At 41.1% G+C, this 137,793-nt stretch overlaps 6 long non-coding RNA genes, 45 other non-coding genes and 12 pseudogenes across 52 annotated transcripts; 62 read left to right on the top strand and 1 right to left on the bottom strand.

The window, feature by feature from the left end:
* The first annotated feature begins 6,105 nt into the window (after positions 1-6,105).
* On the top strand, positions 6,106-6,177 carry LOC116281088 (small nucleolar RNA SNORD113/SNORD114 family). Its single transcript, XR_004190545.1, has one exon. It is a non-coding gene; the product is annotated as a small nucleolar RNA SNORD113/SNORD114 family (small nucleolar RNA).
* Positions 6,178-10,617: 4,440 nt separating this feature from the next.
* On the top strand, positions 10,618-10,689 carry LOC116281081 (small nucleolar RNA SNORD113/SNORD114 family). The gene has a single exon (XR_004190539.1). It is a non-coding gene; the product is annotated as a small nucleolar RNA SNORD113/SNORD114 family (small nucleolar RNA).
* A 3,747-nt stretch (positions 10,690-14,436) lies between these two features.
* On the top strand, positions 14,437-14,511 carry LOC116281074 (small nucleolar RNA SNORD113/SNORD114 family). Its single transcript, XR_004190533.1, has one exon. It is a non-coding gene; the product is annotated as a small nucleolar RNA SNORD113/SNORD114 family (small nucleolar RNA).
* A 2,011-nt stretch (positions 14,512-16,522) lies between these two features.
* Positions 16,523-16,597, top strand: LOC116281067 (small nucleolar RNA SNORD113/SNORD114 family). Its single transcript, XR_004190529.1, has one exon. It is a non-coding gene; the product is annotated as a small nucleolar RNA SNORD113/SNORD114 family (small nucleolar RNA).
* A 2,246-nt stretch (positions 16,598-18,843) lies between these two features.
* Positions 18,844-18,904, top strand: LOC116281096 (small nucleolar RNA SNORD113/SNORD114 family; annotated as a pseudogene).
* Positions 18,905-21,372: 2,468 nt separating this feature from the next.
* LOC116281073 (small nucleolar RNA SNORD113/SNORD114 family) lies at positions 21,373-21,445 on the top strand. The gene has a single exon (XR_004190532.1). It is a non-coding gene; the product is annotated as a small nucleolar RNA SNORD113/SNORD114 family (small nucleolar RNA).
* Positions 21,446-23,065: 1,620 nt separating this feature from the next.
* On the top strand, positions 23,066-23,137 carry LOC116281140 (small nucleolar RNA SNORD113/SNORD114 family). Its single transcript, XR_004190588.1, has one exon. It is a non-coding gene; the product is annotated as a small nucleolar RNA SNORD113/SNORD114 family (small nucleolar RNA).
* A 1,208-nt stretch (positions 23,138-24,345) lies between these two features.
* On the top strand, positions 24,346-24,420 carry LOC116281147 (small nucleolar RNA SNORD113/SNORD114 family). Its single transcript, XR_004190595.1, has one exon. It is a non-coding gene; the product is annotated as a small nucleolar RNA SNORD113/SNORD114 family (small nucleolar RNA).
* Positions 24,421-25,332: 912 nt separating this feature from the next.
* On the top strand, positions 25,333-25,398 carry LOC116281072 (small nucleolar RNA SNORD113/SNORD114 family; annotated as a pseudogene).
* Positions 25,399-26,054: 656 nt separating this feature from the next.
* LOC116281143 (small nucleolar RNA SNORD113/SNORD114 family) lies at positions 26,055-26,129 on the top strand. The gene has a single exon (XR_004190591.1). It is a non-coding gene; the product is annotated as a small nucleolar RNA SNORD113/SNORD114 family (small nucleolar RNA).
* A 908-nt stretch (positions 26,130-27,037) lies between these two features.
* On the top strand, positions 27,038-27,112 carry LOC116281141 (small nucleolar RNA SNORD113/SNORD114 family). The gene has a single exon (XR_004190589.1). It is a non-coding gene; the product is annotated as a small nucleolar RNA SNORD113/SNORD114 family (small nucleolar RNA).
* Positions 27,113-28,579: 1,467 nt separating this feature from the next.
* LOC116281142 (small nucleolar RNA SNORD113/SNORD114 family) lies at positions 28,580-28,654 on the top strand. Its single transcript, XR_004190590.1, has one exon. It is a non-coding gene; the product is annotated as a small nucleolar RNA SNORD113/SNORD114 family (small nucleolar RNA).
* A 451-nt stretch (positions 28,655-29,105) lies between these two features.
* Positions 29,106-29,180, top strand: LOC116281059 (small nucleolar RNA SNORD113/SNORD114 family). Its single transcript, XR_004190526.1, has one exon. It is a non-coding gene; the product is annotated as a small nucleolar RNA SNORD113/SNORD114 family (small nucleolar RNA).
* A 918-nt stretch (positions 29,181-30,098) lies between these two features.
* On the top strand, positions 30,099-30,174 carry LOC116281069 (small nucleolar RNA SNORD113/SNORD114 family; annotated as a pseudogene).
* Positions 30,175-31,052: 878 nt separating this feature from the next.
* LOC116281049 (small nucleolar RNA SNORD113/SNORD114 family) lies at positions 31,053-31,127 on the top strand. Its single transcript, XR_004190517.1, has one exon. It is a non-coding gene; the product is annotated as a small nucleolar RNA SNORD113/SNORD114 family (small nucleolar RNA).
* Positions 31,128-32,036: 909 nt separating this feature from the next.
* Positions 32,037-32,107, top strand: LOC116281079 (small nucleolar RNA SNORD113/SNORD114 family). The gene has a single exon (XR_004190537.1). It is a non-coding gene; the product is annotated as a small nucleolar RNA SNORD113/SNORD114 family (small nucleolar RNA).
* Positions 32,108-37,503: 5,396 nt separating this feature from the next.
* LOC116281093 (small nucleolar RNA SNORD113/SNORD114 family) lies at positions 37,504-37,577 on the top strand. Its single transcript, XR_004190550.1, has one exon. It is a non-coding gene; the product is annotated as a small nucleolar RNA SNORD113/SNORD114 family (small nucleolar RNA).
* An 863-nt stretch (positions 37,578-38,440) lies between these two features.
* On the top strand, positions 38,441-38,512 carry LOC116281066 (small nucleolar RNA SNORD113/SNORD114 family). The gene has a single exon (XR_004190528.1). It is a non-coding gene; the product is annotated as a small nucleolar RNA SNORD113/SNORD114 family (small nucleolar RNA).
* A 902-nt stretch (positions 38,513-39,414) lies between these two features.
* On the top strand, positions 39,415-39,484 carry LOC116281068 (small nucleolar RNA SNORD113/SNORD114 family). Its single transcript, XR_004190530.1, has one exon. It is a non-coding gene; the product is annotated as a small nucleolar RNA SNORD113/SNORD114 family (small nucleolar RNA).
* Positions 39,485-40,953: 1,469 nt separating this feature from the next.
* LOC116281085 (small nucleolar RNA SNORD113/SNORD114 family) lies at positions 40,954-41,020 on the top strand (annotated as a pseudogene).
* Positions 41,021-41,569: 549 nt separating this feature from the next.
* LOC116281060 (small nucleolar RNA SNORD113/SNORD114 family) lies at positions 41,570-41,650 on the top strand (annotated as a pseudogene).
* A 1,934-nt stretch (positions 41,651-43,584) lies between these two features.
* LOC107034011 (uncharacterized) lies at positions 43,585-48,580 on the top strand. The gene is made up of 4 exons (XR_001459538.3): positions 43,585-43,838; positions 44,704-44,789; positions 47,592-47,677; positions 48,502-48,580. It is a non-coding gene; the product is annotated as an uncharacterized lncRNA (long non-coding RNA).
* On the top strand, positions 44,151-44,222 carry LOC116281149 (small nucleolar RNA SNORD113/SNORD114 family). Its single transcript, XR_004190597.1, has one exon. It is a non-coding gene; the product is annotated as a small nucleolar RNA SNORD113/SNORD114 family (small nucleolar RNA).
* LOC116281080 (small nucleolar RNA SNORD113/SNORD114 family) lies at positions 47,028-47,100 on the top strand. The gene has a single exon (XR_004190538.1). It is a non-coding gene; the product is annotated as a small nucleolar RNA SNORD113/SNORD114 family (small nucleolar RNA).
* LOC116281148 (small nucleolar RNA SNORD113/SNORD114 family) lies at positions 48,005-48,076 on the top strand. Its single transcript, XR_004190596.1, has one exon. It is a non-coding gene; the product is annotated as a small nucleolar RNA SNORD113/SNORD114 family (small nucleolar RNA).
* A 352-nt stretch (positions 48,581-48,932) lies between the features above and the next one.
* On the top strand, positions 48,933-49,007 carry LOC116281051 (small nucleolar RNA SNORD113/SNORD114 family). Its single transcript, XR_004190519.1, has one exon. It is a non-coding gene; the product is annotated as a small nucleolar RNA SNORD113/SNORD114 family (small nucleolar RNA).
* A 536-nt stretch (positions 49,008-49,543) lies between these two features.
* On the top strand, positions 49,544-49,618 carry LOC116281076 (small nucleolar RNA SNORD113/SNORD114 family). The gene has a single exon (XR_004190535.1). It is a non-coding gene; the product is annotated as a small nucleolar RNA SNORD113/SNORD114 family (small nucleolar RNA).
* Positions 49,619-50,506: 888 nt separating this feature from the next.
* LOC116281083 (small nucleolar RNA SNORD113/SNORD114 family) lies at positions 50,507-50,577 on the top strand. The gene has a single exon (XR_004190541.1). It is a non-coding gene; the product is annotated as a small nucleolar RNA SNORD113/SNORD114 family (small nucleolar RNA).
* A 2,525-nt stretch (positions 50,578-53,102) lies between these two features.
* LOC116281094 (small nucleolar RNA SNORD113/SNORD114 family) lies at positions 53,103-53,173 on the top strand. Its single transcript, XR_004190551.1, has one exon. It is a non-coding gene; the product is annotated as a small nucleolar RNA SNORD113/SNORD114 family (small nucleolar RNA).
* An 883-nt stretch (positions 53,174-54,056) lies between these two features.
* LOC116281063 (small nucleolar RNA SNORD113/SNORD114 family) lies at positions 54,057-54,137 on the top strand (annotated as a pseudogene).
* A 1,590-nt stretch (positions 54,138-55,727) lies between these two features.
* On the top strand, positions 55,728-55,799 carry LOC116277444 (small nucleolar RNA SNORD113/SNORD114 family). Its single transcript, XR_004186900.1, has one exon. It is a non-coding gene; the product is annotated as a small nucleolar RNA SNORD113/SNORD114 family (small nucleolar RNA).
* Positions 55,800-56,369: 570 nt separating this feature from the next.
* LOC116281062 (small nucleolar RNA SNORD113/SNORD114 family) lies at positions 56,370-56,450 on the top strand (annotated as a pseudogene).
* Positions 56,451-57,956: 1,506 nt separating this feature from the next.
* On the top strand, positions 57,957-58,028 carry LOC116281070 (small nucleolar RNA SNORD113/SNORD114 family). Its single transcript, XR_004190531.1, has one exon. It is a non-coding gene; the product is annotated as a small nucleolar RNA SNORD113/SNORD114 family (small nucleolar RNA).
* An 852-nt stretch (positions 58,029-58,880) lies between these two features.
* Positions 58,881-58,955, top strand: LOC116281053 (small nucleolar RNA SNORD113/SNORD114 family). The gene has a single exon (XR_004190521.1). It is a non-coding gene; the product is annotated as a small nucleolar RNA SNORD113/SNORD114 family (small nucleolar RNA).
* Positions 58,956-59,125: 170 nt separating this feature from the next.
* Positions 59,126-63,970, top strand: LOC140697202 (uncharacterized). The gene is made up of 4 exons (XR_012074052.1): positions 59,126-59,179; positions 61,061-61,146; positions 62,001-62,074; positions 63,894-63,970. It is a non-coding gene; the product is annotated as an uncharacterized lncRNA (long non-coding RNA).
* Positions 60,482-60,552, top strand: LOC116281078 (small nucleolar RNA SNORD113/SNORD114 family). Its single transcript, XR_004190536.1, has one exon. It is a non-coding gene; the product is annotated as a small nucleolar RNA SNORD113/SNORD114 family (small nucleolar RNA).
* A 339-nt stretch (positions 63,971-64,309) lies between the features above and the next one.
* LOC116281057 (small nucleolar RNA SNORD113/SNORD114 family) lies at positions 64,310-64,381 on the top strand. Its single transcript, XR_004190524.2, has one exon. It is a non-coding gene; the product is annotated as a small nucleolar RNA SNORD113/SNORD114 family (small nucleolar RNA).
* An 826-nt stretch (positions 64,382-65,207) lies between these two features.
* On the top strand, positions 65,208-65,288 carry LOC116281061 (small nucleolar RNA SNORD113/SNORD114 family; annotated as a pseudogene).
* A 1,538-nt stretch (positions 65,289-66,826) lies between these two features.
* On the top strand, positions 66,827-66,898 carry LOC116281151 (small nucleolar RNA SNORD113/SNORD114 family). Its single transcript, XR_004190599.1, has one exon. It is a non-coding gene; the product is annotated as a small nucleolar RNA SNORD113/SNORD114 family (small nucleolar RNA).
* An 815-nt stretch (positions 66,899-67,713) lies between these two features.
* Positions 67,714-67,788, top strand: LOC116281150 (small nucleolar RNA SNORD113/SNORD114 family). Its single transcript, XR_004190598.1, has one exon. It is a non-coding gene; the product is annotated as a small nucleolar RNA SNORD113/SNORD114 family (small nucleolar RNA).
* A 1,517-nt stretch (positions 67,789-69,305) lies between these two features.
* On the top strand, positions 69,306-69,377 carry LOC116281144 (small nucleolar RNA SNORD113/SNORD114 family). The gene has a single exon (XR_004190592.1). It is a non-coding gene; the product is annotated as a small nucleolar RNA SNORD113/SNORD114 family (small nucleolar RNA).
* A 1,457-nt stretch (positions 69,378-70,834) lies between these two features.
* On the top strand, positions 70,835-74,657 carry LOC107034012 (uncharacterized). The gene is made up of 5 exons (XR_012074055.1): positions 70,835-70,915; positions 71,755-71,840; positions 72,661-72,747; positions 73,604-73,681; positions 74,600-74,657. It is a non-coding gene; the product is annotated as an uncharacterized lncRNA (long non-coding RNA).
* On the top strand, positions 71,259-71,328 carry LOC116281058 (small nucleolar RNA SNORD113/SNORD114 family). The gene has a single exon (XR_004190525.1). It is a non-coding gene; the product is annotated as a small nucleolar RNA SNORD113/SNORD114 family (small nucleolar RNA).
* LOC116281050 (small nucleolar RNA SNORD113/SNORD114 family) lies at positions 72,177-72,251 on the top strand. The gene has a single exon (XR_004190518.1). It is a non-coding gene; the product is annotated as a small nucleolar RNA SNORD113/SNORD114 family (small nucleolar RNA).
* On the top strand, positions 73,065-73,138 carry LOC116281087 (small nucleolar RNA SNORD113/SNORD114 family). The gene has a single exon (XR_004190544.1). It is a non-coding gene; the product is annotated as a small nucleolar RNA SNORD113/SNORD114 family (small nucleolar RNA).
* On the top strand, positions 74,039-74,113 carry LOC116281146 (small nucleolar RNA SNORD113/SNORD114 family). Its single transcript, XR_004190594.1, has one exon. It is a non-coding gene; the product is annotated as a small nucleolar RNA SNORD113/SNORD114 family (small nucleolar RNA).
* Positions 74,658-75,081: 424 nt separating the features above from the next.
* On the top strand, positions 75,082-75,153 carry LOC116281052 (small nucleolar RNA SNORD113/SNORD114 family). The gene has a single exon (XR_004190520.1). It is a non-coding gene; the product is annotated as a small nucleolar RNA SNORD113/SNORD114 family (small nucleolar RNA).
* A 1,005-nt stretch (positions 75,154-76,158) lies between these two features.
* LOC116281056 (small nucleolar RNA SNORD113/SNORD114 family) lies at positions 76,159-76,239 on the top strand (annotated as a pseudogene).
* A 199-nt stretch (positions 76,240-76,438) lies between these two features.
* LOC107034010 (uncharacterized) lies at positions 76,439-79,907 on the top strand. 2 transcript variants are annotated; one of them, XR_012074054.1, is made up of 5 exons: positions 76,439-76,462; positions 77,415-77,486; positions 78,025-78,117; positions 78,416-78,695; positions 79,548-79,907. It is a non-coding gene; the product is annotated as an uncharacterized lncRNA (long non-coding RNA). The 2 variants fall into 2 exon arrangements; XR_012074053.1 differs by lacking the exon at positions 76,439-76,462 and having other exon boundaries at positions 77,379-77,486.
* On the top strand, positions 77,831-77,902 carry LOC140697215 (small nucleolar RNA SNORD113/SNORD114 family). Its single transcript, XR_012074073.1, has one exon. It is a non-coding gene; the product is annotated as a small nucleolar RNA SNORD113/SNORD114 family (small nucleolar RNA).
* On the top strand, positions 78,455-78,535 carry LOC116281077 (small nucleolar RNA SNORD113/SNORD114 family; annotated as a pseudogene).
* On the top strand, positions 79,000-79,072 carry LOC116281089 (small nucleolar RNA SNORD113/SNORD114 family). Its single transcript, XR_004190546.1, has one exon. It is a non-coding gene; the product is annotated as a small nucleolar RNA SNORD113/SNORD114 family (small nucleolar RNA).
* A 23-nt stretch (positions 79,908-79,930) lies between the features above and the next one.
* Positions 79,931-80,003, top strand: LOC116281055 (small nucleolar RNA SNORD113/SNORD114 family). The gene has a single exon (XR_004190523.1). It is a non-coding gene; the product is annotated as a small nucleolar RNA SNORD113/SNORD114 family (small nucleolar RNA).
* Positions 80,004-80,876: 873 nt separating this feature from the next.
* Positions 80,877-80,949, top strand: LOC116281084 (small nucleolar RNA SNORD113/SNORD114 family). Its single transcript, XR_004190542.1, has one exon. It is a non-coding gene; the product is annotated as a small nucleolar RNA SNORD113/SNORD114 family (small nucleolar RNA).
* An 851-nt stretch (positions 80,950-81,800) lies between these two features.
* LOC116281065 (small nucleolar RNA SNORD113/SNORD114 family) lies at positions 81,801-81,876 on the top strand (annotated as a pseudogene).
* Positions 81,877-82,762: 886 nt separating this feature from the next.
* LOC116281054 (small nucleolar RNA SNORD113/SNORD114 family) lies at positions 82,763-82,834 on the top strand. Its single transcript, XR_004190522.1, has one exon. It is a non-coding gene; the product is annotated as a small nucleolar RNA SNORD113/SNORD114 family (small nucleolar RNA).
* A 772-nt stretch (positions 82,835-83,606) lies between these two features.
* On the top strand, positions 83,607-83,677 carry LOC116281095 (small nucleolar RNA SNORD113/SNORD114 family). The gene has a single exon (XR_004190552.1). It is a non-coding gene; the product is annotated as a small nucleolar RNA SNORD113/SNORD114 family (small nucleolar RNA).
* Positions 83,678-84,554: 877 nt separating this feature from the next.
* LOC116281071 (small nucleolar RNA SNORD113/SNORD114 family) lies at positions 84,555-84,632 on the top strand (annotated as a pseudogene).
* Positions 84,633-85,523: 891 nt separating this feature from the next.
* LOC116281145 (small nucleolar RNA SNORD113/SNORD114 family) lies at positions 85,524-85,595 on the top strand. The gene has a single exon (XR_004190593.1). It is a non-coding gene; the product is annotated as a small nucleolar RNA SNORD113/SNORD114 family (small nucleolar RNA).
* A 2,570-nt stretch (positions 85,596-88,165) lies between these two features.
* Positions 88,166-88,311, top strand: LOC116281108 (small nucleolar RNA SNORA79). Its single transcript, XR_004190564.1, has one exon. It is a non-coding gene; the product is annotated as a small nucleolar RNA SNORA79 (small nucleolar RNA).
* An 897-nt stretch (positions 88,312-89,208) lies between these two features.
* Positions 89,209-89,282, top strand: LOC116281092 (small nucleolar RNA SNORD113/SNORD114 family). Its single transcript, XR_004190549.1, has one exon. It is a non-coding gene; the product is annotated as a small nucleolar RNA SNORD113/SNORD114 family (small nucleolar RNA).
* A 3,447-nt stretch (positions 89,283-92,729) lies between these two features.
* LOC140697203 (uncharacterized) lies at positions 92,730-94,201 on the bottom strand. The gene is made up of 2 exons (XR_012074056.1): positions 93,102-94,201; positions 92,730-92,908 (listed from the first exon to the last, which is right to left on the bottom strand). It is a non-coding gene; the product is annotated as an uncharacterized lncRNA (long non-coding RNA).
* A 21,598-nt stretch (positions 94,202-115,799) lies between these two features.
* LOC140697204 (uncharacterized) lies at positions 115,800-116,972 on the top strand. Its single transcript, XR_012074057.1, has 3 exons — positions 115,800-115,882; positions 115,961-116,035; positions 116,875-116,972. It is a non-coding gene; the product is annotated as an uncharacterized lncRNA (long non-coding RNA).
* The last annotated feature ends 20,821 nt before the right edge of the window (positions 116,973-137,793 follow it).

A 137,793-nucleotide genomic window follows, 5' to 3' on the forward strand; every position in this document is an offset into this window, starting at 1 on the left:
GCTGCAAAACAAAAATTTATATTTCTCCAATTTTGCACAAGTTGAGATCCATTAAAAACAATAAACAAGCTATTAAATGTATGGATAGAGAATAAATAGACACATATTTATGATAGATAAGAGTTCTTATTCTCATGTTGGTTTTCATTATATTATTTAAAAATAAAAATTAAATGAGTTAATAAATAAGGAGGGCCATCCTTGGGCAGTAATGAGATTATTAAATGACCCACGTTTACAATTAATCTAATACTGCAAGACTAACTTCCATTAAAAATGTCTTACTCTAGGCTCTTTCTTTTGAAAGTCTGCATTTTCACCAAATGAACATACTACATGTCATCTAATCATTATCAAATGCTAAAGATCCTGGCGTTTACAAACTCTGTGGGTAAGGAGAGAAATGAGTGGTGTAAGTAACAGAGTTTATATTCTTGGGGTTGGGAGGTTGGTTGATGGATGTTGCTTAAATTTTTCAAAGTAGCAAATGGGTATATTAATAAAGAAAACGAAATAACACCACCGCGGACCAGAAGTGGGATTTACGATTAATTTGATTTAGCACTCCTAAAGTCCAATAAAGAAAAAGATGCAGGTGTTTCTTCATTTCTAGAGCTTCACATTGTGTTTTATGTTTGCATTGCAATTCATTTAAGTACTCTTCCATTAATAAAGATTTAGGCTATTAAATTTTTGAGGGAGGAGCACATAAGAAGATGGACAAAATTTTTGGTGTTTCAGTTGTGGAGTAAGTTGTGGGCACCTTGGTTATTCATTGCATCATCTTTAAAACTAAAAAAATTTTTTTTTTAATTTTTGGGAGAAGTAATTAGGTTTATTTATATATTTGTAGATGACAGTACTGGGGATTGAACCAGGACCTCATGCATAGTGAGCACATACTCTAACACTGAGCTATACCCTTCCCCTTCATTGATAGTCTTCAAATGAAAAAGGGTCAGGCATGGACCACTGGAACTGATACGAAGCAAGGATGCTGATTAATTTATATGTGCAAAAAGCACATACATATTGCAAAAAAAGTCCTTGTCTATTAGCACTGTGGGAAATGGGCATATAGACAGTTACTAGTGATATTCAAGGATGTTGTTCTTGGGCTTTTGGATTCATGAAAATTGATTGTATTATTATTATCATGAGTGAATCAAGGAATAAAGCAATTAAACAAAACCTAAATAAAGGAAGAAGATGCTCAGTATTGACCAATGCTAAGTATTCTGAGATGTAGGAATCAAAGATTTTGATTAAGCTTTGTAACTTCGAGATTCATTAGGAAAAAAAAATCTATTTACTTCCTTTGTGGAAGAAGGGCTTACAGCAAAAGTCAGTAGTCAAAGATGTGATCCTTGAGCTTCAGTTCTTAATGTCTGTAAAATGTATCTTAAGTGAAGCAATGCAAGAATAAAGAAGCATAAATGAATGGTGACCAATGATGCAAATTTGCAGTGAAACAAGGATTATTATTAAATGCATTATTTCCTGAAGCACAGAGTGTCATAACTGAAATAGATCAAGTCTCTCTTAACTGTTTTCCATGGAGGAAAAACTGATTCTGTCCCAGGAGATTGCATGTTGTTGTTTTGGATTTGTGTCTAGTAGTTGGTTGTTGATTTATTTAGAAAAGGAACTAATCATTTAAATTAAAAATAATTGTTTAAGTCCCTAATTGGAAAAAGGTCAAGCATGGACTAATACCGAGACTACGATAGAGTGTATGATTGAATCAATTCTGTTCACTGACTTTTATTTGTAAAACAAAAAAGGATCTAACAGGTTATATCTGTGGACAGTGAGCATATGGACACATTTGTATTTGTCAGTGTTCTTGTCCAGGGCCTTGGCTTGCATTCATTTTGGATGTATTGTTAAAAGTTAATGAGTGAGTGAGTGAGGGAAGGTATAGCTCAGTGGTAGAGCACATGCTTAGCATGCACGAGGCCCTGAGTTCAATCCCCAGTGCCTGCATTAAAAATAAATAAATTAAAAAGCTGATTACCTCCTCCCCTCCAAAAGAAATAATCAATAAAATCTTTAAAAAAATTTAATAAATGAGTGAGTTCATATTTTGGTCAATTATTTAAAAGAAGGTAGAACATGGGTTGGTGAGGAGCAGGTGTCACGAAACAATGATTCCATATTTTAGATGGAAATAAAAGAAATCTAGACTTACCCCACTTTGGACAAAGTGCGTATCAGCCGTTGCATGAAATGGTATTTCAGTTTGGATACTGGTAGGTTTTACTCTTTTTCTTTAAAATATGAATAAATGATCAAATTATTCTTAGAGTAGGTCAATGCAAGATAAACATGAGTGAGTCACTAAGTGTATAAATTAGGGTAAATCTTGGACCAATATTTCATGTTACACTCTAAGCAATGCATGAATATGGTCCCTTAAAAAAAGTGAGGCTGTGAACTGTGTGGTTGGGGAGTTTATAGATATAGTAGTACTAGTTACATTAACTATTTTTATGTTAGGTGGTAGATTTAACAGCATTCGCTACATTACTTAAAAATTAAGCAGTAAACAAGTGACTACATAAAAGGTCAACAATGAGAATGTGATTGTAACCAAGGTTTATGATTAATCTAGTACCTCATGACTCAAGTTCATTAAAAAGTTAAATTTATGCTGTTCCTAACTTTATAAAATGTGCATTTTACTTCACAGAACGAAAGCATTATAGCTGATTTAATTAATTAACAGTAATAGAGATTTTAGTCTTTACCTCTGTTGGTAAGAGCCTAGAGAACGTGGTTGATAAGAGTCAAAATTCATGTCCTTGGTGAAGGTGATTTGTTCATCATCACATTATGTCAGAGGAATAAGTAATAAATACATAAATAAAAATCAAAGGATGCCATGCAGGGACACCAATAATGGTAATTAACCAAATTATACAATTAATCCAATTATGGGCAACTGAAGTTCATTAAAAAGATGGAGGGCTTTTATTCATCTTCAGAGTTTTTAATATTATACTTTATTTTGTCCCATGGTTAAATTAAACCTTTCCTCAGTGATAAAGATCTAGGTCATAACTCCTTGAACGGGGAGTAGGTAGGAAGAGAGATGATAATATTGATGTCCTCATTGTGAGAGATGATGGTGGTTTGTTGATCATTGTATTGTATTAGTTATTTATTGCTGTGTAACAGATTACCCTACAGCTTAGTGGCTTAAAGCAACAATAAATATTTGTTCCTATCACAGTTTCAATGGGCAGGAACCCAGGAGAGGCTGGGAGGGCAGTTTTGGCTTAGAGTCTCTTGTGAGGTTTCCGTCAAGATGCCAGGTAAAGTTGCAGTCATGTGAAGGCTTGGGCTGGAGGCTGTTGCCACGGCTCCCTCCCATGGCAAGGAAGTTGGTGCTCGTTGCTGGGAGGCCAGAATTTCTCCCTACACGGACCCCTCCTCAGAACTGCCCGAGTATGCTTACAGCATGACAGCTGACTTCCTCTAGAGCAATCAGTCCGAGAGAGAAGGGTTTTTAATACAAACCTCAGTGTATTTATCACTTAGACTCAGAAGTCATTCATCATCGCTTCCTCTGTGTTCTACTGATCATAGAGGCCAGACATGATTTAATTGGGGTGGAGACTACACAGCCATGAATACCAGGAGTCATGGATCAATGGGTGCCATCTTGGAGGCTAGCTACCACATGGACAGTCTTTAAAACATGCAAAAATTAAATAAAAGAAGGGCAAGCACGGACAAAGTATAAATATGGGATTGATGTAAAGCAAGGGAACTGATAACCTATATGTGTAAATCTCAGATCTGCTGCCAAAAAGATGTTGTCTCTTACAGTTTTATGGAAACACGAACCTATAAATACAGCTTAGTAATATTCTAAGGTGTTTTTAGGTTTTCTGATTTTTATATATTGACTTTATTGTTGTGAATGACTTAATGATAAAATCAGTAAACAAAGGTATGCATGAATGGAGAAGGTGCCAAGTTTGAACCAGTGAGTATCTGTGGTGTCTGAAAGAATGATTTTGATTAAACCCTATAACTCTTGAGACCTAGTTAATGCCTACTTAGTAAATTCACTTACAGTAAGAAGTTAGTAATAGTCAGGATTTTGTGTTTAGACTATTAAGTTCCATTGATTTGGATTGTATTACTGTAAGTGAATTAGTAATTGAATAAATAAATAAATATATATATTATATTTATATATATATATAAATGAAGACAAGGACAGCCCTGTGTGGCCCAATTATGAGAGTGTGTAATGTCTTTATTATTATTAATACATTTCTGAAGCGCTCGATTCCAACATGAACTGATCAAGTCTAATACCTATTTGGTAGTTGCAAATAGAGATAAGCACCTGGAAATCAGTGTTGTTCTGCACGATTTGGGAAGTGCTGGTTGCTTATTGAAAATGAGAAAACATGATCTAGTTGGTTATGCCTGGGAGTAACGAGCATATGAACAGCTCTTAATACCATTCACGTTTCTGATCCAGTTTTTTTGTTCATGGGTATTGATGATATTAGGAGTGAATGTGTAAAGACATCCATCTTTCAACCAATTATTTTGAAGACAGTAAAGCAAGATTTCTCAACCTTGCACTGTTGATATTTGGGGCTGGATAATTCATCGTTGTGGGAGACTGTCCTGTATATTGTAGGATGTTTAGTAACTTCACTGACTTCTACTAACCAGATGCCAACATTGACCTCTCTCTCCCAGGTGTGACAATCAGAAATATCTCAACATTGGCAAATGTCCTCTGGGGGCAGTACTGCCCCCATTGGGAACCATGGTGGGTAAAGCCAGGAGAAACATGTAATAAAAAAACAACGTGACTCATTTGTCCTGTTGCATCTTACTGATACTCAAAGAAACAAACAAACTGGGCTCTTCCCACTTTAGCTCAGGTTCATGTGTATGGTTGCTATAATTGTGTCACAATTTGAGTTGTTGGTGGCTCAGTCACATTATGTTTACTCTGGAAAAACAGATACTCATTTTACTCATGAGTACAAAAGTAAGTGAATAAATAAAACAATGAATGAATAAATCAATACATGAAGGAGGGGCTAGCATGGACTGTTGTGAAAATGCGCCATGAAAAAGTATTTAAATTCATCCAATCCTGCACATGTGACATCTGTTTTTAGGGAGAATGTTGTGGATGTTTACCACGCTGGGAGAGAGGGCATTGAGGGCTACTTGTAATAGTTGTTTTATCTTCTTGAGTTGAGTGTTAGGTAAGTCAGTAAGTAATGTGCTAGGCCATTCTTGGGCCATTGGTTAAGATGTGGTGTGAATCAAAGTTTATGACTGATCTGATACAGGTTTACTAATATTCCTTAAAATATCTTAATGTAAACTCAGATTCTTTTTAAAAATATGCTTTATTTGACACAGTGGATCAGCTACACTTGACTTAATTATTCTCGATTGGTGCAAATCTTGGCTGTCCTTTCTGTGGGTAAAAAGTCTTGAAACAGATCTAAGTAATAATCAAAGTTCATGTTCTTGATTTGGGGGCTTTGTTCATGTTTATTTTAGAGAAGTAAATAAAAAACACCATGCATTGACCAACGATAGAAGTGTAGTATGAAAAAAAAACCCCCGAAATTAGGTAACTCCAGTTCAACACTAGTTTGGCTGTTAAAGGAAATAAGATGGAGGACATTTTCGTCACTTTCAGAGTTAATGACTCTTCCACTTTAGTTTTTGCACCACAGCTAATTTAGATTTCCTGAAGTGAGCTAGGCTGTTGACTCTTTAACAGGAGCACGTAAGAAGATGGTTAATATTGTCAGGGTTCCTGGTGTGGGATAAGATGTTGGGTTCATGGTCATTTGTTGCACCATATTTAAACTAGGGACAGATTAAATGAAAAGGAGTAAGCATGGATCAGCGACAAGTACAGGATTTCTAAGAAGCAAGGAAGTTAATGAGTCCCTGTGTGTGACACTGAGATTCATTTGTTGACCTTAGCAATTTCAAGGTTCTTAATTTTGGAATTTTTGTGTGTTGATTTTGTTATTGTTAGTGAATCAATGAATGAACCAATAAATAAAGCTGCAGATGAATGAATAATAAGAGTGCCAAGCATAGACCAATGATGAGTATCCTGGGGTGTCTGAATCTGGAATTTTGATTAAGCCTTATAGCTCTGAGATCTATTAGAAAAAGAAAATTACCCTATTATCTCTGTGGGAAGTGATCGTATAGCAGAAGTGAGGAAGTGTCAGTTCTTGTTCTTGGTCTGTTGAGATTCTTGAGTATAGATTATATTTTAAGTAAATCAGTGTGTGAATAAAATACGTAAATGAATGAAGACAAGGAAGGCCTTGAATGGGCCAATTATGAGAGTATATAATTAAATAAGGAACAAGATAATACAATTTGGAAGTGCTGAGTTAATATAAATAGATCAAGGCTGATAAAATTAAACAGATCGAGTCTCAACACTTTTTGGGTGAGGAACATAAAACACAACTGTATGTAAGAGTCAATGTTGTAGTTGATGGGGAGCAGATTTTTTTTTTTGAAGATGTTCCTCCTTTTCTTCAAGTCTGTATCTTTGGGGGGCAGTTTTAGGTTCATGGCAAAATTAAGTGGATCATACAGAGATTTCCCGTAATCCCCCTGGCTCTACACACATACATCCTCCATCCCACACTAGAGAGGTACATTTATTATAACTGATAACTCTTCACTGACGCATCATTATCACCCAAAGTTGACATCAGGGTTCACTCTTGGTTGTAAATTCAGTGGCTTTGGACACGTGTGTAATGACATATATCCACCATTATTGTATCATACAGGATATTTTACTGCCCTAAAATCCTGTCCCGTCCCCTCTCTTCCCTCTAACCTCTGGCAGCCTCTCCATTTACTGTCACTCTAGTTTTGCCTTTTTCAGAATCTAATAGGGTTGTAATTATACAATATGTGGCCATTTCGTATTGTCTTTTTTTTTTTTAACTTAGTTATATATTTAAAGTTCCTCATGCCCTTTCATGGCTTTGATAGCTCATTTCTTTTTGTGCTGAATAATCTTCCATTGTTTGGATGTAACCCAGTTCATTTATCCATTCACCTATTGAAAGATGTCTTAATTGCTTCCAAGTTTTCACAATTATGAATAAAGCAGCTGTAAACATCCATGTGCAGGTTTTTGTACGGATGTAAGTTTTCAGCTCCTTTGGGTAAATACCAAGGAGTGCAATTTCTGTATCATATGGTAAGAATAGGTTTAGTTTTGTAAGAAGCTGCCTAACACCTATTCTAAAAGGTGTGTAGTGGTATTTCATTGTTTTAATTTGCATTTCCCTCATGACACATGATGTGAGCATCTTTTCATATGCTTATTTGCCATCTGTGTATTTTTGGTGAGGCGTCTGTTAAGGTCTTTGACTCATTTTTTAATCAAGTTATTTTCTTAATGTTGATTTTAAGGAGTCTTTGTTTTGGATAACAGTCATTTATCAGACATGTCTTTTGCAAGTACTTTTTTTCTTAGTCTGTGCATTATATTTTGTTCTCTGGAAAATTTCTTTGCATCCATGTTCATCTTTCCCGCTTTTTGATTTTTGTAATTTGAGTACCCGAAGTCTACTCTCTTAGCAAATTTCCCGCATACAGTATGATATTATTAACAACAGTTACCATGTTGTACATTAGATTTCAAGAACTTATCCATCTTACATAACAAAAATTTTGTACTTTTGACCAACATTTTTCTATTTCCTCTCCCTCCCTGCTCCCGGTAACCACTTTCCTAGTCTCTGCTTCTGTGAATTCAACTTTTTTTAGATTCCACATGTGAGATCAGCATTTTTCTTTCTCTGTCTGACTTAGTTCACTTAGCATCGTGTCCTCCATGCTGTTGCAAAGGACAAGATCTCCTTTTATAAGTCTGAATAATATTCCACTGTATATATACCACAATTTATTTAGCCATTCACCTGTCAACAAATACTCAGGTCTTCATTTTAAAATTTTTTAGTATTCTTAATTGAGGTATAATCAGTTTACAATGTTGTATCAGTTTCTGGTGTACAGCACAGTGCTTCAGTCATACATGCACATACATGTATTCATTTTCATGTTGTTTTTCACCATAAGCTACTACAAGATGTTGAATATACTTCCCTGTGCTGTACAGTATAAACTTGTTTATCTGTTTTATAAATACCAATCAGTATCTGCAAATCTCAGACTCCCAGTTTATCCCTTCCTGTATGCATTTAATGCTATAAATTTCCCTCTAAGCACTGTTTTTGCTGGTGTTTTTTTTTTGTTTGTTTGTTTGTTTGTTTCTGAAATAGGAAACATTAACGTGAATGGATAATTGATTGTCTCATTGAATGACAAGCAGTTATGGACACATGTGGACAATATTTCATATAAGAAAGATTAGGATTGATTGGGTTGTGTTCGTTAAGTTTTATTAATAAACCAAACATGATCCAATCAGTTATGGCTGTGACTAGGACACATGTTTGTATCATTCAGGATTCATTTCTACTGTCTTTGCACTCACAGGTATTGTTGTATTATAACTGAGTGAATGTGTAAAATCCCATCTTTGTTCTTTAAAATAAGGGAAAGTGCAGATCATTGGAGACCATGTTTTATGAGACAATGAAAATTATTAATTTGAGTTTTTGCTAATGATGTTTATAGAAAGAAAAAATTCCTACTCTATTCTCATTTTTGATAAGGGACATATAGTTCACTGTGTATAATAGTATTTCTGTTCTGTGTTACTGGCTGGTTTACCATTTTGACTTTTTTCATATGAGTAATTAAGTGAACAAGTGAATATATAAATGAACATGTGAAATAGAATCAAGCGTGAGTCATTACTGAGACTGGAAAAAGGGTTTTTTTTTATAGGATTATGCATGCTCTTCTTTTTTAATTAAAGAGTTGTTGATGTATAATACATGAATTACATATGTACAATATAATGAACCACAGTTCTTGAAGGTTATACTCCATTTATAGTTATTATAAATTACTTGCTATATTCCCCACGTCATACAACATATCCTTGTAGTTTGTACCTCTTAATCCCCTCCCCCACATTGCCCCTCCCCCTTTCCTCTTCCCACTGGTAACCACCAGTTTGTTCTCTGTATTTGTGTCTTCTTTTTTGTTATAGTCACTAGTTTGTTGTATTTTGCAGATTCCACATATAAATGATATGCAGTCTTTATCTTTCTTTCTGACTTATTTCACTTAGTATAATGCCCTTCATATCCATTCATGTTGCTGCACATGGCAAAATTTCATTCTTTTTAATGGCTGAGTAGTATTCCATTGTGTATCTGTGTGTGTGTGTGTGTGTGTGTATCACATCTTTTTTATCTGTTCATCTGTTGATGGATATTTCAGTTGCTTCCATATCTTGGCTATTGTAAATAATGCTGCTGTGACCACTGGGGTGCACGGATCTTTTTGAATTTCAGTCATTGTGGTTTTGATTTGCATTTCCCTGATAATTAGTGATGTTGAGCACCTTTTCATGTTCCTGTTGGCCATCTGCATTTCCTCTTTGGAAAAATGCCGATTTAGTTCTTCTGCCCAGTTTTTAATCAGGTTGTTTGCTTTTTTGATGTTGAGTTGTATAAGGTGTTTATGTATGTTGGATATTAACCCTTTATTGGATTTAAGTGTAGCCTAATAAGGATTTAAATCTATCCAATTCTGCAAAAGTAGCATCCATTAAAATTATCTTTTATTCTGTTAAAACTGTTAAAATATAAAGATACTTTGATAAATATCATTCTTATGTGGTGGATTCAACATTGGCTATTACATTATCTAAAAGTAAAAGTAAAATACTGGATTAATTAAAAAGGACCAATGTTTATAGCTACCTATTTCCACATAATTAACATATGTTTAAAATCGAGTTTAATTCTCCCTTTTCCTCTGCAGAATTACCACAGGACAGCACACTTATTCATTTTCTAAGAAAAAAAACCTTGGCAGTTAGCTCTGTGGGTTAAAAACATAAGACAAATACGTAAGTAAGCCTTGAAGTCCCCATCCTTGGTTAGGATGACTTGCTCACAAGTATTTAGTAGTATTTCAGAAGAATCAATGTGTATAAAGGAAATAATTATACAAAATATGGACCAATGATGGGAATATGTTATAAATCAAAAATTGTGCTTAATCTATTTCAGCACAACTGACATGATTAAAAAAAGATGGCAGTCATTCCATTCATTTTTAGGACTATTTAATGTTGTGTTTTATTTTCCACTGCAAATGACTTAAACATTTCCAAATTGGTTTAATACTGGCTGATAACTGTTTGTGCGGCAGCCCACAGCATATGTTAGAGAAGTGACTAAAGATGGTGGTTTTAACACTTTTCATTGAACCATCTTTAAAACGTGGGCAAATTAAATGAAAGAAAGCCACAGAAGGACCAGTGGTGAATGTGGATTGGGTATGACATTTGGATGTTAACTAATCACACATGTTCTCTGAGGTCCATTATAAAAGGAGACCTTGTTCCTGGAATTTTAGGATTGTATTGTTATTCATGGGTCAATTAATAAGTAAATGAATAAAGGTACAAAGGAAGAAAAACGTGTCTGGATCGATGATGAGTACCATGGGGTATCTGAAGGAGTTTTGATGAAACTCATACGGAATTCTGAGGTCCATTACAGAGACACGTAGTAAAATTATTCCCTCTGGGAAATGAGTGCATGGTTCCTTGCACTTTTGTGGTTGCTGGGGATGGCCTGTATCTTTATTATACATTTGACCCATAAGTAAATAAAGTGTTTCAATGAATGAAGGAAAGAGAGTAAGTCATGTACCTGTTATTAGGGAATGTAATGAAACATGGATTATTCATATCTAACTGAGACTCTGACTCCCAATAAATTAATAGTAGAGGATTTTACTCCTTTGGAGTGGAGTGTATGGTCATTTGTATGTAACAGTCAGTTTTTGTTCCGTGTTGGTGGTGGGCTGCTGACGGGTTGTTGTTAAGGAAATGGAAATACATTTACTCATGCAAATAGTTGTTTAAATCACCACATAACTGAGAGCCAAACAGAGACCAAGGATGAGAATGTTTTCTATGACACTTCTAATGGAGCCAATCTTTTTTTCACTGATTTTTTTAGTAGAACAAAAAAGAAGCAAGTCTTTTATTCTCAATAGCAATGACTGTTGATTGACATAAATTTTGTTCAGTGTTTTTGTCTCGTGGATAAGATCACAGGTACTGATATGTTTGTATAAGGGAAAGAAAGTATACTTTTATGTCTCAGTATGTTTTTAAAAAGTCAGCAAACCGCAGACGAATTGGAAACACATGTTTTGATACGAGGCTACTGATTCATCTTGTTTTCCGAGGCAGATGTTTGAGGAAAAATTCTAATCTCTTTTATTTTTGAAAGTTACACCTGAACCTTCCCAAGTTCCAGTAATTTGGTTCTGGTTTGATGTTTAACCATTTTGAGTTGTCTTTAGAAAAGTGAGGAAATGGTATTATTATTTCTTCAATAATAAAAATAAATCAGTAAGTGAATGAATCCACAAATCCATACAGTGGAGGATTGATGAGACCGTACCATGAAAGAAACATGTCTAATTCTGCACAAATAAGTCCCGTAAGACGAAGACCTTGGCTCTCTCTATGTGGGTAGCAAGTAAACTCAGATGTCTCAGATAATAGTTTTTTTTATTTTGTTTTGGGCAGTGAATTCAATGGTATTCATATTATTTAATAGTAAAATTTAAGTAAATAAATAAGAGTGCCATTCTTAGGAAAATGATGAGAATGTGATGTGGGGTAGGATTTATGGTTAATCTAGTCTTCCTGACAAATTTTAGTTCTAAAAAGCTAACTATCTTTATTCTTTTGAATAATAGACCTTTTTTTTTTCCTTTAGAGAATGAACACCCCACAGCTGATTTAATCATTCTTTACTGGTGAAGACCCTGGCTATTATGTCTGGGACTAAGGAGCTTTATAAAGACTGAAGTAAGGAAATATCACTGTTGGTGTCTAAGCTTAGACAGGGGTTATGCAAGGAAGCCCACTGGATTATTTTGATACAATTGTTAAATAATATATGAAATTCAGTAATGCCAATTATGAGCCCATGATTGAAATGTGTCATGAACTAAAACTTATGATTAATTCAACTCAGCCCAGCTAGGGACCTTCCTAAAGTGATGGAGGCATTTTGCGTATTTTCAGAGCGGTTTACCTTCCTGTTTAGTACTCTAGCCACCTTTGCTTAATACGTTTCTTCACTGATAGAGATCTCAGTTGTTGACTCTTGGAGACTTTGGAAGATGGCAGATGTCATTTTTGTCAATTGTGGGCTAAGATGATAGGTCTATGGTGGTCGATTACACCAGCTTTAAAAAAGGACAAGTCAAGTGAAAGAGGAGCCGGTGAACACCGATCACAAGTAAGGGGTTGATGTGAAGCAAGTGCACTGATTAATCCTACGTGTAAAACAGAGCTTCATGGTGAAAGGTGATTGAGTCTGTTGGCTCTGTGTGAACAGGGGCAATGAACAGATCTTGGTTGTATTTGAGGCTTTTGTTCTCAGTTTTGTGTCACCAAAGGTTGTCAGTTGTAGAATTGTTTCCCGTGAATCCATGCATGAATAAATCATTTCAAGGAGGCATAAATGGGTAAAGAAATAGAAAGCCATGCCTGGATTAGATGAGTATTGGTGGAGGTATCTTAGTAACTTTGATGAAGCCCTCTTAACTCTGAGGTCCATTATGGAAAAGAGAACCAGTCAGTAGCCTGTCGAAATTAGTAGTAGAGGTCGGGAAAATTCAATACACTTGCTCCTAGGCTTCTGTGGTTCATGGATGTGGATGGTATTATTTCAGTTGAATCAATGCATGAATAAAGAAAGAAATATGTATCTGGAGAACTGAGAGACCTACTCATGAACAATTAGTAGAGTGCAATAAAAGTAGTATTTTAAGTTGAAATATAGTCAGTTTACAATGTTATGTTAATTTCTGGTGTACAGCATAGTGATTCAGTTATACATACATACATATACATGTATGTACATTCCTTTTCATAGTCTTTTTTATTATAGGCTATCAGAAGCTATTGAATATAGTTCCCTGTGCTGTACAGGAAGACCTTGCTGTTTATCTATCTTATATATAGTGGTTAGTGTCTGGAAATCCCAAACTCCTAATTTATGCCTCCCTCTTCCCCCACCATGTCCCCCTGGTAACCACAATTTTGTTTTCTATGTGAGTCTGTTTTTGTTTTGTAAATAAGTTCGTTTGTGTCGTTCAGAATCAGTGTTAGTATTAATACAGTCCTGAGGTAAAAATGAGCAGGTTTAGTCTGCAGCCCTCTTTCACATGGAGCATAATAGTATCGCTGGTCAAAGAGGCAACGTTTTGAGTTTTTGTGGTTTGCTGTTTTTTTTTTTTTTAATTAAGAGAAGGAAAAGTGTTTGCCTCAGTCAGTAATCCATTAAATAACCATGTACTTAGTAGCCGTTTATAGAGGTGGAACTTGTAATCGTTATGAGCCCTAGTCTTCTGCCAGCTGGTAGGCTTACTTGTGTTTCTTACATTATTTATAACTCAGAATTCAATACTACATTAGTAACAACTTACATTTTTGAGACAAAGTTTATTGTTTTTTTAGTTCTGCCTGGCTAACAGCTATTAAAAAATCGAAATCTAGTCTAAATCTGCTTTTTTCCTCCCCAGAGTGAACACAGGACAGCTGATTTAATCACTTAATAAAGAATTGTTATCGTGACCAAGCAGCATAAAGACTAACAAAAGTAAGTCCCTTGGTTCACATTCTTTGTTTGAAGAGTTTATTCATGAGTATTGGCTGAAGAATTTCAAAGTAATAATTGTGTACTGCATACATGGAATATATGAGACACTTCAAGCAGGGACCAATGATGGGAATGTGTTATAAAGTAAGAATTATGTTTAATCTAAATCTGCACAACTCAGGTAATTTTAAAAGAGGATAGAAGTTACTTAATTTATTCTCAGAGCAGTTTAATATTCTTCTGTATTTTCTACCATGGTTGATTTAACTATCGGCCTATGGGTAGAGGGGCTGATAGCTCTTGGGGGCAGCCCAGAGGTGATTGCAAATGGTGGTTTCATTATCTTTCATTGAGCCATCTCTGACATATAGATGAATTAAATAGAAGAGGACCACCCAGGAAGCAGTGCTGAATGTGGGTTGGATACAAAGCAGGGGTATTAACCCATCCACATGTGCAGCTTTGTGTTCCATTACAAAAGAAATCTCTCTAATTAGCTCTATAGGACAAGAGCTTAAATTTCAAGGATCTTGTTTTTGGAATTTTGTGCTTGTATTATTATTATTTGTGAATCAGAAAATTAATCAATAAGTGAAAAGAAAATTTCCCAGCATAGACCAGTGATGAATGTTATGGGGTTTCTGAAACAAGAATTTTGATTAAACCTATCTGCAAATCTGAAGTCCATAACAAAGAGACATCTCATTATTCTCTTTGTGGGAAATGAGCCTACAGTGCCTTATTCTCAGGCTTTTGTGGTTTGGGGTACCAATTGCATTATTATCATAAAATTAGCCTAGGAATAAAGAAATATATCAATGAATAAAGCATAAGAGAGATGTATGTGCAATATTTTCTAAGGCAGGGAATGAAGTACGGATAATTATTAAAACAATTTTGAGATTCTTAGTCCCAATAAATGAATAGTCAAGGCTCTCATCACTCTTGCAAGGAACATATGGTCATCCGCACACAGACTCGATGTTTTTGTTTTGTGCTGAGGCGGTTTGCCAATCGATCATTTTATTAAGGAAAGAGAAATACATTTACATAAATAGTTGATTGAATAAACTCTGTAATTGAGAGGGAGAGCATGGAACAATGATGAGACTCTTTTATACAACCACATTTGTGATTAATTCAGTCTTTTTATGCAAGTGTATGTAAGCAAACAAACATTAAAGGAATCAGTTTGCTATTCTTTTAGGTAATGACATGAGAACGAATATAAATATTATTCAAGGTACTTATCCCATGTGAGTGAATCACATGTATTGGAGCATAATTATAAGGGAACAAATGTATACATTTATATCTCAATCAGTTTTTCTAAAAAGTCAGTCAAAAATGTATCAATGGGAAGCATGCAATTGGATGTAAAGATCATGATTCATCATGTTTTACACAATTGGTATTCATGAGATGATAGAGTTCGAGGCCTTTCCAGTGCTGCACATAGATAATAGTGTTTCATCTCTGTTTTGGTGGTTGCTTAAACTTTTTGGAATTATTTTTAGAAAAACAAAGGGATGGTCTTATTATCCGATAAGTAATAGATAAAACAATTAGTAAGTGAATTAACGAATACAGTGAGTAGTGCCAGACTTAGACCATTGGTCAGATTGTGCCATCAGTTGAATCCCCCATGTATCCAATTCCACACAAATGTTCAACGAAAAAGACGATTTGGGCTCTTAACCTTTGTGGGTAGTAAATAGAGTGACATATTCCTAATAATTATAATTTTTTCTGTTAGCTGCTAGACTCAGTGGTGTTCATTATATTATTTAAAATTTAAAAGAAATTGCACAAGTTCTCTCTGTCTTTCCAGATGTTGAGAATAGGATGCAAACCAGGGATTATGACTACCTGATTATTGATTATTTAAAATGGCTAAATGTAGATTGCTTCTTGTTCGAATTTGCTTCTTGCTCCCCAGAATGAACACACTCTACCAGATTTGATTATTAGCTCATGATGAAGAGCTTGACTTTTACCTCTTTGGATGAAGAGAGAAGAGATCAATGTAAGTGATCATCAAAGTTCATGTTCTTGCTTCGAGGCTTGGTCATGGGTATTCACTGAGATGTTTGGAAGGAATAAATGACTGCCTACATAAGTAATTCAAAGGTGGTCATGCATTGGCCAATGATTAAAAGGGGTTAAGAATTCCCAATTATGATTAATCCATTTTAGCATGACTGAATTTATTAGGGCAAAAATGATCAAAGGCATTTCAGTCATTTGCAGTGAATTTTAATATTTCATTTAATTTTTGTACCACAGTGGATCTGAACACACTTCTATTGATATTGTTATAGTCTGAGCTTATGAGGAGGAGAGTGTAAGAAATTGGAAAATTTTACCTTTTTCTTAGTTGTGATATAAAATGGATGTTCGTTGTACTATCTTTAAAACATGGATATTAAATAGAAGCAGCCAAAGCGTGGATGAATGACTAACATGGAATAGATATGATGCAAGGAAATGGATTAATTCGTATCTGCCATGCTGAGGTGCATTGCACAAAGAGAGCTACTTCTCTAGCTCTGTAGGCAGTGAACTTCCACAGACAGAGTCATATCTTCAAGGATCTTGGTTTTATTTTCCAAATTCATGGACATGGACTGTGTTATTGTTAATGAATCAATGAATAAGTCAGGAACAACATATTAGACAAAGGCACAGAGTACCAAGTCTGGATCGATGATGAGTATGCGTGGGGCATCTGAATAATATTTTGATTAAACCCAGTCTGTAACTCTGAGGTCCATCACGTCTTTGGGAAATGTGCTTACAGAGGAAGTCAGGAATATTCAAGCATTGTGTTCTTGACCTTTTGTTGTTCATGAATATGGATTGTATTATTATAAGTAAATCAATGCATGAATAAATAAAGTATACATAAAGAGGATGGCTACACCTTATCCAGTTATGAAAGGAGCTAATGAACCAAGACTTATTATTAATACATTTCTGAAATTTGGAGTTCAAATAAAATCAACTAAGGCTGCTCCTCCTTTAGGAGCATGTGGGCAGATATATATGAGCATCAATGTCATTCTCGGTTGGTGGCGAGTTTCTGGTTGTATGTCTTATTTTAAGAATATTTATATAATTGCATAATAATACGTAATATAATTAATATATTCTGTAACAATATAATACACCATGATAAACACATTAGCATGAATATTTTAATATATAGTAATTTGATATAATCAACAATGAAAAATAAAATACAAATGATTGGATAGTTGAAACATAGAAAAAGCCTCAGCATGAGTATTGTGAATGTAATAATTATGAATCCACTTGTGTTTATTTTTATCTTGAAAAAGCAAATGCGTTTTATTTATGATTTTTGTGAGTAATAAGTAAATGGATAGATTTAGTGTCTCTCAGCATTTTTATCAAGTGCCCTTAGGGCTCATCAATATTGGTACTATTATTATAAATGACTAAAAAAGTAATTTCATATCTCAATCTATTATTTAGATGAGTATAAACCATTGGCCAGTGAGGAGCACATGAAGTATCTGAAGTGTGATTAGTCCTGTTTTACTCCCTTGACGTCCACTTCAGTGCAAAGGCCCAGGCCCCCGCTTCTTTCGGGGAGGATCATGCAGACTCCACTCTCTAAACATGTCCTGCTATCACATTCAAATAGTTAAAAATAAAATTTAGTTCCTTGGTAACACTAGCCATATTTCAAGCCATATGTTGCCACTGGCTACCATTTTGGGCAGTGCCAATAGAGAATATTTCCATCACTGCAGAAAATTCCATTAGTGAGGAAAGCTGCCTGCAATAGTATTTAGTAGTGAGTAGCAGATGGCTCAATCGTTTTGTAGTTTCTTCAGAAAAAAAAAGAGTAGGTAATTAAATTGTCCTTAGAGTTACTAAGTAAATGAGTAAATAAATTAATAAACGCATGAGTTAAAATATACAATATGGCCCACTGGTCAGATTGTCTTGTGAAACAAGAATTTAAATTCATCACATTTGGCACAAGTTTCCCCAATTAAAAAATTATCTGGTCTTTTGCTATTTGGTAGCAATATGTAGACAAATATTAATAATAGTTATATTTCTTCTTACATTGCATGATTAATTAAAAAGTCTTCATATAAAAGATAGAATGGTCTTCATTATTTTATTTGACACTAAAAATTAAGTCAATAGATGAAAAGGATACCACTGTTGAATTGATGATGAAAATGGGACGCAAACTGATGCTTATGATTAATCTAGTAATGTGAAACTAGCTTCTATTTTTAGAAATTCTAAATTTACACTTTTCATTCTTTTGAAAATCTGTCTCTTACTTCTGAATGAACACTCCACATTGGATTCAGTCATCGTCCAATGATGAAGATCTTGGCTGTTACTTCTATGAGTCAGGAGCAATGTGAGTACCAAAGTTAATTTTCTTGGTTTGTATGGTTTATTTATGTGTGATCACTGAGGTAGTTCACTAGAACAAAAGGCTATATATATAAACACAAAACCCGAGAACATTAAATATGGACCAATACTCTTGTGGGTCAAGGAGTAGAACTAGCATATTTCAGCACATCTCAGATTCATTAAAAAAAAAAGATGGAAGGCATTTAATTAACTTTCAGAACTGTTTGCTATTCCTTGTTACTTCCGCACCACAGTTGGTTTAAGCATTTCTATATTGGTAGAAATCCAGGCTGTTAACGGGTTTAGAGGAAGCTCTTAAAAGGTGGAACATATTGTGTGAATTTGAGATGTAGGATCCCAGTGTGGTGTTTAGACATTCACTACGCCATGTGTAAACTTGGACAAATTAAATGAATATGGCCCAATCATGGGTCATCTTTTGTGTTGATATTGATACCCAGCCAGGTTACACTTAGATCTAGTCTGAAAGCTCCTTCAGAATTCAGTCTGGAGACAGATAGCCTAATTATATTAAGGATCCTGTTCTGGGGAATATGTGATTCATGGGAAAATGAAGGTATAAATTAATGAAGAAAAAGAATGCCAAGCCTGGACCAATGATGAGATTGGAGGGTGTCTGAATCAATGAGGTCTGTAACAATGAGGTCCATCGTTAAAAAGTGGCCTCCTTTTTTTTTCTTTATGGAAATCAGTTTACAGCAGAAGTTCAGAATATTCAGGTATCTTGATCACAGGCCTACACACTTCAGAGGTACAGATTGATTTTATAAGTAAATCAAAGCATGAATAAATGTAAAAATGGCTAAATATAAAGAAAGCTTGGCATAGACCAATTGTGAGAGTGTGTAATGAAACATAGATTACTATACGTTTCTATAGCACTGAATTCCAGCACAATATACTCACAAAGGCTGTTGCCCCTTTTTGGAAGGAGTGTGTAGACAGATGTGTGTAAGATTCAGTACTGTTTGATGTAGGTACTTGTTTGCTGGTGGTTATTTTTATTTAGAGAAGGGACAAATTACATAAATAAATTCTAATTAAATAATTATTTAATTGAAAAATGAATAAGCGTAGTTCATCTTGAGAATTTGCTGTATGAAAAGTTATTATTAATCTAACGTTGTTCACTGAATTTTATTAAAAACAATACAAAGCAGGGGAGAGGGTGTAGCTCAGTGGTAGAGCACATGCTTAGCATGCACGAGGTCCTGGTTCAATCCCCAGTACCTCCATTGAAAATAAATAAACCTAATTACCTCCCCTCATCAAAAAATAACAAAATAATATAATAATAAATAACATATTGAACAATAAAAAACATCTGGTTCTTAAATCTCTGTGGATAATGTAATAGACATATGGAGACAATAAATATCATTCAAGTTGCCGTCTTATGTTATGTAATTCCCAGATATTGATGTATTTTACATATGAATAGATAAGTCCTAATCACAGTCAATAGTTTAAAAGAGGGCAGGGGAGGGAGGGTATAGCTCAAGCGGTAGAGCTCATGCTTAGCATGCACGAGGTCGTGGGTTCAATCCCCAGCACCTCCTTCAAATATGAATAAATAAACCCAATTACCTACGCCCCCATAAAGAAAAAAGAGAGAGAGAAAAAAAGTAAATATATATACTGTGTTAGATATTCTTTAAAATAAATAAAATAAAAGGGGGCATAAGAAGCAGGAATAATGACTGATCTTCATAGTACTGATCCTCTCTTCCTACGTTAGGTGTAACCATATAAATGCTTGGGCACCCAGGGCATTTCTAATCCGGGTTGTTCGTGGGTTTATCATTGTGTGTGTGTGTGTGTATTTGAATGTACGAGCAAATAATCCATGAATAATGCCATAAATGAATAAATAAAATAATGAACAATTGAATTAATATATGAGTAGAGTCAGGCTTAGACTTTGGTGATACTATGCTATGAATCACAAATTTTAATTTCATCAGTTTCTATATAAATTGAGTCCCTTAAAAATTATTATCTAGGCTCTTGCCTATGTGAGTAGGGGGTCTATAGGCAGATATGAGCAATAGTCTTAGTTCTTATTTTTGAGTGATGAACTCAACAGTGTTCATTGTATTATTGAAAATTAATTGATAAGTCAAGTGATAAAAAGAAGTGTTTTCTTGGGTCAGTGATGAAAGTGAGACCTGAATCAAATTCATGCTTAACCTAGTACCACAAGACTACTGTCCTTTAAAGCAGTCTAAATTTGGACTGTTCGTCCTTTTGAATATTGGCATTTGACTCCACAGAATGAAGACTGTGGCTGATTTAATGTCTGTTCTGAGGAAGATCTTGGCTGTTACCTTTGTGGGTAAGGATCCTAATGACAAAAGCAAAAAAAAAAAAAATGTCAGAAGATCTTGTCAAAAGATCTTGGGCTTAAAAAAAAAAAGATCTTGGGCTTAATTTCTCATTAGTGTTCATTGAATAGTTTAGATGAGGCCATCCATAGACCAATGATATGAATGTGTCAGGAATCAAAGATTATGGTAATACAATTCAGTATAATTGTGTTAAAAATAAGACAGAAGACATTTTATTCATTTTCAAGGCTGATTCATAATCCCCCTTATTTTTGCTCGGCCTTTGATTTACACATTTATCTGGTACTACAATCTAGGGCTCCGCTGCCCATGTGGTTGCCCCAGTCATGTTTGGCCATTTAAATTTAAAATAATGAACGTTAACGGAGTTTTAAATTCAGTTCCTCAGTTGCCCTAGCCACATTTCAGGGACTTCGTAGCTACCTGTGGCGGGTGGCCGTTGTGCTGGAGAGTGTGGTCACAGCACATTCGCATCATCGTGCACAGCCCTGTGCGACAGCTCCTCGCCCGTAGGAAGATGGAAGAGAGTTGCATTGTGATCCATGCATTGATCCATGCATTCTCTCTGAGGGCCACTGCAAAAGGAGATCTCATCTACTGAGAGAAGGTCTAGTTTATGGAAAAGAGCTTATAGACAGATCTTGATCATATCCAAGGATCTTGTTCTTGTTTTTTTTTTTTAACTCATGGATATTGATGTTATTACTGTTAGTGGGTGAATGAATGGATCACTAAACAAAAGTATCAGTGGACGAAAAGATCGCTTAGCCTGGATCGATGATGAGTACCCTGGGGTGTCTGAAATCGAGGACTGTGATTAAACCCTGTAACTCTGAGGTCCATTACAAAGAGATTCCCCCCTCTTTTTAGATCTCTGGGAAATGAGCTTGTTTTAGAACTTAAAAGTATTCAAGGGTTTGTTTTTTGGCTTGGGTTTCTGAGTATTGTGTTTTCAGTAAATCAATGCATGAATAAATCAAAACATAAATAAATAAAGACAAAATGGTTAATTCTTCATCCAAAAATGGGGGAATGTAATGTAATATATGAAATATAAAAATCGTTATTAATACATTTCTGGAGCACTGAGTTCCAGTAAAATAAATTGATTAAAGCTGACCCTTCTGGGTAAAGAGCATTTAGATAAATGGATATAAAAGCTCATGTTGTTTTTCTGGGTCGGGTTGTTGGTTTTTGTTTTATTAAGAGAAGGGCAAAACATTTACTTAAACTAATTGTTGATTAAATAACTACATAATTGAGAGAGGGTGTGTACATGGACCTGTACTGAGAATGTGTCACAGGACCAGTTATGATTAATCTAATGATCTTCACTATTTTTTAATTAAAAAAAACAAGAAAAACTGTCTGATCTTTTTTCCTGTGCCCAGTGAGCACATGGGCAGGCATTAATATTGTCATATTTCTGTGGAGTCACAAATATTAATATTATAAACGAATAAAAGAATAAGTTAGTGTTTTAATTAGTTACTTGAAAGAAAGCAAAGCACGAACCAATGAGGACCACGTGTTTCTGAAACAAGGAACATGATTGCTCTCCAGATAAAAGAAACAGAGATAGGTTCTTAAGTTTTGGAATGGTTAATATATTTAGATAGGATTTCTCTTACCGGCTTGTTGGTGCAATTTCCTTAAAAAAATAGAAGAGAAAATGACTCCATGTATAACTATATACATACATACATATATAAAGATGGAAGAAACATGGCTAATTGCTTGAGAATGTGTTCGAATCTAAGATTCAGATTAACCCAATTCTTTCCAAGCAAGATTCATTTAGAAAGAAACTATAGCTCTTTCCTGACTGGGTAGGGGGCAGATAAACAGATACGTGTAATAGTCATGTTCTTATTTTTTTGTCTAGTGTTGGTTTCAAAGATTTTCATTGTATTAATTAAATTTAATACTGGATTCAATCAGTCAATCAATCTGCCATTCAGAGTTTTAATATACAATAGGCACTAAGGTTTGTTCCTAATCATTACTTGAACTCAACGAGAAAAAATCTGAATGTAGGCTGTCCTGTCCACCTACATATCTATCTATCTATCTATCTAATCTAATCTGTCTGTTAATATTTGCTTTGTACTCTACAGAATGGATGCACAATGATTTAATTAAGAACTGTTGAAAGTTATGTAAGTAACAGTCAAAGTAATTGCTTCTGGTTTGGTGGTTTGTCATGGGTGTTAACTCCATTATTGAAGGGGAATAAATGACTACATATACAAATTAAATTCATAGAGGTCATGTGTGGACCAATTCAACACATCTGTGGTCAATTAAGGAGAAAAAAGACCATTTTATTTGTTTTGACAGTTAATTATTCAATTAATCAATCAATTAATTAATGTACAATGTGTTATTCAGTTTTAGTTTTGAGTCACAGTTGATTTAAACCTCCGTCTATAAAGACATGGTTTTCTTTATGAGGACCAATCCTGGACCAATGATGAAGACTGGTGGAGTATGAGTCATGGATGATGAATACTTGTCTGGAACTCTGAGGTCCAACCCAGTAAGAAATCTAGTCTACACCATCTGTTAGAAATTGTCCTATGGACAGATGTTAGGAATATTCAAGAATATATTGTTAGTTTTTGTGTTTATGGAATTTGATTCTATTATTGTAGGTGGATCAGTGAAAAATTAATCAATCAGTATAGGTGATCCTTGAACAATGGTAACCCCATGTAGTCAAAAATCCTTGTACTCCTATCTCTGCCCAAAAAACAAAGGAACTGACTAATGACTCACCCAAGGGCAGGAAGTTGATACCAGTTTGGATAGAATCAGGACACAAGCCCTGGTTCTTTTGATTCCACATGATGTGGTCTCTATTCGAACACAAACTTTTTTCCACACTTCGTTAATTTAAGGATCCTTAAAATGGAAATACAGGTACTATATTTATTGAAAAAAATTTGTGTATAAATGGACCCTTGTAGTTCAAACCCATGTTGTTCAGGGGTCAACTGTATATGAATAAAGAGGGTGAAGCATTGCCCAATTATGAAAATATATTACTAGAAATGCTCTTGATGCATATTAAAAATGCCAACGTCCATTAAGAAATAAATGCCTTAAAGGTATTACCTCTTTGGCTAAGGATGTTATGTACACTATAAATAATGGCCCATGCTTTTGTTTGGTCAATGTCTAGTTCAATATTGTTTGTTTTCTCAAGAAAAAGAGTAACAAAATTTAATACATACTAATATGACTAATAAAATGAAAGGAGGAAAGCAAGGATAAATGGAAAGAATATTTCAACCTTTTTATCATTTGTTCTGCTTTTCACCCTCAGAATGGGTGTTCCCCATCGATTTAAGTATCTTCTAGAGTCATGTGCTCTCTGGTTGCCTCTGCGTGTTAGGAACATAGGACCGGTGTGAGTAGACTCAAAATCTTCATCTTGATTTCGGTAGTTTTTAAAGGCTATTCACTGTATTGTTAAAGAATCTAGGAAGATCAACCATGGCCCAGCAATAAATGTGACAATGCCATGAACATTATGTTGATTCATCAACATTTGCAAAATTAAGAATGATTAATGAAAGAGGTATAATCATTGTGGTAAATGATTCTATAGATAGCTATTAAGGAACTTAAAGATTGTGTTCTTAAGTGTTTGTGATTTGTAGTCATTTATTTAATTATTAGTGAAATGGATTAATCCATAAACAAATGTAGAAATTAATTTAGAAGAAGAGAGCCAATTCTGGAGCAATGATGACAACTGGTGTCGTATGAGTCATGGATGATGAATTCTCCATGTCTAGAATTCTGAGGTCCAGCATTAAAAAGAAATCTAGCTTATTGCCTCTGTCAGAAATGATCCTAAAGACAGAGTTAGGACTTATTTAGTAAGGATCTTGTTGGGGTCTTTGTGTTTATGGATTTTGATTCCATTATAATAAATAAACCAATAAATGAATCAATGTATAGTTGTAGGTAAATAAAGATGAGTAGGGTGAGGCATCGTCCAATTAGGAAGAAATGTAGTAAGGCAAGAGATAATACTAATCAACACTGAAACACTGAGTCAGTTAAGAAATAACTGGTTCAGGGGTATTCTAGCTAAGATTGTTATAGGTAATATAAGTAATGGTCAATATTCTTGTTCTGGCTTAGTGCAAAGTTCAATTTTGTTTGTTTTCTTAGGAAAAAGTTGTATATTACTCCCAATTAATATGTGAGATAATTCTGAATAATGAAGTGTAGATTCACAAGAATCAGGAGGGAAAATATCTCAATCGCATTATCATCTGCTCTGCTCTTTGTTTTTTAGAATGGGCCCAATCAATCTGATTTAAGCATATGCTTTGGTCAGCAACCTCTGAAATTTCCTGTACATGGAAACCAATGTAATAGTCAATGTTCTCATCTTACTGTGGGTGTTTTTTTTAGGGTACTCTGAAATATTCAAAACATATTCAATATAAGAAAAATACTAACCATGGTTCAGAGATTAAATTGAAAATGCATGAAACATCATGTTGATTAATCTATGTTTGGAATAGTGAGGGTGATTAATGAAAGATGTGTATTCAATTAGGCAATTGTTCTAAAGACAAATGGTAAAGAAACCAAAGGCTCTTGTCTTTGTTCTTTTGTGATTCAGAGATATTTATTTAATTACTATTAGTAAATTGATGAATTAATCACTAAACAGAAGTAGGTGGGGTGAGGAAAAAATGGCCCAAACCTGGACCAGTGATGCCTACTGGTGGCGTATATGATGAATACTATGTGTGTGGAAGCCTCAGGTCCAGCACATAACAAAATCTAGTCTGTTTCCTCCCTTGTAAATCATCCTATGGCTTGATGTTAAGAATATATAAAGATATTGTTCTTCTAATTTGGGATTCATAAATTTCTATATTATCCAAATAAATGGATTAATGATAGAACCAATAAATGAAATATAACTAAATAAAAAGATGAATGAAACCTTATTAACTATGGGTATATGTGGTGAAGCAAGAAATACTATTAATATAAATTGAAGAAACTGATGCATATTATGAAATAAATGGACCAATGTAGTTATCTCTTTTTCTAAAGATTGTATCTTTATACTTATATTTATGCTTATATGTGTATAAATTATGAAAAATAATGAATATCTTTGTGACTGAGTAAATGAAATGAGAAAAACAAGGACCAGTTTAGAGAAGGTCTCAATTTTTCCTGTCATCTCTGCTCTGTACTTCTCAGAATGGACGCACAGTAGTGGATTTAAGCATCTTGCCTGGTCACGTGATCAATGTGAGTAATAATACAGTGAGCAAATTTATGTCTTTGAAAGCTTTTTCTCTCTCTCAGATATTCACCGTATTGTTAAAAGTGTGAAATGTAATTAATATTAGTAATAAGAATTAATCAATGCACTTACGCAGATGAGAAGAAAAAGAGGCCTGCCTATATATGGACCAGTGATGATGACTGATGGCATATGAGTTATAGATGATGAATACTATGTGTCTGAAACTCTGAGGTCCCATAAAAAAGGAAATATAATCGGTTGCCTCCAGTTGATCTGATGTTATAGACAAATATTAGGAAAGTAAAAGGACAGCTTTCTTGGTTTGTCTTTCTGAATTTTGATTTTACTGTTAAAAATGGCTTAAAGAAATAATGTATAAGTATAAATAAGTTAAGAAGAGAGTGAAGCGTGTTCACTCTTCATAAATGTGGTGAGACAATAAAAACTGTTAACACTGATTAAAACATACTGAAGCTCATTAAGAGCTGTAAATGGTTCAAATGTCTAACTTCTGTGGCTGAGAATGATATAGACCATGAGCAACGGTCAAAGTTCTTACTCTATGGTAGTGTCAGGTTTGATGTTGTTAATTTTTTTAGAGAATAATAATAAATATAACTCAAATTTACTATGTTCTCAATGACTGACTAGATGAAGGTGGAGTGTGGGTCAATACAGAGTATCTCAATGTTGTGATTCTCTGCCCTGCTTTGTATGCCCCAGAATGGCTATGCCTGAACCTGTGCAAGCATTTGACTATGATCAGGAGCGCCTGCGTGTGAGAGCATGCAGGCCAATGTGAGTGAGAGAGTCCTCTCTTGGTGTAGGTGGTTTGTAGAGGAAATTCAGTGGAATATTAAAAATTGTTAAAATATGTTCAAAGAAGGCCAAACAGGGATCAATGATAAATATGGAATTGACATGAAAAATGTTGTTGATGAATCAGTATTTGCGGTGATGAGGGTGATTATTGAAATAAGTATATTCAATGAGGCAAAAGATTCTGTAGGCAAAAGTAAAAGATACATAGGGATCTTGTCCTTGAGTTTTTGATTCACAGATAATTTATTTTGTTATTATTAATGAATTAATAAGATAATCAGTAAACAAATGTGGTTGAGAATATAGAGGAAGAGGCTGAACCTTGGACCGATGATGATGACTGATGGCATATGAGTCATATACGATGAATACTATGTGTCTGAAACTCTGAGGTCCAGCAAAAGAATTCTAGTCCATTCACTCTGTTGGAAGTATTCCTATAGACAGATGTCAGGAAAGCATAAGGATCTTGTTTTACTCTTTGTGGCTTATGAATTTTTAAAAATATTATTATAAAAATGTTAGTGGCAGAATAAATAAATCTATAAATGAGTAAAAATAGGAGGGCTATGTATTGTCCATTGGTTAAATAAGTAGTAAAGCGAATATATTTGTTAGAATGGATAATTAAGAGATCGAGTGCATTATACATTTTCAAGTAAGGATGATGTAGACAGTGATAAGTAATAGTTATTGATCTGAGTCTGTTGCAAGGTTGATGTTTGATTTATTAAGGGAAAAAACAAATAAATATTACCATAAATTAATAAATACCTAAATGATTATATCTATGAATGGTGGAAAGTATGGATCATGGATAGAATGTCTCAAACTTTTTATCACCTTCTCTGCTTTGTATGATTCAGAATTGATGCCTCAGCTGATTTTAGCATCCACCATGATCAAGATTGTCATGTTACTTCTGTCAGAAAGAGGCCAAGTGAGTAACGGTCAAGGTTTTCCTCTTAGAGTGGGTCATTTGTTTGAAAGCATTCATTGGATTATTAAAAAGTATTAAACATAATATAAAGTTAACTATAGCCCAATGATAAATATGATATGAAGCCCTATTAATAAACAAAATACAAGTAAATAAAAATGAGGAAGAAGCCTTTTCCACCTATGAATATACATGGTGAGGCAAGAAATACTATTACTATAAACTGAAGAAGCTGATAACATATGAAGAAATGAATGGACCAATGGTGTTATCTCTCTTTCTAAGGATCATATAGGCACTGACACTGAAAAGTAATACTGAGGTTTATTAGCCTTGGTCTGTCTCAAGTAGAGGATGTTAATTTTGTGATATATTTTTGTATCATATATATATATATATATATATATGCTCTGAAAAATTAACAAATATCTGAATAAATGGAAAAATGAAATGACGAAAACAAAGACAAATGGGAAAAGAAAGATTTAAATGTTTAGTTATCTTCTTTGTTTTGTACTTTTCAGAGCTGACACATTCAAGCTGATTGAAGCATTTTCTTGGACTCCTCTGTGTGTTTAGAGCACATAGATGAATGTGAGTAAAGGTTAAAGTTCTTGTAGTTAAGAAGGTTTTTTTTAAGGGTACTCACTGCACCTGTTAAATTTGTAAAATATGATCTAAAACACCGACCATGGAAAATGGTAAATAAAGGATGTGAAGAATTAAGTTTACTAATGTATATATGAAATATTGATGATAATTAATGACAGAGGTTACTTGATCCTATGGACAGATGCAGAGAATACTCATTGTTCTTACTTTTGAGTTTTCGTGAATCATAGAGTTTTAAAGATGAAGATGATTGAATTAAGGAATGTATTAATGAAGTAATATGCATGCGAATGAAGAAAAAGAGGCTCACATATGGACCAATGATGACCGTTGGTGGAGTATGAGTCATGGACGATGACTACTTTGTGTCTGAAACTCTGAGGTCCAATAAGAAAAGAAACACAGTCTGTTGCCTCTGTCTGAAGTGGTCCTATGGACAGATTTTCTGGTCCTCCTTCTAAGGATCATATCATTATATTTATATTTATGCTCATATATGTATATAAATTATTAAAAATAATGAATACTTTTATGACTGAGGAAACAAAAATGTGGCAAAGAAGGACCCATGTAGAAAAAAATCTCAAATTTTTTTTTTTATCACCTGCTCTGCCCTGGATGCCTCAGAATGGACACACGCTAGTGGACTGAACATCTCCAGTCACGTGCTCTATAGACCAATGTGAGTAATACAATGAGCAAATTCATGTCTTCAAGAGCTTTTTTTCCCTCAAGTATTCACTGTGTTGTCAAAGTGTGAAATATAATTAATATCAGTCAGTTAATGAATTAATCAATGGACTCATGCAGATGGAAATGGAGGAAAAGAGGCCTATAGACGGCCCAGTGACGACGACTGATGGCATATGAGGCATGGATGATGAATACTGTGTGTCTGAAACTCTGAGGTCCAATAAAAAGGAAATATAATCTGTCACTTCTAATTGATCTGATGTTATAGGCAAATATTAGAAAAGTAATAAAACAATTTTCTTGGTTTGTCTTTATGGATTTTGATTTTACTATTAAAAAAAAGCTCAAAGAAATAATCAACGTACAAGTATAAATAAGTTAAAATGAAGAGGGTGAAGTGTGTTCACTCTTCATATATGTGGTGAGACAATAAAAACTGACGTTGATTGAAAATACTGAGGTAAATTAAGAAATGTAAATGGTTCAAATGTCTGACCTCGCTGACTGAGAATGATATAAACCAGGAATAACAGTCAACGTTCTTATTTTGTGATAGTGTCAGGGGGGATATTGTTTGATTTATAAAGAAAAAAATTCATAAATATGACCCCAACGTACTGTCTTCCTAAGTGACTGACTACATGAAAGGTGACATGCACATGGTAGTCGAGTGGCTCTCAATCTTGTTGTCGCCTGCTCTGTTTTGTGTTCCTCAGAATGGACGTGTCTGAACTGGTTACGTGTTTGACCACGGTCAGGAGCAATACTGGTTGTCCTGTGTGTAAGTACACGTAGACCATGTAAGTAATTGTCAAATCCTTCCCCTGGTTTGGGTTTAGAGTATTCACTGTAATAATAAAAAATGACATTAAATATATGGAAAGAAGGCTAGTCATGCTCTATGCAGAAATATATAATTGACATGAAGTGTTACGTTGATTAATAGGTATTTGCATCAATGAAGATGATTTAAATGAAAGTATATTCAATGAGTCTAATGATTCTATAGATGGATATTAAGGATCTTGTTCTTGAGTATTTGTGACTCACAGATATTTATTTTATTATTATTATTGTTAGTGAATTGATAAATTGATCAGTAAATAAATATAGATGAGAATGAAGGAAGCGCCTCAACCTAGAGCGATGGTGACTACTGGTGGCCTGTGAGTCACATACAGTGAATACTTGTGCGTCTGGCACTCTGAGGTCCAACACAGGGAACTCTAGCCCATTCCCTTTGTTTAAAGTGGTTCTGTAGAAAGATGTCAGGAATATAGAAAGATCTTGTTCTTGGTATTTGTGTTCATGAGTTTTACAATCTTAACTAAAAGAATAGATGGCAGAATAAATAAAACAATTGTGTAAGTGAAGATGAAGAGACTGAAGTATTGTTTATTCTTAAAATGTATAGCAAAGAAAATAATACTAAGACAAATTGAAATCGATCTTAAATGGAGCAGGTGTGTTATTACATCCTTGACTAAGGATGATACAGAGAATGATAAATAATAGTTTCTGCTCTGAGTCCTTACAACTTTGATGCTTAATGTGTTAAGAAGAAAAATATATAAATATTACTATTAATCAGTAAATACCAGGACTATGTCTATAGAAGGGTGGAAACAGTGAATCAACGGAGAGAATGTCTCAATCTTTTTATCAACTTCTCTGCTGGATTCTGTGCAGAGTGGATCCTCCAAGCTGATTTCCGCGTCTGCTGTGATGGAGGTTGTCATGTTGCCTTTGTGTCATGAATGCGACAATGGCGTATAATGGCAAAATTCTTGTCTTTGTTTGAGACAGTTGTTTAAGGGTTTCACAATATTATTAAAAAGTAATAAATACAATAAAATATGTCTAAGTATAGAAATAATATGAAGTGTGAGCTTGATTAATTGATAATGAAATATGTTGATTAATCAACACTGAAGTTCATTAATCAAAGAGGTGAAGTCTACATAGGAAATGCCTATAGCATTTCAAGATATTCAAATATCTTATTGTCATGTGTTTATTATATTATTATTAATGAGGTAATTTGATTTATTTGGTACAGATGTAGACATGAATGAAGAAAAAGGGGCTCAAACTAGACCAATGGTGACAACTGGTGGCATATGAGTTGTGAACAATGGATACTATGTGTCTGAAACTGTGAGGTCTAAGACAGAACATAACTAGTTGAATCCCTCTGTTGGAAGTGATCCTATAGACAGATGTCAGAAATACACAAAACTCATATTCTTATTTTGAGTCCATAGATTTAGGTTTAGTATTACTAATGGATCAATGATAGAATAAAAGTAAATATATAGAGAATAATGTTAAGCATTTTCCAACTATGAACATATGTGGTGAGACAAGAAATATTACTAATAAAAATGAACTAAGACACTGATGCCTCCTATGGAATAAATGAATCAAGGGTGTTACCTCTTTGGCTAAGAATCGTTTAGACTCTGATAAACAAGAGTCAGTTTTATTTACTAGGTCAGTTTCCAGTTTGAGATTGTTGTCTTTTCTAAGAGAAAAACAACTATGCCATGAAAAATGTATGAGTGCCTAAATGACTGAGTAAATGACAGCTAGAAAGCAGGGATCAATGGTAATAAGGTCTCAATTATCTTCATCATCTGCTCTGCTCTGTACACCTCAGAATGGACACATCTGAGCTGATTTAAGCCTCTTTCATGGGTACAAGCTCTATGGTTGCACCTGTGTGTGTTAGGAGCGTACAGACCAATGTGTGTAATAGCCAAATTCTTGTCTGATTCTAGTGATTTTTTGAAAAAGAATACTCACTGTACCATTGTAAAGTGTGAAATATAATCAGATAAGGCACATGATAGCCCGTGATTATATAACTATGGGATTGAGTGTGTTGATAAGTTCTATATAGGAAAAAACAGGATAATTAAGGAGAAAGATATATTGATCTGAAAATGATCATATATGCAGATTAGGTATATCAAAGCTCTTGGATTTTTGTGAATAATAGGGTTAAAATATTATTATGGAATTAATGAATGAATTAATAGACAATGTAGAAATAATTGAAGATAAGGAGGGACAACAGGATCAATGATGACTGCTGGTGGCCCATGAACTGGATAGATGAATATGTATCTGCAACTCAGAGGTTCAGAACGGAAGAAATCTTGGTCGTTGTCCTGTGTGAAGTGATTCTATAGACAGATGTCATGAGTATGTAAGAATCACATTTTTGGTTTACATTCATGCATTCTCTAGTTTTATAATTGGGGCAATGATATAGTCAATAAACAAATACACAAATAAATAAAAGTGAAGGTCATGAAGCAAGTCCAATTATAAAAATGTGTAGTAAGACAAGAAATACCATTTATGTATATTAAAAATACACCAATCTGTTAGGAAACAAATGGTGCAAGGGTGTTACCTCTGGCTAAGGATTTTATAGGCAGTGTCAGTTAACAGGCAGTGTTCATATTCTGTGCCAGTGGCAGGGTTGTTACTGTGTGTTTACTTGGGAGAAGTTAAATAAACATTTTCGCAAATAGCTAATTCTCTAAATGACTGACTAAATCAAAGGTGGAATACAAGGACCAATGGAGATTAGGTCTCAACCTTTTAAAATCATCTGTTCTGCTCTGTACTCCTCAGAATGGACCCAAGCAAACTGACTGAAGAATTCTTCCATGATCACAAGTTCTATGGTTGCATCTGTGCCTTAAAGCATGGAGACCAATGTAAGTAATAGTCAAAGTTCTTGCCTCAGTTTGGGTGGTTTATTTAAGGGTATTTACTGTATTATTGAAAAATGTGAAATATAATCAATGAATACCAACCATGGCCCCGAGATGCCGTTAACACGAAGCATTATGTTTGTCGATCCCAATAGAAACGCTGAGGTTAATTAATGAAAGAGATGGATTGCTGAGGGAAGTAATTCTATAGACTCATGTTAGGGATTAGTCCATGGCAACCTTGGACTAAAGATAAATAGGTAAAATGTTAAAATGAAGCAATTATGTTAACCAATCCGTACATTCAACACCAGGTCGATTAACAAGAGAGAGCTAGACTATTCCGTCTGTGGAAAAGGCTTCTGCATACAGGTGTTAGCGATATTGAAACTACTTTACAATTTCATCAGTATATATTATTAGTGAATTAATGATTATCTCTAAACAAAATTATAATTCAAAAAGGGGGAAGTCTGATGTAATATTTAGGACTGGTGGCGTATGAATTAAGGATGGATAATGCTTATCTGCAACCTACTCTGAGGTCCAAAGCAATAAGAAATCTAGTCTATTCTTTCGATATAAATGATCCTATAAAGAGTTGTGAAGGATATTCAAGGAACTCATTTTTGGGCTTTTCGGTGTCATAGATATTGATTGCTTATTAAAAGTTAATCAGTATAATAATAACTAAACAAATGTATGAATAAATGAAGGAAAAATAGGGCCAAATCCGGAATAATTATAGCATGTGTGATGCAGCAAACGTCATCACCAATCTGTTTCTGAGGAACTGGAGTCCATTAAAAATACAGAGAGGCTTTTGCACTGTAGCATAAGGGACACGGGGGAGCCGACTGTTGTTGTCGATGCTTGTGTTTTGTGTTATCTTTGGGCTGCAGGCATTTTTTAAAATTAATTAAGAAATGGGGGGGGGAAATGTTCACATAATTTAATCAGCTAACTGCATTAAAGAGGGCTGAGCATGAACCAGTGGCAAAAATGTGTCACATGACAAGACCGAAAGAGAAAGAAAAATACCATATGGCATCACCTATATGTGGAATCTAAAATAATAACGTACATGAACTTATTTACAAAACAGAAACAGACTCAGAGACAGAAAACAAACTCGTGGTTACCAGGGGGCCAGGGTGGGGCTATACGGAGGGATAAGTTGGGAGTTCAGGATTTGGCAAATACTAACTACTATGCAAAATAAACAATGAACTGTATTTGTATCTTGTAATAACCTATAATGAAAAAGAATATGAAAAGGAATATATATATCTCAGTGGAACACTATAGTGTACACCAGAAATTAGCACAACATTGTAAAGCAACTATATTTCAATAAAAAAAAGAAAGAACAACAGGGGAGGTAAAAATAAGAAAGCAAGTGTGTCATATGACACGTTGTGATCAAGCCATTGGCTTCACTGTTCCATTGGCAAGAAACATTCCGCAATGTGTATGTCAATCACATCTTCATATTGTATACCTTTTAATACTTACAACTGCATCTCTCAATTATTCCTCAATAAAGTTGGAGAAAAGCATATATTTCCCTGACACTTGGGATAGTGAGGGCCTGGACACAGTTACTTTTAATCAGTGTTCCTATCTTGAGTTGGTATAGAAAGATACTGGTTATAACTTTATAAATTAAGAAATAAGTTAATCACTTAATAAGATAGAAAGGGGACAAGCACCTGGCCAGTGATGAGGATGTGGTGAAGCCTGATTCATTGGTTCTCTGCCCATTGTGTCCCTCTTGAGAAAAAACTCTAGCTCTGGCTAGTTTGATTACAGGGGGTTAGACAGACCTACGCAATAGCCCTTGTCTTCTGGGTTTCTGGGAAGTTAAACAGTTTTTGTTTTGTTTAAAGTACGAATGGTTTGTCAAATTATTTCATAAATTAACAAATATATGAAGGAAAATTAAAGCTATTGATATGTAGGTACAGTTGTAAATAAATTCAGAGAAGACTAAATGTAGGTAATAGGAAGAAGAAACGGTATATAGCAAGTTTTAGAAAGTAATCGATTTCAGCACACTGTTCAAGTTTGAGGAGTTTATACTTTGCTTCACCGCTACTTAGCGTGCCGTCTTAGGGTTGCCCCACAGATTATAAACATTTCTCTGTGGCAAAGATCCACACTATTAATTCAGTGAAGCAACCCACCAGAAAATGTAAGATATTTAGTGTTTGGGTATGGAGTGGAGTGGATGGTGGGCCCATGGTTTTTCTTTCTTCTATTTTTAAAGAACGTAGTCGTTAGGTGAACAGGATTCAGGCAGGGACCCATGACGTGAAAGGAATGCATTCTGAATGTGTGCTGTAATGAATTCATATCTGCATCACTGAAGTTCACTTCAGAAGGAGAGTTGGTATATTCTAGCCGTGGGAATGAGTCTATAGCTAGATTTCAGTAATTTTCAAGAACTTAATTATGGGGCTTAAGTGGATCCTGGGGACTCACTGCATTATTCTAAGGGAATAAATTAAAGAATTAGTGAGATAGATGATAGATAGATAGACAGACAGACAGATAGATAGATAGATAAATAGATGATGGATAGGTAAGAGAGTAAAGCGGGATTAATTAAGACATTCTAGTTCTTGTAACTCTGAAGCACCAATACGTACAGGGTGTCACCTCTCTGGGTTAGGTTAACACAGAGCGCTCTCCAACCTGAGTATCAGACTCACCTGGAGGGCTTGTTAAACTACAAATTCCTGGGCCCACTCTCAGCATTTCTGATTTAGTCAGATTGATGTGGGATCTGCTGATCTGCATTTTGGATACATTCCCAAGTTCTGCTAATGCTGCGTATTAAGAAAGCATTTTGAGAACCAGTGATGTAGTCTAATATATGTAACAATAGTGATTTTTGTTCTGTGTGAGTGGTTTGTTTGTCAGTGGTGAGTTCCAAGTTGCTTATTTTTTTAAAACAAATAACAAATACATTAATTAATAAATATCTAAGAGTCTAAGTCAATGAAAGGGGCAAAGCATGGTTCAGTGGAGAAAATGTCTTATTCTTTTCACATCGTCTTTGTATTCTTCAAAATGCATGCACCTGAGCTGATTTAAACATTCCGAGAAGACCGAGATCTCTAGGTTGCCTCTGTGTTTAGGCATATCTGTTGAAATTGAGTAGATAATGAGCAGAATCAGATAAGGAGAGGCCTGTACTAATGATGAAGAACCGAAGTTTATGATACATTTGTTTACGATTAATGGGATCATTTGGGATGATTTTAAAAACAGGGTGAGTTCATGTCACTCATTGGTATAGCTCTTTAAATTTCTGTTTTAGGTTTTCCCTAAACATTCCTTAATTGAGAAAGATGTAAACTATTTTCATTGTGAGGAGGGAGCACACACAGGAGATGTAAGTACTAGTTAGTGTTTTAATTCTGATGATGGGTTTATATTGTATGTAGAAATAATGTACAAATTATATGAAGAAAAGCCAACCATGGACCAATGATGTAAATGGAATGCATTCTGAACTATAGTTTATGATCAAAACATCTACGATCCACTGAGGTCCATTATTTAAAAAAATAGTTTACACCTGCTCTTATCTTGGTGTGGGTGGCTTGTTTTAGAATATTCATTGTTTTGTTAAATACAATCTAAGTAAAGCTGGCCATGGCCCACTATGGGATTCATATGTGACATATGTTCCTTAATGAATATGTGTAACACTATGATTGATTAATGACAGTATAGTTGCTGAGGGAAAATATTCTATTTACAGATGTTAGAGATACTTGAGTTTCTTGTTCTTGAGTTTTTGTGATTAATTTAAATTTATTTTATTATTATTAGTCAATTAAAAAACTGAAAATCAGCAAGTGTGCAAATGAGTGAGGAAAAAGAGGGTGAATCCTGGAACAATACGGGACGGCTGGTGGGGTATGCATCCCGGGTGATGGATAAGATGTGTCTGGCTCTGAGGCGTTACACAGAAAGAGACCCAGTCTGCTGTCTCTGTTGGAAGTGATCCTCTAAACAGAGTAGGAATGCACAGAGATGCTGTTCTGGGTCTTTTGTGGTTCATGAATTTTGATGGCATTATTACAAAAAAATTATACAATTACTGAAGTAAATAAAGATGAAAATGGTGAAGTATTGTCCAATTATATGAGAGGAGACAAGAAATCCTATTAATTTAGATTGGAAATACAAGTGTCCGTTAAGAAATAATTGGATCAAAGGTATCCCGTCTTTGGCTATCATAGACAGAGATAATAAATAGTCAGTGTTACTGCTCTGGATCAGAGGAGAGTTCCATGTTGCCTTTTTCAGATGAGACAAATAATTATTAACATCAATTAGTAAATATTTTAATGACTAAGAAAATGAAGGTGGAAGCTAGTTAGTGCAGATAATGTCTCAATCTTTTTATCATCTGCTGTGCTGTGTACTCCTTGGGGTGGCTGCTTACTGCTGATCAAGGATCCACCATGATCCTCTTGATCAGAAGGTTTCTGGTTACATCTATACACGGGGACCCATGTGAGTCACAGTTTAATTTCTTGTGTCGAGGCACCTGAGGGTATTCACTGTTCAAAGATTTATGAAATACAGTGATGTAAGGTCAACCCTAGCCTAATAATGAGTAGTAACTATGGCTGGTGTTGGTGTGAAGCATGCTGTTGATTAACTGACTTATTAAACATTGAGATCAAATAGCGAAGGAGATCTAGTATCTGTGAGAAAGAGATCTATATTCATGTGAATTAATTTTGTTATTATTTTGAGTTATTAGAAAATACATGAAGAAAAAGAGGGCAAAACTAGGGCTGATGATGAAGACTGGCGCATATGAGTCACAAACAGTGAATAATAGGTGGCTGATACTCTCCGGTCCAACACAGAAATCTAGCAAATTCACCCTGTTGGAAGCGTTCCTGGAGACATTTTTCAGGAATACACAAGGATCTTTTTCTTGGACTGGTGGCCATAGATTTTTTTTTAACTTTTGTTATAAAAGAACCAATAGCAGAGTAGGGTTGACATTTGATTTATTAAGAGAAAAATAAATAAATGTTACTATTTAATAAATACTTAAATTACTACATATATGAATGATAGAATGTATGGCTTACTGGCAAGAATGTCTCAGTCCTTTTATTACCTTCTCTGCTTTGTACACTTCTGAATAGATGCTGGAGCTGATTTCAGGTTCTGCCGTCGTCAAAATTGTCCTATTACTTCCGTCAGGAAGGAGACTAAGGTGGGTAGCGGTCAAATACCTTGTCTCGGTTTGGGTCTTCATGTAGGACTAGGCATGGGATCAGCATCAGTAGTGGCAGTGGTACTTCTTAGGGAAGGAGGTAGTCAAGTTCATTTACTTACTTATTTTTTAAGTAAAGGCACTGGGGAATGAACTCAGGACCTGGTGCATGCTAGGCAGGCACTCTACCACCGAGCTATCCTCTCCTCCAAGAGCAGACGTGGTATTATTAAAAATTATTAATTTAATCAAAAGTTAACCATTGTCCAATATAATTATGATGTGAACATTGATCAGTCAACAATGTATAACACTGAGGCTGAATAACAGAAGAGCTACAGTCCACGTGGGAAACGGTTGTACAGACAGGATGTAGGGATAGTCAAGGATCTTGCTCTTCGGTAGTTTTGTGAATCATGTAATTATTTTATTATTATCAAGAATTAATAATTTAATCTATGCAAATACAGACAGGAATGAAGAAAATGAGACTCAAACATGGGCCAGTGATGACAACTGGTGACATGTGTCTTGGATGATGAAAATACATGTCTGAAACTCTGAGATCCAACACACAACATAATTAGTTCAATCCTTCTTTTGGAAATGATCATAGAGACAAATGTCAAAAATATACAAAGGTCATGGTCTTATTTTGGATTCATAGATTTAAATTTATTATTATTAATGGATCATAGCTAGAACCATTAAAGAGAGATAAGTAAAGGAGAAAATGAAGCATTTTCCAATCATGAACATATATGGTAAGGCAAGATAAATTATTAATAAAATTGAAAATATTCATGCTCATTAAGCAATACATGAATAAGCATATTGCCTTTTTGCTTAAAGCGTCATATAGACAATGACAAGTAGAGTCAGCATTACTTTTCTGGGTCTGTCTCAAGTTTAAGGTTTTTTTCTGTTAAGATAAAAATCATTGTACTATATGGAAATTAATGAAAGATTAAATGAGTAAATGAAATGTGGAAAAGAAGGATGAATGCAGATAAAACCTGATTTTTTAAAATCACCTTTTCTGCTTTGCACTCCTTAAATTGAATGCACTCAAGTTGATTTAAGGATTCATCCATGGTCACTAGTTCCCTGGTTGCAGTCATGTGGTAGGATCATGGAGACCATGTGAGTAATGGTCAACGTTTGGTCTTAGTTTTAATGTTTTCTTTAAGGGTATTGACTGTATTATTGTAAACTGTGAAATGTTATCAGTGAAATCCAAATAGCCTGCAATGAAATATAGGATTAATAGAAGCATTATAGGATTAATTGATATAATGAAGGTTGAGAAGAATTACTGGAAGAGGTATTGACATGAGAATGATTCCAAAAATATATTAGAGACTTCTAAGCCCTTTGGTGGTTTCAACAAATAATTGGTTTTAAAATTATAACTACTGAATTGTGAACTGACCAATACATGATGTAGAAATATATGCCAATGAGGAATGATAATGGATCAGTGCTGTACTGGTGGCTTATGAGTCATATACAACGAATACATGTCTGGAACTCTGAGGTACAATGCAAATGCAGTCTAGTCCATTGTCCCCAGTTGAAGTGATCCTGTAGGCAGAGGTCAGGAACAAAGATCTTGGTTTTGGTCATTAACCATGCACTTCTTCTATTTTTATAATTGGATCAATGAAATAATCAATATTTAAATGTGTAAATTAAATAGAAGAGGAATATAAGCCTTGTCCAATTATAAAAAATTAAATGAGTAGGCAAAAATTGCTATAATATGTTAACACATTGACGTATGTTGAAAAGACTGATATCCATTAGGAGAGAAGTGGTGTAAGGATGTCACCTCTTTGGCTCAGGAAGATATAGGAAGTGATCATTGTTACTGACTGAATCAGTCACAACTTAGACATTGGATTTATTAAGGGAAAAAGAAACAGATATTACCGTAACTTAAAAAATCCTTAAGTTTTTTATGGAAATGGAATAGTGGACTGTGTGGATCAATGGAAAGACTCTCGCAAGACTTTTTTTTATCACCTTGTCTGCTTGTTACTCGTCAGAATGTTTGTTCCAGCAACTTCGGCTTCTGCCATGGTCAAGACTTACACGCCGCCTCTGTGGCAGGAAAAAAGCCGAGGGGAACAGTGGTGATGGTTGTTGTCTTGGACTGGGCGATCTGTTGAGTGTACTCATGGTACTATAAAAACTACTAAATGAATCAAAAAGTTATTCATAAGAAATGTGATAAGAATCATTATTTGGATTAATTGATCATGTGCAGAATTGAGGTAGATCAATGGAAGAGACAGAGTCTTAATGGGAAACAATTCTGCAAACTGATGTTAGGGCTATTCAAGAATTTTATTCTTGACATATTTTGCAAATGATGTATTATGTTCATTATCACCAATTAACTAAAGTTTTAATCAATACAAATGTAGAAATGAATGGAAAAAGATTCAATCATGGACGAATGCAGAGGCCTCAACGATGAAAACATGTCTGAAATCCGAGTTCCAATACAGAACATAAGTGGTCTATTCACTCTGTTGAATTATTTCTAAAGAGAGATGTCATGAATATAAAAGGATCATGTTCTTTCATTCATTTCATAGATTTCTTATTAATGGATTTATGATGAAACCATTAATCAAATATAAATAGATATATTAAGGAGAAAAGGGTGAAGCATTGTGCAAAAAAGGGGAACATATTTGGTGAGGGAAATGATATTGTTAATACAAATTGAAAAATCTGATGCTCATTAAATAAATGGAAGAAGGTAACCTCACTGAACAAGGTTATACAGATATGCCTATGTAAGAGGCAGTTTAATTATTCTGCCTCAGATTAAAGATTGAGTTTCTTACTTTAATAAGAGAAAGACAAATGCTCAAGGGAAAAATAAACACCTAATACTGAGTAAAGAAAATGCAGAAAAAGAAGATGGGGGGCAATTAGGTCTCAATTTTCTTAAAAGCTTCTGAAACTGTCTCCTCAAAATGAAGGCCCTAGAGATGGTTTAGCATCTGACCACTGGTGACGTGTGTGTTGTGTACGGTGAATATGTGTCTGGAAGTCTGAGGTCCAGCAGAGCATGAACCCGGGCCATTCTCTGTGCGAGAAGGCATCTTGCAGACAGATGTCAGGCATGAAAGAGGGGCTAATTTTGGGTCTTGGTTTAACCTTTTTTGTCATCTGTTTGGCTTCCTAGCCCTCAGAATGGCCACCCTGGACTTGAATGAAGGAGTCCTCCTGGATCAGCAGCCTAAGGTTCAATCTGCGGTTGAGGAGCCAGCAGACCCGTGTGAGCACAGTCAGTCCTCTGATCTTGGTCTGGGTAGGGCACCCAGGTACATGGACTTCATCTCCAAAGTGCTTGGAGTGTAATGCAAGAAGGCCACTTTTATGCTATTGACAATAAAGAGACAAATAGGAAGCATTCTGTGGAGTACAGCCCAAGGGAGTCAGGGACCAGAGATTTGACATATATATTGATGTGGGAACAGTCCCAGATATGTATTGGGGATGCCAGTGCCTTCTTGGGGTTGGTGAATCATTGAGTTATCCATTCTAGTGAGTGAATCTATGCATTGATCAGTTCAGCGTATGGGACGTGTGAGGAGACCGTGGTCTTTCCTGGATCGATGATGATCCCTACCAGCGTATGAGTCATCGATGATGAATAATACGTGTCTGTGTCTGGAACGCTGAGGTCCAGTCCAAAAGACACGTCTCCTTTCTCTTCATGCCTTTTCATTCTTTCCTGTCGTGAACGAATGAAAGACTCCATCACCAAACACTACGGATCCAAGGAGAGAAAGTCTCAATCTTTCTATCCCCTTGTCTGTTTGGTACTTTGCAGAATCAAAGCTGAAGGTGATGTCATCTTCCACTGTGATCAAGGTTCTAAGGGTCTCTGGGTCAGAGGTCACAGACCAAGGTGAGGAGGGGTGCAAGGGCTTGACTTGGCTGGGGTGGTTTGTTCGAGGGTTTCCATAGTGTTTTTCCAATGAGGAATACATTCCAAAGGGTGCTTCTGTCCCACTGATGAGTATGCTGGGAAACCTTATGTTGAGAAAGAGGTACCAGAGAACATGGCTACTCATTCAGGAAAGAGATGCCATCAATTTTGGTAATGATGGGAGAGGAGTGTGGGATATTGCAGAGTCTTGCTTTTGGGTTTTGAATAGACATGTGTTTATCTGATGATTGTCAAGGAAGTAATGACTAAATGGATGCAACTGTACCAAGGAAAGAAGTCAAAATGGGCCCCAGTGACCCCGTGGTGGTGGGCCGACGTGCCACGGCCAGTGAGCAGTGTGTCTGGAACCCTGAGTCCAGCCACTTAGACACTCCCTTGCTTCCGTGTCTTGTGTGATCCCACGGACAGATGTCAGGAGTGTATGTCGATCCTGTTCGTATTTTGAGTCAACAGGTCTTGATTTTACTAATCTCAGTGGATCCATGAGAGAAGCAGTAGTGAGGCCAGGTCAGTAATAGGTAACGAAGGAAAGGTAAATCATTGTCTACCCGTCAGCATCCATGGCGAGGCAGGAAAGATGAACACAGATGGGCCCCGCTGATGCTTAGGATCAATGATTTGCGTCAAGGGCATCAGCTCTTTGGCCGAGAATGACCAGACATGAATAATGGCGGTTTCACTGCTCAGGCTCCTTCAGAAGTTAGAGGGTTTTTTCCGTTGTTGTGCTTGCTGTTCTTTTGTGTGTGTGTTTGGAGGAAAAAGAAATCCCTCCGTTATGAAAATGTTATAGATTTACAAGTGCTGAGTAGGTGAAAGGGCGGGAGAAGAACGAATGATGATGAATTCTCCTTTCTCTTTCTTTTTTTCCCTCACTGACTGCTCTGTGCCCCTCCAAACGGGCGCGTTCGAGGTGATGAAGCGTCCCTCTTTGGAGACAGACCGAGGATTGAGTCTGTCATTTATAGCCACAAAAGGTCCTGGTATTACTATTCAAATTTCTGTTTTGTTTGCCAGGTTTTTTTGTTCACATTCATTGTATGTAGTGTGTTACTTCAAAGTTCCATGTAGAATCTCAGAAGGTCACGTGTAGCTCAATGATAAATAAAGAATTTTGAGAGAGTGATTGGATCATGCATAGATAAAGGACAGCATCATTATTTTAATAATGTTGAACGTCAATGTGACGTAGTAGAGATATCATTAATGTCCTGGGTTTTCTAGATATTGGGAGGGTCCATGATCACAGTGAATTAGTGATTGATTTAAGTTACATAAGATTTTATATGAATGTTATGTATGTGTATCTATAGAATCAAATATGTTGTTGATCTGCCAAGAATAATGAATTATAAAGTTTTGTAGTTCTCAGAACCAAAATAATTCATACTCTGTTTTTTAAGTTTGTTTGATTTTATGGCCATATATTTGAAACCTAGTCATGTTCTTATTTTTGTTTAATCAATTTAAATTTGTTATTATTAATATATCTGATAGAACCATTAAATATATATAATAGTGTATCAGATGTTAAAGTAAACTCTTGTCTATGAATGAAAATCTATGATGAGGCCTGAAATATTTATAAAACTTGTGAACACTGGAGGTCATGATGTAAATGGATCGAGAGTGTTAACTCTTTGTCCCAGAATTACATAGATTTGCATAATTAAGAATCAAGTGTACTTTTCTAGGTTATAATCACCCTGGAGGTCTTTTGATACATAGCAAAAATTCTCTATATTATGAAAATGTCATAAATTCCTATGATTTGGTATATTAAACGTAGAAAGTAGAATCCATAGTGATAAATGTTTCTTCCTTTCCTTTCACCGTTGAGCGTGTATTCTTCCTCTGAAAATGGAGGCGTTCATGCTGATTAATTATTGTGCCATCTTTGGGAGACTTATGATTACTTCTCTGTAATGTGAGTAATTTCGTGTCTTGGTTAGGAGATATTTTGTGTGTTTGTGTGAAGTTAGTGTGTTGTTCCATATAGGAACGCAGAGGAAACTTTAGCTCAGTGATTAATACTGATTTCTATGAAACAGTAATTGATTAATGCATCAGTGAGGTAGCATCATAATTAAAAAAAGGTACATAGAAATGCATAAACTACAGATTAGGGATGTGATGTCTCTTCTTAGTTTTGTGGATAGTATTTCTGTAAATTTTTATTAGTGAATAACTGAATTTGTAAGTAACATAGAAATGAATGAGGGAAAAAGAGGGACGGTGTTGGATTGATGATGACTACCCGTGGCGTATGAGTTGTATGCGATGAATACGTGTCTGGAACTCTGAGATCCAACAGAAATGGGATCTAGTTCATTGTCCTTTTTTATATGATTTCATAGATATGTCAGTAACATATAGGGAACTTTTTTGAAGGGTCTCTATGTTCTTGCATTTTCTTTTATTTATATAATTATATCAATTAAATAAACAATAAAAAAACATAAAGGAGATGGCAATGAAATACAGTCCATTCATAAACACTGTACGGTGTTGTAAGAAGTAGCTTTAATGTGCAGTGAAATAGTGACCTCTCAGGGAATGTGTGGTTCTAGGTTGTTATTGGTTGACTAAGGCTGATACAGGGATTGATACGTAGCAGACAATGTCCATGCTGTCCGCATGTGGCTAGATCGCTGTTCCTTGTTTACTTTAGAAAATAAAATATACATTGTTGACATTCATGGCTTAGTAATTAACTGCCTAAGTGAGCAATGAAATCCAAGCACTGATGGACATGTCTCAATATCTTATCTGCTCTGCTTTGTACTCCTTAGATTGATTGCATTCTGATGATGGAAGCATTCCAGTATGGTCATGAGCTCTGGGGGTTCATCTGTGGTTTAGAAGCGTGGAGACTAGAGTGAGTAGTCATCACAATTCTTTTCTTCATTTTGTGGGCTTTAAAAAGGCTTTCACTGCAGTAGTAAAAAGTGTGAAATATAGTCATCATCAAACTTCAATTCAGTAAAAGTTAGGGTAAGAAAAAGAATTATTTTAATTAATCTGTATATGAAATGTTCAAGTCTAGTAATGAAATACATCTACTCAGTGAGAAGCAATCCTATAGAGAAATTTTAGAGATGGTCAAGATCTTTTCTAGGTTGTGTTATATTCCCCATGTACTGATTTTATTATTAAAGAATTGATGAATTAATTGATTAAAATGTAGACATGAATGAAGATAATGAGGGCCAAATATGGGTTAATAATTTTGATTTCTGCTATGAGACAGATGGTGAATATATGGGTCTGGAGTTCTGAGGTCAAATATAAAGGAAATCTAGTATTTGCCTTCAGTTTCAATTGCTCCTATTGAGAGACATCGTGCGCATACAAGGATCTTGCTCTTAGCCTTTGTGTATAGGAATGTCTCAATCATTATTATCAAAAATCAATGTCAGAACAATTAAAGAAATATATAAATGAATAAATATGAATAAGAGAAACACTATTCATTGTTGAAATATATCGCAAAGACATATGATGATGTAAATAGGAATGGAAAGTAAAACGATCACTTTATATGTCTGTGAGGAACAGTGAAACATATGGCAAGAATAATAGTAGCTCCTACCTCTGATGCATTTAGTCAGCTACAAGTTTGATGTTTGCTTTGCTAGAAGAATGAGAAAAAGTATTACCATAATATAGTAAATGCCTTAATAACTATGCAAACAAGTGGTTTCACATACATCTCAATGGAGAGAGCATGTCAATGCTTGCATCATCACTCTGCCTGGTCGTCTTCAGAATGTGATGCTTGAGCTCCTTTAGACTTGTGCCATGTCAGGCCTGTTACGTCACCTCTGTGACGTCACCTCTGTGTCTGGGAAGGGACCCGGCACGTAATGGTAAAATGGTTGTCTTGGAATGGGTCATTTGTTTAGGAATATTTACTACATTGTTAAAGAGCATTAAATAAGCAAGAAGTTAACAATGGCCCAGTGTGAAAGATGAAATGTACCATAATGCTGATTAATCAGTAATGCGCAGAATTGAGGACTATATAAAATAGGTTTGTGTGTGTTTGGATATATCTGTATATTGCCTAAAGATCACCACAATTTAGTCTAATTAACCTCTCTAATCAATTAAGCTTCATTTTTTTTCTTGTGATGAGAACTTTTAAGATTCACACTTACCAGCTTTCAGATAAGCAATACAGTAGTAACTGTATTATCATGTTGTGCTTAACATCCCCACAACTGCTTTATTTTATAATAGGAAATGAATGCCTTTTGATCCCTTTTGCCCATTTTGCCCATGCCCCCCTCGCACCTCTGGCCACCATCAGTCTGTTCTCCGGATCTAAGAGCTCTGTTTTTCTTCTCTCCTCTTCTCTCTCCTTTTCTTTTCTCCTTTATTGTTTCCTGTCTCTCTCTTCTTTTCTTCTCTCCTCTTTCTTTCCTTATTCCTTTCTTTCTTTTTTCTGTCTTTTAGATTCCATGTAAGTGAAATCATACAGTATGTACCTTTCTTGTCTGACTAGTTCACTTAGCAAAATGCCCTCAAGGCCCATCCATGTTGTCACAAATGGCTAGATTTCCTTTTTAATGGGTGAGTAATATTCCATTGTAGAAATATACTGCCTTTTCTTTATTCATCCATCAGTGGATACTTCAGTCGTTAACATATATTGGCTATTGTAAATAATGTTGCAGTGAACACTGGGGTGCATATATCACTCTGCATCAGTGTCTTCATTGTTTTTTTAAATACTGGGAAGTGGAATTGTTGGCTCATATAGCAGTTCATTTCTAATTTTTTGAGGACTCTTCACATTGTTTTCTATCATGGTGTCACCAATTTACATTTCCTACAACATTGTACATAGAGTCCCTTTTCTCCACATCCTCCCCTACGCTTGATATTTCTTGTCATTCGATACTAGCTATTCTAAGAGAAATGAGGTGATGTCTCTTGTGGTTTTGATGTACATTTCCCTGATGATGAGTGATGTTGAGCACCTTTACATGTTCACCATCCGTAAGTCTTCTGTTCTTGGGTTTTTGCGAACCGTGTGTTATTTTTATTATTATGAATAAATCAATAATTTGATACATATGTGGAAACTAAGGAAGAAGGAGAGAGTCTAATATAGACTAATGGTAATGACTGGTGACTGAGGAGTCGTGGATGATGACAACAGGTGTCTAAACTCTGAAGTCCAACATGGGACATAACTAGTCTGTTCCCTCGGTTAGAATTGTTTCTATAGAGAAATGTGAGGAATAGAAAAACATCATACTCTTGTATTGATTTTATACAAGATTTATTATTTATGGTATAATGATAGAACCTTTAAGTAAATATAAATAGTGTAGTAAAAAGAGAAGGATGAAGCATTGTCCATCTATGAACATATGTAGTGAGGCTAAAGATACTATTTATAAATATTAAAAATATTGATGACCGTTAAGAAATAACTAGATCAAGAAATCATCCCCTTGATCAGTGTATATGAATATGGATAAATGAGAGTTAATTTGAGTCTCCAGGGTCAGTCTCAATATTGAGTTTTTTTGTTTGTTAAGATAAAAATTATATGTTAAGAAAAATCATAAATACCTAAATACAGAGTCACTGAAGTGTTGTAAGCGGGCTCAAGGGGATTTGACCTCATTTAAAAAAATAATAATCTGTTTCTCTCTATACTCTCCAGCATGAAAACACCTGAGATGATTTAAGCATCTCCCACAGTCACAAACTGTATGGTTACCACTTCTTAATCAACGTTGGGAGATTAATGTGAGTAATAGTTGAAGTTCATTTCTTGGTTTAAGGATATTTTTCAAGATTGTCTTCTATATTATTAAAAAGTGTGGAATATAAGTGACGGCAGCAGGTGTATCTCATTCCTGAATATGGATATATGAAAACTGTATTGATTAACATGTGTGTGGAAAACTTAGTTTAATTAATAAAAGAAATATATTGATGTGAGAATAATTCTCTGTAGATTCTGGAAATAAAAGCTCTTATTTTTTGTTTAATTTTACTGCTTAAACATTAATATTGAATTATACATTTAATCAATAGACAAATAAAATGTATGTTGAAAAAGAGGGACAATATTGGATCGATGATGACTACTGGTCGCGTATGAGTCAAATACGGTGACTACATGTGTGAAACTCTGAGGTCCAATATAAAACTAATCTAGTCCATTTCCATTATTTGAAGGCATCCTACAGAGAAATGTTACGAATATACTAAGGTCTTGCATTTGGACTTCATGTTCATGCATTTTCATTTATTATTTTAACTGGATAAATGAGAGAATCTATAAAAGTATAAATAAGTAAAGGTGAATGAGTGAAGCATTATCCAATTACATAAAATATATGACTTATATGACTGTTACCTGGGTGGCTAAGGTAATAAAAGTCTTAAATGATGTTCAGATGGACATCAGTGGCAAGATCACACTCGTTCATTTTCTTAAGAGAGGAAAATAATTACACCAGATACATGATCTTCTAAGGACTGATTAAGTGAAAAGTTAAATGTAAGGATCAGTGGAGAGAGTGTCTCAACTGTTTCTATCATGTGCTCTGCCCTGTACTCCTCAGAATGGACCCACTGGACCTAATTTCAGGACGTTTCCTTGATCGTGAGCCTAAAGATTGCGTCTCTGTTTTAGGAACCGGCAGAACTGTGTGAGCAATAACTTCTTGTCTCTGTTTGGGTGGTTTGTTTCAGAGTGTGCACTGTATTAATAAAAAGTAAGACAAATACTCAGAGAAGTCCAGCTGTGTCCTTGTGACCAATACGGGGTTAATAGGAAGGATGAGAGTGATTAAAGCATTTATGAAAAGTGGAATAATTAATGACAGAGATAACTGGTGTGATGATTCTACATATTAGGGATAACAATACTTTCTTGGGGATAACAATGCTTTCTTGGGATTTTGTAAATCATAGAGTTTTAAAATTATAATTAGTGAATTAATAAATTAATGGATAAAAAATATGGGATGTATGAAGAGAAGGTAGTCTTTTCTGGATCGATGATGATCTATGCCAGCGTATGAGTCATCGATGACGAATAATTCGTGTCTGGAACTCTGAGGTCCAACCAAAAGACATATCTTCTTTCTCTTCATGCATTTTCATTCTTTACTATAATTGAACCAAAGTGTGAATAAGCAAATATATGGATCAATGAAGAGAAAAGTCTCAATCTCTTTATCCTCTTGTGTGTTTGGTAATTTTCAGAATCGAAGCTGAAGGTGATTTGAGCGTCCACTGTGATCAAGGTTGTTGTAGGGCAGACAGCAAGGTGAGGAATGGCCAAAGCTCTTGTCTTGGTTTTGTCATTTATTTATGGGTTCTCGTATTATTATTAAAAGTAATACATATAATCCAAAGGTTAGCTATGGCCTAAAGATAAATATGATATGAAACCTCATGCTGATTAATTGATAAAGTATAGCATTGATATTTATTAATGAGAGAGCTATAACCTCTTTCAAGAATGAGTTCAGAGAAGTTAGGGATACTCAAGGGTCTTCCTTTTTGGTTTTCGTTAACCTTGTATTTATTTTATTATTATCAGTGAGGTAATGATTTAACTGATACAAATAAATTAGTGTGGTAAAATTCATCCTCAAATGAACCAATGATTAGGTCTGGTGGGAGACGAGTCATGCCCAATGAATAATAAGTTTCTAGAACCTTGAGGTCCAACACAATACACAGTCTATTTCTCCATTGATTCAGTCCTATGGACAGATATTAAGAATGTATGAAGTTCAAGTTTTCAGACTGAGATTTAAAATTATTAATAGATGAATGATAGAACCATTAAAGATAAATAAATAATAAACATGAAAAGGTAAATTGTCATGACATTATGAACATATATGGTGAAGCAAGAAACGTTAATAAGAACTGATGCCCGTTATGAAATAAATGGATGAAGGGTATCAGCTCTTTGGCCAAAAATCATGAAGATATGAACAAGTAGGAGTTGTTTTTTCTGAGTCAATCTCAAGTTAGAGGTTTTTCTTTCTGTTAACAGAAAACAGTAACTATATTATAAAAAAATGACAAACTCCTAAATGACCTGGGTAAGTAAAATACAGAAAGTAGGAGTCAGTGGCAATAAATTTTCCTTTTTCTTTTTTTCCCCATTGACTGTTTTATACCTTTCAAATGGACTCATTCGAGTTGATTAAGCCTCATTCCATGAAGGTGCATCTGTCTTTTAGAGGCACTGAGAACAACGTGAGTAATAGTTAAACTTCTTGTCTGCTTTTGGGGTGTGTGTGTGTGTGTGTGTGTGTGTGTGTGTGTGTGTGCTCAGTGTACAATTTGAACAAGCCACAGAGAATCACAGAAAGAGAACTGTAGCTCAGTGATAAACATAGACATTTATGACACATTCATTGATTAGTGTGTACTTGGAAAAAAAATTTTAAAAAGATAAATTGAGCGAGAATGATTGGTATATGGAAGAGAGATAACATGAATCTTCTTTGTTTTTGTGAATAATAGGGTTTTAAATTCTTATTAGTGATGTACTGGATTAGTAAGCAAAGAAATAGAGATAAACGAAGAAAAGAGACTCAGCCCTGGACCAATGATGATGATCGTGACGGGAGGAGTCCTGGACGATGAAAACATGTCTGAAATCTGAGGTCCAGCACAGAACATAAGTGGCCTATTCCCTCTGCTGCAACTGATTCTAGAGAGAGACTCAGGAATACAAAAATTATATTTGGTATAGATTTCATAGACTTAGATTTGTTACTATTAATGGATCTATCATTGAAGATTCAAGCAAATATTTTTAAATACATATGGCAAAATAGGGTGAAGCCTGTCCATTATGAACATATTTGGTGAAGCAGAAGCTATAGTTCTTTTTAACATTTTTATTGATTTATAATCATTTTACAATGTTGTGTCAAGTTCCAGTGTAGAGCACAATTTTTCAGATATACATGAACATATATATATATTCATTGTCAAGTTTTTTTCTCTGTGAGCTACCATAAGATCTTGTGTATATTTCCCTGTGCTATACAGTGTAATCTTGTTTATCTGTCCTATAATTCTGAAATCCCGTCTATCCCTTCCCACCCTCCACCCCCTTGGCAACCACAAGTTTGTATTCTATGTCTATTTCTGTTTTGTATTTACGCTTTTTTTTTCTAGATTCCACATATGAGCAGTCTCATATGGTATTTTTCTTTCTCTTTCTGGCTTACTTCACTTAGAATAACATTCTCCAGGAACATCCATGTTGCTGCAAATGGCATTATGTTGTCGATTTATGGCTGAGTGGTATTCCATTGTATAAATATGCCACATCTTCTTTATCCAGTCATCTGTAGATGGACATTTAGGCTGTCTCCATGTCTTGGCTATTGTAAATAGTGCTGCTATGAACATTGGGGTGCAGGTGTCATCCTGAAGTAGGGTTCCTTCTGGATATATGTCCAGGAGTGGGATTCCTGGGTCATATGGTAAGTCTATTCCTAGTTGAGGAGTCTCCATAGTGTTTTCCACAGTGGCTGCACCAAACTGCATTCCCACCAGCAGTGTAGGAGGGTTCCCCTTTCTCCACAGCCTCTCCAGCATTTGTCATTTGTGGACTTTTGAATGATGGCCATTCTGACTGGTGTGAGGTGTGATACCTAATTGTAGTTTTGATTTGCATTTCTCTGATAGTTAGTGATATTGAGCATTTTTTCATGTGCCTATTGATCATTTGTATTTCTTCCTTGGAGAATTGCTTGTTTAGGTCTTCTGCCCATTTTTGGATTGGGTTGTTTATTTTTTTCTTATTGAGTCGTATGAGCTGCTTATATATTCTGGAGATCAAGCCTTTGTCGGTTTCACTTGCAAAAAATTTTCTCCCATTCCGTAGGTTTTCTTCTTGTTTTACTTCTTGTTTCCTTTGCTGTGCATAAACTTGTAAGTTTCATTAGGTCCCATTTGTTTATTCTTGCTTTTATTTCTATTGTTGAGTAGACTGTTCTAGGAGAATATTTTTGAAATGTATGTCAGATGTTTTGCCTATATTTTCCTCTAGGAGGTTTATTGTATCTTGTCTTATGTTTAAGTCTTTAATACATTTTGAGTTGATTTTTGTATATGGTGTAAGGGTGTGTTCTAGCTTCATTGTTTTACATGCTGCTGTCCAGTTTTCCCAACACCATTTGCTGAAGAGACTGTCTTTATTCCATTGTATATTCTTGCCTCCTTTGTCAAAGATGAGTTGACCAATAGTTTGTGGCTTCATTTCTGGGCTCTCTATTCTGTTCCATTGGTCCATATGTCTGTTTTGGTACCAATACCATGCTGTCTTGATGACTGTAGCTCTATAGTATTGTCTGAAGTCTGGGAGAGTTATTCCTCCAGCCTCTTTCTTTCTCTTAAGTAATGCTTTGGCAATTCTAGGTTTTTGATGGTTCCATATAAATTTTATGATTTGTTCTAGTTTTGTGAAACATGTCCTGGGTAATTTGATAGGGATTGCATTAAATCAGAAGCTATAATTAATAGAAATTGAAAACACTGTTGTCAAATAAATGGATGATAGTCACCACTTTCCCATGCTCTATAGACATGCTTATGTAAGAGTTAGTTTCATTGTTCTGTCACAGGCTGAAGACTGAATTTTTTATTTTCACAAGATAAAAATCATAGAGAGGAAGAAAAAAAATACCTGAATACTTCGTAAATGCAACGTGGGAAACAAATATCAATGGTGATGAGGTCTCAGTCTTTTTTATCATCTGCTGTGTTCTGTCCTGCTCAGGATGATGAGTGCCCTAGAGATGATTCAGCATTTCCATGGACACGTGCTCTGTGCTTGCCTGTGTTGATAGAAGAATAAAGAGATTAATGTGAGTAACAGTTGAAGTTCTTTTCTCAGTTGCTTTTTTCTTTGAAGGGAATTCACTATATTTTTACAAAGTGTGTGGAATGTAAGTAGAGAAGGCAGGTGTAGCTCAGTGTTCAGTATGGATAGACCATTATGTTGATTGATGCACATATGGAAAACTGAGAGTATAATGAGAGAGAGATATTCAAGTAAGAAAAATTCTATGTACAAGGCTCTTCTTGGGTTTCTTTTTTTGTGCTGTACTGCTGATGTTATTACTGAGTTTTGATTTAATCAAAAGAAGTAGAAATGTGGGTAGGGAAAGGGGAATGATGTTGGAACAATGATGACTGCTGTGACTTATGGGACCTACAGGATTAATCCCTGTCTGGAATGCTGACGTCCAGTGAAAATAGAGTGGATTCTTTTGTCCTGATTGAAGTGATCCTCTAGGCAGATTAGGGATGAGGGGCTTATTTTTGGTCTTTGTTTCATGTATTATCAATCTATTATTATAACTGGATAGATGTGAGATCTATAAATAAATAGTTAAAAGTAAAAATGAATAGAATAAAACGTTGTCCAATTACAGAAATACATGATGAGGCTAGAAATAATATTAATATGTCATGGAAACCCTGAAGTTCAATTAGAAGAGAAAGGTAATGAATGTTATTACATAAGGGAAGGATGACGTAGACAGGATAAGCATAGACCGTGTTCATATTCTGGATCATTGACAAGCTCAGATTTATTCCTTTTGTTAACACACTCAATACATACACCAAATTAATGATGGCCTGAATAACTATGTGAACGTTGAAGCAGGTCTATGGGGTAATGTGTCAACCATTTTTCTCATCTACTGTTCTTTATACTCCTCAGAATGGATGCATGGACCTGAATGAAGGATTCTTCCTTGATCACCAGCCTAGGGTTCCATCTGTGGTTAAGGAGCCAGTAGACCAGTGTGAGCACAGACTTCTAATCTTGGCTTGTGTGGTTTGTTTAAGGGCATTTACTGCATGAACAACATATTGGAAATATAATTAAAGAAGGCCATTTTAATGCTATTGATAATTAAGTGACAAATATGAAGCATTATATTAATACATACGTGAAAAACTGATAATGAAGGATATAATGATGTGAGAATGGCTGTAGAGACACACTGAGGATATCAAGTTCTTGTTGGGTTGTGCGAATCATATAGTTTTAAAATTATAATTAGTGGATTGGTGAATTAATCAGTTCAGCATATGGGACGAGTGAGGAGACCATGGTCTTTACTGGATCGATGATGATCCTTACCGGCGTATGAGTCATCGATGACGAATAATACGTGTCTGTGTCTGGAACGCTGAGGTCCAGTCCAAAAGACACGTCTCCTTTCTCTTCATGCCTTTTCATTCTTTCCTGTCGTGAACTAATGAAAGACTCCATCACCAAACACTACGGATCCAAGGAGAGAAAGTCTCAATCTTTCTAACCACTTGTCTGTTTGGTACTTTGCAGAATCGAAGCTGAAGGTGATGTCATCTTCCACTGTGATCAAGGTTCTAAGGGTCTCGGGGTCAGAGGTCACAGACCAAGGTGAGGAGGGGTGCAAGGGCTTGTCTTGGCTGGGGTGGTTTGTTCGAGGGTTTCCATAGTGTTTTTCCCAATGAGGAATACATTCCAAAGGGTGCTTCTGTCCCACTGATGAGTATGCTGGGAAACCTTATGTTGAGAAAGAGGTACCAGAGAACATGGCTACTCATTCAGGAAAGAGATGCCATCAATTTTGGTAATGATGGGAGAGGAGTGTGGGATATTGCAGAGTCTTGCTTTTGGGTTTTGAATAGACATGTGTTTATCTGATGATTGTCAAGGAAGTAATGACTAAATGGATGCAACTGTACCAAGGAAAGAAGTCAAAATGGGCCCCAGTGACCCCGTGGTGGTGGGCCGACGTGCCACGGCCAGTGAGCAGTGTGTCTGGAACCCTGAGTCCAGCCACTTAGACACTCCCTTGCTTCCGTGTCTTGTGTGATCCCACGGACAGATGTCAGGAGTGTATGTCGATCCTGTTCGTATTTTGAGTCAACAGGTCTTGATTTTACTAATCTCAGTGGATCCATGAGAGAAGCAGTAGTGAGGCCAGGTCAGTAATAGGTAACGAAGGAAAGGTAAATCATTGTCTACCCGTCAGCATCCATGGCGAGGCAGGAAAGATGAACACAGATGGGCCCCGCTGATGCCCAGGATCAATGATTTGCGTCAAGGGCATCAGCTCTTTGGCCGAGAATGACCAGACATGAATAATGGCGGTTTCACTGCTCAGGCTCCTTCTGAAGTTAGAGGGTTTTTTCCGTTGTGTGCTTGCTGTTCTTTTGTGTGTGTGTTTGGAGGAAAAAGAAATCCCTCCGTTATGAAAATGTTATAGATTTACAAGTGCTGAGTAGGTGAAAGGGCGGGAGAAGAACGAATGACGATGAATTCTCCTTTCTCTTTCTTTTTTTCCCTCACTGACTGCTCTGTGCCCCTCCAAACGGGCGCGTTCGAGGTGATGAAGCCTCCTTCCTCCGTGGTGGGCCTCATGATTGCGTCTGTCTCGTTTGGAGGCCCAGGGACCCCTGTGAGTACGAGTCAAGTTTCTGCTTTTGGCAGGGCTGAATTTTTGTGCATGCTTATATATGCTGTGGATTAATTGAAATTTCCATCTAGAATCACAGAAGGCACAGTGTAGCTCAGTGATAAACAGGATTTTAAGAAATATGAATTGATTGATACATAGATGAAAATCAGCATCATGATATGAAAAATGAGATTCATGGATGGGGGAGTGACCTCTTGATAGAGGAGGGGTCTTATGACTCTCCCCGGGTTTTGTGGATCTTGGGGGTGTCCATGGTGATCAGTGAATTAGTGAATCTGTCAAGACATCGTGCAGAAAGCAATGCAGAAAAAGTGATACAATGCTGGATCAATGATGACCACTGGTGGCGTATGAGTTGTGTACGATGAATACATGACTGGAAGTCTGAGGTCCAACAGAACAGGAACCCAGGCCATTCTCCGTGCGAGAAGGCATCTTGCAGACAGATGTCAAGCATGAAAGAGGGGCTAATTTTTGGTCTTGGTTTGATCATTTTTGTCATCTGCTTGGCTTCCTAGCCCTCAGAATGGCCACCCTGGACCTGAATGAAGGAGTCCTCCTGGATCAGCAGCCTAAGGTTCAATCTGCAGTTGAGGAGCCAGCAGACTCGCGTGAGCACAGTCAGTCCTCTGATCTTGGTCTGGATGGGGCGCCCAGGGACATGGACTCCATCTCCACAGTGCTTGGAGTGTAATGCAGCAAGGCCTCTTTCATGCTATTGACAATAAGGAGACAAAAAGGAAGCATTGTCTGGATTACAGCCCAAGGGAGACAGGGAGAAGGGATGTGAATATATATATTTATATTTGATATATATTGATGTGGGAATGGTCCCAGAGAAATGTTGGGGATGCCAGTGCCTTCTTGGTGTGGTGAGTCATTGAGTTATCCACTCTAGTGAGTGAATCTATTTATTAATTGATCATTTCAGCGTATGGGACGAGTGAGGAGACCGTGGTCTTTCCTGGATCGATGATGATCCCTACCGACGTATGAGTCATCGATGATGAATAATACGTGTCTGTGTCTGGAACGCTGAGGTCCAATCCAAAAGACATGTCTTCATTCTCTTCATGCCTTTTCATTCTTTCCTGCCATGGAACGAATGAAAGACTTCATCACCAAACACTGTGCATCCATGGAGAGAGAAAATCTCAATCTTTTTGTCACCTTCTCTGGTATTTTACGGAGTAGGAGCTCTTGGTGATTTCACCCTTCATTGTGATCATGTTGTTTTGTGACAGAGACCAAGGTGAGTCATGGCCAAAAGTTTTGTCTTGGTTTGGAACATATGTTTAAGAGTTTTCACCATATTATTAAAAAGTAATAAATTTAATAAAAAAGATTTTAACTATGGCCTAAAGATAAATATGATATGAAACTTTATTTTGATTAATTGATATTCAACAACATTGGTATTTATTTTTAAGAGACATGTGATCTATTTTTGTAATGATTAGAGAGAAATTTGGGATAGTCAGTGTCTTGCTTTTTGTTTTTTGTTCATCATGTGTTTATGTTATTATTATTGTCAATAAAATAATGAGTTAATTGATACAACTATATAAATGAATGAGCTAAAGGTGACCTCAAATGATGATTACCTAATGACTCATCGACAGTGACTAGTGTGTCCAGAACCCTGAGCAACAACATAATATACACTATCTGTTCTCTTTTTTGATCCTATGGACAGATGTTAGAAATATATAAAGATCATATTCTTATTTTGGTTTTTAAATTTAGATTTAATATTATTAATGGTCCAATGAAAGAACCTTTAAACATATGTAAATAATAAATATTGAAGAAATGATAAATCATTATCTACCTATGTATTTCTATGATCAGATAAAAAGTACTAATAAAAATTGTCAACACTGATACCCATTATGCAATAAATGAATCAGAGATGTCCCTTATTGGCCAAGAATCATGTGGACAACAATAATTAAGACTCCATTAATTCTTCTGGGTCATTTTGAAGTTTGAGTTTGTTCTCTCTACATATGAAAACGTTGTAAGTTCCTAATGACTAAGTAAATGAAATGTAGAAAGCAAGAATCAATAGGGATGAATTTTCCTTTCTCTTTTTTCCCCTCATTTGCTGCACTTTGTACTCCTCCAACTCGACACATTCCAGCTGATTAAGTATTTTTCCATGGTGGTGCACCTGATAATTGCGTCTGTGTGTTAGAAGAAGCATGGAGACCAATGTGAACAATCGTCAATTTTCTTATCTTGGATTTGGTGATATTTGTTTGTGTTTGTTGCAGTCAGTGTATTATTTGAACATTCATATAGAATCACAGAAGGAAAACTGTAATTTAGTGATAGTTTATCAAATATTAATTGATTAATGCATATTTGTAAAATAGCATCACAATTTTACAAAGAGATACATAGACATGAGAATGATCTATTTACAGAATAGGGATATAATGACTCTTCTTGGGTTTTGTGAATGGTAGGATTCTAAAATTGTTACTAGTGCAATAAAGAATTCATGAATCAACAACGTAGAAATGAATGAAGCAAGTGAGGGACAGTATTGGATTGATGGTGACTGCTGGTCGCGTATGAGTCGTATACTATGAATACATGTCTCGAGCTTGGAGATCCATTATAAAATTAATCTAGTCCCTTCCCATTATTTAAAGCCACCCTAAAGACAGATATCAGGAATATACTAAGATTTGTATTCAGCCTTTATTGTTGTGCATATTCACTTGTTAATGTAATTGGATAAATGATAGACTCTATAAATCAATATGTAAATAAGTTAAGATGAATGAGTGAAGCACTGTGTAATTATATAAACCACGACATGGTATATATATTACCTGTGTTGCTAAAAGAGTAAAAGTCATGGCTAATGTTCACATTCTGAGTCAGTGGCAAGATCACTCTTGTTCATTTTCTTAGGAGAAAAATTATATTACACCAAATTAACTATTACCTAGGAGCTGCTTAAATAAAAGGTTAAATACAAGGTTCAGGAGAGAAAATATCTCAACCATTTTTACCATCTTTTCTGCTCTGTATACGCCTCAGAATACATGCTGGACTTCATTTCAGGATCTTTTCTTGATCGTGAACCTTTGGATTACGTCTCTGTTTTAGGAGCCCAGAGGCCAATGTGAGCAATAATCAAAGTTCTTGTCTTGGTTTGGGTGATTTGTTGAAGGGTATTCATTGCATTAAGAAAATGTATTAAAAATACTCAAAAGAAGTCAAACTGTGTCCCAGTGATAAATATGAGATTAATGGGAAGCATTACAATGGTTAAAGCATTTATGAAAAGTGGGATAATTAATGACAGAGACACAAGATGTGAGAATGAGTCAAGATATGTATTAGGGATAACAGTGGCTTCTTGGGGTTCTGTGAATCATACACTTTTAAAATTGTAATTAGTGTATTAATAAATTAATCAATAAATAATATGGGATGAATGAAGAGCAGGTAGTCTTTTCTGGATCGATGATGACCTATGCCAGCATATGAGTCATCAATGACGAATAATTCATGTCTGGAACTCTAAGGTCCAACTACAGAATTGTCCTCTTTCTCTTCATGCATTTTCATCCTTTATTATAACTGAACCAAGCAAAGAATCAATAAGCCAATATATATGGATCCTTGGAGAGAGGAAGTCTCAATCTTTCTATCCCCTTGTCTGTTTGGTACTTTGCAGAATCGAAGCTGAAGGTGATGTCATCCTCCACTGTGATCAAGGTTCTGAGGGTCTTGGGGTCAGAGGTCAGAGACCAAGGTGAGGAGGGGTCCAAGTGTTTGTCTTGGTTTGGGTCATGTGTTCATGGGTTTTCAAAGTATTTTTAAAGTAAAGAAAATAAGCAAAAGGGCAGTTATGCCCCACTGATGCATATGATATGAAACCTTATGTTGAGTAAGTGGTGACAGAGAAGTTTGATGTTGATTCATGAAAGAGATACCATCAGTTTTGGTAATGATTAGGGAGAAGTTTGGCATAGTCAGTGTCTTGTTCTTTGATTTTTGTTAATCATGTATTTATGTTATTATTATCAATAAAGTAATGATTTAATTGATACAAGTATATAAATGAATGAACTGAATTTGGACTCAAATAAACTAATGATTTTTAGAACATGAGTCTTGGGGTCTGAATAATTTGTCGGTAACCCCGAGGTCCAACACGGTATATACTCTATTCTCTTTATTTGATTCTGTATAGAGATATTAGGAATGTATAGAGATCATTCTTTTATTTTGAGTTAGTAAATTTATATTTAATATTATTTATGGATGAATGATAGAACCATTAATGATATATAAATAACAAGAAAAGGAAAAGGCAAATTGTTGTCTACCTATGAACATCTATGGTGAGCAAGAAGGTAATAAAAATTGCAAACACTGATGCCCATTATGAAATTCATCAAGGATGTTACCTCTTTGGTTAAGGATATATAGATATGAAAAATAAAGATCCAATTAATTATTCTTGGTCAGTCTCAATTTTGAGGTTGTTCTTTCTTTAAGAAAAAAAGTCTTTACATTGTGCAAAAGTTATAAATTTCCAATGACTGAGTAAATGAAAGTTAGAAAGTAGGAGACAATGGGGTAAATTTTCTTTTTCTTTTTCATCATCTGTGCTTTGTAATGCTGAAAATGGACACATTTGAGCTGATTAAGAATCATTCCATGGAGGTGTGCCTTATGATTGCATCTCTGTCTTAGAAACACAATAATAATAATAGATAATAACAGTCCAATTTCTTTTCTTAGTTGCTGTGATTTTATTTTGTTTGTGTGTTCAGGGTAGTATTTGAAAATTTCCTGTGGAATCCCAGAGGATAACTGTAGCTCAGTGATAAATATTCAGTTTTATGAAACATTATATTGATTAACGCATAGATGAAACACAGCATCATAATTTTCAAGAAGATACATTGATGTGTGAATGATCTATGTACAGAGTGCGCGTATCATGACTCTTCTTGGGTTTGTGAACAACAGAGTTTCAAATTATTAGTGAATTACTGAGTTAGTCAATAAAAGTGTAGAAATGAATGAAGGAAATAAGGGACAATATTGGATCGATGATGACTACTGTGGTGTATTAGCTGTGTATGTTCAATATGTGTCTGGAACTCTGAGGTTGAACAGAAGTAGAATCTGGTCCATTGTCCTGTCTGAGGTGATTTCATAGGTTCATGTCAGGAGTACACCAAGGAGATACATATATTTTGTTTTTGTTTGTTATGTTCATGCTTTTTCTTTTCATTTTTTTGTAATTCGATCAATGAAATAATAAAGTAACACCAATAAATAAAGATGAAGGCAGTGAAATATTGTAGAATTATACAAATTTGTGGGTAGGCAAGGAATAGTCTTAATGTATCTTGAAAACACTGACATCTGTCAGGGAATACATAGGACAAGGTTGTCATTCTTCGACTAAGGATGAGAGAGTTACTGATAAGTAATAGTGTTCATTTTGTCTATCAGTGGCAAGATTGACATTGTTCATTTACTTAAGAGAAAATAAAATATATATTATTTCAGTTCGCTGCTTAATAAATAAGCACCTAAATAAACGGTGGCATGAAAGGACCAGTGAGCATAATGTCTCAATCTGTTTTTATCATTTGCTCTGCCTTGGACTCCTTAGAATGGTTTCATTCGGCTGATGTTAGCGTTCTGGTATTGTGACAAGCTCTGTGGTTGCACCTGTGGTTTAAAAGCTTGGAGACTAGTGTGAGTAATATTCAAAATTCTTTTCTAGATTTTGTGATTTTTAAAAAGGTTTTCAGTGCATTATTAAAAAGTGTGAAATACCCTGATCATCAAACTATGAAAACATTAAAAATGGGGTTAGGAGGAAGCATAGGAAATATTGAAATCAGTTAATGAAAGATATATATTTAAAGTGAGAGATAATTCTGTAGATAAACATTTGAGATAATCAAGGAGCTTTTCTTGGGTTTTGTGATTCCCGAGGCATTTGTTTTATTGTCAGTAATGACGTGATGAATTTATCAATAAAAACGTAGATATCAATTAAGATAATGAGGGCCAGACCTGGATAAATGATGGTCTGTGGTCAAACACAAGAGAAACCTCATCCCGTCAGTCATCTTTTCCTATCCTACAGATAGCTTTATAGGCTCTGTAGGAGTGAAGTGATCCCACAGAGGTATCAGCTGTGTAGGAGAGCAGTGTACTTGGTCTTTGTGTACCTGGTAACTTAAAAATATTATTATAAAGAATCAATGACAGGATGAAAAAGAAATATATAACTGAATGTAACTAAAATAGATGAAGCATTCATTGTTAAATTACATAACAAAAATATTGGAATGAAAAAATGTTGGAATGAAAAGCAAAAGCTTCAAGTGCATGTGTCTTTGAGTAAGAGTGATATAGACAGTGATAAGTTAGTTACTGACTGTATTAGTTACGCGTTTGACATTTGATTCATTAAGAGAAAGAAAGAAGTGTTACAATGAATTAGTAAATGTCTGAATGACTGGGAAAATGAATGGTTTAATGTGCATCAACAGAGAGGGTATCTCAGTATCTTGACTGTCTGTCTGCTTGGTACCCTTTAGATTTTATACTTGAGGTGATTTGAAGTTCTTTCATCTGAGGAGTGTCACATACCTTTTGTGTCTGGAGAGACCAGGTGAGTAATGGTCAAAGTGGTTGTCTTGGAATGAGCCCCTTGTTTAAGAATATTTACTCTATTGTTAAAAGGTATTAACTAATGTTAAAGTTAACCATGGCACAATGATAAATATGAAATGAAGCATTATGCTGCTTAAATCAATAATGTGCAAGATTGAAGACTTTGTGTTATATCAGCTTCATGTGTTTACCGTAATGATTCAACATGATTCTCACTTCAGTAAGACTTTTGACATCTGTCATCTTAGATAGTAACAAATATTTTTTTCTTGTGATGAGAACTTTTAAAGATTTACTCTCTTACCAACTTTTAAATATGCGGTACAGACTTAACCACAGTCGCCATTCTGGATACTATATCCCCATGGCTTACTTATTTTATAACTGGAAATTAGTACCTTTTGATCTTCTTAACTCAACTGTCCACCCCATAGACCCCACCTCTGGCAACCAAAATCTGTTTTCTGCAGCTAAGAGCTCTAAGTGCCTTTCTTTCTTCCTTTTCCCCTCCATCCTTCCTTTTCTTCCTTCCTTCCCTTATCCCTCTCCATCTCTGTTTTTCTTTCTTTTCTCTTTTTTTTGGTAAATTCCACATAAGTGAGATAATACAGTATTTACCTTTCTTGTTTGACATTTCATTTAGCAGAAGACCCTACAGTTCCATCCATGTGGTCACAAATGGCCAGATATCCCCCTTTTTAATGGCTGATAATATTCCATTGTAGAAATAGACCACCTTTTCTTTATCCATTCATCTATCAGTGGACACCATGGATTACCAAGTTGTTAACATGTCTTGGCTGTTGTATGTAATGCTGTAGTGAACATTGGGATGCAGGTAGCATTTTGATTTAGAGTTTTCATTTTCTTTGGGTAAATACCAGCAGTGGAATTGCTGGGTCCCATGTCAGTTCAGTTTTAATTTTTTGAGGACCCTCTGCGCTGTTTTCTATAGTGGTTGGACCAATTTATATTTTCCACTGACAACGTATATAGATTTCCTTTTCTCCACATCCTCGCCAAAAGTGGTTTCTTGTCTTTTTGGTAATAGCAAGTCTAAAAGGCGTGAGGTGATGCATCTCGTGGTTTGATTTGCATTTCTCGGATTAGTGATGTTGAGCACCTTTCCATGTGTCTGTTGGCCATCTGTGTGTCTTCAGTTGTTGGTTTTTTGTGAATCACTTTATTATTGTGAATGAATGAATAATTTGATTGAGGTAAGTGTAGAAACAAAGGAAGAAATGCAGATTCAAGTATGAACTAATGAGGACAGCTGGTGAGGGGAGAGTCACGGATGATGAAGACCTCAGTTGGGATCTTGGAGGTCCAGCACCGAACAGAACCAGCCTGTTCCCTCAGGGGGAGTTGCTTCTGTGGAGAGATGTGAGGACTAGAAAAGCATCATATCTTGTATTGATTTCACTGATGTAGATAAGGTTTTATTTTTGGAATAACGATAGAACCTTTAAACAAATATAAAGAAGTATGTTACAAGATGGTGCTGAAGTGTTGCCCATCTATAAACATATAAGGTGGGATGAAGGATATCATTAATAAAATAAGAAAGACTGATGACCATTAAGAGATAAATAGATCATGAAATCAAGTCTTTGATCAATGTATAAGTAAGAGTAAATATGATTATTCAAGGCAGGTCTAAAGATTGAGGGTTTTTTTTTGTTTGTTAAGGTAAAAATTATATATTAAGAAAAATAATAAATACCTAAATACTGAGTAAATGAAAAGCAGTAAGCAGGATCAATGGGAATTTCCCTCAGTTTTTAAGAAATTCATCTGTTCCTCTCTATACTCTTCAGAATGAAAACTCTTGAGATGATTTAAGCATCTCCCATGGTCACAAACTGAGTGGTTTCCACTCCTTAGAGAAGCTGGGAGACTAATTGTGAGTAAGAGATGTAATTCTTTCCTTGGTTTCAGCATGTTTTCAAAGGTTATTTGCTGTATTATTAAAAGGTGTGGAGTGTAAGTAGTGAAGGCAGTTGTATCTCATTGCTAGATATGGGATATATGAAAAATTGTATTGATTAATGTATATATGGAAAATTGAGTTTAAAGAAAGAAAGAGATTAATTGATGTAAGAATAATTCTTTATAAAGATTCAGGACATCAGGGCCCCCTTTGCTTTTTCAAATTGGACTGTTTAAAATTATTAGTCGATTACAGATTTATCCGTAAAAAACAGAAATATATATAGAAAAAGAGGGACAGGACTGGATCGATGATGACCACTGCTCGAGTACGAGTCGTGTACGATGAATACGTTTCTGCAACTCTGAGGTCCGATGTAACATTAACCTTGTCCACTTTCAGTATTTGAGGACATCCTTTGGACAGATTCCAAGGATATACTAAAATCTTGTAGTTGGTCTTAATGTTCATGCATTTTCATCTATTATTATAATTGGCTAAATGAGAGAATCTATAAATATTTCAATAAGATGAATGAGTGAAGCATTGTCCAATTATTAAACAATATGTGAATATTATGACTGTTCCCTATGTGATTAAAAAGTAAAGGTTATGGAACATGTTCTGATTCTGGGTCAGTGGCAAGATCAAATTTGTTCATTTTCTTAAGAGAAAAATATTTACATAAAGTTAATGATTGCCTGATTAAATAAAAGGTTAAATGCAAGGACCAGTGGAGAGAGTGTCTTAACCATTTTTATCATCTGCTCTGCCCTGTGCTCCTCAGAATGGACCCGCTGGACCACGTTTCAGGATCTTCCCTCAACTCTGAGCCTTAGGGTTTCCTCAGTGTTTTAGGAGCCCAGAGGCCACGGTGAGTAATGAAGGTTTTTTTCCTGACCTGGATGTTTTGTTTAAGGGTAGTCAGTGTATTACTAGAAAGTATGAAATCTACTAAGCCCAGCTGTGTCCTGGTGACAAACATGCGACTAATAGAAAAACTAAATTGATTGAAGGATTTATAAACAGCAGGCTAATTATTGACGGAGGTACAGTGTAGTGAGAGTGGTTTTATGTACATAATTGAGATAATAATGCCTTCGTGGGGTTTTGTGAATCACATAGTTTTAAAATTGTAATTTGTGAATTAATGAATTAACGAATCAACAATATAGAGAAATGAAGAGAAAGTAGTCTTTTTTGGATCAGTGATGATCCCTGCCGTCGTATGAGTCACTGATGATGAATAATACGTGTGTGTGTCTGGAACGCTGAGGTCCAATCCAAAGACATATTTTCTTTCTCTTCATGCATTTTCATTTCTTTCCTATCATGGAAAGAATGAAAGATTCCATCACCAAATACTATGGATCCATGGAGAGAGAAAGTCTCAATCTTTCTATCCCCTTGTCTGTTTGGTACTTTGCAGAGTCAAAGCTGAAGGTGATGTCATCCTCCACTGTGGTCAGGGTTCTAAGGGTCTCGTTCTTGGATGGAGACCAAGGTGAGGAGTGATCGAAGGGCTTGTCTTGGTTTGGATCATTTGTTTAAGGGTTCTCATAGTATTTATTATTAGAAAGTGATAAGTACAGTTGAAAGGTTAGCTATGCCCGAAAGCTAAATATGATACGATACCTTATGTTGATTAATTAATAGTCAATAACATTGATATTTATTAATGAAAGTGATATAATCTGTTTTGTTAGTGAGTACAGAGAAGTTAGGAATACTCAAGTGTCTTGCTCTTTGGTTTTTCTTAGTCACATATTTATTTTATTATTATCAATGAAGTAATAATTTAATTGATACAAATATATAAAAGAAAGAAGTAAAAGTGGGCCTTAAATGAGCCAATGATGATTAGCAGGTATGACTGAATAATAAGTATCTTGAACCCTGAGGTCCAATACAATAAGTACTCTGTTTCGTAGTTTATTTTATTCTATGGATAGAAGTTAGGAATGTAGAAAGTTTACGTTCTTAGACTTAGATTTGAAATCATTACTAGCTCAATGATAGCACCATTAAAGATATATAAATAATAGATTATAAGAATAGATAAATTATTGTGTAATTATGAACATCTATGGTGAGGCACGAAATATTAATTAAAAGTTGCCAACTCTGATGCCCATCATGAAATACACCAATCAAGGGTGTCACCTCTTTAGACAAATATCAGATGGACATGACCAATTAGGTTTCAGTTTTATTGTTCTGAGTAATCTTGAGTTTGAGGTCATTCTTTCTATGAAGAGAATAATCTCTACAATATGAAAGTTATAAATTCTTAAATGAGATAAATGAAAAGTGGAAATCAAAAATCAATGGTGATACATTTTTCTTCCCTTTTATCTTTTTATCATCAACTGTGCTTTATAATTCTCAATGTGAACACATTTGAGCTGATTAAGTATTATTCCACAGTGTTGTACCTTGTGATTGAATCTCTTTGCTAGAATCACAGAGACCAATGTGAGTAATAGTCAAATTTCTTGTCCTAGTTTCGTTGGTTTTTTTGTGTGTGCATTTATATTCATTATATTATTTGAACATTTCATGTAGAATCGCAGAAGGCAAACTGTAGCTCAGTGATAAATGTAGAATTTTATGAAACATTGTATTGATTAATGCATAGATGAGCAACAGCATTATAATTCATAAAAGAGATACATTGATGTGAAAATGAACTACTTTCAGAATAGGGATATCATAAATCTTCTTGAGTTTCGCAAATAATAATTTTAATAAATTATTAGTAGTTAATTAATGAGTTAGTCAATAAACATGCAGATGAATGAAGAAAAAAAGGGACAATATTAGATCGATGATGACTGCTGGTGGCGTATGAGTCGTTGGCGATGAATACTTGTCTGCAACTCTGAGGTCCAACAGCAAACAAAATTAAACTAGTCCATTTCCATTATTGAAGACATTCAATAGACAAATGTCAAGAATATATTATCTTATATTTGCTCTTTTTTGTCATGCATTTTCATCTATTATTATAATTGGATAAATGAGAGAATCTATGAATAAATAGGTAAATAAGTAAAGATGAATGAGTGAAGCACTGTTCAGTTGTATAAAGGTATGAATGTTATGACTGTCACCTGTGTAGCCAGGGGAGTAAAAGTCACGGATAATATTCAGATGCTAGGCTAGTGGCATGATCAAACGTGCTCATTTCCTAAGAGAAAAAAAATTTACGCCCAATTAATGATTGCTTAAGGACTGATTAAATAAAAGGTTAAATGCAAGGATCAGTGGACAGAATGTCTCAACCCTGTTCATCATCTGCTCTGCCCTGTGCTCCTCAGAATGGACACACTGGACCTGGTTTCAGGATCTTCCTTTTTCAGGAGCCCAGAGGCCACTGTGAGTAATAATCAAAGTTCATCCTTTGGTTTGGGTGTTTTGTTTAAGGGTTTTCACTATATTAAGAAATAGTGTGAAAAATAAGCCAAACTGTGTCCTGGTGACCAATATGGTATTAATGGGAAGCATTACAATGATTAAAGCATTTATGAAAAGTGGAATAATTAATGACAGAGGTACATTGATTTGAGAATGATTCTAAATACATATTAGGTATAGCAGTGACCTCTTGGGGTTTTGTGAATCATACAGTTTTAAAATTGTATTTAGGGTATTAATGAATTCATCAATAAATAATATGGGATGAATGAAGAGAAAGTGGTCTTTTCTGGATCAGTGATGATCTATGCCAGCGTATGAGTCATCGATGACGAATAATATGTGTCTGGAACTCTGAGGTCCAATCAAAAGACACGTCTTCTTTCTCTTCATGCATTTTCATTCTTTATTATAATTGAACTAATGAAAGAATGAATAAGCACATATGTGGATCAATGAAAAGGAAAAATCTCAATCTCTTTATCACCTTTTCTGTTTGGTACTTTGCAAAAGAGGAGCTCAAGGTTATGTCAGCCTCCGTTGTGATCAAGGTTACCATGTTCTATGCTTATAGGACAGAGAACAAAGTGAGTAGTGCTCAGAGTGTCTTGGTTTGTCTCATTTAAGGTTTTTATGAAAAGGAATAAGTATTATTAATGAATATTATACTATACTAATATATGTAACAGTATTATAATATATTTTAATAGTAATAAATATAATCAAAAAGTTTACCACGGCTCAATGGTAAATATGACATGAAACCTTACGGTGATTAACTGATAGTGTACAACATTGATATCTACTAATGAAAGAGATATAATCATAATCTATTTTCATAATGATTAGGTAGAGACAAGTTAGGAATATTCAAATGTCTTGTTCTTTGGGTTTGATAATTATGTATTTATTTTATTTTATCAATGAAGTTATGATTAATTAAAAGAAATATATAAAAGAATGAAGTAACCTGGGCCTCAGATGAACCACTGATGGTTAGTGGACGAGTCTATTTCTTTGTTTATTTCATCCTATAGACAGGTGTTAGGAATGTATAAAGGTCGATTTCTTAGATTAGATTTAAAATTATTATCATTGGTGATAGAACCATTAAAGATATACAAATAATAGCTTAAGGAGAAAAGATAAATTGTTGTCTATGAAGATATAGGCTGAGGCATGAAATATTAATAAAAATTTCCAACACTAAAGCCCATTATAAAATAGATGAATCAATGCTGTCACTCTTGACCAAAGATCATATAGGTGTGAATTACTGAGTCAGTTTTGTTATCCTGGATCGTTCTCATGTTTGAGATTAGTTTTCCTGTTAAGAGAAAAAAAATCTCCATGTAAATTCCTAAATGACTAAATGAAATGTATAAAGTAAGAATCAATTGCCTTAAATTTTCTCTTTTTTTCCCTCATTGACTAAGCTTTACTCCTCAAACTGGACACATTTGAGCTGATTAAGCCTTGTTCCCTGGAGGCGCACCTTATGATTGCATCTGTGTCAGAAGCAGAGACCAAGGTGAGTAAATAGTCAAATTTTTTATCTTAGTTTTGGGTGATTTTGTGTGTGTGTGTATGTGTGTGTGTGTGCATTCAGTCTGTTATTTGAAAGTTCCATATAGAATCATTGAAGGACAATTGTAGTTCAGTGATAAATATTGAGTTTGATGAAACATTATATTAATAATGCATAGATGAAAAACAGCATTATAATTTTGAAAAGATACTGACATGTGAATGAACTTTTTATAGAATAGTGTATGACTCTTCATTGGTTCTTATGAACACTAGATTTTTAAAATTATTATAGGTGAAATAAAGAATTTGCTAGTAGACTGTAGAATTGAATGCTGAAAAAGAGGGACAGTGTTGGATCGAAGATGACCACTGGTGGCGTATGAGTCATTCACGATGAATATGTGCCTGAAACTCTGAGGTCCAGAAATGGAATCTGGCTCACTGTCTTGTTGAGGTGATTTTATAGATACATGCCAGGATTATACAAGGATTTATATACTTTGTTTTTGGTAGTTATGTTTATTCTTTTTCTTTGACTTTTTATAATTGGATCAATGAAATAATAAATAAAGATGAAAGCAGTTAAATATTGTTCAATTATAGAAATGTGTGGCCAGCTAAGGAATAGTCTTAATTTGTATTGAAAACACTGACATTTGTTGGGGAATATATACGATGAGGGTGTCATTCTTTGACTAAAGATGAGAGCGTTATTGACAAGTAATAGTCAATGTTCGTGTTGTCCATCAGTGGCTAGATTGATAAAGTTCATTTACTCAGGAACAAATAAAATATACATTACTCTATTTGCTGCTTAATAATTGACTGACTAAATTAATGATGGAATACAAGGACCAATAAGCATATTGTCTCAATCTTTTTTATCATTTGTTCTGCCTTACACCCCTTAAAATGCTTGCATTCCACTGATAGAAGCATTTCACCATGGCAAAATCTCTGTGGTTGCATCTGAGGTTTAAAAGAATGGAGATCAGTGTGAATAATATTCAAAATTCTTTTCTTGGTTTTATGTTTAATAATTGCATTATTAAAAGGTGTGAAATATACCAGAAACTAACACAATATTGTAAATCAACTATACTTCAATTAAAATAAAAACTTTAAAAGTGTGAAATGTGATAATCATCAAACTTTGAAAATTGTAAAAATGGGGTTAAGAGGAAGCATTATATATTATAAGTTTGTATAGGAAGTATTGAAATCCATGAATGAAAGATACATATTCTCAGTGAAAACTAATTTTGTAGACAAACATTAGAGATATTCGGAAGCTTTTCTTGAGATTTGTGATCCTGAGGTATTTATTTTATTGTTGTTGATGAATTATTCAATAAAAATGTAGCTATCAATGAAGGTAATTAAGGCCAAATCTAGATAAATGATGGTCTAAAACCAAACACAGGAGAAATCTTGTCTTTTGTCTCCACTCGAAGTAATCCTATAGTGTTACCAGGCATGTACCAGAATAATGTTCCTGGTCTTTGTGTACCTGCTCATTTAAAAATATTATTGTAAAGAATCAATGATGGAATTAAAAAGAAATATATAACTGAATGTAATAAAAAGGGGTGAAGTATTCATTGTTAAAATGTATAGCAAAAATATTAACATACGTTGGAATGGGGAAGAGTGATTCAAGTGTATATGTCTTTAAGTAAGAGTGATAAAGACAGTGATAGGTTAGTTACTGACTGAATTAGTTGTGTGTTTGACATTTGATTGATTAACAGAAAAATAAAATACAATTATATATTAAGAAAAATAATACATAGCTAAATGCTGAGTAATTGAAATGCCATAAACAGGATCAATGGAAATTGACCACATCTATTATTTTTTTTAGTATATTCTTTAGATTGAAAACAATTGAGATAATATGAACATTCTCCATGGTCATTAGCTGTGTGGTTGCCACTTCCTAATAGGAGCTGGGAGATTAATGTGAGTAAGAGTTGAAGTTCTTTTCTTGGTTTCAGTATGTTGGTTTTATTATAAAGATTATTCACTGTATGATTAAAAAGTGTGGAACATAAGTAAAGACGCCAGCTGTATCTCATTGTTAAATAAGGGACATATGAAAAATTGTATTGAGTAATGCATATATGGAAAACTGAGTTTAAATAATGGAAGAGATATATTGATGTAAGAATATTTCTCTATACAATTTTAGGGCATAAAGGCTCTTGTGTTTTTCATTTTAATTTTACTGCTTAAAAATCATTAGGGAATTATTGATTTAATCAACAGACAATTAGAAATATGTGCAGACAAAGAGGGACAGTATTGGATCGATGATGACTACTGGTCGCGTATGAGTCATTTACGATGAATACGTGTCTGTGACTGAGGTCCAGTATGAAATTAATCTAGTCCATTTCCATTATTTGAAGGCATCCTATAGAGAGATGTCCAGAAATTACTAAGATCTTGTATTTGGTCTTCATGTTCATGCATTTTCATTTATTATCATAACTACATAAATGAGAGACTCTATACAGAAATAAATAAGTAAAGATGCATGAGAAAAGCATTGTCCAATTATATAAATATGTGACTACTATATGACCGTTACCTGTGTGGCTAAGGGAGTAAAAGTCATAGGTAATTTTCAGGTTCTAGGTCATTGACAAGCTCAAACATGTTCATTTGCTTAAGAGAATAAAATTTTTACACCAAGTGTATGATTGCCTTAGGACTGATTAGATGCAAGTTAAATGCAAGGACCAGTGGAGAGAGTGTCTTAACCATGTTCATCGTCTGCTCTGCCCTGTGCTCCTCAGAATGGACCCACTGGACCTGGTTCAGGATCTTCCCTCCATCGTGAGCCTAAGGATTACATCCCTGCTTTAGGAGCTGGGAGACCCATGTGAGCAATAATCAAAACTCTTGTCTTGATTTGGGTGGTTCGTTCAAGCGTAGTCACTGTATTAAGAAAATATGTGAAAAGTTCTTGAAGAAGTCCAGTGTGTCTCAGTGACGAATATAGGATTAATTGAAAGGTTTACAAAGATTGAAGGATTTACGAAGTGCAGGATAATTAATGATTGAGATACATTGATGTGAGAATGATTCTAGATACATATTAAGGATAACAATGCTTTCTTGGTGTTTTGTGAACCATAGAGTTTCAAAATTATAATTAGTGAATTAATGAATTAATCAATAAATAATATGGGATGAATGAAGAGAAAGTGGTCTTTTCTGGATCAGTGATGATCTATGCCAGCGTATGAGTCATCGATGACGAATAACTTGTGTCTGGAACTCTGAGGTCCAACTGAAAGACATGTCTTCTTTCTCTTCATGTGTTTTCATTCTTTGCTATAATTGGATCAACGAAATATCAATGAGGAGATATAGAAAAAAAGAAAGCTGAGTTGTAGAAGCGTTGTCCAATTTAAAATACATGTTTGAGGCAAGAAATGCTAATTAATGTAATTTGACAACACTGAAGTCCAAAGAGACATGAATGGAACATGACTAACTTCCTGGCTAAGATGATATAGACAAGATAAATGATAGACATTGTTTATGTTCTAAATCTGTGGAAAGGTCAAAGATGTTTGTTTCTTAAGAGAAAATGTAACATACTATAAATAATGATAGCCTCAATGAAAGATGCAGAACAAGGATCAGTGGAGGAATATCTCACTTTTTTATCATCTGCTCTGCTCTGTACCCCCCAGAATGGACGCACTTGAACTGATTGTAACATTCTTCCAAGATCACCAGCTCTCTGGTTGCTTCTACGTGGTAGGAGCATGGAGCCCGATGTAAGTAATAGCCAAAGTTCTTGTCTTAGTTTGAGTGGTTTGTTTAGGCTATTTGCTTCATTTTTCAAAGACATTAAATATAATCAAACAAGGCAAAATATGTCAGCGTTTAATATTGGATTGATATGAAGCATGATGTTGACTAATCCGTAAATTTAATACATAGGTCAATTAATGAAAGACAGTCTCTGTGTAATATTGTAAAAATAGATGTCAGGACTGTTGAAGGACTGTATTCTTATTTTTTTACTTTTGTGTATTTCTTAACTAATCAATAAATAAATACTTAGGAGAATGAAAAGAATAAGAGCCCATCATGGACACCTGTGATAACTGGTGCCCTGTGAGTCACATGTGATGAATATTATTGGCTTGGAACTCTGAGGGCCAGTGCAAAAGTGACCTAGTCCATTTCTCTCATGCGCAGGGATCCTATACGCAGACGTCAATAATACACGAAGATTTTGTTCTAGGTTTTTGTGCTCACGAGTATTAACGATTTATAAAAATGGTAATGGTAGAATACACCATGTATAAATGAATAAAGGTGAATAGAATGAAGTTTATTTCTTTGATAAATATGTAGTAAGGTTGAAGTATATGAATGTACATTATAATGAATATAAAAGGATCGAATGTGTTCTGTCTTTGACTAAGATTGATGTAGACATTGAAATGTCGTAGTCAGTTCTGCTTGATTCAGATGAAAGTTTGAAGTTTATGTTTAAGAAAAAAATAAATATTCCAATAAGTTAATAAATGCCTTAAAAACCATGTGCATGGATGGTGGACTAAATGGATCGCTGGAGAGAATGTCTCAACCCTTTTATCATCTTCTCTGCCTGGTACTCCTCAGAATGGATACTCAAGCTGATTTCATCTTCTGTTGTAGTCAAGATTGTCACGTTCCCCTTGTGTTAGGAAGGAGACCAAGGTGAGTAATGTTCAAAAATTTTGTGGTATTTTCAAGCTTATTTGTGGTGTTATTAAAAAGTAGTAAATGTAGTCAAAAATTTAACTATGGCCTAGTGATAAATATGATATACATTTATTAATTTAATGTGTAACATTGATTCATGACACCCTTAACAGTTTAAAGGTAATCCATAAAATCTTCAAATAATTATAAAAAAGAGTGATTAATAAAGACATATAACCTATATTTGCAATGACTCTATAGTAGAAGTTAAGGATATTCAAGCACCTTATCCTTCAGTTTTTGTAAATAATATTATTTTAAATGAACCAATGACTTAATGGATATAATGAATGAAGAAAAATGGGCCTCTAATGGACCAATGATGACAACTGGTGGTGGATAAGTCATGGACGATGAATGACACATGTCTGGATATCTGAGGTCCATCGCAAGAAATAGTCTATGCCTTCTCTTTGGTTTGCTCTTGTAGACAGATGTTAGGAATACACAAGGGTCACGTTCTTATTATGAATTCCTATTTGGATGTGTTATTATTAATGAATCAGTGGTAGAACCATTAAGGAAATACAAATAATAGGTAAAGAGAAAAGAGTGAAACATCCAACCATAGACTCAAATGGTGAGGCAAGAATATTGATAAAACTGAAAACACTGATGCCCATAAGAAAGCAATGAAGCAAGGGTGTCACTTCCTTGGCTAAGGATCATATAGACACAGGAAAATATGAGTTAATTTATTTTTTCTGGCTCAGTCTCAAGTTTGAGGTTGTTCCTTTGATTAAGAGAAAAATGTATTTACATCATGAAAAATTTATAAATACCCAAAAAAATGAGTGAAGAAAATGTGGAAAGCAAAGATCAGTGGAGACAAGGCCTTAATTTTTGTTTGTCATTTGTGCCCGTACTTGTCAGAATGGACGCGTTTGAGCTGACACAACACTATTCTGCGATGACGAGCCCCACGACTTCACGTCCACGCGAGGAGCGTGGACGCCTGTGTGAGGAAGAGTCAAATTTCTTTCCTTGGTTTCAGCAGGGTTTCTAGGATAGTCAGTATGTTTTTAAAAAGTTCCATATAGAGTCAAAGGTGGCCAATTACAGCCCAGTGGTAACTGCTGAATTTAATATGGAGCATTATATTCATATATATATATATATAGATAGATAGATAGATAGATAGATAGATAGATAGATATAGATCACATCAATTTCATTGATTACAACATACATGACATTTAAGATAATTAATGAAAGAGATATAGTGATGGGAGAATGATTCTATATATAGATAAGGAATGTAAAGGCTCTTCTAGGGTTTTTGTTAGAAGTTATTATTAAGGAATTAATGATTTGGTCAACAAATAGAAAGGAATGCAGAAAAGGAAGGACAATATTGGATCAGTGATGACCACTTGTGGCGTACGAGTTGTACGCAATAAATATGTGTCTGGAACTCTGAGGTCCAACAGAAAAGAATGGTTGTCCACTGTTGTTGCTTGATGGTGTTCTGTGGACAGATGTCAGGATATGTGAGGACCATGTCTTTAGTCATGTTGACACTTTCTCATTCTATTATTATATTTGGATAAGTGAGAGAATCTAAAAAGAAATATATAATTAATAATCTTGTTTTTGTCTTTATGTTCATACAGTCTATTTTTTTAATAATTGGATCAAAGAATTAATCAGTAAACAAATAAATATGAAGGAGGTGAAATATTATCCAATTGTAAAAATACCTGGTTAGACGAGAGATATTCTCAGTATATTGTGAAAACAAATATTTATTGGAAAATATATGCTATGAAGGTGTTCTTTGAGTAAGAGTGACATAGATGTTGCTAAGTAATAATGTTCATGTTGTCTGTCAGCTGCAAGGTTGATCATACTTACTTAAAAATAAAATATATGTTATTTTAGTTCATTGCTTATATAAATGACTGACGAAATTAAAGTTGGAGTGCAAGGACCAGTAAACTTAGTGTCTCAACCTTTTGTGTCATCTGTTCTGTCTTGTATCCTTAGAATGGTTGCGTTCAGCTGAGTTACGCATTCCACTGTGACCAGGAGATCCATGGTGTCATCTATGCGTCTGCAGTTGAGGAGCCAGCAGACCCATGTGAGCACAAGAAATCCTCTGATCTTGGTCTGGGTGGGGTGCCTAGGGACATGGATTCCATTTCCAAAGTGCTTGGAGTGTAATGCAAGAAGGCCTCTTTCATGCTATTGACAATAACGAGACAAATAGGAAGCATTCTCTGAAGTACAGCCCAAGGGAGTCAGGGACCAGAGATTTGACATATATATTGATGTGGGAATGGTCCCAGAGACATACTGGGGATCCCAGTGCCTTCTTGGGGATCCCAGTACCGCCTTGGGGTGGTTAACCATTGAGTTATCCATTCTAGTCAGTGAATAAATGCATTGATCAGTTCAGCGTATGGGACAAGTGAGGAGACCGTGGTCTTTCCTGGATCGATGATGATCCCTACCGGCGTATGAGTCATCGATGATGAATAATACGTGTCTGTGTCTGGAACGCTGAGGTCCAGTCCAAAGACACGTCTCCTTTCTCTTCATGCCTTTTCATTCTTTCCTGTCGTGAACGAATGAAAGACTCCATCACCAAACACTACGGATCCAAGGAGAGAGAAACTCTCAATCTTTCTAACCACTTGTCTGTTTGGTACTTTGCAGAATCGAAGCTGAAGGTGATGTCATCCTCCACTGTGATCAAGGTTCTAAGGGTCTCGGGGTCAGAGGTCACAGACCAAGGTGAGGAGGGGTGCAAGGGCTTGTCTTGGCTGGGGTGGTTTGTTCGAGGGTTTCCATAGTGTTTTTCCCAATGAGGAATACATTCCAAAGGGTGCTTCTGTCCCACTGATGAGTATGCTGGGAAACCTTATGTTGAGAAAGAGGTACCAGAGAACATGGCTACTCATTCAGGAAAGAGATGCCATCAATTTTGGTAATGATGGGAGAGGAGTGTGGGATATTGCAGAGTCTTGCTTTTGGGTTTTGAATAGACATGTGTTTATCTGATGATTGTCAAGGAAGTAATGACTAAATGGATGCAACTGTACCAAGGAAAGAAGTCAAAATGGGCCCCAGTGACCCCGTGGTGGTGGGCCGACGTGCCACGGCCAGTGAGCAGTGTGTCTGGAACCCTGAGTCCAGCCACTTAGACACTCCCTTGCTTCCGTGTCTTGTGTGATCCCACGGACAGATGTCAGGAGTGTATGTCGATCCTGTTCGTATTTTGAGTCAACAGGTCTTGATTTTACTAATCTCAGTGGATCCATGAGAGAAGCAGTAGTGAGGCCAGGTCAGTAATAGGTAACGAAGGAAAGGTAAATCATTGTCTACCCGTCAGCATCCATGGCGAGGCAGGAAAGATGAACACAGATGGGCCCCGCTGATGCCCAGGATCAATGATTTGCGTCAAGGGCATCAGCTCTTTGGCCGAGAATGACCAGACATGAATAATGGCGGTTTCACTGCTCAGGCTCCTTCTGAAGTTAGAGGGTTTTTTCCGTTGTGTGCTTGCTGTTCTTTTGTGTGTGTGTTTGGAGGAAAAAGAAATCCCTCCGTTATGAAAATGTTATAGATTTACAAGTGCTGAGTAGGTGAAAGGGCGGGAGAAGAACGAATGACGATGAATTCTCCTTTCTCTTTCTTTTTTTCCCTCACTGACTGCTCTGTGCCCCTCCAAACGGGCGCGTTCGAGGTGATGAAGCCTCCTTCCTCCGTGGTGGGCCTCATGATTGCGTCTGTCTCGTTTGGAGGCCCAGGGACCCCTGTGAGTACGAGTCAAGTTTCTGCTTTTGGCAGGGCTGAATTTTTGTGCATGCTTATATATGCTGTGGATTAATTGAAATTTCCATCTAGAATCACAGAAGGCACAGTGTAGCTCAGTGATAAACAGGATTTTAAGAAATATGAATTGATTGATACATAGATGAAAATCAGCATCATGATATGAAAAATGAGATTCATGGATGGGGGAGTGACCTCTTGATAGAGGAGGGGTCTTATGACTCTCCCCGGGTTTTGTGGATCTTGGGGGTGTCCATGGTGATCAGTGAATTAGTGAATCTGTCAAGACATCGTGCAGAAAGCAATGCAGAAAAAGTGATACAATGCTGGATCAATGATGACCACTGGTGGCGTATGAGTTGTGTACGATGAATACATGACTGGAAGTCTGAGGTCCAACAGAACAGGAATCCAGGCTATTCTCCGTGTGAGAAGGCATCTTGCAGACAGATGTCAGGGATGAAGGAGGGGCTAATTTTGGGTCTGGTTTGACCTTTTTTGTCATCTGCTTGGCTTTCTAGTCCTCAGAATGGCCACCCTGGACCTGAATGAAGGAGTCCTCCTGGATCAGCAGCCTAAGGTTCAATCTGCAGTTGAGGAGCCAGCAAACTCGCGTGAGCACAGTCAGTCCTCTGATCTTGGTCTGGGTGGGGCGCCCAGGGACCTGGACTCCATCTCCAAAGTGCTTGGAGTGTAATGCAAGAAGGCCTTTTTCATGCTATTGACAATAAAGAGACAAATAGGAGGCATTCTCTGGAGTACAGCCCAAGGGAGTCAGGGACCAGAGATCTGATACATCTAATGATGTGGGAACGGTCCCAGAGATGTATTGGGGATGCCAGTGCCTTCTTGGGGTTGGTGAATCATTGAGTTATCCATTCTAGTGAGTGAATCTATTAATTAATCGAGCAGTTCAGCATATGGGACGAGTGAGGAGACCGTGCTCTTTCCTGGATCGATGATGATTCCTACCGGCGTATGAGTCATCGATGACGAGCAATAGGTGTCTGTGTCTGGAACGCTGAGGTGCAGTCCAAAAGAGTGTCTTCTCTCTCTTCAAGCAAAGAGTGTCTCACTTTACTGTCGTCTGCTGTGCTTCATGCTCTTCAGATTGGATGCGCTTGATATGATTTAAACATCTTCCCTGGTCATGACCTCTGGCTGCATCTGTGTGTGCAAATATGGAGACCATGTGAGTAAAAGTCAACGTTTTAGTTTGAGTGGTTTGTTTAGAGGTATTCACTGTATTTTTTAAACATTAAATATAATCAAAGAAGAAAAATAATGCCAAAATTAACTATTAGATTCATGTGAAATATTCAATTTATTAATCTATAAATGTACCTTCGAGGTCAGTTTAGGAAAAAGTTAGTCTCTGTGGAAAAGATTTTAGAGATACATATTAAGGATCTTTAAATATTTTATTTATGTGCATTTATTAATGAATTAATCAACAAGCAAATGTTTATGGGAATGAAAAGAAAGAATGCTAATCATGGATCAGTAATAATGACTGGTCGCAGGTGAGTCGTGGACGATGAATAACGTACGTCTGATACTGTGATCCAGCATACTGCCTAGTGTATTTCTTTTATTTGATCCTATAGAGAAATGTTAAGATATACCAAATATAGGTATTTGGCTTTTAGGTTTAGATTATTAATGGATTAATTATAGAACATTAAATAAACATAAATAATAGGTAAAGAAAAAAGGGTGAAGCATTTTCTCTCTATAAACTTGTGGCCAGGCCAGAAATAGTATTAAAAATGAAAAATACTGAAACTCAGTAAAGGAGTAAATGGATCAAAATTGGCTCTTTGACTAAGAATCATATAAATATAGATAATTAAGAGCAGTTGTATTGTTGTGGGTCTGCCTCAAGTGAGCTGTTGTCCATTTTGGTAAGATAAAAATATCTACAGTATGAATAATTTATAAATAGCTAAATGAGTGAGTAAATGAAATGTAGAAAGGAAGAATCAGTGGAGATGAGAATTTAACTTTTTAAAAAAAATCACCATCTGTGCTTTGTACTTCTCAGAATGGACGCAAGCTGACTTAAGCCGCATACCGTGGCGGCAAACTCTGTGAGTCAGGAGCACAGGGACCAATGTGAGCGATGGTTAAAGGCTCGCGTGGATTTCAGCGATTCTCTTGGTGGGGTATTTACTGTGTTGTTAAAAAGTCCTGTATATAAGAGGAATGGCCACCTCTAGACTAGTGATGAATACCGAGTTGATACGAAACATTAAAACAAAGAATGTGAGGAAATACATTGATGTGAAAGTAATTCTGTATACAGAATAGGGATTTCAGAGCTTTCCTGGCTTTTTGTGAATAATTGGGTTTTAAAGTTAATATCAGTCAATTAATAAATTTGTCAGTAAACACTGTAGAAGTGAATGAAGAGACTAGGCACAGCATTGGATCGATGATGACTGCTCGGTGCGTTATGAGTCGTATACGATGAATACGTGTCTGGAACTCTGAGGTCCAGTGCAAATGGATTCTGGCCCGTTGTCCCTCTTTCAGGTTATCTTTTAGACACACATCAGGAGTATACAAGGATCTTGATGTCTGTTTATTTTTATAATTGGATCAATGCAATAGCAAATAATAGATAAAGATGAAGGTGGTGAAACTTTGTCCAATTATAGAAATATATCATTAGGCAAGAAAGATTATTAATGTGTATTGAAAACAAATAGCTATTAGGAAATATATGGTCCAAGGATGTTATTCTTTGACTATTGATGATATAATTTTTGATAAATAGAAAATTTATGTTCATGTTGATGTCAAGATCAGTATTACTCATTCACTCAGGAGAAGAAACTATAAATTATCCCAGTTCACTCCTTACCTAATTGACCGACTAAATGAAAGTGGAATTCAAGGGCTAATGAAAGTAACTTTTCTTTTTTCTTCTACTTTGTCTCATACTCCTTAGAATTGTCCCATTGGGCTGATCTAAGCTTTCCCCTGTGGCTGCCTCTGTGTTAAGAGCTTGGAGAGCAATGTGAGTAATGGTCTAAGTTCTTTCCTTGGTTTTGTGGTTTTATTTTTGTAAGTTTTTCACTGTATTCCAAAAACATATGAAATGTAATTCATGACTGTCAACCATGGCCACACAGTACAAGTAAGGTTAATATGAGGCATTATATGGATTAATCTCTACAGGAGACTCTGGGGTCAGTGAATAACAGGTAAGTATGTTCTATGGGAAGTAGTTTTATAGACAAATGAAAGTGCCAAAGACCTTGTTTGTTTCAAGTTTTTGTGACCATGAAGCATTTATTTCATTATTAGTGAATTGATGAATTAATCAATAAGACATGTAGAAATGAACGAAGGTCAGAAAGGCCAAATCTGGGTAAATGATGACGGCTCGTGGTGTGAGTCTTGGGTGATGAGCCCCTCAGGTCTGGGGCTCTGAGGTCCAGCAGAGAAGAAATCTAGTACTTGTGCTTGTTGGGAGTGGTCCTATAGGGAGATGCCAGGCACAAAGGAGAATCACATTCTCAGTCTTTGTGTACGGGAGTATCTAGTAGTAGTAATAGAAAAAACACAGCAGCAGGATTGGTAACCAAATGTGTGGCGGGTAAGCATGAAGAGAGGAAACAGTGTTCATTGTTAAAGTATATAACAGAGAAATAGGGTGATATAAATTGGAATGGAAAATAAAGTGATCGAGTGTGTACGTCTTTGAGTGACAGTGATAGTGATGATAGTTGTTTACTGATTCAGGTACAACTTTGACATCTGATTTATTAAGAAAAAATAAATATTACCCGAAATTAATAAATGACTATGTAAGTGAACGGTGCAAGCTTTCAGTCAGTGGAGAGGCAGCCTCAACACCTCTGTCCCGTTGTCTGCATGGTATGCTTCCGGACCGACGCTGGAGCTGGTTGCAGCTTCTGTTGTCATCCAGAGTGTCCTGCTGCCTCCTGGTGTGGGAGGAGACCAAGGTGACAACGGTCAAGGTTGTCCTGGTCATATGTTTAAGGGTATTTACAGTATTTTTAAAAAATATTACATTAATTTAAAAGTTTACCATGGCCTAATGATGAATAGGATAGGAAACCTTATGTTGACTAGTTGATAACGTGCAGAATTGAGGTCTCTTAATGAAAAAGGTATAGTCCGTGTGGGAAACGAGTCTGTAAACTGATGTTAGGGAAATTCTAGAATCTTGTTCTGGAGTTTTTATGAACCATGTATTATTTTTATCCTTATCAATGAATTCATAATTTAATCAGTACAAACATACAAAGGAGAACAGGCCAAATCTTGGACCAGTAATGATGACTAGTGACATAGGAGTCATAGATGATGAAAAAATATGTGTCCGAAACTCGGAGGTCCAATGCGAAACAAAATTAGCCTACTCCTTTGTTGAAATTATTTCTATAAAGAAATGTCAGACGTATGCAAATATCATATTCTTGTACTGATTTCATAGCCTTGGATTTGTCATTATTAATAGAATCATGATAGAATCATTAGACAATATAAATGAAGATGTAAAAAGAATAAGGAGAAGCACTGTCAAAGGTGTTACGAATAAAGGTGAAAACATTAATGCCTAGTAAGAAATGAGCGGGTGAAGAGTCTGCCTCTGTGGCTGAGGACCATAAAGACACTAATAAGGAAATGTTTTTATTTTTCTGGTTCAATCTCAAGATTGAGTTTTTCCTTTTGTTAAGATTTAAAATATACATATTTAGGGAAAGCAATACATAACCTAAATACTGAGTTAATAAAATATGGAAAGCAAGGATCAATGGTGATTAGGTATCAATTTTTTTGCCATCTGCTCTGTGCTGTTCTCCGAACAGATGCACTGGTGTTGATTTTAGCATCTTCAGTGGTCGAGAGGCCTGTGGTTGCCTGTATATAATAGGAAAACAGAGATTAATGTGAGTAATGGTGAAATTACTTTCTTGGTTTCAAGAAAGTTGTTGTTTTTTTTAAGTTATTCATGTAAAAGTGGAAAATATGTCTTAAGAGTGCAACTCTACCTCAGTGATAAATATGGGATATTGTTACCATTATATTGATTAATGTATATAAGAAAAACTGAAGATAATTAATGAGAGATACAGTGTTGTGAGAATGATTCTATGTATAGATTAGGGACATAAGAAGTATTCCTGAGTTTTTGTGAATCATAACATTTAAAAATTATTATTGGTGGAGCAATTATTTAATCAGCAAACCTATAGAAATGAATGAGAAAAAGAAGGGCAGTATTGGATGAATGATGAGCAGTGAGGGTGTATGAGTCACATGTGATGAAGACACGTCTGGAACTCTGACGTCCACCATGAAAGAAATCTAGTTCGTTGTCTCTGTCTGAATCGACTCCTTAAACTGATGTCAGGAATGTACATGGAAAAATAATGTTATATTACTTGGAATGGACGATAAGTGTATCATGCACATTTTTCCCGGCGTGTTTTGTCTTTGATGAAGGGCTGTTATAGCGCCTGTAAGGAATAGTCAGCTATTGCTGAGTCAGTTTCAAGTTTGACAATTTGATTTATTAAGAAAAATATATTAACCTATATTGATAAATACCAGAACGACTCTATAAATGGATGATATAATCTATGGATCAATGGATAGAACGTGTCCCTTTTTTTTTTTTTCATTATTGGCTCTCCTCTTTACTCCTCAGAATGGACACACAAGAGCTTGTGTAAGGATTCTTTGAAGGTCAAAAGCTGTATGGTTGCATCTTTGTATTAAGAGTATGGAGAACAATGTGAGTAATAGTCAAAGTACTTGACTTGGTTTGAGAGGTTTTTTAAAAACAACTATTCACTGTATTATTAAAAAGTATTGAATATTGTCAAAGAAGACTGACCATACTGATGTTTAATATTGGGCTGATATGAAGCATTACATTGATTAATTCATGCATGGAACACTGAGTTCAGTTAAATGAAAGAGATGATTGAAATGAATGATTCTACAGGCAGAAGTTACAGGATCTTCAGAATCTCATTTTTGTTCTTTGTAACTTACATGTATTTCCTTATTAATGAATTAATAAACAAATATAGATGAGAATGAAGAGAAAGACAGCCAATTATAGTCTAATGATGACGACTGATGGCACGCAGTCATATATGCTGAATTCTGTGTGTCTAGGACTGAGTCTAACACAAGAGGACTCCAGTCCATCTGTCATATTTTAAGTGACTATAGATAGATTTTGGAATTTCACAGTGATCTTTTTCTTGGTCTTTTTGCTCATGAATTTTAATAATATAAGACAATCAGTGGCAGACTAAATTAGCAAGTGTGTAAATGAATAAAGATGAAGAGGGTGAAGCATTGTTCATTAATAAAATATGTAGTCAGGAAAATGAGTATTAATGTATACTGGAATACATAATAGAGGGACCAAACATATTATGTCTTGAACTAAGGATGATATTGACAGTGGTAGGTCATAGTCAGTTATTGTCCTGAATCAGTTGCAAGTTTGATGTCTACTGTATCAGAAGAAAAAGAAAAATTACCATAAAGTAATAAACACTTAAATGACTATGTACGTGGAGGATGGAAATTGTGAATAAATGGAGAGAAGAGAATGTCTAAACTTTTTTTTATCATTATGCCTGGTGGTGCTCTTCAGAATGGATGCACTGAGCTGATCTTAGCTCCTGTCATGATCAAGGTTATGTTGCCTTTGTGTCAGGAAAGAGAATAAGGTGTGTAATGGTAGACAAAGATAGTATCTTGATTTCAGTCCTTTGTTTAATAGTATTCGTGGCATTATTAAAAAGTACTAAACATAATCAAAAATTATCCATGGCCCAATAATGGATATAATAGGAAACATCCTATTGATTAATCAACATTGAAGTCTCTTAGAGAAGAAAATACAGTGTATATGGAAAAAGATTCTATAGACAGACTTCAGGAATATTTAAGGATCTTGTTCTTGTATTTTCCTCAATAATGTGACTTTTGTCAATATCTATGAATTAATGATTTAGTCAATATAAATGTAAAACAAATGAGGGTCTAATAATGGACCAGTAGTCCTGACTGGTGGCATATGAGTCACTGATGATGAGTACTACTGTGTGTGTGGGACTCTGAAGTTCAACCCAAGACCTAGTCTGCTCTCTCTGTTTGAAACGATCCTACAGACAGATGTCAGCAACGTACAAATATCATGTTCTTATTTTAGATTCATAGATTAAAAGATTTACTATTATTAGTGAATCAATGAGAGAACCATTAAATATAACTAAATAGATAAGGAAGAAGAGGGTGAAGCAATTTGCAACATGAACATATGCCGTGAGGCAAAAAGTATTACTAATAAAAACTGAAAGCATTGATGTTCATTAAGAAATAAATGATTCAAGAATGTTACTGCTTTGGTTTAGAATCGTATAGACATTAGTAAGAATCCATTTTTTCTGTACTGGATAAGTTCCAGACTTGAGGTGATTCATTTTGTTAAGGGAAAAAATATATTTAGGAAAAATTAATACCTCCACGAGTAACTGAAATGCAGAAATCAAGGATCAATGGCTGATTTTTTAGCTTTTGGTTTCTTGTTCTCCTTTGTACTCTTCAGAATGGAAGCACTTGGGCTGATTCAGCATTCCTCCCTGCTCAGGAGCTCTCTGGTTGCGTCTATGTGTTAGGGGTGTGAAGTCCAATGTGCGTAATAGTCCAAGTTCTTATCTTGGTGGGTGGTTTGTTTAAGAGTATTTAAAATATTATTTAAAAGTGTAAAAAATAATCAAAGATGGCCAACTGTAGACTAGCAATCAATAGGAGATGTGATACATTATATTATTGAATAGATGTAAAACAGGATAATTAATGGAAGAAGTATATTATGAGAATTATCCTATGTGCAGAACAGGTACATAAAAACTCTTCTTGGGTTTTTGTGAATCATAATGATTAAAAATTATTACTAGTGAATTAGTGATTTGATCAATAAAAAATCGAAATGAGTGAAGAAAAAGAGAGGCACTGTTGGATCAGTGATGACTGCTGGTGGTGTGTGAGTCGTGTACGATGAATACGTGTCTGCAACTCTGAGGTCCAGCAGGAAAGAGTACCATAAAGTAATAAATGTTAACCGAGTGAACGAAAGGTGGGCTGCAAATGACCAATGCGTAGGAGATCTCAAATTTTATTTTGGCTTTTTTTTTCTTTGTACCCCTCAGAACGGTCAGTCCTGCTCTCATGTTTGCACTCTGCCATGGCATCAAGTTCAGTGGTGTCTTAGGAGCGTGGAGACAGTGTGAGTAATAGCCAGAGTTCTTGTCTTGGTTTGGGTGGTCTAAGGCTGGACAGTGCACTATTAAGAAGTGAGAAATGTAATCGAAGAAGGGTAACCACAGTCCAATAACAAACATGGGACTGATGAAAATGTTATGTTGAAGCCTGTGTGTGTGAAACAGTGAGGTCAAATCGAGAAGCATCTAGTGTCTGGGAAAAGATTTTATAGATAGCCATCAGGTGTATCGAGGCTCTGGTTCTCGGTTTTTTCTGATTCATGTGTATTTCTGTATTAGTAAGTAGTAAAATGATAAATACATCAGTGGGGAAAGTATGGATGAAGAAAAAGATTCACGTGCTTGGACCTTTGATGATGGCTGGTGGAGTCAAGGATTATGAATAGTAGGTGTGTGGACAAAGGAAAGCTGGTCTATTGCTCTGTTGGGAAAGATCGTCTAGACAGTTGTTACGAACATTCAGTTATCCTGTTTTTGTGCTTTTGTGGGTCAAGGATAATGATTATATTGTTCTAAGCAAATTAATGCATGAAAGTTTAAGAAACAGGAATAAGTGAATAAGAGATGGCCATGCCTGGAGCAACTATAGCTTACGCAATGAAACAGGTGTCAGTGCTAATCACTTTTGAGGAGCTGGGATTCATGTTTTGCTTATCTCTCAGAATGCAGCACATGTAGACAGGTGTCTGAACTGCCAGCGTTCACATTCTGGGCTGTCTTTGGTGTGCAGGTTGTTTCTGTTCTATGACTAATTAGGAAAAATGTTTACAAAATTAAATAAAAGATTAAGCACTATTTAAATTAAAGAAGGCCAGTGATAAAAATTTGTCATGCACCGAGAGCTATTGTGTTCACTGAATTCCATTACCGAGTTCCTTAGTCTGTTATCACTTTGGTAATGAGCAGCCGACTGCGCATGCGTAACTATTATTCCGTGCTATTGCATTGAGTGTGTGCAATTTTATCATTACAGTGAATAAATGAATAAGTTAATAGCAATCGGTAGCTCAAAGGGACAAAACATGGGCCAGTAATGAGTGTGTCTTGAAATAATTATGATTTAACCAGTTCCACTCAGATGATGTCCCTCTTAAGACAAAAGTTGAGGCTCCTGCAAGTTCGGGAGAACATAGATACACACAGTAGCATTTCTCTTCTGGGTTTCTGAGGCTTTAAACATTTTTCCATTTTTTCTAAAGAAATGAATAATGTTCCCAATTAATTTATGAATTAATTAATAAATAAAGTAGAGTTAAGCATTGTTTGTTGGTATGAAATTGCCTTGGAACAAGCATTTAGATGACTCTAATTCTGCACAAGTTAGGCTCAAAGATGTAGGCGGGTGTATGTCTGGGGGGAGCATTGAGACGGATGTGCCTCAAAGACAGCTCTGGTTCTTGATTCAGGTGGAGGATTCAGAGGTGTCCATTGTTCTGTGTAAAACTGATCATTGAATTAATTACATAAAGAGGGGTGTTTTTGCCAGGCGTAGCAAGTGGCATGGTCCCAAGTTTAAGATTAGTCAAAACCTGCTCCCCCTGCACCTGTTGAAGTATTAGAGCAGAGCTGAAATCTAGGATGTTTCATTCTTTTTACCACTTGCCTTCTACTCCCCAGACTGACTCCTCGTTGCTGAAGGTGGTGGCTGGGGAGTCTCTGGGCAAGAAGCCTGCAGGCTTACGTCAGTGGTGCACACAGTTCTCTTCCCTAGGTGGACAGTTCACTCATGGGTGTCCACCGTATTACAAAAAATGGATAAATGGCTACATCTGTACACGATATTTTAAAAGACCGAGGATTAGAATGCACTCCCCACCGAGGATTAGGGATGACCAGTCAGGGTAAAATCACGTGTTTTTTATTTAATATCATACCGGAACAGTGAGGTTCATTAATAAGTAAGCAAACCAGAGATGTTACCTCTTTGGGGTCATTTAGACACAGAATAGTCATAGTCAGTGTTCTGTCTCTAGACCACCGGTGAGTTCTAGTTTGTTTGTTTTATTAAGAGGAACGGAAGTAAATAATTACATGAGTTAATTAATTAACTAAATAGCAAGCAAATCAAGGGGGAAAACATGAATCCATGAAGAGAATTTTGTACAGCTCCCTTTTTTCCCCAAAAGATAGCTCTCTCATATGTTATTTACAATTTTTGAACTTATAAAAGAATGCATATTCATTTCCCCCTCCATTTAAACATTTTTATTTATTTGTTTTTGCTATCTGCTTTTTACTTCACAGAACGGATGTGAGCGTAATCGTTCTGTGATGGTCGAGACCTGTGTGGCTCAATGTGAGTAACGGGCAAGTTCTGTCCTGGCTGGGTGGTCTGTTTAGGGTGCTCAGTGTCTGATTAGGAGGTATGGACTGTTTTTGATGGCTGTTCGTCTCACTACTTGTAACCCTAGGTAGTGGGATTTTAGTCCATCACACAGCAAGCAGATCTGTTTTCACTCAGAGCACCATGCGGACAGCTTGTCTGTCTGATAGTGACTTCTGATTTTTGCAGGTCGAACAATTGAAAAATAAAAAAGTATGGGGTATAATCAAAGCAGGCCACATAAGGACCAATGATGAGAGTGTGTCATAAATTGAGGTTCAAGGTGAATCTGATTCAGCACAACACACATCCTTTGAAAAAAAGAAGTTCTAACCTCTTAGTTCTGGGGGTCAGGGACTCATAGCCTCTTGTCTGCAAGACTCACAGTTCTTCCTATGTTGGATAGTTCATTTAAGGGTGCTTATTATATTATTTAAATGAATAAAATTCATTCTTATCTCTGGTTCCATTTTAGTAATGGAGCCAGAGATAAGGATGTGACATAAAAAAAGAATCTGGCATGAATCATTGTTTATAACTAATTTTTGTCATGGTTACCTCATGTTCACTAAATTAAAACCCAGACCTGGCCTTTTCATTTGCCAGCATCTCTGCATCCCACAGGATGGTTGCATGGTAGTTACTGAAATTGTTCTCCAGTCGTGAAGATCTTGGTCTTATCTCTATGGGGAAGGAACGAATCCTGCCATGTGAGTAATAATGTTCTTGGTTCGGGTGGTTCACTCATGGGCTTCCATTATATCATTATAAAAATAATAAATGTAATTAAAAATTTAAATGCCGTGCATTGACCTATGATAAGCATGTGTTATGAACCAAGTTGATGAGTAATGCAGTTTAGCACACATGAGGTACACGAAGAAAAAGACACCTAACTTCCTCTATTCATTTCCAAACTTAAATGTCCCATTTTATGTTTTTCCCATTGATTATTTACACATCTCTCTCTTAAATAACTCCTAAGCTGTTACTCATTTAGGGAGTCAGTATTCCGGCTGTTGAGTAGGATGGTGGGTTCATGGTTGTTAATTGCAACATCTAAACAGTGTTCAAATTAAATGCAGAAGGGCCACACCTGGACCAATGATGTAAATGGAATGCATCTGAATAAAAATTATGATCAATCATTTTTTGAACCACTGAGGTCCATGGCAAAAGGAGAATTAGTGCATGACTTTTTGGGGAATGATCTCAGGAAAGTTTGAGGATTGACAGGTTCATGGATATTGATTTTACATTATTAGTGAACAAACAAACAAACATCCAAAAGAAAAGAAAGAGAGGCCCAAACACGGACCGGTTTTGAGGATGTGTTCTAGAATGAGGAATTACTTCAATTCTGAAATACCTTGGTCCATTAAGAAAACACGTACATAAAATTGTTCCCACTTTGTGTAAGTAGTAGCTAGAGAGAGGTATTTAACAGTCAATGTCTGCTCTTAGCTGAAAGGAGTTACTAGATGCTTGATTCATGAAGAAAAAAAAATTAGGATTAACTAAATGTTTAACTAAATGAATGAGTGCAAGATATGAACCAGTGATGAGTGTATTTTATTCTTTTTTACATCTGTTTGGTACCCTGGAATGCCGTACCTTGGTTGGTTCAATCATTAATGATGAAGGTCTTGACTGTTAACTATATGGTCGAGGAGAGTACAGATCAGGGTAAGTTTTTATTCTTGGTTTGGTCCTTTTGTTTATGGATGATGACTATATTATTTAAAAAGAACAGATGGCTAAATGCAATAATAAATTAAAGAAGATTATGCAAGGACCAATGGTAAGAATTTGATAGGGATTGTGGTAAATTCATTTTGCAAAACTGAGAAAAGATAGATTTCCATTAAAAAAAATTAAACAAGAATTTAGTCAGGTTACCTATTTTTACCATTCTGTTTAAGAAATATGTAGAGAGGCTTAATAATTAAAGTTTTCCCTCTTGTTTGGAAGTTGATTCTTTGCTATTGACTTTCTTTTTGAAAATGAGTACCTGACTAAATTAATAACTCAGGAAAAATCAGTTTATAAAGAAGATTAAAATGATCAAGAGAATTCCAGCGATAAAATTTTATGAAATGAGAACTGTGATCACCCCAATTTTGCCTGTCTGAGATCCATTTAACCAAAAAAGATTTATTAATCTGTTACTTCTGTGTATAATGAAGACAGACATAGATGTGAGAATATTCATCGTTTTTGTTCTTTTATTTTGGTGGGTTCATGGGTGTTAATTATTATTATAAGTATTGTAGTTTAATAAACCAATCTGTGGGAAATTAAATCAGAAGAGATCAAATCATGGACCAGTGATGAAAATGTGTTTTGAAACAATGGTTATAATTATTACAATTCTGTACCACTGACATTTATGAAATAAAGAAAATATTTGTTTTAATAGTATGAGTATGTATTAGTGCTCTGCATGTTGTGCTGAGATAATTTGGGTATTTTTGCTTGCTGCTTACCTGGGTTATTTCTTTCCCCTGTTGCAGGCACAGATACTAGTGACCTGATCTGTTTGGAGGGGATGGCAGGAAGCCCCGATCGCCCATATTTAAAACTTTCCTGGCATTTGGTATCCGAGAGAGTGCTTAATTGATAACTGGTTTCAAGGTATTAATTTCAGCTCAACAAGTATTGATCCCGAGCCATGCCAGGCTCTGTGTTGGCCATGGCGTTCCTATCTAAATCTCCTCTTGTCCCAGCCACCAGGAAGCTCTTTGGGATTAGGAAGAGACCTACTTATAAATGTAATAATTCAATAGACTAGGGCAAGTAGAAGTGCTTTCAGAAGCACAAGAGGCAGGCCCTCAGCTCAGTCTTCAGCACCAGATGCTTTATACAAGAGCTGATGCCTGAGCCAATGACCCGTCCCTAGGCTGTGAGGTCCAGGAGGTTAGGAATAATGCTCCTCCTCTGCACTGCTCTGCCCACTGTGGCCAGCGCATGGAGCGCGTGTGACACACGTTTGTCGAATGAGTCATTGAATAACGGATGAATGAAATAAAGATTGAAAGAATGAAGCAGTGAGTTAGTGAAGGAATCAGTCTTTCAGTAAATAAATGCAAAAAAGTGAGGAAGTGTGAAGGAGTATGCGAATGAGTGAACAAATCGATAATGTGTTGAGTCACTAAATACATAAGTGCATGAATGTATGGCAGATGAATGAGTGGATGAGTCCACGTGTAAGTGGAAATGTCAAGAGGTGGATGGTGAGTGGCGAATAAGTTGCCGAGTGAATGATTGAAAGACTCGGAGGTCAACGCGCCAATAAGTGAAAGACGAGTGCGCAACTGGATGAGTGAGTTCATGAGTAGACTCCTGAATGAGTTCATGAGTGAATGGCTTCATGGGAGTTAATTAGTAATGAGGGAAGGAATGAGCCAGTGTGTCAGCGTATGAATCCATCAGTGATGGTCAATGAGGGACCAAATGAATTAATTGATTAACCAGTCAGAAAATGAGTGAGTGCATAAATAAATCAATGAAAAGAGGACAAAGTTGAATAATTTAACTAATGAGTAAATAAATAAGTCAATGCATGAGAGAAATTAATGAGGGGGTGAATAGGCAAATGGCTGGAGGAATGAATACATTAGAGTTGTTGAATAAAAGAATAATTATTGAGTGAGTAGATGAGTCAGTGAATGGGTATGCCATCCAAGAGTAAATGAAGTGCTTTGTGAATGAATGAGTGAATAAGTGAATGAGTCAGTAAATGTGTGAGGTCAATGCTCCATGTGTGAGATAATGAGTGGGTGAGGTCACACTGGCTTCCTTCCCTGACCACACCACAGTGAGTTAGCCACACCCCAGCCCCACAGCCCATTATAAACTCCTCACAGAACACCCACCCTACTCTGTCCTGGGCACTTGTTTACATGTCATCATTAAACTGATCTGCCCCGAGAGCCAGGAACTGGGTCAAATTCTTCTCTGTATCCCAGCCTGAGCCTAGGAGGCACCCAGTAATTTATTGCTGAATGAATGAACCAATAGCTAAAAATACATGTGCTTTTGTGGAGCCAGGATAGCCCTTCTCAGAATGGTCTGGGGGCTGTTCTGCGGGGAGTTGTGTCAGATGGCCTGCGGCATCCTCCCATGCAAGTCTGGGTTCTCCCCTAAGTCCAGCTTCCTGTGTCCAGTGCCAGACAGTGAGACAGAATACTGGCAGTTCTGACTGCCCTGGACACTGGCCCACCCTTGGGCAATGTTGGCTTGAAATGGTGGAATGGAAGCCCTGGGTCTTCCCGAAAGCTGCCCTTGCCTCTGCCAAGACAAGAGATCGAAAATAACCCAGGCTTGTTTTTATGCCTCCAGTGAGTGGGCCCACGCATTGCCTTTCCAAGCAAACCAAGTTCCTCCCGATTCCAACTGTGGGACTTTGGGTTAGGCTGGACACACCTCTGGGCTTCCAGCCTCAGCGTCACCTCTTAGAGGAGGGTAGCTGGTACCTGCCTGGCTGAATCGGTGCGAGGATGCACCTTGTCTGATGAGAACTATTACAAGGCCCTTCTGTGACCTAATGCCTGCCACGTGCGTAGTGTGGTGCCTGGAAGGGAGTAGATGCCTCAAACATTACCTGGTGGAACTGAAATGAATGGTTTCAACTTCATTTATTTAAAGGCTCCCAAATGGATATCCAAATCCCCCCATTCCAGAAGAATGGAGAGTTCAGCTGAGTTCCGGAAGAATGCCAGTTTGGATGGGACAGGCCAGCCCAGCCCACGCACCTCTAAGGCAGCATAACATGCCCTTCTTCCGGGGACAGACAGCCTGAAATGTGAGTTGGCAACAGTTCTGCACCACTGGGGGCATTTGCCCAAGACCCATCGTCCCTCCTTGCTTCCCTCCCTCTGTCCTTCCTCTCTGCCATCTCTCCCTCCCTTGAGCAATTAATTTGACCAGCGTCTGCTATACGCCTGACACGACCACTCCCCTCCCCCTCCTGTCCTGGCCGGCTCCTGACCTTGGATTCCGTCTCCCACTCCGGGTCTTGCATCTTTCTGTTGAAATTGGTGACAGTACTTGGTCATCTAGCTTGGAAGATAGTCATCTCTTTCACAAGGGCTTGGTGTCAGCTCAAACCATCAGTCTTTCTACTTTGTGCTGAATCAGGTAGAACTCCCCCCTTCTGAACTGTGGACAGCTGAGACTCTGGTCTTTGTTAGTCTCCTGGCTTGACTCTCTCCCATCTTGGCGAACTCCAGTCTCTCCTGAGAGGGGTTTGGGCTGCGCTGGGAGCAAGTGGACCTCTAAATGCTGAGGACAGGCCGCAGGCTCAGCATGGGTGGCTTTTGGCTGGAATCCAAGATTTGATTGGCAAGTATGTGTAGACAGAGGAACCAAGGTCTCACGTGTCCCCAGAACCCTGGGCAAATGAGGTGTCCTAGCCTTGTAGCAGCCAACGGCTGACTCTCACCCGGCGTTTGCCGCAGCTGCTAAGCTTTGTGCAAAGCTATGCACAGGTGTGGCCTGCCTGTCACCCCCCTGTAAGCCCCTGCCCTCTCCTTCGGCTTCCACATCCCTTGTCCAGATTAGATCTTTCTTATGTGTCCATCCTTCGTTCAGACCACTGACAGGATCCCTACCACATCATTAATTACTAGCTACCAGTTTCCCCCGAAGGGGTACGGGCTTCTTGAGTGCGGGGCCTTTTATTTTTGTGTCCTGATAGCCCTCCAGAAGGCCTAGGCATCGGAGAGACCGGGTGAATTAATCATCCATTCTTTCATTTACTAAAAAAAAATCAAGCCCCTTCTATGATGCCAGCGGCTGGGTGATAAATAGCAAGAAATAAGATGTGTCCCGTCTCTGCCCCGGTGGAGCTTCAAGTCTGGGGTGGGAGCTAGATTTTAAACAAAGACGTGTGGCAAAATCGCTTAACTACACAGGTGCCCGGGAACTTGTTAACCTGCCAATGGGGCTGCTCTTGACCCTCATAAGAAACTCCCCCTGCTTCTCTCCCATGTTTTGGCGGCGGAGGGGCGGGGGATACTGAACGAAGGACAAGGCCATAGCCTCGGTGGGAGCTGGTCGATGGCTTTGGCTCCCTGGGGTCAGTCAGATCAGTGGGTTCTTTGAACATCCTTGGAGAAAACAGAGACAAGTGGATGTGGGAGTTAGTGCAGCTGCTGCCTGGCCACTTCTTGGGCAGGTGGGACCAGCCAGCCGCCCACTGCGTTCACTCAAGCATCATGCTTATTATGGAAGGCTCTGTGGAGAGTCGGGGTTTGATCTCCCCTGTCCACTTTAAAGTATTTCTCCTCGATGCGTTGCCAGATGGCAGTAGTGAGTGGAAGGGCGGATGCGCTGACCTTGTCTCTCCCTCCACCACACTTCCTCCTGAGTTTGTCAAGATGGCTTCCCGAGAGACCGTCTGTCGCTAACGTCACTCTCGTGGTCCACAGGAGCCCGGCACCTGTGCGTGCGTGCCTTTGGTCACCATCCCTGACGCCTTCCTCCCTCCGCCTCTGCTGCCAGGCCTGCCCTTCAGCACCCCTCCAGGGAGCCCAGGAGCCTACCTTCTCGTCTCCATCACTACCAGGTTTGTCCAGGCTTCCTGGGCTGCCATGAGCCTCCAAACGGGTCTTCTTGCCCCTCTTCCAATTTGCTCACCTCTAGAATGCACGAGGAAGTGTCCCTGGCCCCTTGGAGCTCGCTCGTGAGTCCTCAGAGTCCCAGGGTGAAGTCAAGCTCCTTGGCTTCTCGTTCAAGGACCTTCGTGACTTGGCCTCCAGCCACACCTCCTATCATCTGCTCCGTGGCTCCGTGCGCCACCCAGCAGACCCCCCCACCCCGAGTCTGCGTGCGCCTGTGTCTCTGGGCATTTGCACCAGCTCATCCTCTGACCATCTTCTCATGGTGCTCAGTCACTGGGGAGTTTGTCCTGCCCCCCCCCAGGTGGCACGAGTCACCTCACACTCAGAACTGTGACATGGCCTTGAGCTCGACCTCTGTTCACAAACCTGCCCTGTTGCTTGGCCATGATCTGTTCAGACGTCTGCCTTCCCAGCCAGACCTGGAGCTCCCTGACTGGGGGTGCTCCATTTTGGGTGCCTCAGACCCCCTCACTGTCCAGTATAAACCCTGTGTGCAGTGGCTGATTCCTCAGAATGCTGGTTGAATGAAAAATTGGATGAATGCACAAAAGAGTGATTGTCAGGCCATACCGGGGGACAGATTACATCCCTGGCAGGGAACTGGGGTCCTTGGCGCCGAGGACTGGCACCTCCTCATTACGGAGGCTGGTCCACCCACTCCAGCCAACTCTGCGTTGCCTTCCGCCTGCGACTCATTAAGAGATATGTAACCTTAATCCTTGAAATTGTCCAGGATGGAGCGTGTTTTTCCTCAATGGCATGTACATGAGGATTTTGTTCCTTTCTTAAATAAATCTCACTCCCCCAGGAAGTTTGACAGGATGTGGGCAATCAGACCAGGGCTTGAAACGGAACGGTTTGCAAAAGGTCTGTTTCAAAATTTGAAACCCTGTGGCCCCTGGCCAGAGCCAAGCCTGGTTTGTGGGGGTCGCTGGGGCCTCCTCCCGAAGAAGGGAAGGGAAGATGGAAAACAAACCTTCAGCTGTCACTGAGCAGGCTGAGGCTTTGCGAGACAGAATTCCGCGGTTTGGTTCTGCTCCTCTGATGAAACTTGAGCAAGCTAGGTCGCCCTCTTCAGTTCTTTTGTCCAGCTTTCAGCGGAGGCCTCAACGCCTCCCAAAGCCAGAGGGGATCAACGAGACAAGTGTGTGAGTGCGAGAGGGACTGGGGCCCGGAGGGCAGAGATGCTTAGGGCAGGCCCAGGGACCATGCAGCCCTGCTCAGGGGACCACAGCCGTCAAAGGCTCCCCTTTCCCCGGGGACCAGAGCCCGGTGGGTCCAGACGTTGAGGAAAAAGAATAATGTTATATTGTGCACAGTATGTCTCCCTGTTTCGTCTGGAGATGAGTGACACCAGTTCATCATTGTGGAGACAAGGGTGCTGAGGCCTGGGGCGGGCAGCCCTGACTCTGTGTCCTGTGCTTTCCCAGCGCTTCTCAGTGGGCTGCTGACACAGAGCGAAGGCTGAGGCTGGGCTCCGGGCCCCCAGAAGCGGTGGCTGGTTGAGGCGGGAGGGCAGGCATGGGGCGGAAAGCCCTGGAGACCAGTGCTCAGTGTTCGAGCCGATGACCGCTGTCCCGCTGGCCCTGCTGTCCTCAGTGAGCGGACACTCGCCCCGAGGACAGGCCATTCTGTTGTCTCTGATTGTCTTTTGACCTCTCTTTTCTTTTCTCTGCCAGGAAGGATGGCAGTCTGTGCCTTTGGAGAAGTCACCAGGACCTTCCAAGTTCCACCCACCTCGTAAGTAAAAAAGTGAAAGTAAATTTAATTCATTTACTCTGCAAAAATCTGGAAGTGCCACGAGCTATGCACTAACGGTGAGCGTGTGGCCTGTGTGTGCAGCTCTGGCTACCGTGGGGCGGGGCCCCATCTCGGTCATGTTTTCTTCTCCTGTCCCTGCCCTTCCCGAGCCTCAGAGGTGCCGCCAGCTCCCCAGCACGGGAATCTGCCTGCTTGCCTTCTGGTCCCCACGTCTCCCCTCCACTGGCCGCCCAGGCTCGTGGGGGATTCTCGGTCTCCCCCAGGGACCTCCCAGAGGGTGATGGTTTCTTCCTCCCTCCATCTGAGGCTCAGCTGGAGCCGGTGACCGCCCAGCTTGGCCTCAGTCTCCCGATCCACAGACACGGAACAGGATGAGGAAACCGATCTCTCCCTCCCATTCTGCCCGTCGCGGAGAGAGGAGACATGTCTCCTGGTTTCCCTGCGGTCCTGACCCTCCTCTTCTCTGTCCTTCCAGGCCCTTGATCCTCGCTCGTCGTTTAGGGGCTGGCTTTGTCTTCTTTCCCCTCGGATGGTGGTTCTTCTACCGGCAGTGTCTTTTCAACGTGATAAAGTGAAAGTCCCGCTGTTCTGGCGGCTTCTGGACCACAGCCCCAGCAGCCGTCCCCGGGAGCAGCAGGAGCCGCCGGCGGCTGCCCGGAGTGGATGAAGGTGGGCCTGGGCACACGTGTCCCCGACGCAGTCTCCTTCTCCTCAGCTGTCCCCTCGCCTCTACTGCCCCCCAGGGCCCACTGGGCTCCTGGCCTCATTTACTTACGCACCCTCCTGTGGGGTTCTCTGAGGACTCCTGGTCTGAGTTCAGACTTCTCAAAGACCATTCGTCCAGCTCCCTCTGCCCCTGAGGTCCCCCTGTTGCTTTTCTGCAAGTCTGGGCATCTGCCCACCCCCACGCACCGCCCCCACGCACCGCCCCCCAACCCCTCTCTGCACTGTCCCTCCTCCATCTCCCCCTCAAAACTCCCACTGCTCTGCAGGTCACATATCCTAATATTTTGTACCCCAGTGAGCCGTGGGCCCACATTCCTTGGCTCGGCTGTTTATCCAGCTGGTGGGCACTCACTGGGCTTGGGGGAGCTGCATTTGAAGGGTGGGGAGGTCACCAAAGGAGACGCATTCCTTTCAGAGTCTCAGGAAAGGGAGCGCAGGGGCCACCAGGACCCTTGGATCCGAGTCCCTCACTTTGCGGAGCTCCCAGCTTCTCCTCGCAGGCTCTTTCTCCTCAACACCCCTTTCCAGGGACTGTGCTGGTGCCTGGCGTGGGGGCTGTGAGAGCTGGGGTGGGCTGGAGGGTGAGGCTCACCCCATGGCAGCACTCTCTGGGGTTCAGTGGGGCACGGGGAAAAGGAGTTTGGTGAGCTAGAAAGTACTGGGCAGGTGTTGGGGAAGCGAGGAAGGGAGAGGCCCTTTGTGGACCCCCGGCCATCTCTGCACGGCCCCCCGGGAGCCGCCCTCCCCTGGGCTGGCAGAGTCAGGGGGTGCCGCTGCGTCTTCCACTTCACCGAAGCCCCGAGTGTGGTGGGGGGTGCATTAGCAGCCCCCCTTGCAGGGAAGGAAACCGAGGCTCTGATGAGTGTGGTGGGGGCTGCAAACGATCTTTAGTGTCCTAGCTCTGGGTTGGAGCTCTGGTGGGTTTATGAATGAGCATTAAATCCTGAAAAAGTCGAATCAAGGGAATAAAACAAAAGAGCAATTGTGGACTGGTGATGACTGGTGTCCCAGAAGAAGGACTGTAATCAGCCCAGTTCCGTGTGTCCCTGGGTCCAGTAGACTCTGGTAACACTGACAATAGCAGCAACTTGGGCGGAAATCTGAGGGCACTGATCCGAAAGGCCAAGCCACAGGCCCGCTGTGCTCCTTATTTTGATGAGTATCCCGGCAGGCCAGAACCAAGGCCACCCTCTCCTTCCTCCCCTCCAGCCTGTTGCAGCCTGAGTTTCTTGCCCTTGCTCAGCTCGCACCTCCTGTCACCTCCACCCGGGCCTGCCCCTGGCGGAACTCCCGTGTTCAGTTCCGAAGCGGTTCATTTCACTTTGGACCCCGCGCGTCCTGGGGGTGGGGGCTGGCTCTGCGCCAGCTGCACGTCCCCGGCGCTGGCCTCCCCACTCCCCAGCCAGCCCTCCACCGCGGCCGCCGCGCGCCCACACGGTTGGATTTGGTTTTGTGACTCAGCCCTCTTGTCTTGAAGGTCGTCCCGCCCAGAACCCTTGGAAGTGTGGCTGCTTGAGCAGAAGGCTTCCCGGGGACACCGCTGGTGGCTGGAGACTTGCTTCGCTAGGTGAGTCCAGCTTTTTCTGGTAACACTCTGAAAGCATCTGTGCCGGGGACTCAGGGCCAGGCTTGGTGGAGATAATGCAAAGACAACAGGTGATCAGAGAAGGGCTGTGTGAAGGCCTCGGGGGCCCGAATCCAGCTGGAGCATCGTCAGGCAGAGGCTGGGCCGCTTCTGGCAGCTGCTTCTCTGAGTGGAGGGTAGGACTGGCTGGTGAAGGCCCTCGGAAGTTGCCCAGGGCAGGGAGGTGAGGCCCGCAGGGGCTCGGCCCCAGACAGCCGACCAGACACCAGAGCCCTTTTTGGTGGCTCCAGCTGGGGCAAGTAACCTTCACACCCCTGTCCCCAGGGAGTCTCTTTTACAGATTATGCAGATAATTGCATTTGGTTAACTCCCTTCTGTAACGGGGAACGAATGAGGGGGAGCATGTGAGGTTTTCCCATAAAAGATACTAAACTAATTACAATTTATCGAATGTAAGAATTCTTAAAAAAAGAAATACATGTTTATAGTAGAAGTTTGTACAATGCTAAAAAAAAAAAAAGAACAAAAGGACGAATAGGAATCAACCCTGGTCTCACCACTCAGAGATGACCCCTGCCAACATTTTGGTAACCAGCTTCTGGTCTTTTGTTTTTGCCTATGAATTGCGTGAGTGTGAGTGTGTGTGTGTGCGTGTGTGTGTGTGTGTGCATGTGTGTATGTTATGTTCAGTTAGGTTCATCACACTCATCCTAAGTTTTCACCTAACGCCACACCTTGAGCGTTGTCCTGTCGTCAAGTAATTTCCCGCCCTGTGATTTTTTTTAAGGTTACATCATGTCCTAGGGGGTGACTATATCATCGCTGACCTAAATGATCCACTCTTGCCAGATGTTTAGATAATTTTTAAAAGTTGGGTGGTGTAAGTTGGGGTGAGCAACTTTGTCACTCCATCTTCACATTTGTCTCTGATTTGTTTCCTGCAGTGCCTTCTAAGAGTGGAATGGGCGTGTCAAAAGATGTGAGCGTTGCATGGCCACATTCCCCTCCCTTAGACTTTGCACCAACTTACATTCTCAGAATTAGTTTAAGAGGTGATTGTTTCTCTGGGAATTATCAGGGTTTTCAACATTTTCCAATTTGTCAACACATGCTATTTCATTCTTTTCACTTCCAGTTCTTATTACTCGTGATAAGAGCTTCCCCACTGTGCCTTTACTGGTTCTTTGTATCTGAGTTGCCAGTTTGGGTTCTTCCCATTTTTCATTTAATTTTATTTTTGTCAAAGTCATGCATATGCATCATTTTAAAAGTCAAATAGTTTTACAAGATTCGGTAGGAGCCTCAAGTCTTCCAGCCTTCCCTGCTCCAACCCTATAGTCTGCTCCACAGAAACAATAGCTTTTAATTCTTTTAACTGATTCTTTTGACACTTATATCCATTTTTCTAAGTAACATTCTTATTTTTCTACTTCTCAACACATTTTTTAGCTTAGGCATTATCTTGCCTTTTCAGCCACAGAAGAGGAAGATTTGACTTTCTTTCACAAGTGCCCTTGGCCTCAGCACACACAAGAGTAGTCCTGTCTCTCATCCTTTCAGTATATTTAGTTCACAGTTTTGGTTTGATCAATATTCAGTGTTTACATTATTGTAACAGTGTTAACACCCTTGACGGCTGAACAACAGCATATGATTATTTACTTCTCCTTATAGCCTTCTGTTTTCTCTGGAGTTAGTAACTGTCTTGTTGTTTGTTTCTTTTTTTCTTCTCTCTTTGATTGGTGTGTTAGTTTTTAATGAATTTATCAAAGATTTATCCAAAGCCTCTCAATACGTTCAGACATATTAGTGTTTCTTGTTTTTATTTAATGTGTTTTATCTTTCTGAGGAAAACTCTTCCTGGAGCCTTCCTGCCTGGATTGGTTGACCATTGGGCTTCCTGCCCTTATCTTAGAGTCTCCTTCTTGTTCTTTCCCCTGGGGATTTCCTTAACCATCTCATCTTGGTTGGATCCCTGATTTTGTAAATCCTGTGTTACCCTCTTTTTTGTTTATTCCCTTGTTTTGCTAAAGTGCATCCTCTAGACGTTTCCTGAGAAAGGATTCATGGAAGGTAAATTTTTGGAAACCTTTCACATGAGAAGGAAAAATGTCTAGTCCTCACTGGCATTGATAGTTTGGCTGCGTGTAGAATTCTAGTTTGTAATCTTTTCTCCCCTGCACCCCCAGATTTGGAAGCATAAATAATTGTCTTCTAAATTCTAGCATAGTTGATGAGAAGTCTGAAAACTTTGTGATTCCTCATCCCTTGTATGTGATCTACCTCCTCTCCCTTTCTAGAAATTATAGTGTTTTCTTGTTGTCTTCTGTACTTTAAATTTTATGTGTATGTGTCTGGATTTGGATCTATGTTCATTTTGCAAGGCCCTTTTGATCTGAAGTCTTGGGTCCTTCAGCTGTGGAAATGTTTCCTGAACAATTCCTTGGTTCGTGTCCTCCCATGTGTTTTCTCTTTCTAGAACTTGCCTTGTTTGTATGTTGATCTCTTTGAATGCTTCTCTAATACTCACATATTTTCCCTCTGATTTTCATCTCTTAGTTTCCTTGTTCTCTTCCTGAGAGGTTTCACTGTCTTCCTCTTTTGACCGCTTTCACTTCTGCAATCTCTGATTTTCAAGATTTTTTGTTATACCCTAAGTATTATTTTATAACATTTTGTTTCATGGATGCAGTTGCTTCTTTGATATTCTTGATAATATTAATAATAGGTTTTCTGAAATTTTCTTTCTCTTACAGAGTCTCCAAGCTTTTTTTTCCTCCCAAGTGTGGGTGTCTCTAACTTCTATGTTAGGTGCTTTCCTCAATTTTGTGTTCATAAAGATACATGGATAGAGATGATGCATATACAGATGATACTGAGATATATGTGTATAAAGCACATGTGCAAATACACCAATGAGCTGCTTGGAAGATCTCAGTATGTGGTTGGACCTTGGGAGCTACAGGCATTACTGTCGAATGAGCTAACTGGTCTTTCCACTGGGGAACCCCAGGTTTTAGCATTTTAAAATCTTTTCCTTTTAGACTGCTCAGATGCTCCAAAGATGGTTTCTCAGTTTCTAGCCTAGGGTATTACTAGCTTCCAGTGCTCTGGGAGGTTTGTGGAGGGAGGTGGGCTGGCCTCAACAGCCAGCTTGTAACACGTGCCTTCTTCATCTTTTAAATTTAGAACTCTTGCCCTCAGCTGAGCCTGTATCTCTGTCCCAGTCGCCTCTGCTCTGCTTTCTCTGTGTAGCACGTTTCCAGTCCCCTCTCAGGGTTAGGGCAACTCTGCCTGGCGGTGAAGGCTTTGGGACCTGTCTTTGACAGACGTTTAGCTGATTTACCTCATGCAGGCCCCAGTTTCCTGGCGGCACCTGGTGCTGTCAACTCCTGAGACTCCTGTGGTTCCGTGGAAGATGGCAGGCTGTATTCCAGCTTTCCTCACTGCCAGCTTAGGAACCCCAGCTCTGAGTCAGCTACCACTCTCCTCCTCTCATCTGTGTCCCTGTGCACTTGTGCTCAAAATGAAAATCTCTTCACTTTCATGTAGCACAGTTTCAAGAGAGAGGGCAGGTGAACATCTATATTCAACCTCCCATATTGAACTGAAAATCATTTACCTATTTTTCTCTATTGGTGTATTTAAAATTTTTACTTTATAAGGCCTTTCAAAATAAGAATAGTAACTCTTTTCCCATATATTACCAGTGTTTTTTACCCTGTTTTTCATTCATCATTCCATTTTGTTCATGGGGCTTTTAAATTTTTTATTAAAAAATTTATGTTCTAAAAATCTATCACTAATTTTTTGAAAGACCTTTCCCACTCCGAGCTCGTACAATCACTTTTGTGTTTTGCTAGTTCTTTCATGATTTCATCTTTATATTCAATCTTTAATCCTTTAATTATTGTGAGAAACAATTACATGCCCCATTTCCGTGTTTACCACATGCTAGATACTTTTGTAGTTTTTGATTCTTGTTGTGGCTTTCTGTTATGCCATTAATCTGTCCATTCTTACACTAGTATTGCTTTGTTGTAATACACTGTATTGTTATAATATGTATTATTATTACAATAGTCTTCATTTATTCTTATTTTTCAAGATTTTCTTGATTAGTCTTACTGTTTATTCTTCCAGGTGAATTTTAGTGATGTGGTGAAATTAAAAACATTCTTTATAGATTTTCTGTGGAATTTTTTAAATTGTTAATGAAATAGAATGGGTTTTTTTTGATACTTGGCTTTGCATATTTTACAGTTTACATATATTCACAATTTGTCAAATTTGACAAATTCACAATTTGTCATTAAATTTATTTCAAGGAATTAAGTATTGCTTCTATTGTGAATGTTTCCTCTTGTATTTTCTAACTGGTTACTACTGGTCTGTAGAGAAGAGATTATATTTTTATTGTTATTGGTTGTCTCATTGAATCTTCTCATATGTTCTACAAGTTTTAGCTGAATGTTTTGGAATTTCTGGGTAAAAAGTGATTCATATCTATTATAATCCATCTAATTGTAGCAAATTTTAAAAATATTTTCTCTCTTCTATTTCTCTTTCTTGTCTTATAGTGTTGGCTAGATCTTCCAAAACATTAAAGTGTTGATAACATAAATCTTTGTCTCATTTCTGGCTTATGTTAAGTATGATAACAGTTAAATTTTTTAGGCTGTGTGTTTTTTATAATGCTAATGAAATATTTGTTTCTACTTCATATATGATTAAAATCAGGAATGGAATTAGAATTTTATGAAATGCTTTTTTGATATATATGGAGATATATGTATTGTTTTTCTCTGTTGACCTATTGATGCAATGAATTATAATAATGTTTCATAATTTTGAAACATTTTTGGATCAACTTCTATCTGGTTATGGTATATTGTTCTTTTAATATACTACGTGATTTGCTTCTCTAGTATTTTATTTAGGACTTCTGAAATTCACTTTTTTGTTTATTTGGTATCAAAGATACACTGGCTTTGTAAAATGAATTAGGGAACATTCCATCTTTTTTCTATATTCTGTACCATATATATGTCATTTAAGTGACCTATTCCGTGAAAGCCTGAATGAACTCAATCATATAACTTTCATGGGATAATTCTTTGGCAATTTTTCCTATTTCTTCTGTATTTTTTGGATTCCTTAGATTTTCTACATCTTTAGAATGTTTGCTTCTTTTTCTAATATAGCTCAGTGTTTAAATGTGCAGGCTCTGGAATCATACAACTTGGGTTCAAAATCTTGCTCTGTCATTTCTCATGTGACGTCAGGAAAACTGTATCCTCTCCCTAATTCTTGGTTTCCTCATTTGTTAAATGGTTAAATGAGAGTCTGTAGCTAACAGGGCCACTGTGAGGACTAAAGAGGTAGAGTACCTTGCACTGTGTTTGCCACGTAGTGAGTGCTCAGTGATTCTTAAAGCTAATGTTAATCCTAGAAGATAATTTATTTTTCTGAGATTTAAATATTTCTTAGCATAGAGTTATAAATAGTATTTTTATAATAAAAGTTTATCTATTTCTATGCTTATGTCATCTTTTTCATTCTTAATTTTGTGAATGTGTACTTTATCTCTTTTTCATTATGTGAGTTAGAGGAGTGTCTATCTTAGAGGTTTTTCAAAGAATCAGTTCTTAGAATAATTTATCAATGCAACTGTGTGTGTGTGTTCAAATTCAGCAATATTTGCCTTTATCTTTATTGATTCCTTCCTTCTTTTTTCCTTGAGCTTGTTTCCTGGATCTGTCCCTATGCCTTTTATGCTATTCTTCTTTAATAATGAAAATATTTCATGGTATGAATTTGCCTCTGGTTGCAATTTTGACTGCATGTCGTAAGCTTTAATATGTTGTCTTTTCAACATTTTTAAATATTTGTAATTACGCTTTCCATTTCTTCTTGCTCTTAGAAGAAATGACTGAATTAAATGTGCAAAAGTAGAGCTTATTATTAATTAATTTCTAATTTATTTAGGTCATGTGTTGCTGCTTGTACTTTTTTATTCAATTGTGGTCATAGTTCATTGTGGCTAGAAAATGTGTCCATACAAACCTGCTTTGGGGAATTTATGGGTGTCTTCTTTGTGCCGTATATAAACACTTTTGTAAATGTTTCATGGGCTTTTAAAAGTAAGGTGTACATCCTGTTTTTAGGATACATATTTCAATGTAAAGTTACTTCATTTCACTAGCTTTTTAGTTGATTCTTTTGGATATTCTTGGTAAAGAATTAAGCAATCTATAAATAACCATAGTTTAAATCTCATTCTGATAATTCATAGCATTAATCTAATTTTTGTTTTGATGTATTGGTTAGGGCTTTCTGGGTGGTGTAAACGAATATTGGTGAAGTAAGCATTTTTTATTTCTCATTTTCTCCTAAGTTACGGTGTTGCTGGCCTCTAGATTTGAGGCATGTTTGTCATTTACTTTTTGCCTATTTGATGTCTTTAGGACTGAGAGGGCCACGGAAACTGTTTTTCCACCTGTTGCCCCATTTTTGATGCTGTTTTGTTCCTAATGTCAGTGTTCATCAATGTCCTATCATCGCTATGGCTTCAGAGGTGGTTTACATCGACCTGTTTAATGAGTTTGCTCTTGGGTGCTTGAAACTGCAGGAGCACCTCTGCTTCATTTTCACTTATGTTCCTGAGTTACGTAGCCCTGCTTCTCATATAATTGTTTCTGGAAGTCTCTATTTAAGGCAGAGTCTTGTTTGAAAGTTGAACCTGAGACTTGCATGTTCCAAAGAATTCTGCTCCTCGAGAGCTCAACATTCTGTACCTTTCCAGACAATTTTTAGCATTCCATGGTTGTTCTTTAATTTTGTTCTTTCCAAACACATAGCTGACTGCCTAAAATTAAATTATTGAGGCCAAGGATTGGCCACATTGGGTTCACCTAATGACTTCCATCTTTGTCTTAATTTCTTAAGTGTATATGAGATCTATGCTCTTACCACAGGTATCAGCAATTTTATTTTTCCATTTTCCACTTATTTTTATGAAACAATAAGAGCAAAATGTAATTAAATACTGCTTTCAAATGCAGCCAAGCCCTTTATTCAGACCGAATATTACCCAGAAGCCCAATAAGAAAAATAGATCAAATCAATGCTGCCCTGTGTGGAGATGGGTGGAGACCTTGAGCTGTGGGCACCATCCCAGCCGTGACAGGGCTGCCTCTCCGAGTACCCTTTGAAGGACTCTGCACTGAGATCTTTAAGCAATTGCGCAAACAAATGGAACAAATTGCTGTGTATGCGAGACGGGGGATACCGTTGATAGGGAGCTGATTGCTGGCAGGCGGCTGCTGTGTAAATTCCGTGGTCTCTGAGATGTCAGTGCGCGATTGTGTGGGCTGCCTGAGAGTCAGACACATGAAGACTGAGTCCTAGTTATCGGTGCCCATCCCTGGGATTCGAGTTTTTTTGAGTTAATTTATTTAAAGTGTGCCTCAAGTAAATACCACATGGCTAGATTTGAGGATTTTGACTTGAATTGAAAACTCCCCCTTTTAAGGGTGTATAAACCATTTATCTCTCCCCACTCCCACCGGATTATCTTGTTTGAACGTTAAAAAATTGCACTTAATGCTTGTTTTATTTTTCATCATTTTTTTCTTTACTGCTATCTTTTATTACATTATATAGACTATATATATTTTTTAAAAATTTCTCTGATGATTCAGAACATATACAGCTAATTTCTAAGTCTGTTAGTGCTTATGTCTAAGTAAAAATAAAAAAGCTTATATTTGTATTTCACTATGGTAAAAAAAAAAGTGAAATAGTGTTCTCCTCACTTTGCCCTCTGTGTAATTTTTTGGTTTGTTTTTTGGGGGGAGGTGAAGTAACTTGGCTTATTTATTTATTTATTTTAATGGAAGGACTGGGGATTGAACTCAGGGCCTCCTGCCTGCTGTGCGCTCACTCTGCCACTGAGCTATGCCCTCCCCTCTCTGTGTAATTTTTAAGTTGAGGATGTATCTGTTTCTTCTCACGCCTCCTGCGCATACCCTCCCAAATACTAAGACATGCGTGGGTTTTACTGCGTCTCCTCTACTCCCCTTCCCTGCCCCCGTGCGCTCGTCTTTGGGAGGAACAGCTTGCCCCTCTGCTTCCCGTGGGCAGGTCCCCTCTGCAGCAGCAAACCCCGTACCGTTTCTGGACTATAGATCGTGGAAGCCTGGAACTCACCACGCAGTACACGTGCATGATCACATGTCCGTGTGTGGGCGGTGTCCGTTTTTCTCCCATCTAGACTGAGAGCTCCTGGGAGGCAGGGACACTGAGTGTCGCCCCCCGGCAGCCTCTGCCTCGGCCCGGATCTCCTGCTAGCACGTGTGTGTTCACGGCTAAGTGTCTGAGAGGTTGAGTGGGTGACTCAGCACAAGGGTGAGTGGCGGAGGGGTAAATGTGTGCATGAAGGAGTTTGTGAGAAAGAGTGGCAAGTGGATGGGTGGGTAACAATGTGCAGTTGGAAGAATGGCTGGGCAGGTGGACAGGTGAGGGAGTGGAGCAATGCCCGGGGCCTGGGGAAGTAAGAAGGGCCACCAGCCATCTGGAGTCAGGAGATGTTCAGATCAGGCTGGGTGTCCGCGTCTGGGAGGCTGGCTGGGAAAGCTCGGCTCGCCCGCTTCTCTAGAGATCCAGAGGGCTAGTGGGGACACGTGTCACTTTATCCAGGAGGACAAGGGTACTTTCGGGGTCCATCTCTGTCACTGAGAGTTGTCCATTCTTTCTCTGCCAACTGCTCTGTCGACTACCCGGTGCTGGGCACTGGGGATGCCAGGTTAAGGCCAGTGACCCTCTTCCCACCTCAGAGGAGTTCCCACACCACGGGGAGACGTGGGTGACTTCTCCCATCATGGAGATAGAGAAAACAAAAGCCATCAAAACGGACCCCTGCAGCTTCCCACCAGTGTCCCTGCCCCTTTGCTTCTGTCTCCCTGTGGCCAGTGGTGGAAGTGACCTGCCACTGACCCAGTGGAAGCCGCCATCTGGGCTTGGGACCCATCCCTCCAGCTTCTAAGGAGTCACATCACCCTTGTCAGCTCCCCTGTCCCGGAGCCTCCCCATTGGCTCTTACCCCGCTGTGGTCCTTCGAATCTGACAAGTGTCAGGCTTCCACCTCCTCCGTCTAGCGACCACCTTTCTTGGTATCTCATTTCTGTTTGACTTCTGACGCGACTGCTCCACTGAACGTGCCTTCGTCAGGATCACCAGTGCCCTCCGTCCAATTGCTAGCATTTCTCACCAGCACTTCCAACTCGGTGCACCCAAAACAGAGCTCCTGCCCCCCCAACAAGGCTCGTTCCTCGTCTGCTTGTCCCCGGCTGAGAGGGTGGTGCCGCTCTCTCCTGGCTTCCATCACAAGGAGCCTTGACATTTTCTTCTTGCTTCCCACTTCTAACCCACATCTGAGACCTTCCCAAGTCTCCCATGATCAGCTTCGTAACGAATCCCAAGCGTGCTCACTTTTTGCCATTTCCGTGGTTCCTACACTGTCCGGGGTGTCACTCTCCCTTTGCGGACTCCTGTACTCTTTCTCCGTGTCCTCACTTTTACCCCCAACAGTTTCTTTTCACGTCCACAAGAGATACCTTTTAAAAACAGGGAGCTCAAGTCCTTTATTGACTAATAGGGCTTTCCCTCACCTTGAGCATAAAATCTGTTGTCATCTTTAACCTTTGCTGTAAGTTTCTTAATGATCTAATCCCCACCCAGCTCCTCAGCATCATTTCTGGCACATTTCTGGTTCTCCATGTTCCATTCATGTAGATGCTCTTTTGGTTACCATGCTGTATCCAGACCATGTGCCATCCAGACTATGCTCCACCTGTCTGGCCCATGAGCCATCTATCTGGTTCCTGCTCCATCTCTTCCATGAGCCATCAATCTGGTCCTTGCTCCATCTGGTCCTTGCTCCGTTTGTTTCATGCTAACTCCAGTCCATGCTCCATCCATTCCTCTGCTTCAACCCTGCCTTATCTTCTCTTGGCCCCTCTCTTCCCAGCTTAGTTTCATCCTTCATCTTTCACTTTACACTTCTTCTGAAAACCTCCCCCCGGATTGGTCAGATCTTCTTCCCTGTTCCTTCCCAGCACTTTGGCCCCTTTCCATTTTGAAATCAATGTTCTGTAATAATGTGAGTCTCCCCTGCTAAGCTGGAGCTACAGCAGGACAGAGACCATGTTTATTCACAACTCCAGCTCCAGCTTCTCATGAGTTTTTAATAAATACGGGCATATTTCTATGTGTGACAAGATGGAAGATGTGATGGAGATGGAGGAAGGACACAGGGAGGGTGCTGTGGAGGGTCAGGGGAGATGCAAAGGCTTGAGTTGGCAGAGGCAGTGCCAGGGCTCAGAGAGCAGGGAAGAGTTTGGGGATGAAGGCTGAAGAAGCCTTGAATGCTGTTCTGAGGAGTCTGGTCCTCAACAGCCAGATAGTGAGCAAGGGGCTGACTGCCCTGCCGTGGGCTTGAAGGCTGGAGGACAGCCGTGCCCTCATCGTGCTGCCCGGGGTCCCGTCTTTGCCCTTTCCTTGGAGACTGACCTACCTTGAGGCTGTGGCTGCCGTTCGTGGGTTGGGGCCTGGTATTGACCATTGAGCTACAAGAGAGGATGGAGAGACCCAAGGGAGACCTCTGTGAGGAGGTGGGTGTTGAGCATGATCTGGAAGAGGCCACCGCCCCCTCAGCTCTGTGGCTGGAGTATCCAAGGCGGGTGTGGTGTGTGGTGAGGGCTGGCAGAGCTTGGGTGAGCCTGGGCTGGTCGTCACCCAGAAGTTGAGGGTCCCCCTTTCACATATGAGCTTCCCAGTCTGCCATGCAGAGCAAACCACTGGCCTTCAGCATGACTGAGGGATAGTTGACCATGGAATGGCCAGAGCATGGTCGGTGTAGCATGGTTTGCCTCTTCTCGACCTTTCCGAGGGGGCATGGCCTTCCTAGGGGAGATGCTGCTTCAGGGTGGAGGCGCGTCTTCCCTATCAGAGCTGCCCCCCAACACTTGAGGGGCTCAGTTGATGCTCACCACGTGCCTGCTTCCCATTGCCAAATCAGGCCTCAGAAGGCTTCCTGGAAGCCTGGAAGCAACACCAACTTCAGGGACAAGCCCTGGGCCTGGGGTCAGCACCACTCCATGGTTCCTGAAGAGATGGTAGACTATGGAACGTAGGCTTTGTGATTTTTGACCTATGTAACATGGTCCACTAACTCTCAGTATCCAATCCATCCTCGGAGGGCACCCCGGAGGTGTTGCCGACGTGAGGGAAGAGAACACTGGGTTTAGCTCCGGCCCTGCTCCGTGGTCATTCCTGTGGCCCGTGTTTGATGCTCGAATCTTGCAACGAGGCCTATTAAATGCACCCACTGGGGGTTTTTCTGGAGGCAGTGCAACCTGGGGGAGACACCAGCTCCAGCCTCAGCTGTGGTACTTGAAGAGATGGTTTGCCGTGTAGCATATGCACGCAAAAGGACCTGTGTGATGCGGTCCGCCGCCTCCCAGTAGCCCGGCCAGCTCTGGAGGGCTTCATGGCACCGACGCTACCTTCAGGGAGACCCGCCAGGCCAGCCTCCGTCACGCTCTGTGGTGCGAAAGAGGTCCCTCCCGTGTCGCAGTGCCTGTGCCTGTCCAAATGTCGCTCCGACCGATATTACACATGGTCTCAGAGGTTTCCTGGAGGCCATGCCAAGATAGGGGGTGAGGTGGAGCTTCTGACCTTAGGGAGTCCATTGACCAAAATGACAGCTGCTTTGTTTACGAAGATGGCAATTGGTGGTTACTGCTCAGATCTTATCCGGCCTCAGAGGACCTCCTGGAAATGCCCCTGGAGTCGAGGCAGAGATGGCCGTCAGTCCTGCCTTGTGGCACAGTATTTTTTTTTATGCTCAAAACAGGCTCACGACCTGGGCTTCACGTGCCCTGAGACTGTTTGCTTGGCTTGTTGGTCCGCTAGACGGGTGTTCTGTTTTGGCTGCACACAGGCCATCTTGTATTTCTCGTTTTGCTCACTACTCCCCCCTCACCTGGCTCTGTCAACCACATGCCATGCCCCTCTCCTGCTGTGCCCAGCTACCTGTTCCCTCAGAGCCAGTGTGGTGCCCGGCACCCAGTAGGCACTTAATCAGTATTTCTGGAGCGATGAGATCCAGAACCTCGTCCACTTCTGCTCAGTGGGACTCGCAGCCTTGGAGGGCTTCCTGGAGGAGTTACTGGCTTTGAGGATAAGCCACTAGTTCCAGCGGCCGCGGCAGCTCCTGACAGTGGAGACAAGACTCCTAGCCTGTGTGTGCTTTGTCGCATGATGCATGTATTGTGCCCGACCTGCCCTCTGATTTCCCCCAGCTCGGGAAGGCTTTCTGGACGCGTCCTCAGCCTCTGTCCTCGGTGTCCCTGTGTGGTACTTGGAGAGATAGTAGACCGTATAGCGTACGCTTTATCTGTGACGTATGTAACACGGTCCACTAACCCTCAGTATCAAATCCATCCTCGAGGCTCCTGGAAACGACGCCGTCTTCGGGGAGGTGCCCTTGGACCCAGCGCCAGGCCTCTCCGTGACCCTTGAAGAGACGGTTTTCTGTGTGGCATGTTCTTTTCTGCATGACGAGAAATGACACACTCTCACTCCTATGCCAAGTCCTGCCTCGGGAAGTCTCGCCACCTCTGGGGAGGAGGCCTTGACTCTCTTTCTGGGACCAGTGCTGCTCTGTGGCATTCCATGACAAGGCCGACTGCACTGCTCTTGTCTAGTGTCCGCCATGACCTGCTGCTTCTCAGCATCAAATACACCCTCGAAGAGGCCCCTGCGCCAGCTCGGCGGACGCGAGCCTCCTCCGGCCACCCCTGCCATCACCGTGCGGTGCTTGAAGAAATGGTTTACCGTCCCACATACATTTTGAGTATGTATGTGGGACGGTAAACCGCTTCTTGGTATCCAGCCCAGCCATCCAAACCGTCCCGGAGAGAGCCTGAAGTCACGGAAGCGACGCCGGCCTCAGCATCCTCCCCGCTCCGTGGGACTTGGCAGAGTGGTAGACTGTTACATGTGTACTTAATCTGTTAGTGCTTGCAGCACGGTCTTCTCCTCAGTGTCCGGTGCAGCCTCCGAGGGCAGCCCTAGGACAGAGACCACCTCTGGGAAGGTGTCCTGCTTCCCCGCGGCCCCTCCCCCCGGGATACATGAAGAATGGCGGTCAGCGCCGCCAGCGTTCACGAAGGAGCGACGTCACACGTTCTCGCGCTCGCCATCCTCTAGGCCGTCCTCGGGTGGCCTCGGGGCCGCGCGCCCGCGCGGAGGCAGGTCGGGCGCGCCCGGGCCGGTGCCGCTCCGGGTGCTTGAAGACACACTGACTCGCCTTTTTCGTTGCTGGTGCGTGTGCAGTCTATCTTTTTTCCATATCAAGTTTAGTCTTCTCGGGGAAGACGCCCTGGCTCTGGACTCAGCGTTGCTCCTCCACGAAGATCTGACTGGCCCCACCGGGCGCACGCATGGTGCTGCCCGCTCCCGGCCCACGTCCTCCCCAGCTCCAGCCCAGCCTCGGAGAGCCTGCTGCGGGCTGCCAGCCTGAGAGCCGAGTCGGAGCACTGGTCCTGGCGTCCGCGACGACCTCACGGTACCTGGAAAGGGCTCAGCCGCGCTGCATGTGTTTTATTAACAGCGTCTGTAATGTGGTCTACTTCTTTCCAGTGTAGAATCCAGCCTTCGAGGTCTCCGGGGAGGTTGCGTCAGCCCCTGGAGACCCAGTACCCACTCTGGCCCCGGGACCGCTCAGAGATGTTCAGTAGAGGCTGACCACGCCGCGCACGTCTTACTGACAACGCATGTCCCTTGGGCCACCTTTTCATACCAGCAGAAGCACCTTGGGGGGCTTCTTGTAGGCAATACTGAGTGTCAGGCATAGCGCTCGTTCCGGCATCATCTCCACTCCGGGTCCTTGAGGGGTTTCTCTGTGCTGCGTCCACTGCGCCTGTAGCAGACGGTGCTTGGTGGCCTCTTCTCAGTAATGCATCCAGCTTCGAGGGCTTCCTGAAGGCGATGCTAACGAGCGGAAAGAGACTCCGGTTCTGACATCAGCCCTTTCCACGGTACCTGAAAAGATGGTTGACCATAGAACATGCGCTGGCTCTGTGTCGTATGTAATATGGTCCACGTCTTCTCAATATCAAATTCAGTCGCAGAGGGCTTCCCAGAGGCAGAGCCAACTTCGTGGGAGACACATTGGTCTGGCCTCAGCACCATCCCACAGTGTGTGGAGAGATGGTCGACCATAAAACGTACGTGTTGTTTATGACGTATGTCACATGGTCCACTAATTCTCAGCATCAGTCAGCCTGAGGGGACATCCTGGAGGCCATGCCAACTTGAGAGCAGGGCCCGCGTGGTCCGCGCCATCCAGCACAGATCACGTGCTTTCTTTCTGACCACTCGTTCCTCCAACCGATGGTCCCCACTCAGTCCCAGACTTCCCGGGCATCCTGGCGGCGGCAGCGGCTCTGGGCGTGGGTTTTTAGTTATTGCCACATTTGCCGTTGGCTGATACTTCACGAGGCATCTTGCAAGGGCTCCCTCGAGGTGACCCCAAGTTAAGGGAAGAAAGGCGGGGTCAGTGTCACTTCCTGGTATCCGTGGATGCGGTCGACCATGGTGTGCACGCTTTATTTGCGACGTAGGACACATGGTCTACTTCTTCTCGATATCACATCTCACCTTGGAAGACGCCCGGGAGGTGACGCCGCTTTGAGGAAGAGCCGCTGCCCTGGTGTCAGCGCTGCTGCCGGGTACTTGGAGAGAGGTGGTCCGTGGCGCGTTCGCTTCATTTATGGCGCACATTACACGGTCGACCTCTTTGCAGTATCTAATCCCGCCTTGCCAGCTTTCCTGGAGCTAACCTCAACTGTGGGGGGGTGGCGCTAGGTCTACACTCAGTGCCACTCAGCGGGGTTTGTTCGCGATGCGTTTGCCTCTGTGTGTGACGATCGCCCGCGGGTGGCAGCCCTTCTCAGCAGAGCGCCCTGGCTCGGCGGCTTCAAGGGCAGGGCTAGCTGGCGGACGAGGGGAGTGGCGTCAGCACGTGCCTGGGTACATGAGATGGTTGACCAGAGAGCACACGCTTTATTTGTGCCGTTTGTGACCTGGTCCACTAACCCTCAGTATCTGATCCCCCCTTGGAGACCTCCCGGAAGAAATGCCAACTCTGGGAGAGGAAACGCTAAAGCAGAGCCAGCGGGGCTCCGCCAGCCGTGGAGGAGGGAGCGTCCACGAGGCGCTCGCCGCACCTGAGCGGGGTGCGGCGCACTTGGACCTGTTTTCAGTAGGACCTCTTTCTTTGGAGGGCTTCGCGGTTGCGAGGCCATCCGAATTCAGGGGAAGGGGCATGCTGTCTGCACCACCCCAACGTACTCAAGTGATCAGCTGACCAGCGTATCTGCACTTTCCTTATGACCAGGTCCCCAGGTCCCACACACCTCAGTACCCAGCGAGTCCTTGGGAGGGTCTTCGGGGGAGCCTGCCTTGGCTTGGGGGCATCGCTGCCTCTATGGCAGCCGAGAAAAGTTTGCCCTGGGGGTTATCCAAAAATGTGACAGCTCTTCTGAGCAGGGTTGCTGTAGTATCACTACCCTCTGGCCATGGTGCCAAATTCGGGAAGATCAGGAAGCCACCGGGGTCTGCCCCACTGGAGTACTTGGACGGATGGTTAACGGACAGCATGCATTCAACTCATGGCTTCCACCAGCAAAGCGACTAATGCACGGTGCCCAGTTCCGTATTAACAGGACTTCAGGACTGAATGTCAAGTCTGGGGAAGGATCACTGGTGTTCTTGTCAGGCTTACTCCGTGGTACCTGAAGAGAGGTTTTCTGGGTTTCTGTTTCTTTAATGAGGATGAAACACACCTGGTTAACCTCTTTTCCAGTATCAAATCCCATCTTGAAGGCCTTCTGGTCCCGACCTCGGCTTCAGGGAAAGACGTTACTGTCAGCTCCCGTCCCGTGGACAGAAATGAGCGGCCACAAAGCCTGTGCCTAACACTGATGACTGATGTCACCTGCTCTCCTAACCGCCCGTGTCCAATCCGTGTAAACAGGACTTCCAGGACTGGGTGTCAAGTCTGAGGAGGAATCAGTGGTGTTCCTATCGGTGTAATTGGTGGTACCTGAAGAGAGGTTTTCTAGGTCTCTGTTTCTTCACTGAGGATGAAACACACCTGGTTAACCTGTTTTCCAGTATCAGATTCCAGCTTGGAGGCCTTCTGGTCCAGACCTCAGCCTCAGGAAAGGGGTGCTGTGGACATGAGTAACTGGTTAGCCACAAAGCCTGACCCATGTTTCTGACTTTCATCGTCTCTTCCACTAATCATCAGTATCTTATCCATTCTCAGGAGTACTTCCAAGGTGATGCCCACCTGGGGGAAGACAGTGGTCCCCGTGACAGCTCCATGCGCAGAACATGCAGGTGGGTTATCTGTGGTTGCATCTATCTTGGAGTAACCCATGTTGGTGAGTGCCTATTGCATGGAGAACGTGCACTGAGCAGACAACGTAGGTGGCCTGGACCACTGCCCCCCAGCCCTTGGTTTACTCTGAAAAGCTGTTCTGGACGTAATGACATCTTTGGGAAGAAAAGCTTGTTCTGAGATCAAGATGGGGCTTTGCGGGGCAGTCCCTAGAATTGGTCTGGGGTAGGACCAGTTTATTTCCAACCGGAATTCTAGGCTGAACTGTTTTAAATCTGAGAGAATGTTTGCTATTATGCCAACTTAGGGGAGAGGACTTTGTCATCACCCCGGGTCCAGGAGAAATGAGCAGATAGCTTGGTACAGGCCATGTGCTTTACCAGGGACACCCCTGGTCCACTGACCGTTGTTATCTAATTCATCCTTTAGGAGGCGATGGTGTGTTTCTGTAGGCGGATCTTCTCTGCACTCCTCGAGGAGAGATTTCCTTCGGTGTATTTGATTCTTTTATGACAAATGATTCACGCTGACCACTCTTCAGTGTCAGATACCAGCTTGGAAGACTTCCTGGATGAGATGGAAGTTGTCATCGCTGGTCCAGGGTGAGTGAGCCGAGACTTTTGCTTCCCTTGTTGTGCCTGTTGTGTCTGATACTGATGCTGCTCGCCCATCCTTTTCAGGAGGACTTCCTGGAGGCGACGACAACCATTGGGAAAGGAAGTGGTCCTTGCTGGCCCTGAAGTGAGGGCACCGAGGTAGGTCGTTGGCAGTGCATTTGTTCTGACGGGAGTTGGCTGTGACGCTGGGTTCCGGGCGTTCCTGTGGCATTTGGGGGAGGGGCATCAGGTTCTTGAGAAGGACGAGGTCTTCCCACTTCATTCCCACTTGATTTGATTAGAGCCAGAGCAGACGGGGTGGCAGCCATGACCAACACAACTGTTCTTTCATTTTAACTGAGGCCCAGACATCATTCCTTCCACCCAAAGAGCCCTGAGCGAAAAGAGAGAGAAAGGCGAGGAAATGGGACGGCGTGGAGGTGCCATCACCTCTGATGTCCCCGGGGCCAGTGACTGCTGTGTCACTGCAGACTGCTGGGTGCTCTGGTGGGTAAGCAGGGGTCAAAAGATAGATCATAAGGGTGTAGGGAAGCCGCATGGCCCCGTGACTCTCGTTGTCCCCTGCTCTAGAGGCCACTTAGGAGAAAACCTGGAGTTTTCTTTCCTTTGACGCTTGACACCTGTCTCTCCAGTGCTGCCGGGGTTGGCCTCCTTCCCCACGGAAATGAAAAAGGCTGGAGATACCAGTATTCCTCTGGCAGTGACAAAATTAGGGTCAAAGGAGCTTTGCAGCAAAACAGAAAAGCCAAGCCAGATTTGGCACAAACGTTTGGCAAACTCGCTTCAGGAAATGAAAATTGTTTTTATTCCTTAATTCTACTGAATTAAATGGAAGGCAGCGGAAGGCATTTAGCAGTGTTCGTCTGGAGGATGGAGGCCTGGCCCCCTTCCCAGCTTTCCCTGCCCCGCTTCGGCGGGAGGTTGTAGAGGGCACTTACTTTATGCACAACTAACCTGACACCTACCTCTGTTTTCAGAACCACCTCCTGCCTGGAAGACTGCTTGGACCCACGGCCAGTTCCACGCGGGGGCCTGGGCGGCAGTCCAGTGCAGGCCACAGGTCTGTGAGCTCTCTCCTGATGCACTGACCTGGGGACGCACCGCATTGCTGGGATGCTTCCTGAGGCCTGATAGACTTCCAGAAGGAGACTGTGGTTCCACATCAGGAAAGCCCCAGCCCCTGGAGAGAGGTTACACACTGAACGTTCTCTGTGTTGGTGAAAAACATTTCACAGTGACCTCTTTTCAGTATCAAGTCTTAAAAAAGTGTCTTGGCTGACCTCCAGAAACCACTCCACATTGATTCAGACTGTCCACTTGCAAATGACATGTGTGTCTGGTCTACCCAGGGCCAGGTAGACTTGTGAAAACTCCCTGGAGGGGACACCGACATCGGTGAAGATTCGGCGGTTTTGGTTTTGGTTTCTGGTTTCGTTTTGGTGTTTGATCCGTGCTAATCTTCGATACTCGAAGGAGAGGTTGTCCGTGTTGTCTTCTCTTTATTTATGATGAAACATACACGGGAAACCTCTTTTTTAGTATCAATTCCTGCCCTGGAGGCACTTCCCGTTCCTGATGCGGCCTTCAGGGAAGGGACGTGGCCAGCTCAAGGAAGGAGGACTGTGTGTCGCGTGTCCTGGGGTGGGGTGGAGAATGGGTACCAGGGTCCAGCCCTCTGTGGACAGCTCCTTGGAAGGGAAGCCGAGTTTGGAGAAAGGCCTGTCTTCCTGCGGTGGAGGGAGGTCGCTCCTTGTGGTTGGCACCTGGCTGATGGCTCATGGTGGGTGGTAACTTCCTCGTGAGGTCCTGCTTCGATGGCTTTCTGGACACAGCAGCTGCTCGCCAGGGTAGCTGAGGGGATGGCAGACCGGTGACGTGCACTTGGTTTATGATGTAGGTCACCCGTTTGACTATCCATCAGCACCCGGTCCACCTGCGGGGTGACGTCCCGGTGCACGTGGCGGCTGTGGAGAAGACATAGGAGGATTTGGGGCCAGGGTGGGTCTGCAGCATTTAAAGAGGGGTCACCCTCTTCGGGGCTCCCCCTCCTGCCTTTTAAGAATGAATAGAAGCAATTGTCCGTGAATACTCTCTTTCAGTGTCAAATCCTTCTCAGGAAAATGGTTAGCCTGCACAGAAAATGCCAGGGAAGTGGCCTGGGTATCAGGGCCTCTACCAGGGGAATGCCCACCCCGCTGCACAAGTTGGTTGCAGGACGTGTGTATTGCCTGGTTCAGGGGTCTAACTATCCTCAGGAAGGGGTGTGTGTGTGTGTGTGTGTGTGTGTGTGTGTGTGTGCACATGCACAGTGATGCTTCTGTGGCTGTGACGTCAACTATCCTGTGGGATCTGGAGACAGACTGTCTGGTGACCTTGTGATGTAGAAGATGAATGTCACATGGCCCATCTCTTTTCAGTAGTAAATACTGCCTGGAGGATTTCCTGGATGTGAAGCCAGATTCCAGGCAAGGCCACTGGTATCTGCACCACTTCTGGTGAGTGAGTGGGTGGGAGCTGGTCCTCAGTGTCCTTGCAGAGTGGCTTTGATTTGCCCCTTCTGGGTCATTCCCACTTAGAATCCAGCCTCTCCGTGGGCGGGTTTCAAGTTCATGATCATTCCTAGGGGAAGGAGGATTTGTTGTCCTCACTCGTCTCTGTGTCTGTTGACCAACTTTGCCTGACTTGGGAAGACCCACGGGCTGGATGCTGGGCAGTGTCCGATCCTGCTGAAGATGCCTTCTGGGAGTGATACCAGCTTCAGGGAGGGGGCGCTGGACTCACCATCAGTGAAGGTGTGGGTGTAGGCGTTTCACACACATTCTGCTTAGCACAAGTGTCTCCTGGTCCACTAATGCCTGGTATCCCCTCCACATCTAGGACGACTTCCGGAGATGAGGTCTTCTCTGGGGGTGAAGGTGGGACTTGGTATCCAGCGCCCTCCTCTCGGACTGGCCGGCATGGTGGTCTCACAGCGATGGCTGGGGCACAGGAAAGTAAGTGGAAACCCAGAGGCCGCTTAAGACTGAAACCTGGAACTGGCACATCTTACTGGCAAGTCATGCGGCCAAGGCCAAAGACAGGAGGTGGGAGGTACCCGCCACTGACAAGGAGGCTATGGTGAAGATGCAGAGCCACTGAGTCAGTCATCCACACGGGCCACCAAAGACTTGAGTTTCACTCATTATTCCTCACTGAATCATTAGCCTTCAGTGTCCTGTCCACCATGGGAGCACTTCTGTATGCTAGGGCTGGTCAGCCACGGTGACACTGTCAGGGCCGAGGTCATTCCATTTCATTTGAGGTGTTGTCCATCAGCCAGCTGCTGTGCTTTTGACAATCGTGAAACGTCCCTCTGGTACTCATTTCGTGAAGACGTGTTGCCTGGTGCAGGAACAGGGCCCTCTGGCCCTCAGGAAGTCCACCAACGTGATGCCACCGTGGAGAAGCGGAGCTGCTCGAGGGCTCTGATGTGCGGTACTTAGGGAGAAGTTGCCCGTGTCTTTTTCGCTGTATTTGTGACGAAACATTCGCGGTGCACTTCTTTTTCAGTATCCAATTCGGCCTCAAGGACGTCTTGGTTCCGGCGCCAACTTTAAGGAAGGCGTGTTGGCACTTGTAGTGGACTTTGGCAAGCTTGTTGCCACCCTGCATCCCCAGTTTCCCCTGATTTCTCTCATGAATGCTCTCCTCTTTCTGCCATGTGGCTTAGGTTGTGTTGAGCTCCCCCCTTCACACACACACACACACACACACACACCAGCTGAGGGTTTAGATGTCTCTTTTATCTCTGAGCCAATGAGATGCAAGGAGATGTTTGCTGAGGCTTCTGGGAAAGGAAATACTTCTCCCTTTCCCTGAGAGCTGCCCCAGTAGACTATCTGTGTTCCCTTCAGCCTTGAAGCTCCCACAACTATTTGAAGACCAAGAAAAGAGTGCCTGGGGCTATGTGTGGGGGAGATACAGACCCACTAGGGGAAGCCTGTCCCATGAAAGTGATATTGGGGAATTAGAAAGGACTTGGGTGATATTGTATGAGCCCCTGGATCAAACCCTACCTGAAGCTTACCCTGCTTCTGCACTTTTCAGTTGTATAAGTCTAACAGTTATATAAAGCTTATAAATCCCTTTATTGTTCAAGCCAGTTTGAGTTGGGTTTTATCTTACTTGGGCTATGGACAGATGATACCATACCACTGGGGTAACTGGGAAACCTGCATTTTTTTTCAGTGATATGTCTCTTCAGTGAGCTGTCCTCAGTATCCTAACACAGGTTTTTGGTAAAAAATGACTTTTTATTGTGGATTTACAGTGTTCTTCAAAAGTGTTGTCCTCGGGGTTTAAGTTATGAATCATAAATAATACCTAATGAATGTGCTTTACGTCCAGGGAAGAGCCATTGGCGTGGGCCCCTCTCCAGGAGACCTGAAGGACAGTGGACCCCAGAGCATCTGCCCTGCCTCATTTCCTCCGAGACCCTGCCCCTGGGAGGACTTCCCTGAAGCGATGCTGACTTTGGAGAAGAGATCGCTCCTTGTTGCTGCTGCTCTCTGGCTCTGTGACGGGCTTGCTGTATTTGTCACGAGTCATCCCGAACTACCAGCGACTTAGAACCACACCACGCCTCGAAGGATTCAGGAGTGCTGTGAGGAGGGGATGCTGGGGCCAGAACTATGCAAGGCACCCAAGTGGATGGGGCCACAGAGCCCGGATGCTGCTTTGTTGGCTGGTTTCACCTAATTCAGTGCTCTCTGTTTCCTGTCTCAAGAGGAGGCCTTACCAGAACCACTGACTCACAGAGGAGATTTTATTTCAGTGTCCAAGGCTGTCCATCCCATTTTCTCTGAAATGATGCTCTCCATGAGCATTTGTGGAGTTGATAGCAAACATTCCAGAACTCGTCTGCCCTGATTATTGAATTCTGCCCATGAGCACTTCCTGGAATCCAGAAGCAGAGGGAGTCTGGGATCGGTCAGCTTCGTCCTGACGATGCCCGTAGGATCCATCTGTGTGCCGTGTCAGCCTTGCCTGCAAGGGCATCCCGGACAGGAGGCTGCAGGCAAAGAGCGGCCGCCCACCTCCTCCAGGGTCAGCAGATTCCTGCTGCTTTCGAGCTCACACTTCACATTTGGTGCTTGCTGCGGCCCCAGCCCCGTGCCCTAAGGCTCAGTGTCCCTCCCACCCAGGTGGGCTGGCTGGCGGCGAGCAGCTGCCATCGCCTGCCCGTCAGTGCTGATCTCTGGTACCTGAAAAGAAGTCGCCCATGTTATTTTCGCTTGATACGTGACGAAACAAACATGGTGCACTTCTTTTCCGGCATCAAATCTCACCTCCCAGAGCTCCCTGGCCCCAGTGGAAGTTTGGGGAAGGGGCCTGGGCGTCACTGCCTCTCTTGGTACGTACGTGGGGCAGTGTCCCTTGTCAACTGTGTGCTGGCGGGCTCGGGGACACTCAGGGTCCAGCCATCAGTCCAACCTCAGGCAATGCCAACCTCTAAGGTCAGGCGTGGGGGGCGAGGCCTGGGTCCCATGCCCACTCCCCCTGCAAGGGAGGCTGGGGGACACATTTCTATGACCTGTAGTAAAGAATTTCCCCCACATTTGAAAGGAGTTCAGGTGAGAGCAGTACCCCCCCCCCCAAATACGGCTAAGCAGCAGCCCGGCTGCCAGGCGCGTGGGCGTCGTCTCTGGTTGTCTCCTGGCGCACTGTCACCCGCACATCCGTGGTAGAAGTGACAGGGGACACCAGCTGTGGTGGAGGGTCCCCGAGGTTCTGGGAAAGGGCTTTTCCTGGGGCAGTCATGCACTGGGACTAATCCCACACTCAGCTTGCCTCTTCCCAGGGTCCAGTCCTGCCCCGGAGGGACATACGTCCGGATGCCATCGACAGAGAAGGGACGTTGGTGTCAGCTGCCGGTCCGGATCAGAGAGTGGATGTGACTCATGAAAGACTCCGCTGTCCCGTCTCCACCCTCTCCGTCCCGTCCATCCTGAGGCCATCTTCCCGCTGGAGGTGCCGTGGGCCCCGTGGACGGTTCCGTTCTGTGGCACTTGAGGAGAGGTTTTCCCAGGTGAATTTGTTTTATTTATAACGAGTCATTCTTGGCCGACCTCTTTTCAGTATCAAACCCGACTCGGAGGAGAGGCTGTGAGAGCTGGGGCTCCGTGGCGTCGGCAGATCTGCAGGGTGAGTGGCCCTTGCCGTCTAGAGAACACGCGAGGAGCGCCCTGGTCGCCCCATCGCTAATGGCAGCATCTCTCTTCCCTAGGAGGTGTGCGGAGCTCCGCCGGCCGGGACCGGAGGCCATGGGGTTGTTCTCGGCACTGCATTTTGGTACTAGAAAAGAGGTTATCCGTGTTTCTTCGCTTTATTTATGACAAAAAATACGGGTGCACTTCTATTTGAGTATCATACCCCATCTCCAGAGCCCAGCACTGACTTCCGGGAAGAGATGCTGACGGCAGCGCCGACTGCAGCGCGCGGGCTGTGCTGGCCTCAGTGAACGCCTGCGTGGTGGCTGGCTCCTGCCCCCAGCCATCCTCACCCTTCAGAGACCTTCCTGGAGACAAAAACACATTTGGAGAAGCAGCAGCCACCACGTGAGGTCCATCGAGAAAGGCTGTCCGAGATGAGGGTCCGCACGGCTTACCTGCATCGCTCAGTCAAGTACCGCTCCTTTTAGACAATGGGGCGCCTCCCTGGGTCTCCTAGAGGGAGGCCGTGCATCCTGTGTCAGGCACCTGCCACCTGGCCACGGAGCCTCAGCATCACCCCAGCCCCGGAGGACTTCCTGGAGGGGGTTCCAGTTCTGCATCGCCTGTGGAAGGGGCAGGACTATGGTCCAGTGACGCCTTTGTCTTATGCCCGGGGAGATGTGAAAGGTACGGTTCTCTTTCAGAACCGAGCCTCCGTTCCCACCTTGGAGGCCATCAGTGTCATGCTGCTGCTGTCAGGGAGGACCACAGTCACCTGCACACCAAGGCACGTCCAAAGAAGGCTCCCAGGGAGCGTCACGCCTCTGATGGTGGCTGTTCTCCATCCCTTAACGCTCACCATCCGTTTCCTTTGCAGGAGGACGCGTGGCGGCTGGAGGAGAAGCGTATCGCAGAAGCTGGTCTGAGATGTTCGAAAGGAGGTTGTCCGTGATGTATTTGCTTTATTTGTGGCAGATATTGCACGGTTGATCTCTTTTCATCATCAAATGCCTTCTTGAAGGACTCTCTGCACGCGGTGTCAGGTTCGGGCGCGGAGCGTGTGTGTGCGTGAGCCCCTCTCCGAGGCGGTGTGAACAGATGGCTAGCCAGATGGCGAGTGTTTTCCTTTGTTTATTTTTTGTTTGGAGAATGGAGAATTTATTGAATGAATCACCACATAATCCTGTTTCTTAAGCTAAATCTCTAAATGTGAAAAGTTAGGTTGTATAATGCCAATTTTTTTTAAATTGACAAATAAACGTGAACAAAAACATGTTTAACAAGGTTTTCAGATTTTTAGAAGAATCCTGGAATGTACGCTCTCCCATCCCTTGGCTTCCACAGCTTAACCTCTAAAAGAGTAGATAAGACATGGATACACACTGAACAAATTATGATAAATGTGCAATGATTGTGGGAGTTTTTATGAGTATGTATCGGCAGGTGTACCAATGTTTTAGTACATAACTTACTTAAATATTTTATTTTAATAATAATTTGACTTTATTAATATTTATTTGTAATCACTTTTTATTTTAATAACTTTATTTTAATAGTCACTTTTTAAAGGGAAAAAGTTCTTTTGGGGAAAGGTACAGAGACTCTAAGACTTTATACATTTTTCAAATGTCCCTACATCTTGTCTACTTGTCTCTGATTTATCTTTCTATAGTTTCCCTGGAGGCCGGACTGCTCTTGTTAAGACATACTTTTGTCTTAGACTTGGAAGGGGTTCCTCAAAGTTTGTGGGCAGGTGGTTTATTCAGGAAGAGCTGTCCGGGAAGGCCGGTCCAGGAGGAAATGTGGGCAGTGGGGGAAGAAAGGGGGTGATGCCAGGCAGTGAGCAGACACAGTTACCAGCTCCCTGGCCCTGGTGCCTGAGCTTGCCATTTGGCCTTAGCAGGACACAGAGTGACGCCAGCTTCTTGGAAGAGACAACAGGCAGGTTGACGTTGCTCTCCCAGGATCCCTGAAGAGGAGTTCCTTGCTAGTCACTACGTCTGTGCCAGATCTTGCCTGGCTGCCCGCATTTCAATTAAAATTGGAAACCCAGCTGGGACTTTTTCCTTGCTAGCATACTCCCCTCATTCATGGCCACGCTTGTAAGAACGACTCATGGGTGCGTGAATGATGCTGGCCACAGGCTTAGACCCTCTGATCCCCAAACCAGCCACGTCTCATTTCTTCGGGGCAAGGCTTCATGGGGAAAATACCAACCTGGGGGGCGTGGCACTGCTCCCACTGGTACGTGAGAAACACTGGACCCAGTGCGTTTGCTTTATTTATGACAGCTTGTGCTTGGGGGAACTGGGGGGTCAGGGTAGCTTCCTTGCCGAGCTGTGGCTGTGGGGCAGGGGCTCTGGCTCTGTAGCAGACAGGGTGACCTGGTCCACTCCCCCTGGGGTCCATTCATCTCTAGCAATGACAGCCATTGCTCTTGCAGGATAAGGCTTTTTTGAATCAATTCCGGCTTCAGAAAAGCAGGATTGGTGTTGGTGCCTCTTTGTGGGCTGTGGGTGGAGGGTGGGCCACAGGACATATGCCTTGTTTCTGAAGAATGCTGCTGGGCCCATTTGTCTTCAGTGTTGAATCTGTGTTTAGGAGGACCTCCTGGAGGTGGCGGCAACCTTGCAGAACAGGGGCTGAGTCAGGATTATTGCTGATTCACTGTTTGCTTTGGAGGCACACCTTAGCAGGGACTCACAGCACCTATTTCAGTAAGTGCACCCCCAGTCCTCCTGAAAAATGACTTTTCTGGAGGTTGTGTAGCTTTTAGTGGTGGGGGGGGTGCTGCTGGTGAACATCCTGCCTTTCTGCCCCTCATTGTGTTTGAAGGAATATTGCTTGCGATCTGTTGTCTGTCTCATATATCCCAACAGCCAATCGCATCAGACTCATTGATTCCTGCCTGTTGAGACCTTCCAAACACAAGTCTCATTTTCTGGAAGGTTCTTTGATGTCTTCATCCGTCCAAGGTATGTGAAAGGATGCTTGACTGTCCTGCACACTTTTCTGTGCCCTGTGCCATCGGTGCCTCAGGAGGGCTTCACAGACTTGCCGTTGACTTAGGAACTTCACAGGGTTCTCTCTCTGTCTGTGGCATTTGTGTAACTTCAAGGTGACTACTCCTGCTGCACTTGCTTTATTTATGGTGAATTTTTGAAGTACATCCACTTCTCCAGAATCAGATTCTGCTTTGGAAGTACTCCTGGCCATGAAATCCCCAGTGGGGAGGAGACATGAGGGTTCCCCTGAGCAGGGGAGTGACTGCAGACAGACCCCAAACCGTGTGCCTCTGAATCCGGTCCATCATCTGGACCCAACGAGGCCGGGATGTGACGTCAGGGTTCCTTCATGGGACTTAGACAGGGCTCGACTGCCCCGAGTGGCTTTGATTCTTGCTGAGTCGTGTTCTGGCTTGGGCTCCCCACGGCTGCTCAGTGTTTAGATATTCAAAAGGTGGATATTCCTTCTATGTTTACAGGATTTATGGTTAATCATAGAGGAAAATCCACATTTTCAGTATCTAAAGTTGCTTTTAAAACATCTCTGAACACAAAATCCCCTACTGGGAAGACAGAGAAAGATACACACACACACACACACACACACACACACACACACACACACACACACACACGAAGGTGACAGAGAAAGATTCACACACACACACACACACACACACAGACACACACACACACGAAGGTGATCCCAGCCCACGTCTCCCTTGGTGAGGGGACAGGTGTCCTCCCGGAGCTGACAGTCCCCGCCGCCCCCCGCCCCCACCCCACCGGAGGCCCACGCTCAGGGCGCCTGTCCTGTGTTACCTGTATTTCTGACGGATTGTGTTCAGGTTCATGCTTTCCGGGACTAAATCCTTCTTTGGTATTTAAAAGGTGGATATTCCTTCTATGTTTATGTCATTTATGGTTAAACATAGAGGAAATTCCACGTTTTCAGTATCAAATGCTGCTTGGAAACATTCCTGGACTGAAACCACCGTCCGGGGAGCCAGGTGGGGGGAAGCCCCTCCAGGGTAAGTGGAAGACGGTGGACCCCAGCTCACGTGCCCCCTTTGTGCCGTATGTCTGTGGACCGCCCCTCACCCCATCTTGGGGAGACCCTCCCACCGAGCTGCCGACTCGGGGCGGAGGCTGGGGTCCGGCGTCGCAGAGGCTCCGGGGCGGCTCCGCAGGGCTCCGCGCTGTGTGGAGGCCCTCGTTCCCGACGCACCATGCGTCGCGTCCACCTTTGGTATTCAAAAGGTAGATTTCCCTTCTGTGGTTACATGCTTGCTAGCTAATCACAGAGGAAAATCCGCACTTTCAGTATCAAATGCTGCCCAGGAAGCCTTCTGGGGACTGACCCCGTGGTCCGGGGAGCGAGGCGGGCCGAGCGCCGCACGACGCGGGCTTCGGGCTTCACGGCCGGCGCGGACCCGCCGCGCGTCTCCCGCCGCGGCCCCTCTCCCGCCGAGGGGCCGGCCGGGCCCGGAGGCCGAGCCCTGTGGTCACTGTGGCTCTGCTGTCTTGCTTCCGTGTCTGGTGAATTGTGGGTAGGTTTGTCCTTTCCAGAATTCAGACTTTCTTTGGTATTTAAAAGGTGGATATTCCTTCTATGTTTACGTGATTCAGAGATAATCATAGAGGAAAATCCATGTTTTCAGTATCAAATGCTGCTTGGGAAGTATTTTGGGGAGAGACTGTAGGGCTAGCCCCGCCTCTGGGCCCCGGGGCCCGGGCAGGTGAATGGATGTTGGGTGGACCACATGCCGTGTCTTAGTGAAGGACGGAGGCCTGGAGCTCACCCGCACTTGAGAGCCATGTCTGGCCGAGCAGCCCTCTCAGTGAAGACCACGTTGTGGGTCTGTTGTCCGCATATCTGTGGCGGTTTGTCTGTCCAATGTGACTTTCATTTTTGGTGACTCACGCGCAGGTTCGAGTTCTCCTGGACAGAATCCTTCTTTGGTATTTAAAAGGTAGATTCTCCTTCTATGAGTACATTATTTACGATTAATCATAGAGGAAAATCCACGTTTTCAGTATCAAATGCTGCTTGGAAACCTCCGAGGATGGGACGTCACCATCAAAGAAGAGAGGGAGCAGGGACGGACAGTGACAGAGCTCGTGCTTTGCAGGGGATGAGTCTGGCTGATTTGCGGTCGGCCTGTGCTGTGTGGTTACGAGGTTGCGGTCTCAGGTTATGTCATCTGCCTTGAGTGACTCCTGTTCTCCGTGTGCTCACCATGTTGATAACGCATTTTCCAGAATCCCCTCTGCAGTCATCTTAGAGGATGCCTGGGCAGGCGGTCAGTTTTAGGAAGGGGCACTTGTCGGGGGACTGCTCCCTGGGATGCGGAAGGAAGAGATGTGTGATCCACCCACGGGTGCGAACTCCACACGCAGGCGTGTCGCTTGCCTGCTAACCCCACGTATCCAATCTGTTTATCTTAGGCTCGCTCCTGGAGCTGAGGCCAACTTTGTCCCTGTGAGAGTGGCTCTCCCACCAGTGGGGCTGTTTGCTACTTGAAGAGAGATCTCCCTGCCCGTGTTTGCATCATTTGTAACGCATGGATAAGGGTGGGCTCTCTCCGAGGAGCAAATCCTGCCTGGGAAAGCGTCTGGAAAACGAGGTGGACTTCAGGGAGCATCAGAGGCCAGGACTGCTGTGGGGTAGGCAAGCGCATGGTTGACTGTGGGGCACGTAGCTCTCTCTTACTGTTTGTGACCTGGCCTCTCGCCCTCCTCATCCCCTGCATCCTTCAGAGAACTTTCGGGATGAGATGCTGACTTTGGCGAGGGCAGTGTTTCCTTTTCTAAGCTGCTGTTGTGTGGAGAACGTTGATGCTTAACTTGATGACGAAGTGTCCCCGAGCTGCTACTCTGGCACGTCTTCCCAGACGGGGTGCCAGGCCCCAGGAGGAGGCCTCACGGTCAGCGTACGTCCCAGATATGAGAAAGAAGGGTCAGCAGCAAGTCAGTGTCTAGTTTGTCCTGGATGTGTTGGGGTCCCCGGCCTCCGTCCCCAGGGCATCCTCGGGCTGGCTTCTGGGCTGTAACATCCACTTGAGAGAAGGGAAGTAAGGGACCGGGGTGGCCCCAGGGCGCCGTGTTTTTATGGCACTTGCCCTGGGACTGTAAGCCCTGGTTCTCTCTTGGCCCACTGGCCTCCCCTTGGCCTCGTTGCCCACAGTGACGGGAGGACCCTGGGGCTACTGATGCCATGATCTGTTTGATGAGAGCTGGCCCGTGGGGATTCCACTTTCCTTTGGTGAACTTTGCTCTAGATGAGTGCTTTTGAGTAACAGCTCGGTGGTCTTCTGGACAGAATGCCAAGTTCGGGAGAAAGGACATTCGTCTTAACACTGCTATGCAAATTGTGAGTGGGCAGTGGATCCAGAGTGTGTTGGTTTTCGCTTACGCTGCCTTTCTTTAACAACGCATGCCCTTGTGTCTTCTAACTCCCAGCAGCCACTGTGTCACCAGGGGGACTTCCTGCAGGGAGAGGCTTTGGGCCGAGGCAGTGGTTTTGCAGGCCAGGAAGGGCTGTCAGCACTGGACATTTACTTTGTGTGTCTGGGAGACAGTCCTGTCTCGGAGAGATGCTGGGAAGCCCAGCCCAGTGCGGGCCGGGGCGCCGTGTGCAGGGTCAGTGTTGTCACCGGCCCCTCCCCCTTGGTCTCAGGCCCGGCAGGAGGCGAGCCCCTTCTGGGGAAGATGCGGCGTGGTGCTCCCTGAAGCTGCTCTTTGGTACTTGAAGAGAGGATACCCTTTGTATGTTCACTTTATTAATGGCGAATATACAGGGGGAGACTCTTATTTGCGTATCAAACTCTGACCGGGAAGGCACATGGACTCAGCTCCGTCTTCAGGACAGTGATGCTGTTGTCGGCCCCTCTCAGGTACGTCGTAGCCTCCCAGGCCCCAGCGTGGGCTTCAGCTGTAACGCAGGCCCCGGTCCTCCTCTGGGGGACAGCCCAGAGGCCAGGCCATGCCGGCAGGGCCGGGGGCAGGGGCGGCTTTTGTGTGTGCTGTCTGTTGTCCACACTGACTGTGATGGTGATTTGCTTTTTCAAAGGTGATTCGTATGTGGACCTGCCCTTTGTCACTACCAAGTCATACCCAGGAGGCTTCCCAGGACAACGCCCAGCTCAGGAGAGAGACCCTGATGTCAGATCCTTTCAAGGGTGATGGATGAGTGAAGGTGGACCACAGAGCTCTATGTTTGCGATGGTTCTAAGTCAGATGGACCAACCCCTGCGAGTCCACCCTGGAGGGCTTCCTGGAGGTAGCATCCACTTTGGAGAAGAGGCTGAGCTTTGCCCGACAGTGCTCCTCTCCGGTGTTTGGGAGGACACTCTCCTGCTCAGGGTCCCTGAGACGAATCTGTAAGAACTATTCTCTCTGTGATTTGTGGTTCGAGTCTTGCCTGGACGGTGTCCTCCACGCGAACCGCCCGGCTATGGGAAGGAGGCCCGGGAGTCGTCGCCCCGGGCCAGGTACGTGGATGCGGGAAGGTCAGAGGGAAGTATTCCTGTCTCAGCGTTCGTCTTCTGGTCCTCTGACCTTCCTGCATTCCGTTCATCTCTAGGACGGCTGGAAGAAGACTGCTTTTGTTCTGTATGAGGACATTTCTTGGGCTGTGTGACCATCCGCCTCGCACAGCCTGACCGCCGTGGGGTCCTCTGGCCCTGAGACCAGCATCAGGGAAGGGGTATTGCAGCGGCCCCCTGGAGGAGAGCAGCTGTCGTCTGGGAGAGGTGAGCACCTCACCTGGGGGGTGAGTTAGGTCACCTGCTCACCTGTGGCCTCTAGCTTCTGCTTCTTCACAGGGGCCCTCTTGAGGGCAGAGGCCACCACAGGGAACTGGTCGTGGGTCTGCTGTCTCCGTTCCTGGGTGGTCCATGGAGTTTGACTCCTTTTCAGTATGAACTCTTTCCTAGCATGGCTTCCTGGGGGTAAGGAGGAGGCTGGTGCTGGGGCCGGATGTTGACAGCTATGCCTCTGTGGGAGGAATGGTGGGATGGTGACCACAGGTCATTTGCTTTATCTGCGATGTAAATTCATCCAGTCCCCTTCCCTCCATGCATTACCAGGAGGACTTCCTGGAGGAGGTGCCCATGTGGGTCCACCCCCAGGGTTGTTTTGCAGAAAGTGAGAAGCTGAGTGCTGGGCGTGCCCTTGAAGGCCATGGGGTCCAGCTCCTTTTCAGGAACCGATCCTAACTGGGAGTGATTCCTGGAAATGATGCAGATTTTAGTGAAGGAGCACTGGCTTCCGTCCCTCCTTGGGCTCCGTGGGATGGAGAGCAGGGAGATGGGCACACACCTGGCAGGAGGTGTTTGCCCCCTGGTCTGCCAATCCTGCATCTCCCACCTCCTAGGATGCTTCCCGGGAGACAAGGCCAGCTCTGTGAGCAGTAGCGATGGACCTGCCCAATGCTATTGTTTGGTACTTAAAGCGAGGTTGCCCTTTGTATATTCGGGTTTTTGGCATAGAATATACAAGGGCAAGCTCTCTGTGAGTATCAAACCTTGGACCCAGTCCACGCAAGGGATTCGGTATGTGTGTGCATGACCGTGTGTGTCCATTGGTGTGTGGCATGTTGCTTCAGGGTCACCACTTTGCAGAGGTGCCTTCTCGGGCGCACGGCTGACTTGAGAGAAGGCGGTGGTCCTGGGAACAGCACCTCTCCCGTTTCTGCGGCGGGGTGGGGGGCCGTCAGGAGGCATGCGCTGTGTGTGTGGTCTGGGTCCAGAGACTCCTAGGTCGGGGTGGGTGTGGGCGGCAGTTACGCCATCACTGCACGTGTCTACGTGGTGCGGGTGGACTGATGCACTAACCCTCAGCGTCTAATTCGTCTGCAGGACTGCGCCTTGAAGACCTGCCCCGTCCCTCCAAGGCAGTGGCTTTTTCCGTGCTAACCTTTGGTACTTGGAGAGTGGTTATCCCTGTCCTGTTCGTTTTGCTCATGTCGAATCGTACAGGGTCATCCACTTTTTCAGTATCAAGAGCGCAGACTGTAGAGTCCGGTTTCCTGTGCTTGGATCCCGCCTCTGACACTGACTAACCCGCCCCCTCGGGCAAGGATTTCGCCGTGCGGTGCCCGCGGGCTCTCGCGCGGACTGGGAACCAGAGGGCTGCTGGGGGCTGGAGGACTTAAGACTTGTACGTGGCTTAGAGCAGTGCCCGGCGCTCGGCCCCTCCCAGGCCGTAGCCGGGATGCTCTGTGCTAGGGGACTGTTGTAACGGCGGTCTTGTCAAACTCTCTCCTTGGTGGTTTGGAGCTATGTTGGGGTGTGGACGGCAAGCCCTCCCTCAGGTGTGCGAGTGGGTTACCCAGCCCAGAGCTGACGCTGGGGTTCCCAGGGGCTGGCGAGGCTCTTGAAGATCAGCAGGACAGCCTTCCCGTGACGGCTTTCGGAAACGAGGCCAAGTGCAGTGGGGGCAGGAGGCCCATGACAGCAGGGCCACTGAGAGCATTTGTTTGCTCCGGGTAAGGGGGACAGTCCTCGGATTCCTGGCCTCAGCAGCCGTCCGCCCTCTGCGGGACCCTTGGGCGAGGTCGCCGAGCAGAGCGAGGGGCAGCGCTGTGCCGCCTCCCTGGTGCTCAGAGACACATTGTCCGTGATGCATGCGTTGTGTCTGCTGTGCACGTGGTGAGTGTGCACGTGGTGTGTGTGCACACATGCGTGGTGCGTGTGCGTGTTTCTGGCTTTGCTGAGTTGTAGTCACTGTGTAACCTGGAGCCAGAGACCTGGAGGTGCCGGTGTTCCTGCCACGCTGCTGTTTCATACTCGAGGAGAAATTATCCTTGGTGTGTTCGCTTTCTTTGTGATGCATCATACAAGGACAGTTTCTTTTTGAGTATCAAATCCTGCCTCGTCGGCCGTCTTGGACCCCATGACAAGCTCTGTAAAGAGACGCGTGTGTCGCCCCTCCCGGGGCTCACGCCTGGCCGTGGCGCGGACACCAGCGCGCTAGCCTCAGGGCCCTGGAGGCGGGGCCAAGCTTGGTAAGGGGCTCCCTGGTGCTGCCACTAACCTGTGTTGGTCACGAGTGTGCTCTGTGGGTGACCCAGCATTCAAGGCTCATCGAATCCTGCTCCTTGAAGGCGCTGCTTGGACAGGAAGCCAACTTTAGGGTCAGGTCATTGGTATCAGTTCCCCTTCCCCTGCCCGAGGACATGCCTGACCCCCAAGCATGTGGCTGAATCTCGCTGTGTGACGCTGACCCGCTAACCTGCCTTGTTCAGACTGCCTGTGGAGAACTTTCTGGAAGGGACGCTGACTTGGAGAAGACGCCACGCTCTTCTGGAGGGCCCAGTCTTGTGGTGCGTAAAGAACAGCTGTCCATAGTATGGCCTCTCTACTTACGGTGATTCATCCCAGACAACCACTGTTTTAGTATCCAGATTCACTTCACAAGCTTCCTCAGGCACGGTGCCGACTTCGGTAAGAGGACCTGGGCGCCTGCCGCACCACGGAGCGCAAGTGAAGGGCTGTAAGAACTAATGCAGTGACCTCAGGATGCAAGCCGTCAGTGTGACTTCCCTGAGCGAATCCCAGCCTCGGGAGGGGACACAATTCTGGTGCTCAGAGCTGTTTGGAAGAGCTCGTTTGTCACTTCTCCGTCTTTCTCTTCTTGTTAGTGAATCTCAGCCACGAGGAGCTCCTTGGAGATGCTATTGTCAAGTGTCTCTGGGTGGCTAGACAGTGGACTGGGGCATCTGGGTCCCACATCCCCTGATCGTCGGCGTAAATTCTGAGCATGAAAGACTTCCTTGAGGAGATGCAAAATTAAGGAAAGCACAGTCCATTTCCTGCAGCCACTACCGTTTGGTCCCTCTGAGGAGGTGTCTGTTGACTATTTCTTGTGTTCCTGATGGACACGGCACGGTAACACGCTTCTTTTGGACTCATTTCATCTTAGAGACTCTCGCATGGAACACGGACCCTGGGAATCAGACACTGGAGTCAACGGCACCTCTGGGTTGGTGCGTGCACGCGTGTATGTGTGTGGATGTGTATGTCTGTGTGTGCACGTGTGTGTGTGTGTGTGTGTGTGTATGAATTGTTGGCTAAAGCAGTGTTTCTCAAACTTTAACATGCTTCTAAGATTTTCATCACCTAGGGATCTTGTTAAAAGGCAGATTCTGATTCAGGGACCAAGATTCTGCATTTTTAGCAAGTTCCCAAGTGATGCTAATGCTACTGGCCGGTGGACAACGCTCAGAACATTTTGGGGCTGGAGATGGTGTGCTTGATATGTGATGTGTGTCCCCTGCTTCCCCTCTTCCACACGCTGCCCATCGCGAGAACACTTCCCAAACCGACACCCTGCTCTTCAGTTCGTGAACAATGGTTTTCTGCGATGAGCTCACTTATGCATAAACGTCATGGGATCACTCTCCCTTATAATCAAATCCTGCTTCCGAGGGCTTTCCAGATACAAGGCCTGCATCAGGAAGAGGCCACCTGTGTCAGCCCCGTGCAAGACTGAGTTGCCAGGTGCCGGGTCAACAGCTGGGGCCATCGCATCTGTGATCCTCCATTTCCAGTCAGTCCGAAGCAGTGTTCCTGGAACTGAGGCCATCTTTTGGGGAGCCCCTGTCTCGGGGACCTGTGATGCACTCTGTTTTATCAGAAAAGGTATTATCATGACGGCTGTGCTTACCTGTAACACGAATTTATCTGTTGGCCTCTTCCAGTCATCAGATCCCACCTCCTAGGAATGCCCGGAGGAGGTTTCGGTGTGTGTGTGGGGTTGCACCTGTTCTGGAAGGCTTTCTGTGCACGGCGGTTCCAGTCTGGGTGTTTGGACTTTGGGGTCGGGGCCAAGCCAAGGCCCGGGGCCCAGGGTATGGGAACAGATGACTGATGCTGGCACGTGGGCTCTCTTCGCAGGATGTGGGCCCCTGGCTCCCTGGCCCTGGGATTCAGCTCATGCGGGGAAGAAGCTTCCGGAGGCAGAGACGACGGTGGGGAAGAGGCCGTGGTTTTCGTTTCAGAACTGTTCAGGGATATTTGAGGAGAGGTTATCCGTGTCATGTTCGCTTCGTTCATCATGAATAATACATGGTTAACCTCTTTTTGAATATCAAACTCTGCCTCGGAGGGCCGCCCGCACAGGAGACGTGAGAGCGTGTGCCTTGTGTGAGCTGGGAGCCCGGGGCCCGGCTGGTGGTGGGAGGGGCCCGGTGCTGCTTTGCTGTGGTTTTGCAGTGACCTGGATGTGTTTGGATGATTTGTACCAAGTCACTCCCCTCTCCGCCCTGTTCCGTCCGGCCTTCCTTGGAGTGCGGGTGTGATGTGGGGTTGGGGGTGGTGCTTTGCGAATCTGTGGTTGGAACTTTCTGAGTCCACATCACTGCATGGCCGGCCAGTCAGTGGGGCCTGACCGGTGAGCCCCACCCCGGGGCTGGAGCCCTCCTGGCTCTGGTCCTCCAGTCCCAGTCCTTTGCAGGGTGGCTCCAGCCTGGTGGGGAGAATGTGGTTTCCGCCCTGTGGGACACTCAAGGAGAGATCACTTCCTTCACAAAGACTTCTCTGAGGACAATCTACTTCCGAGGGTCAAGCCGCATCGGGGACAGCTCCCCGGGCGCAGAGCCACCATCTTCCCAGGTGGGTGAAAGGCAGTCTGATTTCTGCTCTGCCTCCCTGTTTGTCTCCAGGGTCACTGACCCCCGGGTCCACTTCTTCTTCCCATAGGTTTCCACAAGGTTCTGCCAGCAGAGCCAGTGGGGTTTCCTGTCCCACCGCCGGGCCCTTGAAGAGACTGGCCCCGACCTGCATTCCCTCTCTCGCTCGCAAGGAAGACTGCTCAGCCTCTACACCTGACAGCGCCTCCCGCGCAGAGCTGGCTTTGGAATCACCCCGGTTACGGGGACAGGATCCCAAGCTTGGTGGGGGGTGGCGCCCCTGGGCCCCGCCCCTTCCAGGATCCTCTCCATGTTGACACCTGGGGGCAGCTGCAAAGCCCCGCAGCTCCCCATCTTCGTGGCTCTGTTCTCTTTGTGGTGACCAGCCCAGCGGACGAGTCCTTTTGTAGAATCAGCTCAGGACAGATGCCTGCTGGGGACGCCAGCTTCACAGTAAGAGCCCTGCCGGCAGGTACGTGAATGCACAGTGGCCCCGGGCATGCACTAGATCGGTGGCCGTGCCCCCAGTCCACCAACACGGGAATTTCCTCCGTCCTCAGGTGATGGCGCAGAAGTGACCCGAGCTTTGGAGATGGGACGCAGGTGTGCTTGTCGGCGTTGGCACGTGAGGTCTTGGGGATGCTCTTCGTAACTGTGTGGCGGATGTTCTGGCACCATGGAAGACTGAGAGGAGGTGTCCCACCTTCAGGGCAGGGTTCTGTGCCCCCCTCACTGGGTCCACGGGGAGAGGGTCAGCGTGTGAGGATCCCCGGGCCCTCAGAACACAATCAGTCGTCTATAGGGACTTTGGGGGCCAGGTCCGCCCCATCTCCCTCCCTCGAAGAGAGAGGTTCGGTCCGGGGATGCTGTATGTATGGCTGTATGACTGGTCATTCAGCTCCTGCTCTTCTTCTGCCCATGAGGACCACCTGGGGAAGAAGGCAGCTCTCTTCCAGGGAAAGGTTATTGCTCTCTGTGTCCATCCAAAGTCTAGGGAGGGCTGATGTGACCCCTGACCATCAGCATCTGCTCTGCCCCACCCAAAGGCACCGTCCACGGCGGGGGTGCCTCTGCCGCGCTTGCTCTGTTATAGACGCAGTGCTGTAGTGCGTCCTTCCTGGGTATCATCCCACCTTCAGGAGGAATGGCCTCCCCCAGTGCTTGAGAGAATGGCGCATCTCAGAGCCTGTGCTCAGTGAGGGTGAAGCCGCAGGGTCCCCAGCGGTGGCATCGGGGCCTTGAATGCTTAGCTTCCCAGGCTGAGCGTGTCAGGGCTGGCTGTTGGGGCTTCACTGTGTTTGCAGCTAATCACATCAGAGCCGCTGTTTTGCAGGACAAACTCCCACATGGAGATGGACTCCGACTGGAACTCTAACCGGAGGACAGGGTGTGGCCCATGATAGGGGAATGGATGGTTGATCAGAGAACATACATTTTATCAATGATGTATGTCAACTGATCCACAGTCCCTGCCTATCCAGTGACTTCTCAGAACAGACTCCAGGAGAAGAGGCGGTGATTCCTTGTCCATGCTAGTACCTGGCCCTTCAAAAGATCTTCTTGCCGGGTTGGCTCTATTTATGCTGAGTCATATAAGGGAAAGTTTGTGTTTTTAAGTCTTGATCGTGCCTCGGAAGCTTCCTGGGAAGACCTGTTGGCATCAGCCGCTTCCCAGGGGAAGGAATGCGTGGTTGGCCAGAGAGCACTGACATGCGTGGTTGGCCAGTGGCCTTTATCTACGACGGGCAACGTCCAGTTCTCCTAACCCTCAGTCCCCAGTTCGTCCTCAGGAGGACTAGGTGGAGGCAAGGCTGGCTCTGGAGAAGACTTGGTTCCTCAGCATAAGCCTTCGGTACTTGAAGAGTGGTTATCCCTGCTGTGTTCGCTGTATTTATGACGAATCATACAGGGACATCCAGTTTTTCAGTATCAAATACTGCTGTGGAGGGCATCCTGGACAGTGTCCAGCCTTCAGAGAGGAGGTCTTGGTTTTTGTACCCACCCAAGGTATGTACGTGGATGGCGGAGCCCAGCGCACATGCGTCCTTCGTGACACATGGCACTCACTGGTGGCACCCGTGACTAGAAGCTGATCTATGTGGAAGGCGATTGCCCAGGAGGGCTGGGATCTTCCGGAAGGAATGCCGGTATCTGCCTCACAGCGTCCTGAGGGGCTGACCAGTGAGAGCCCCGCGCACACAGACCGCCCGCCGCCTGTTGCGAGTGAAGCCCCTCCTTTTGAAGAAGGAGCCCCGGGGAGCGTGCGAACGCGAGGGCCCAGTGGCGACGCCGGCGACACCGAGTTGGTCGTCCCGACTGCGTTTGCTCCAGGAAGGACTTTCTGCTTGTCCGCTCTTGCCCAGGAAGGCTTTCTGGAAGCACTGCCAACCTCAGGGAGACCTGCGGGCACCGCATCTTCCCAGGGTGCATGGAGAGTTTTAGCGGAGCAGAGTCTACTCTGTGTCTCTGACGAGCCTCACTTGGCTCCCGGCCCCGCAAGACCCAGCCCCTTTGAGAATTGCTGTGGGGAAGGAACAACTGCTTTGCACCTGATGCTTTTTCAGCAGGGCTCTTTCTTGACATTATCAGATCATCTTGTTACTGGTGTGACCACACTGCTAATGAACTGTCCCTGAATTGATCAATCAACGAGGAGTGACTCAGTCATTTCACAAACAATGATCAAGTGTGTACTATGTTCTAGATGCTTCTAGACCTCAGCTGTTTCCTCTAAACTGAGGGTGGAGCAGTGAGCAAGGTCAAGTCCTTGCCCACGTAGACTTGACAATCTGGTGGGAGAGATGGACAAGAAAACCAAACCGTGAAACAGTCTGGCCCACTGTTAGGTGCTCTGAAGCAAAGGACAGCAGAGCAGTGTGTGAGGAAGAGGCCCCTGCGGAGCGGGCGTTTCTGTGCAGCGCGGGGCCTGGGAAGGTCTCTGGGAAGGGGACTTGGGAGCCACGTGGGGGCTGGGTCAGCTGGAGCGTTTCAGGAGGTGTGGCACACGAAAGCCACCTGGCGTCTTTGAGAAAAGGCGAGAAGCTCTACGGGTGTGGACCGAACTAT

The sequence above is a fragment of the Vicugna pacos genome, chromosome 6, assembly GCF_048564905.1.
Source record: "Vicugna pacos chromosome 6, VicPac4, whole genome shotgun sequence".
Taxonomy (NCBI): Eukaryota; Metazoa; Chordata; class Mammalia; order Artiodactyla; family Camelidae; genus Vicugna; species Vicugna pacos.